This window comes from Crotalus tigris, unplaced genomic scaffold (genome assembly GCF_016545835.1).
Source record: "Crotalus tigris isolate CLP2741 ecotype Arizona unplaced genomic scaffold, ASM1654583v1 scf7180000017847.2079705, whole genome shotgun sequence".
Lineage (NCBI taxonomy): Eukaryota > Metazoa > Chordata > Lepidosauria > Squamata > Viperidae > Crotalus > Crotalus tigris.
Genome location: NW_024096670.1, coordinates 362932 through 479344, shown reverse-complemented (window position 1 = coordinate 479344; position 116413 = coordinate 362932). Strand labels below are relative to the sequence as shown.

Below are 116413 nucleotides of genomic sequence, written 5' to 3'. Positions count from 1 at the left end.
CCAGCAATTGATAGGTATCCTGGCTGTTCCGACATTGTTTATCTCCATTGGCTACTTAAGGACGAACAGACTGTGATTACAGTGAAGGTGGCTAGATTCTGCACAGCAGCACTGGGGATTCGTCGGAAACGTGTGCTTAATCCACCACAGCAATTTTACACAACTAATGTAGCAAATCCTTTTGCGTTATTTTTTTTTTTGTTTTTGCATTTTAGTATTCATTGACTATGGGGCCTCACAGTTTAAGGATTGATATTATATTATAGGGTCCCCCATTGTTCCAGTTCATTTTCCTCCGCAGATTCAGGCTCCCACGGAGGCATGACACTAACTAACTAACTAACTAACTTTCTTGTCCCGTAGGGTGGTAGTAAAGCAGGTTTAGACAACAGCTCTGATTCCCATTGAGTTTGGAACAAGGTTGGTTAATCTTTTCCCTTTATCAATGTTGCTTTTTCCGAGAAGATTAACTAAAAGACAGTAGAGGGCAGCAAAACCATGGAGATTTTCCCCCCTGAAGTATCCTACTTTATATCAATATTTTTTTTTTGCGGGTTAAGAAGTTCAGGCTTGTTTTCAATTTCTTTTCCGAGAGACGCAGTTTTACCACTGGTATAATATATATTTTGGGCTTTGGATTATTTTAATAACATTTTTGTTATTGCTCATATTTTCTGCCGCAATGAAATGGTTTTTTTTGTAAATACTTACTTTCAAACCCCCCCACAGCTTACATATTATAAAAAAGAATTTCAAATATGGTGCTCATAATAGCTGCTGTCTCTAGATGTCATTAGATAATTAAGGGTTTTTCCTTTTGAGATGTGCCAGCTAGCCCTGCATTGACATATTCAAAATTTCATAACACATTTGATATCTTATGCTAACAAGCAAGGCAATTTCTATTTCTATTATTTCTATTATTTCTATTTCTTCTATTGCCGTGGTGGCACAGTGGTTACAATGCACTATTGCAGGCTAATTCTACCCACTGCCAGTAGTTCAATTCTGACCAGCTGAAGGTTGACTCAGCCTTCCATCCTTCTGAGGTTGGTAAAATGAAATCCTCAAATTGTGGGGGGCAATAGGCTGACTTTGCAAACCCCTTAGAGAGGGTTATAAAGCATTGTGAAGCAGTATATAAGTCTAAGTGCTATTGTTATCTATCTATCTATCTATCTATCTATCTATCTATCTATCTATCTATATCTATCCATCCATCTATATCTATCTATCTATCTATCTATCTATCTATCTATCTATCTATCTATCTATCTATCTATCTATCTATCTATCTATCTACCTACCTACCTACCTACCTACCTACCTACCTCAATCCATCCATCCATCCATCCATCCATCTCTATCTATTTATCTATCTATCTATCTATCTATCTATCTATCTATCTATCTATCTATCTATCTCTATCTCATCCATCTATATCTATCTATCTATCTATCTATCTATCTATCTATCTATCTATCTATCTATCTATCTATCTATCTATCTATCTATCATCCATCCATATCTATCTATCTATCTATCTATCTATCTATCTATCTATCTATCTATCTATCTATCTATCTATCTATCTATCAGCTATGGAAGACCAGTGGTTAGAATGCAGTACTACAGGCTAACTCTGCCAACTGTCAGCGGTTTGATCCTGACAAGCTCAAGCTTGATTCACCCTTCCATCCTTCTGAGGTGGGTAAAATGAGGACCCAGATTGTTCTGGGAAATATGTTGACTCTGTAAACCACTTACAGAGGTAAAGCACTGTGAAGCAGTCTATAAGTCTAAATGCTATTGCTATCAGCAACATCCTAAAGGTGTTTTTTGTTCCAAAAAATCAACTGAACTTTCTCTGTTTTTCCTTTTGAAAACATTTCATCCAAGAAGCTTCTCCAGTTCTAACTTCCATTCTAACTAAACTTAGAACTAATGTTAGAACAGGAGAAGCTTCTTGGATGAGAAGTGAAGCATTTTCAAAGGGAAAAAAATCAAGAGGATCCAGTTGCTTTTGGGAAAATAAAAAGCACCTTTGGACAGCCGTGAGCTGGATGATTGAGAATCTCCATAGACGACATCAATATTCTCAATGAACTGCCGCATTAAGGGTTTAATAGATGTATGAGCTGATGAAATATATACAGAAGGTATTTTGCTTAATGAGACAGCAGACAGATTTGGAAGAGATTTTTCACACACAATAAAATACCCTGCCTAGTCTCAGCAATGATTCTTTGTCAATTAGACCAAATTGCAGAGAGAGACTGTTTTTTGCATGATGAACTATGTGTCAGGAGGATAACGAGCAATCAGATTTATTGTACCCTATACTGCTGCCCATCTTGGGCAACTGCGATTATGGGCAGTGTACAGTCAACAAACAAGTCTGGGTTTTATATTAATTTGTGTCAGGTCTTATATTTGGGGAAGCACGGTACTAAATGTGTCCGTCTGGCTGACGATCTTAACTGGGGCTTATTTTGGGGGTACGAGCATCCTTAAAAATCATGCTAGGGTTTATTTTCCAGTTGGGCCTTATTTTCAGGGAAATAGCATACCACAGGCCACTCAACCAAACAGAAGAAATAAATGAACTTTTTGAACCAGTTAACTAAAGTATTTAAGAAGCACATCAAAACAGTAAAGGGGAATTTAAGTACCCCAACATCAACTGGGAGTCAAACTGCACCTATAGTAGTGGAACATCAAATAGATTTATGACAAACCTAGCAGACAAATTTGTCTCCCTAAAGGTAGAGAAAGGAACTAGAGAGGACTTAATTCTCATTAACAGAGATGAAATAATAAGAGGCATTCAAATTATAGGAACCTTTTGAGGATGTGTGTGAGAATGATCATCCAATATTACAATTCAACACTATGCAAAGCACAAGGAATAGGGGAAAAAAAATCAAACTATGGGCTTTAAGAGAACTGATTTCAATAAATCTAGAGCTTGGGAAAGATTCCATGGATGAAAATCCTCAAGGGGAAAATAACCCAAGAAGTTTGGTAAACTTTGAAAAGTGATATTATAAAAGCCCAGTCTAGCACAAGAAGAAAAGAAGAAAAACAAGAGACTTCAAAAGAAACCAGCATGGCTGCACAGAGAACTCTCTGATTAATTGAGATTTATCAGTCTAGGGTCTCCTGCTTGAGCAAGTGGTTGGACTAGAAGACCTCTAAGATTCCTTTCAACTCTGTTATCCTGTTCTGTCTTAACTGCCACGAATGTCTTGGCTAGCGACTCATTTCAATTTCTTTTTGAATAGAATATATTCTCCTTTTAGCATTGCAGTAAATTACCTAACCTTAACAGGTTAGTTTTGCCCTACTGCTTAGAAAGATTAGACCTAATAGGATTTGGGAAGCTCTTTCTCTCTGTTGCAAAAGCAAACCATATTTATTTACTGAGGAAGAAGATGGAACTCACCAGTCACATGTTTCCCCTTATTTTGCTTTTTTACTTCTCTGGGATACATCTAGCAACTTCGGATTGTGTCACCGGCTGCTCCTGTTTCAATGATACGTTTGGAAGGTAAGAATATTTGACAACAGCATAATATTGAATAGCTTCCTATGGGAAAACTCAGCCAAGGCTTATCATGAAATGAATATATTAATAAATATCGAGGCTGATGGCTTATCCAGATTTCAATATAGAAGACAGGAAATTGAATAAACTTGGATCTGATAGATCAGCGTACAGCATTCCTTGGTTTTCAGCGGAAATGTTTGCTTGCCAACAGCTAGATTCAACCCAGATGTAATAATAATAATCAGAGTAGAGCTGGAAGGGACCTTGGAGGTCTTCAAGTCCAGCCCCCTGCTCAAACAGGAGTCCCTATATTATATATGTATATTATTATATGCTTGAACTATATTTATGTAATTTATTCCTGTAATATTGAGATATGGGATATTATACAAATAATGATTTGTGTTTTATAACTTGGAAACGAAGAATAACCATTATCACTGTTAGGGCTCCTGAGTGAGGGAGGGAAGGGGGAAGCCCCTGTGTCGTATGACACAACACAGAGGGAATTAAAAATGAATGCAAGCTACCCACCCCAACCGTGTTCCATTTTCTGATTGAATTTTTAGGAGTTTGTTTTGCGTCTCGACGTTTTTGAGGAAGATCCCAGATGAGATCCCTCAAGATATCAAAAAAATCAGAATCGAAAATTCTCTGCTAACCGAATTGTTTCGTGGCACCTTCGCTAACGTTAGCACCTTGGAATATCTCTGGCTTAATTTTAATAACATCACAGTGATGGATCTAAGAAGTCTTGAGCACCTGAATGAGCTGAAGGAGCTGAGAATTCAAGGGAACCGGTTGCGTTCAGTACCATGGACAGCATTCCGAGAGACACCAGTTCTAGAAATTCTTGATCTTAAGTGCAACGAGATTGATGTCCTACCAGAGCATGCTTTACGCTACCTTTCGAGGCTGACCTACTTAGACTTATCTTGCAATGAGCTTACTGTCATCTCCAAAGAAGTGTTCTATAATTGGCCTGTCTACCAAAAACTCCAGCGGCTGGAGAAGAAAGCACAAACCGTTTCTAGTACCGTCTTGTCTTTGCATGATAACCCGTGGATTTGTGACTGCCGTCTGCGAGGGTTTGTCCAGTTCATCAATTCTATAGGCCCGCCCATGGTTCTCATAAATTCCTATTTAACATGCTCAAGTCCTAAATCTAAAGCAGGCAAATACTTCCATGAAGTGGAGCTGAACAGCTGCAGGAGACCTTCTGTGACATCTTCCAAACCAAACATTACTGTATTTCTTGGAAGAAATTCAACGTTGACTTGTTTGGTAAAAGCTAATCCTTTTCCAAAAATTTGGTGGAACTATCCATTAAAACATTTGCGGGGGTTTAATGGTGAGTGTGATCCCAAGCTAAAACATTTAACGTAAAATATTCTTCTTTTATAACAATGGTAAATATTTGGCAAGTTATTTTTTTTCCTCCCTCTTCTTGGAAGTTCTTCTGATCAGTGATTGGTCTCTATATCGATTACGCTGGTTTGTTTATCTCATTAATGGGAGAAGATCAATTATTCTACTTCATCGGTATACTGAGTTGTCAGTGCTTCAACACAAAGCTTACCGAAGACTCAATCCATTTTCATACAAGTAAAAGTCACCTTAAATCTGCTCTCAGAATTAGGGGAGAGGTATCAGATATTTTTTTATCAGGATCTTTTTGTTTTTATTTGTTTATTATTTATTAAACAAATTTATATAGATGCCCAACTGACATATAGGTGACTGCAAGCAGCTTACAGCATTTAAAAATCCAGCACATAAAAAAAACCATAACCCTACCCCATCCTCCAATGGCAGTAACTATACAATCAACTCAACCATTTGATTAGCTCCATGTTCATTTATGAGGCCCAGCCCTGCTGACTGAATCAGGTTTTAAAGGGTCTTTTGAAAAAGTAGGAATATGAGGATTCATTTGTTCTTTGGGATGAATTATGTTTCATAGAGGAGCCATCCCCAAGAAGGCCCCTTTTCATGGTCCCAGCAGTTGTAGATCCTTAAACACTGGGTCTCATAACATACCCTGCCTTTCCAATTTTTCTTAAACTTTGTTGTTGTTAGTTGCAAAGTCGTGTACGACCCATCACAACCCCATGGACAACGTTCCTCCAGGCCTTCCTGTCCTCTGCCATCTTCTGGAGTCCATTAAAGCTCACGCCTACTGCTTCAGTGACTCCATCCAGCCACCTCATCCTCTGTCGTCCCCTTCTTCTCTTGCCCTCCATCTTTCCCAGCATTAGGCTCTTCTCCGGTGAGTCCTTCCTTCTCATTAGGTGGCCAAAGTACTTGAGTTTCCACTTTAGGATCTGTTTGCCTTTTGATACTGTCCATGGGGTTTTCATGGCAAAGATACTGGAGTGGGTTGCCACTTCCTTCTCCAGTGGATCACATTTTGTCAGAACTCTCTGCTATGACCTGTCCATCTTGGGTGGCCCTGCACGGCATAGTTCATAGCTTCACTGCGTTACACAAGCATCTTCGCCACAACAAGGCAGTAATCCATGAAGGAGTTCTTAAACTGGCACATTGCCTTTTCCTCTTTTTGTGTGATATATTTTATTAATTTTTACAACAACAATCTTTAGTGTTTCGTGAGCAGTGTGTTGTCTGGGTTCGTATATTTAAAAACAATCAATAATAATGAATTTCTAAAATGAATCAATATGTTGGTTAATAATGTATTTCCTTGATCCTCTCTTCTTACAGGAATCTTTTATCTTTTGTCTAGATTTAATCTTTTGTCTAGATTAAACAAATATAATTCTTAATACTTTCCATACATGCCAAGCTGAGTAGAAACATTTTTTAATATTTGTACATATAATAATAACATCAACATATAATATATATATATATTAATCAGCTTCTAATCAGTTTCAATTGTATTTATAAAGGTCATCTTATTAAGTCGTTATATGTCCTGTTTTCAAGATTCTTATTGAAGCTTAATTTCCCCTCAGTATTCAAACCATTATCAGTCATAATTTTCTCAAAATTCATTACCTTAGAATATCCAAACTTTTCATTCAAATACACCGTCTCAATATTTTTACATTTCATATATTATAAAAGTATTATACTACTTATATATCTTATCCCTCTTACTATAGGGCCTCTTTAGGTCCAAGCTTTGTCTGTTCTTTTGACCATATTCAAACAAATATTTAATCATATAGTACACCATCTAATAATCTTACTATAGGGCCTCTTTATTACCAAACTTTATATATATATATATATATATATATATATATATATATATATATATATATATATATATATATATATATATGTATGTCTTTGGTTATTCGGGTTTTCTCCCACGTAAAATTGGAAGTGTCTTGGCGACGTTTCGACGAAGTCTCATTCGTCATCTTCAGGCTGGTGCTTTTGGCTTCGTGCTCCCGAATAACAAAAGAACTACACAAAAATACCTGCGAAAAACCTCAGAGAATATAATATATATATATATATATATATATATATATATATATATATATATATATATGTAGGTCTTTGGTTATTCGGGTTTTCTCCCATGTAAAATTGGAAGTGTTTTGGCGAACAAAGACCCCCACCCAAACAGAACACTCCCCAGCCAATCAGAGCACAGCCAACCCCCCAGCCAATCAGAGCACAGCCAACCCCCCAGCCAATCAGAGCACAGCAAAGCTCCTAACCAATCAGAATACACCCCCATCCAATCAGAACACAGCCAAGCTCTCATCCAATCAGTTCATACCCCCACTGGCAGTTAAAAGGAGGAAACAGCTACAATCACACATTGCTCCTAGAAGCACGAAGCCGAAAACACCAGCCTGAAGATGATGAATGAGACTTTGTTGAAACGTCGCCAAGACACTTCCAATTTTACGTGGGAGAAAACCCGAATAACCAAAGACCTACATACAAACACCCACGAAAACCTCAGAAAACATATATATATATATCAACCGTATTCAAACAAGCGTTTAATCATATAATATTCCATCTGATAAGTTGAATCGCATCTCTTAACTCCAACTCTAATCTTCTTCTTTTATCAGGTTACTTTCTAAATCAGTAAGTTTAGTTTGACAACTTGTATTTTTGTAAATGTTGTTGGGGATAAAAAAGACAAATTAAGAGGACCCCTGATTGGATTGAATTGGATTTTTTCAATGTTGATGAACCATTGATCACTGTGGTAGACAGTCGATATGCAGTATATTATCTGTTTTCTTACTTTATTTTATTTATTTTGAAGTCTGACCTGTACATCAGCCGCCATCCAGTACAGAATACGTATCACAGCAACGAAGCATTCTTAACAGCATTGAGCTGCTGTCACTGAGCAAAGAAAATCATGATTACCTCCAACTGAAATTAATTTGACCTAGCTGAGTAACACTTAAATCCAGTTCTCCTTTCTTCAGCATCCTTCATGAGGACTCGTGTCTTTTCAAAACATATCTGTCCTGTTTAACGTAATCGAAAGCTGAAAGGCAGATACGGATGTATTAGGCAATATTACATTATTCATCTTTACGTATTTGAGGGTCAAATTAGAATCAAGCCACTCGTTCAGATATTGCCTGTTAGTGACTGGGTCAGGGCACCGTGTGAGGAAATTTGAGGGGTTTGTTCCTTGTTTGACCACCACTAGTGTTAAAACCTCATGTCCACCCAACATGGGCATAGTTAATAATAATAATAATAATAATAATAATAATAATAATAATGACTCGATAGGTAGACAAAATACCAAATCCAGTCTGAACATCTGGCTGACTATGCGATGATCCATAATAATAATAATAATAATAATAATAATAATAATAATAATGACTCGATAGGTAGACAAAATGCCAAATCCAGTCTGAACATCTGGTTGACTGTGCGATGATCAATAATAATAATACTAATAATAATATAATGTTGGAAGGGACTTTGGAGGTCATCTAGAACAACCCCCCTGCTCAGGCAGGAAACCCTATATACCATTTCGGACAAATGGCTGTCCAGTCTCTTCTTAAAAACTTCCAGTGTTGGAGCATTCACTGCTTCTGGAGGCAGGTTGTTCCACTGGTTAATTGTTCTCACTCTCAGGAAGTTTCTCCTTAGTTCTAGGTTGCTTCTCTCTTTGATTAGTTTCCATCCGTTGCTTCTTGTCCTGCCTTCAGGCGCTTTGGAGAATAGCTTGACTCCCTCTTCTTTGGGGCAGCCCCTGAGATACTGGAAGACTGCTATCATTTCCCCCTCATCCTTCTCTTCATTAAACTAGACATACCCAATTCCAGCCACCATTCCTTATATGTTTTAGCCTCCAGTCCCCTGATCATCTTTGTTGCTTTTCTCTGTATTCTTTCTAGGGTCTCAACATCTTTTTTACATCGTGGTGACCAAAACTGGATGCAGTATTCCAAGTGTGGCCTTACCAAGGCATTGTAAAGTGGTATTAATACTTTATGTGATCTTGATTGGATATTAACCTTATGATGTTGATTATTAGTTCACAGCACTGTTACAGTAGCCAGGAGACCCCGATGATATTAGAGAGCAGTAGTTTGGCTTGCCAAGCTACCAGCCCTGTTATAGGACATGTCTACATGTCAGGTGAGCCACAGGAGGGTAAGCTGGCTTCAGATCAGACAGAAAGATGAACTGTTCTTCCTGCAGTGTCACCCAAAGCCTTGCAAGCGGGCACTGCAACTAGGAAACCCAAAGATTCTTTTTCGCGAGGCAACTTGACTTTCTTGTTGTTCTTGGAAGTTTCTTGGATGAGATGTGAAATGTCTCCAAAGAAAAACGAGAAAGTCCAGTTACCTCCTGAAACAGCATCTTTGGGACAACCATGACCTGGATGACTGAGGATCTCCATGGACATGCAACCAGGAAAGTTCAGAGTCATCGGCAATCTGCCTGCCTGCACAGAACACCAGCTCGCCTCCCCAACAAAGTGGTACCTATCTACCTACTCTCACAGAACATGCTTTCATGTTCAGCAGCTGAGTTAAGGGACAGGAACTCAACCTGACATGCAGTTGCCTGGACTCAAACTGCTGGAGCTGAGACCATCTCCAGAGTCATTAAGCCACTAAGCCACCATGCCCAGTTACGGGTGTGGATGATTATGATGTAGATACATACATTCACACACCCAACTGTGAACCATCAGTCAATAACCCAAACCATTAACTGTAACCCATTTGGATTTTTTTTAAAAAAATGGGGGACTGCTGAAATAAGCAGATATAATAGATTGGCACACAAACCTCATTGGTGAGCAAGAAGAAAAATTTAGTTGGCAAAAAAAACCCAATAAGGGACATGTTTAATTACTGTACGTAGAAATATCAGCAGCTTTGACATTGAATAGAACTTGTATGGTCAACTAAATTTGGGAACAACCATCTCCTATCAAGGTCTGGTTGTTTTCAAGACTGTTAGCTTAGAAAAGAATCTGTCCATCCAATAAAGCTTGGAAGAGATGGCCTACCTGGGAACCAATTTTTCAAGAGAGTCCTAGCTGTATGGCGTTTGTAGCCAAGTGATGGTTCCCCCTCATAGACATATAGATGATCGTCATGTATTTCTGCAGAGATGTGAAAATCTGATTCTGGAAGAGAGCTTTTGGGGGTGTCTGCTTCTGAACGGTAGCATCGTTTTTTAACATTTATATATACTATTTAGAAACTGCCCATCTCCCTCAGAGTGTAATTCTGTTATAACTGATGTAGCTTTTTCTGTTCTTTTTAATCCTTGTCGACGAAGTACACCAGTCAGATTTGGTTGGAAAAGAGTAGCGTAGAGATGTTAGAACCGAACAAATCAAGAAATCCTCCTTTTTCACAAAAAGATCTCCAGCAAGGCGCACCAATCTCTGAAAAGGCTATGTTTGAGGTTTTTTTTTCTTTCCTTTGTTTATTGTTCATTTATTTATTTATTACATTTGTATGCCAGCCCTCTCTCTATCAAGCAATGTGACTTTCAAAAATGGATTTTTTTTTTTACAATAGTAAAAAACATCTAACATACAGTAGTGCCAAAATTGTGGAAATCTTTTGGGAAAAGTGTATTTTTGAGGTTTGATGTCTAATAACACCACTTTTTTGTTGGAGTAATACCATAAAATTATATATCAATGGAAAGATAATTTAATCAAGAATGTAATGCAACAAAATTTGTTCAATTATCTGTACTGTATTCTATGAAATGTTATAGCCAAATAACCAGAAAAAGGAAGCACAACTTGCTTAGGTTGATATCAGATAGCTTTCTTTCTTCTGATTGTAGCCAATGAGCAGGTTAAAGAGCCAATCAGGTGTCATCTTGTTTTGGCCATGAGCCAATCAGATCACAGTAGGATTCAGTGATTGATGTCATGTATTGGAGCCGAGAGGAGGACATTTGTCAGGGTGTTATGTGATGGCTATCAAGTTGGTTGGGGTTTTTTGTGTTCTTTCATTGAGTGAGCTTGTAAAACATAATAAAATTAAAGTAATGGCGCAAAGAGTTGACTGGTCACCCAAAAGCGATGTAAAATAGTATTATCAAGTGAACGAGGCTACAGTTATAAAGAAATTAGAAGAAAAATGGGTGGAAACTTAACCAAAGGTGACATTTCTACTGTATACTTTTCCCAAAAAGTTTCCACAATTTTGGCCACTACTGTACCTGGAAAATAAACATCTTCATTTAAGACTGATGATGCTACCTAGTTTGGGTAATGAAACATCTGCAAGTAAAGAGCCAAGCTCAGAGAGCACCAAGGACCTCTCAAATACCTCCAAGATGATGCTTTTTCCAAGCCCAAACCATTTTTTTTTTAAAAAACACATTTTTAAATTTTTTTCTATTATTACAAATCATATGTGCTTAGTAAATAATGTGTTTTCTGGGTCCATTTGCCCCGGTCTATTTTGAAGTTGGGTGTCATGCATTCCGTAGGGTTGTTATAGTTGAACGTAAAAATTAAGTTGCTTGTTCCTGTTTTCTTTCTGTCTTTCTTTCTCTAGTTTCTAATACTCCCCTGAGCGAAGAGTCTTTCAAATCAGAACTGGTGATTCCTTCGGCCCATCTTATGGATGAGGGGAATTATACATGTACGGCTGCCAACTTCCTTGGCAATGCCTCAGCTACCACAGTGCTGGATATTTTGGCTCCTGAACTGGCGACGTCCTCTTATTCTTCCTCCATCGTAGATGAGGCGGCCTACATTGATGTGCAGATTGCCAAGCAGACAATCTACGGGGTTACTCTGCAATGGCACACCTTGACTGAAAATCCAAAAGAAACATGGCATACCCTCCATTTTGGCAAATATGAAGATGCTAAGAAAGACACCGTTTATATTGGGCCCGGGATCAACACGTACGCCATTAATGATTTGCTCCCAGCTACCAAGTACGAAGTGTGCGTAAGTCTGAGGAAGCAGGTGCCCCCAAAGAGCCAGTGCATTGTGTTTGTGACAGGAAGTGACGTCAGTGAACTGGAGCAGAGGGAGCAGATGATCCATATCATCGTGGTTATATGTGGCATGGTATTGGCGGTCCCTGCCGGGATGTACCTGTGCACCTCGGAGGCCAGCTGCAACTGCAAAGACAAATGGGCCAGCTGCTGTACCAAGAAATGGGGCACGGACATCCAAAGCGCTCATACGAAAAGCAAATTTGATAGTTTGCCAGGAGGCAGTGAAGAGGGACTGTGCCGCCGAGACTCCAGCGATGACCAGATGGAGAGGAAGGAAAACAAGGAGAAGGAGAAAGCAAAGAAGCAGACAGCTGAGGGTCAGAGCAGTGCTGATCTCTATTAGCTATGTATCCGTCCGTGCCCCCACTAGGAGGAGGAACAGAAGCATTCCATCCAGATGAATCAGTAGATAGATAGTAAGACTGATTGACTGATTGATCAATTTAACTTGTATGCCTCCTCAATCATGAAGCAGCAGGAAAAGGAGATGGAGGAACAGAAGGAGGAGGAGGAGGAGGAGAAGGAGAAGGGAAAAAAGGAGAAGGAGAAAGAGAAGGAGAAGAAAGAGGAGGAGGAGGAGGAGGAGGAGGAGAAGGAGAGGAGGGGGAGACATAACATTCCAGATTTAACAACTGTTTATAAGAAAAACAAAAAGTTTGGATAGTGGAAAGTTCTGCAAAGGTTTGGCCACCCAATTCATAATCATTTTGCTCCATGCATAAGTAAAAAATAAATAATTGGAGGAAACAGATCCTTTGCTTTATGTCTACATTAAGCCATTGTTAGGGGGCATAAATCTTTCTACACAGAAAACCAGCTTTTTGGCCCAACCTAGAAGAAATTTGCAACAGAAGAGTACATCTCTAACCCTTACATCCAAACAGCAAGAGAGCAGATGTCAGAAGCATGTCTAAAAATAGGATGCTTTTTTTTTTTTGAGTTTGAGACTATAGAAGCAATTTCTGTGCAGTCTTCTGGGTCTCTCCCCAAAATATCTTTGTACACAATTCTTTTGTACATTTCTATATATATATATATACCTGATCTCCAGGCAGATTTGCTGCCTCTGTATCAAATGCCATCTTGAATTAAATCTGAAACTTTTCACCCACTTACGTTGAAAAGAACAACACATAGAAATTGTGATGTTAAGTGCAAATGCAATTGAGATATATTTTGGCTAGAAAAGATATTATAAATGGATACTATCGATATTACGTAGAATGCCAGAAAAATGTGATGAAGATGTCTGTATTTAATTGTATATGTATTAACAGTAACAAGAATTGTATTTGCCCAGTGTGGAAAAAATGCATAGCACAGGAAGAAGACAGAATCAAGAAAGCACTGGATGGTGTAGTATTGGACACTAGACTGAGAAAGTTAATATGTACCACTGAATTACTAATAGACCCAGACAACATGTTGCTTATTAAGTACTTACGATTTTAAAATTAGAAAATTAATAAAATATTTACATAAAAAAAGACTTCCATGGTTTCTTCCAACTATGCTCTTCTGTAATGTAAGGCTCCACTTTAACTCAACTATTTCTACCCATGCTTTCCCTACAGAACTGCCCATTTGTAGTTAGAGAAATTTTTGAGCCCTTTCTGTAAAATAATAATAATAATAATAATAATAATAATAATAATAATAATAATGATGAAGATGCACTGAAATTAGTATATCAGGAAGGCTTACTAACTACTGGAGAGACCAAACTGGCCTACAAGAAAGACCAAATGAAGGACAGAATAGAGGCATGGGAAGACAAAGCACTACATGGCCAATACATGAAAAAAATAGCTGGGAAAGCAGATAATAATAAAACCTGGCAATGGCTAAGAGCAGGAAAATTGAAGAAAGAGACCGAGGGACTAATTCTGGCTGCACAAGACCAAGCCTTAAGGACAAATGCATACAAAGTCAAAATTGAGAAGACAGCAACAGACAGTAAGTGCCGCCTATGCAAAGAAGCTGAAGAAACAGTGGACCACTTGGTAAGCTGTTGCAAGAAGATTGCACAGACTGATTACAAGCAGCGGCATGACAAAGTAGCAACAATGGTGCATTGGAAGATCTGCAAAAAATATCATTTGCCTGTAAGCAAAAACTGGTGGGATCATAAAATAGAGAAAGTCATAGAAAATGATAAAATTAAACTGCTCTGGGACTTCAGAATTCAAACAGACAAGCACCTGCAACATAACACCCCAGACTTAACAATTGTCGATAAGAAAGACAAAAAAGTCTGGATAGTGGACGTGGCAGTGCCTGGAGATAGCAGAATAGAAGAGAAAGAACTGGAGAAGATAACAAAATACAAAGACCTACAAATAGAAATAGAAAGACTGTGGCAAAAGCAAGCAAGGGTAGTACCAATAGTCATAGGCTCCTTGGGTGCAATCCCAAAACAACTGGAGCACCACTTGAACACCATTGGCATTGACAAATTCGCTATTAGTCAATTGCAAAAGGCGGCCTTATTAGGAACTGCTTCCATCCTGCGACGATATCTGTAATACCATCAAACATCCACATCTGCCTATCCCAGGTCCTGGGTAAGGACTCGATAGGTAGACAAAATGCCAAATCCAGTCTGAACATCTGGCTGACTGTGCGATGATCCATAATAATAATAATAATAATAATAATAATAATAATAATAATAATAATAATAATAATAAGAAGTTGGAAGGGACCTTGGAGGTCATCTAGTCCAACCCCCTGCTCAGGCAGGAAACCCTATACCATTTCAGACAAATGGCTGTCCACTTTCTTCTTAAAGACTTCCAGCTTTGGAGCATTCACCGCTTCTGGAGGCAGGTTGTTCCCCTGGTTAATTGTTCTCACTGTCAGGAATTTTCTCCTTAGTTCAAGGTTGCTTCTCTCCTTGATGAGTTTCCATCTGTTGCTTCTTGTCCTGCCTTCAGGTGCTTTGGAGAATAGCTTGACTCCCTCTTCTTTGGGGCAGCCCCTGAGATACTGGAACACTGCTATCATGTCCCCCCTCGTCCTTCTCTTCATTAAACTAGACATACCCAGTTCCAGCAACCGCTCCTTATATGTTTTAGCCTCCAGTCCCCTGATCATTTTTGTTGCTTAGTTTAAATTTGTATCTTCCAGGCCCAATTAACGAAATAAATTGAATCACTTCCCCAATTAGGATTTTTATAAAAAAAACTGTTTTTGTGGCTAGGAAGTTAAAAAAAAAAGAAAAGAAAAATGGAACGACTGCTGAAGTTCAGTGGTTTGGGCTATAATCTCCCTTGTGGATACCATTTGCTGATATATAGCCGGAAAGAACAATTTAAAAAATAAAAATAAAAGCAGAGAATTTGGTTTTGAAAACACTTTATATCACTTGCTTGGAGCAACACTATGTATAGAAGCGAGTCTGTACTGAAATGCTTGGAGTACATCAGCCAAAACCGAATTTTCTTTGGCAATAATCTGTAAGTTGCCCAGTGTCACCTTATCAGGGAGATGGGCATATAAATTTAATAAACAATAAATAGCGTTGTTTATGAACACGTGGCTAAGGACTCTGCAGGTCAGAGCCTGTGCTGAAAATTGGCCAATTTGTGGTGGTAGCAAAACTGAGGAGATCTCTGAGAATGTACAGAGTATACTACTTCTACCCATGAATAACAAGTCCCTGTCTTTCTCCTTTCCATGGAGTAAGGGTGGAGAGAGAGAGAAAAAGAGAGGGAGAAAGAGAGAGAGAGAGAGAGAGAAAGAGAGAGAGGGAGAGAGAAAGAGATAGAGGGAGAGAGAGACAGAGAGGGAGAGAAAGAGAGAGAAAGAGAGAGGGAGGGAGAGAGAGAAAGAGAAAGAAAGAAAGAAAGAAAGAGAGAGAAAGAGAAAGAAAGAGAAAGAAAGAAAGCGAGGGGGGAGGGAGAGAGAGAGGGAGAAAGAAAAAGAGAGAGAGAGAGAGAGAGAGAGAGAGAGAGAGAGAGAGAGAGAGAGAGAGAGAGAGAGAGAAAGAGAGAGAGAGAAAGAGTTGAAGTTCGGTCTTAAGACACGAAGCCACATGGGTGACCTTGGGCCAGTCACTTTCTCTCAGCCCTAGGAAGCAGGCAATGGTGAATCACTTCTGAAAAATCTTGTTAAGAAAACTTCAGGGTCTTTTCCAGCAGTCTCTGAGAATTGTGTGAACAGAGCAAATATATGTATGATGTATGTTTGTATATTTCTTGACATGCACCTAATTATGGATAGGGTCAAATCAAGGCCCAGTCTGGTTGGGGCAGGCCAATCTGTCGAGTGGACTCAGGACCCATCAAATTTCAGAAGAAGCCATCTAACACGCAAGGAGTCCGCTGAAGCTTTTACATCTTGTTAAGTTTTGGGGACACGCAGGGAAATTCCTAACATGAAATTGGTTTTTATGCATCTTTCAAACTGATTTTTTTTTTTTTTACATCACTGGAAAACCCTAAACAAGATTGACCAGAATCTGCCCATATTTCTGGGTGCAACAACAACAACAAAAAAACTAAACACCATTATTATTTTTTTTTTTGGCTGAGTAATTTGGATTGAAAAAGGTAACAGAACTGCGTGAGACACCATCACAATCTTAAAGGAGAAACAATGGCAAAGCAAAGAGGAAAAGGCATGGCATGCAATCCAGTCAGATCCAGGTGAAACATTGATAAGAGATCACAAAGGCTTAGAGCTTCCGGGACAATGGGAAAACAGTACAAAATGCAAAATAACAGCTCACACCCTGGTCTTGGAATAACACACAGAGTTGTACGCCCTACGTTGCTTTGCGTTAGATGTGAGGTTGACCGATTGCTGAATTCCTTATCTCAAATCTCTGCTTGAGCTCGGACACCAGAGCTGTGTCCTGTGCGGAGAGAGCTCCTTTTTTCCTGGACTGCTTGTTTACCAACTTAGGGCTGAGAGATCCTGAAACCGTGGACAGTTTCCAGGTGGGCTCCTGGATCTTGAAGACCGGGGCATGTAATGGGATTGGCGCTGATGGCGGTGGAGGTGGCAGAGTCGGCATCTGGGAGCTGTTATTGCTGTTCTCATTTTGCAAGCTGACGGTGTCCTCCTTGATGGTAAATTTCTCTGCCACGTTGCTGCAGGACTTCTTGAAACTCAACCACTCCATCTTGATGGTCCGAGGTTGATAATTCTGCCTTTTTTTGATGATCCGTCGGGCCGGTACGATCTTCGGAGACCTTTTATTCCGCCAGAACGTGACAGTGGAGATCAAAAGGATGATCATCACCATAAACCCGATGATGCCAGCAAGGACTCCTAAGGCTTTCATTGGGTTATCTTTAGTCTGCATCAGAAAGGCACCCATTGGGCCTGTGTGAAGAGTCTGTGAAAGGGCACAAAAGGAACAGGGCAGAGATTACACTTTCATTGGTCCCAAACATGACAACTAGAATGGATCGACACCGTTTTGAGTTTTGGCACTCAGATTTAAAGATCATCGAGCCTGTCAGAAGAATAATTTGAGCTGGAAAAAATAAGAATGAAACCCAGACAGCTGTGAGGAAAGGAGAAATATTTATTCCCCAAAGCAAAGAGTTTGCATTTAGGGCCAGCGGCAAAGAAAATGGGTACACAGACACTGTTTTATAGGGGAACGTGCCCTGAATGTGGAAGTGTGTGTGTGTGTGGGGGGGGGCGTGATTCTAGAGTGACACCTGAGGGGCGGGTAGGTCAGGAAGGTATGTCATCTATGATGTTTATTCTTGTGAAAATGCAGTTCCACTGGGAGACCTAATTTAATGAACTCTATTTGTGTTTACAAGACCTTATATTTTGATATGTGGATTAGTTCTGGGTAACTTATTGGGGGGGGGGGTCTGAGGAAGTTTGAGTAAAATAATTTCCTCCATTTACTTGATTAACTTGGTTTGACTGTCAACTATGTAATGGAGACATTGATTCTCATCCATAGGGGATTCTGTTCATGTTTTAAGGGAAGATGGAAACATATAAAGAGTAAAATGTATTTTGATATAAAACTTCCCACAAGCTTAAAGAAAATCATGGCAGCATTAGGGTGGCAATTACATAATAAAGCAATTCACCCGGGATGCAGATGTAGGACTCTGATCTTTGCTATGCAATGCCGGGAGATTTTGTTAAATGCAAATGGAAATATTCCGGGAAAATTGTTGAAAAGGGTGGCCACATGAGTACCTATAGTACTTTACAAATTAGCCCAAAGAACCTGGAGTTTTGAGAGGCAGGAGAATGCTATTCCACAATAATTGTTCAATATCAGTAGATTATATTTCCTTGGACTCTCTGTGGAATTCCACCACAAACCAGATTCAGACTGAGATAATTTCATGTACATAGAAAGTACTTATCCTCTTTTGATTTCTAAATCACCAGAAAACAAAACTATGGTTTTAGAGCAACATGTCAACGCTGCTAACATCAGATGTTTGTGCATTGACAACAGATGGAGATGTAGCCATTTTCTTCCTTTCGCTTTTAGAGTCAGATGATGCTGGGGAGGGGGGATGTGAACGGGAGTCCAGCTAGACATAACAACACTGAGCCTAGCATGAGAATCAAGGTTGTTGAAATCAGACATGATAAAGAATTGGCGGGCTGGAGAGCTGGAGAGGAAGCCTGCGCTTCAGTTTTTGGCTTCGATTATGTAAGTGCAGCTATTATGCTACTCGAATAAAAGATTCTTTAAGGTAAACAATGCCTCGAAGTTCTTTTGAAGAGTTCCATTTGTCGGAACCATGACACAACAGTGAAGAGGATTTGCTAAGCATATTGCTGAATTTTCCATATCTTTGAGGCTGCCGAATCAATTTTCAGTGGCTGAAATTGAGTGTGTTCTGTTTTTCTAGTAGCCTTTTACAGACAAGGACAAAAAAATAAAACAAATCACCTCAGCACTGAGATAATCCATTTTAGCTGAAGAGACAGTTTTTTTTTTATCTATGACAAATACCCAAGTCAAGTAATGTGCAATGTGGTCTCTTCAAGGTACCGTATTAAAGACAAAGGAATGAACAGTTTGCTTAGCAATTTAACACAGGGAATGTTGTGGTGCTCTCCAAATATTTTCCTGGATTTTACTCATAGGATGAAGCTTGGATATTTTCAGATTTTTCCAGTACATGACAGCAGAGTTCACCATGGTTGAAAAAATGGTAAAAAGGAACTCATACATGAGTTGGTTGTCAAGCATCTGAATTTTGATGACATGACCCTGGGGATGCTACAATGGTCATAAGTGTGAAAAATGGTCATAAATTACTTTTTTCAGTGCCATTGTAGTCCTGGCAAATAGATAGGGAAGAAATGGAGGTAGTGACAGATTTTATCTTCCTGGGCTCCAAGATCACTGCAGATGGGGACTACAGCCAAGAAATTAAAAGATACTTGCTCCTGGGGAGGAAAGCTATGGGAAATCTAGACAGCATACTAAAAAGCAGAGACATCACTCTGCCAACAAAAGTACGTATAGTCAAGGCCATGGTTCCCCAGTTGCAATGTGAAAGTTGGACCATAAGAAAGGCTGAGTGCCAAAGAATGGAGGCCTTTGAACTACGGTGCTGGAGAAGACTCCTGCGAGTCCCCTGGACTGCAAGGCGATCAAACCAGTCAGTCCTAGAGGAGATCAACCTGATTGCTCTTTAGAAGGCCAGATCCTGAAGTTGAAACTCAAGTACTTTGGCCACCTAATGAGAAGGAAGGACTCACTGGAGAAGAGCCTGATGCTGGGAAAGATTGAGGACAAGAGAAGAAGAGGATGACAGAGAATGAGGTGGCTGGATGGAGTCACTGAAGCAGGAGGTGTGAACTTCAATGGACTCCAGAAGATGGTAGAGGACAGGAAGGCCTGGAGGAACGTTGTCCATGGGGTCGCGATGGATCAGACACGACTTCGCAACTAACAACAAGAAGCTTCAAATACTAAGTTGAGTTTTACCTGTAAGATGATTCAGTGCATAAACTCTGGGCATAATGAGGGAGTACATTGACAATGAGATAAAGTCTCATCATTAAAATGAGGATATAAACAAGGGAACAAATAAAGCCTGATCAACAATGGTGGAGAGAAAGATTGAAGGTTCCCAGCCCCAGACAGGCCCCAAATAATGTTTAAGGGCCCCTAGCTTCCTCTCTTTTGATAACAATGCTGCCAAATTCCTCTGGCATAATGAACAAATGTTTATGACATACTTTCCCACCATTGAGACTTCGCCCAACCCATAAAAATATGGAAGCAAAGATTTTGATGTTATCGCAAAAGAGCAGAAAAAGGTAAGGTGACGGATGCATCAGCTCAGTCCATGGATTATAAACAGCTAATGATTAAGGGGAAAGCCTGTTTTATTGCTCATTTGTTAAATCAGATTTGCTATCTTAGAAAACGCTGTCAGCTTCTCGGTTGCTGACGCCACACCAACCTGGTGTCAACCTATACTGTAGGTAATAAATGGAATATATAGTAATAGCCTCTAGCCCATGGAATGGAAGACAGGAGCGTTCTTGTTATAAATACGGACAATTTTATATGTTTTCTGCTAGGAGGAATGAGAAGGCCATTTTGTATAAACCAAGGATCAGATAGACAGGTGATCCCTTCCTATGAAATGTCTTTAAAATGTTCTCCGTCATTTATCTTCATTGCTTTGGATGTTGTGGATGTCAGACTGCAGATCTATGAGAAAGATCTTCTAAGGCACCTTCACATTTGCCCTGTCAACAAATTTTCAAGAAAACTGACAGCTTTTTACCCACCACAGAGAAAGCATGCCCTATTGATTCCATACAGGATGGAAACTTATATATAACTTAAATGCATTTTAATAAAGGCCCGTATATTACTTAGTCCTTTTGGCGTCCATTCAAAATCCTTGACTATGTTGTAATTATCCTATTTTGTCCACATTCATGTGTTGGTTTATAAGATTAATAAGCTGCTTCTTCAATTAAAAAAAACTATTAAAGATGAGAAAAATGTAATACTGAATAAATGGAGAAAAGGGAAACAAAAATTAGTAAAAGAGAACCATCTCTAAAAATCAGTAAACTGAATCAGGGTATAGAAAGAAGTTTGATTCAGATAGAAAGTAAATTCTTAACCAATCTCCAAACCTCACGTTTGGAGTGTGTACTTTTACTCCAGAATTAGTGAGGAAAGAGAAGAGGATGGCTGATCTTCAAAAGAGGGAATTTCTAGTTCTCAGTGACCATCATAGTTTTAGTCTTCAGCCTTCTTTCAAATTGCAATGAAAGTTGTTTTGGTTTCCCCTGCCTTTTTCAATGGGCTGGCTTAAAGGAAATCAGTTTTTAAGTTATTTTGGATTCACAATGTTTTAGGGTTTTAAAGGCCATCATAGAAGTACTAATGAGTAGAATTTTTAATTAGGGGTAAACATTAGGTGTAGGCAGTTTAAATGAGCATAAAGGTCTGTTGCAAGCTTAAGCACTCTATAAAAATCTGACCTACTAACGGTCAAGGGAAATGAGCGGGAATAAAAGGAATTCAAGGTGGGCTGGACTTAGATCTCTTGTGGATGCGAAGGGACTCATGACTGATGATGTGTTTGACCCCCTCCCTCAGGCTCAGCCTGGTCATCTCCTACAGAAAGTTTCCGTTGGATCATACTCCAAGGTGTTATCCAACCACAATTTAATACAGTTAATAGACACTGCAATTCTCTGTTGTTTTTCAGCCATCTGCCCTGTGCACTTTTCTCATCAATTTTTCCTCCTCTTACCTCTTCTCTGATGTCAAGTTTCAGAACAGCTGTGGTGCTAAAAGATGGAGACCCTCGATCCTTCGCTTGGATGATCACTGACCAAATGCAATCTTTGTTCTTAGTGATGTTGTGGATGACATCCATGGATCGGATGTAAGATTTCAGTTTAATTTCTCCAGAGCTTTGATCAATATCAAACACATTGGCTGGATCAGTCTGCATAATGGCATAGTCCACAATGTTATTGGGTTCTTCTGCATCTTCGTCTATTGCCTGTTTTGGGTTTTTTCAGATTGATGAAAAATCATTATTTGATAAATAAAGAAGGCAAGAAAAAATCACTAAATGACTATTTACTGGATCCCCAATATGGGCCCTGGATTACACATCCATTTTCAGATTATACAGTGGAATATAGTATAATACAGATGATAGAATGGAATCAGATTGGTTTCTGGATGTACGCTTAACTATTAGAATTTTGAAATCACATTTTCTTATTAAAACTTGGCTACTGTATTCCTGCCAATTTTTTCTTTGTCGGTTTGCAAAATTGGACAGTGATGACAAGAGTGAAGAATCATAATGTTGAAATGGAACCATTCCCTCATTATAAATTTGAGGAGATGGTGGTGGTGGTGGTGGTGGGGGAGGGAATTGGAAGGAACCCAAAGCTTTCAAAAATAAATATTATTTGATTTATATTTCACGATAAGCCAATCCCACCAAATAAGGCCCACCAGATATATCTCAAAATTCTAAGAGAGAAAGAGAGATATTTCTCAACTATTTCTTTTTTCATTTTTCAGTTGGAGAACTTTCTCAATGCAACTATGTCTTTCACTCCTTTCTAGAAAGGATCTTTTAAAAATCTTTCTGCACTCTTTTCTAGAGAGAGGGTCTTTTATTGTTTTTTTTCCCACCTGCACGATGAGTGTTTTCTGCTTTCATAAGCCTTTCCCATTTATTCACATCTATACAAAAGTACGAAATATCCTTTGAAGTAAGTGACACTTGGTCAGTGCTCTTGCTGACACAACTCACAGAGAAGGGCGACTTTCATTCTCATCCACCTAATTCTGTAGCATAAAAATTAATATTGCCCTTTCGAAATATGATAACATTTAGCTGAGCTGTGGAGTGCTTTGGATTCATTTCCCGAAAAATGCCTTTGAAAGTCACTTCATTTTTTTCCTCAGGATCACAGAGAAACCGTGATCCTGGAAGAAGATGTAGCTGCTTTCAAGAGTTGCAGACAAGTGTTATGTCAACGCTGCTAACATCGGATGTTTTTGCATTGACAACAAAGTGAAATGTAGCCATCTTTTACCTTTTGCTTTTAGAGTTAGATGAGGCTGGGAGGGGGGATGTGAACGAGCGTCCAGCTAGACACAACAGCACTAAACCTAGCATGAGAAACAAGGTTATTATAACCAGAGCTGATAAGAAATTGGCGGCTGGAGAACTGGAGAGGAGACCCATGCTTCAAGCTAATTAGGGAATGTGATTTAAGACTGTTAATTGGAGGAGGGAATTGTGCTTTGATACTATGTGCTCAGGGGAGGAGAATTCAATTTTTGGCTTCAATTATGCAGTGCTGAAGTTATGCTACTCAAAATAAAGATTCTTTAGGTAAACAATGCCTTAAAGTTCTTTTGAAGAGTTTCATCCGTCAGAACCATGACATACTACTTTCATGTTGTCATGTTCTCCTTTCTGGAGATGAATCCAAAACACTACACAGCCCCTATTATTTAGCTTTTAAGCTTATTTTTATCATGAACCATCACATTTCAGAGAGCAACAATAATTTGACCCACCTCAACTTTTACTGGGGATCCAATAATCATGGTTTTTTCCTGAATATTCTCACTGAACTCTGGAGAGTGATCGTTGACATCCAGGACTGTGACGAAGACTTCAGCCAAGCTATGTTTTCCTTCTATATCTTCTGCCTTCACAAAAAAATGGTACTTAGAGTTGATTTCTGCATCTAGATGGCCCATGGTTGAGTGTAGATAATCCCAGTAGATGGATGAATCAGAAAACTGGTAAGGAAATAAATTGGTGAGGATTATGCTGGTGACATATTCAGAAAAAGACGCACCCTATAGCTCAGAATCATTGTTGTCAAAATTATTAGAGATTAGAAATGATCTACTGACTGATTTAGTTACATATCCCTTTAATCATTTTGCAGCACATTCAAAGCAACAGAAAGTTAAAAATTTTACATAATCTCCTATTCTTCAAAGCCTTCAGAATTATTGTAATAAAGTTAGTCTTTCAGATTTGAAACTCATTGAGGTTTTTTAACAATGACATAGGCCATTTTTAAAACGTAAAGACACAAGACAATTAGTAGAATTGCTGAGTTGACTGACTTGGGAAGAAGAATTTCATAACATGGGAGAGTAGGGAAGAACCACAGAGACAAGTTAGTCCATAAACTAATCAGATTTGGTTACTAATTAGATAGTATGATCCTGGATTGAATAACTAGCATCATTCTATTCTATTCTATTCTATTCTATTCTATTCTATTCTATTCTATTCTATTCTATTCTATTCTATTCTATTCTACTCTACTCTACTGTACTCTACTCTATTCTCTATTCTATTCTATTAATTACTGTTCTATTACTATTCAATTCTACTAATTACTATTCTGTTCTGTTCTACTCTACTCTATTAATTTCTATTCTGTTCTATTCTGTTCTGTTCTTCTCTATTAATTTCTATTTTATTCTGTTCTGTTCTACTCTACTCTATATACTCTATTCTATCTACTTATCTATCTTCTATATCTAGGTAACTATATATGTGTCTGTCTGTCTGTCTGTCTGTCTCTATCTATCTATCTATCTATCTATCTATCTATCTATCTATCTATCTATCTATCTATCTATCTATCTATCTACTATCATCTATCTTGATGGGATAGTTGATAGGAAGCAACATTGTCACAGAAACTTCATGTAAAAGTAAATCTTCCCACAATGAACACATCTTGAGTTGAATGTTAAAGAGAATTTTTTTCTTTCAATACTCCAAATGGAGTCCTTCAGAATAGTAGCAAGAAAGACTGAGAATTGCAGTATGCAGCACGCAGTTCATCAGATCTACAGATTACAGTAGGAAAGGGTGAAGACTATTTCTTACTGATTGCTATCCTATAGAATTGAAATGGCAGGTTTTGCATTTAATGTCTTTCAGGCTGTCTCATCCATATCTGCTCCACTCTGGAGACAGTGGTTCAGAAAAAACTATCAGTCCCTCTTCCATTTCAAATAATAGATTTATAATAGACTTTCCTATAGACATTTGATTTGAGCAGAAGAAAGGAACCAAGAAGAACTGTGCTCCTTCCTTGTTCCTTGCCCTAATTAGAATAAGGTTGGAAAGAAACAGGAATGCAAAATTATCCTGCTTGAATAGGATGAGCAATTTTCCTTCCCATTATTACTCCTCACATATGCATTCCTGCGTTTTTCCTCAAAATATTCCATTTATATTAAAATTGGATATATGAGCATAGGCTTGCAATTGGTCACATTGCACACTTACAAATCTGCTCCTGTTCCGTAAATTGAGTATTTTAATTCTCCCCAAAGGCCTGAGTCTGGATCAATTGCCTATGGAAGAAAATAAAATGACTACAATGGGAAATTCACAAGATTCATATTATTATGCAGTTCTGAGAAATTGTTGCATACCTTCGCCGTACAACAAATCATGCTAAAGATTCAACCTCAGTTTACATGTAAGTGTATATAGTAAGTTATTGGAACGGCTTAATTTTCAGGGGAATGAACAATTTTGGGGTAGAAACTTTTCTTTCTGCTACTTCTTCAACCCAAACGGTCACTATAATCTAATCTAAAAGGAGGAGTTTTTATGTATCTGCTTCTTTTTGCAATTTTTGGGAAGATTACCATGCCTTCTACAATACAGGAGGTACTAGATCTGATTAATGTCTATGTCCATTGATTTAGATTTGTCAATAAATGTAACAAAGGAGGATACTTTTGAAGGGAATGAGGCCAAATAGCTACACTATTTGGTTAGAACACAAAATGATAGGCTGGGAAGGGACCTTGGAGGTCTTCTAGTCCAACCCCCTGCTCATGCAGGAAACCCTATATCAATTCAGGCAAATGGCTGTCCAATCTCTAATTTAAAAACCTCCAGAGATGGAGCACCCATGACTTCTATATGTAAGCCATTCTACTGATTAATTGTTCTCACCGCCAGGAGAGTTGGCTCTCTCTTTAATAATCTTCCACACATTATTTCTTGTTTTGCCTTCTTTGTTCTCTGTGATAGCTCCTCAAATATTGGAAGATTGCTATTATGCCATCCCTCGCCCTTCTTTATGTTAGACTAGACATACCTAGTTCCTTCAATTGTTCATTATATGGTTTGGCCTCCAGACCCCTTATCATCTTTATTGGTCTTCTATGCATGCTTTCTAGGATGTAATAATAATAATAATAATAAAGTTGGAAGGGACCTTGGAGGTCTTCTAGTCCAACCCCCTGCTCAGGCAGGAGACCCTATACCATTTCGGACAAATGGCTGTCCAGTCTCTTCTTAAAAACTTCCAGTGTTGGAACATTCACCGCTTCTGGAGGCAAGTTGTTCCACTGATTAATTGTTCTAATTATCAGGAAATTTCTCCTTAGGTCTAGATTGGTTGTCTCCTTGATTAGTTTCCATCCTTTGCTTCTTGTCCTACCTTCAGGCACTTTGGAGAATAGCTTGACTCCCTCTTCTTTGGGGCAGCCCCTGAGAGATTGGAAGGCTGTTATCATCTCCCCTCATCCTTCTCTTCATTAAACTAGACATGCCCAATTCCAGCAACCGTTCTTTATATGTTTTAGCCTCCAGTCCTCCTAATCATCTTTGTTGCTCTTCTTTGCACTCTTTCTAGAGTCTCAACATCTTTTTTACATCACGGTGATCAAAACTGGATGCAGTTTTCCACGTGTGGTCTTACCAAGGCGTTGTAAAGTGGTATTAAGACTTCACATGATCTTAACATCTATTCTGTATCATGTATTAATAGGTTGACTATTAAGAAAGGTGTAAGGCTTTTAAAGAATGAAGTTTACTTACAGTTACAGCAACAACATTAGAGCCCCCGGGGGAATTCTCTGGGATCTTGGCGACATAGTAATCAGATGAAAAATGGGGGACGTTATCATTGGTGTCCAATAGATGAATCACAATATCAGCTGTTGAACTAAACTTCTCAGGTGTGTTCACTTCTACTGCAAGAAGCTAAGGCAGTAAAGAGGGAAGTGAGAATTTGCTATTTTAAATAATATATGAAAGGGTTTCCTTTCTAACAGATTAACATTGGTGTTATCATGCATTATAGGTGGATTTGGATTATTTTCCTCCATAAATTAAAAGACCTGTATAATGTTTTTGACTCATACTGGGATCCCTTTATCTAGTTGTAGAACTTGTGTGCAAAACATATCGTACTGTAGGCCAGATTTATGCAGAAATATTGAAAATATGTCAAAAAATATTTCTTTTAAACACCATCGTGTATATGGTAAAAGAAACTGATAAAGAAATGTTTCTAAGAGTTATTAAAAAAAGAGGCTTGTAAGTGCATGTGTGTAGTAGCATGTAAAGATGCATAAAAAGTCACTAGATGGTTAGCCTACCTCTATAGTAGTGGCCAAAATTGTGGAAACCTTTTGGGAAAAGTGTATTTTTGAGGTTTGATGGCTAAAACACCACTTTTTTTTGGAGTAGTACCATAAAATTATATATCAATGGAAAGATAATTTAATCAAGAATTTAATGCAACAAAGTTTGTTCAATTATCTGTACTGTATTCTATGAAAAGTTATAGCCAAATAACCAGGAAAAGGAAGCACAACTTGCTTAGGTTGATATCGGTAGCTTTCCTTCATCTGATGGTAGCCAATGAGCGTGAGTGTTTAGAGAGCCAGTCGGGTGTCCTCTTGTTTTGGCAATGAGCCAATCAGATCACGTAGGATCCAGTGATTGATGTCATGTCTTGAAGCTGAGAGGAGGACATTTGTCAGTGTGTTATGTGATGGCTATCAAGTTGGTTGGGTTTTTTTGTGTTCTTTCATTGAGTGAGCTTGTAAAACGTAATACGTCATGGTGGAAAGAGTTGACTGGTTGCCGAGAAAACGATGTAAAAGAGTATTATTAAGTGAACAAGGCTACAGTTATAAAGAAATTAAAAGAAAAATTGGTGGAAACTTAACCAAAGGTGGCATTTCTACTGTACACTTTTCTCAAAAGTTTTCCACAATTTTGGCCAATACTGTATTTGGGAAGTTTGCCCTCTCAGCTGACCACAAATAAATTCTTCTTGAAAAATGACTGTGACTCAGAGTTCTTTCCTCAGAGAAATCCAGATTAAAATGTCCTTGCAATAGTTTCTCTCTAAGAATCCAGCCATGAAGTATCTTGATATTCTCTCATGAAAACTACAGGTTAAGGGTATTAGAAATACGAGGTCCCGCCATTTCAAACAGAGCTATCCATAGTTTGTGTATAAAATTTAACATGGGGATCTGGTCAGTGACCATTTCAGCTTCAGAACCTTTCATGTGTTTCATCTTTATTTCTCCTGTTTCTGCAACTTTGTGGAGATTCTCAGTCATCCAGGTCGTAGTTATCCCAAAGATGCTTTTCCATGAGGCAACTGGACTTTCTGATTTTTCTTTGAAGATATCCAAGAAACCTCGGAGTCAGAGCTGAAGAAGCTTCTTGGATGAGGAGCAAAATCTCTTCAGAGAAAAACAAGAAAGTCCAGTTGCCTCGTGAAAAAGCATCTCGGGGTCTCCGAAAGATTTGAAGTTCTGAGCTAAAGGGAGTCTCAAAAATGCTTTCCAAAAAAGCTTTTGGTTTATTTTTACGGAGTGTTATTGTAGATTGTGATGCTAAAGAAATTGACTTGACGTTGAATTTGATAACAGCTGCCAGGTTATTGGTAGGGCAATATTGGAAGAAGGATTGTTTGCCTACTATAGTAGAATGGATGCTTAAAGTGTCAAATTTAGCAGAAATGGCGAAAATTTCTGCTTACTTGAAGGATCACTCACAAGAAAGATACATTTTGGTCTGGAGAAGATGGATAGATTATATTCAGAATAAATATGGGACTAAAAAGTTCCATCTAGTTTATGAGTAAATTTTAGAGTATTATTATTATTAATAGTTTATTATAGTAAAATTTTTATTAGTTTTATTATTATTTTTAGTATTAGTATTGTTTAAAAATTTGGATATTGTATTGTTTAATAATATTGACTTGTTTATATTATTATGTTCATTTTTAATTTGTTTATACCTACGTTAAAGGTGAGTTAAAACACATTAAGGACTTGGTTATTTATATAGTTGGTTAATGTTAGTTAGAGTTTGATTATTATATTTGTAACCCTGTACTTAGCTCTGGGAAGTGGGGGAGGGAGAGGGGGGGTTTAGGGTGGGTGGGTTTTGGGGTGTATACTGTAATTTTTTATAAAACTTTTCAATAAAAAAAAAAGCTTTTGGTTTTTCCTTAAAAATGTTTCACTTCTTATCCAAGGAGCTTCAGAACTGAAGAAGATAGATGAGAAGCGAAACATTTTCAAGGAAAAACTCAAGGAAGTCCGGTTGCCTTTTGGAAAGCAACTTTGAGACAACCATGACCTGGATGATTGGGAATCTCCATGAACCCAGGAGAGCAAAAACAGAGTCCATTCCCTCTTTTTAATTCAACCTTGAATTGAAGAAAGTAAATACCTTGAAGGTTAACTCCTGGAACTTTTCGTAATCAATGGCCACAGAATTTTCCACTATTATTGTGACTTGGGCTTCATTTAGGACTGTTTGGGGGACAACACGGAGAATTCCATCCGGCCCAACAAGGTGGAGGTTAAATTTAGCATTTGCTCCCTGTGAAGAAAAAGTGTGAAAACAAATTAGCTCTGTCTAGGGTGGTGTGAAACAGCTTTGCTCCACTTCTCATCCAATATATGTCCATAAACAAGGTCTTCTCTTTATATTTTATTCCCACGTGCAACAGCCACCTCACCCAAATTTCTTTCCAATCAGGATTCCTGTACGATTCCAGGAAATAATGCAGCTATTTTTAAAGTGATACAGTAGGGTCCTTGCTGTTCTCTGAGCTTGATGATTTTCTTGCAGATGTTTAATTACCCAACTAGGTAGCATCATCAATGCTACAAGGGAATGGAGTTTGCAGAGAGGAGGAGGAGGAGGAGGAGTAGAAGAAGAAGGAGAAGGAGAAGGAGAAGAAGAAGAAGAAGAATAAGAAGGAAAGGAAAGAAAGAAAGAAAGAAAGAAAGAAAGAGAAAGAAGAAAGAAAGAAAGAAAGAAAGAAAGAAAGATAGATAGATAGATAGATAGATAGATAGATAGATAGATAGATAGATAGATAGATAGATAGATAGATAGATACTATGGCATCTTTGGTGCTCTTTGAGCTTGGTGGTTTTCTTGCAGACATTTCGTTACCAAGTTAGATAACATCATCAGTGCTAAAGCGACACAGTCAAATACTAAATAATTTTGCACACTCTGAAGTACCTTTTCCAGACTGAACCCAAAGCACTGCACAACCTTGTTTTTTTTTTATAGGGTGCAGGATGAGAACATCCTCAGCAAAACAACAATAAGCAAATAAGCAAATCAGGCCAAAATGCACCAAGAATAATGATGTTTTGCAGACCTCCGCTTCAAGACGCAGTTCTCTGTTCACTGGGCTGCTTTTTGTCACAGGAGCACCAATTCTTTATTTATTAAATGTATTTATTTATTTATCAAATTTACTGGCCACTGTCTTACCACAGGGTAACTCTGGGCACCTTACAATAACAGCTGTGAGATTCTGTCTCAAAAGTTCTGGTTTTTCATTTCAGGAAGGATACTATGTTTTGTGTCTCATGAGGGTGATTCTAAGTGGCATACAGTAAAATAATGGAGATTATAGATAGCCAGTTGGCATAGTGGTTAAAGTATTCGGCTAGAGATGGCACCTTCCACCAGCAAGATTAGCAAAAATGTTTAAAAATATGTCAGATAGATGTTGGAAATGTAAACACAATATAGGCACGTATTACCATATTTGGTGGACATGTGGGAAGGCAAAGGCCTATTGGAAAAGCATACATATGTGGTTAGAAAAAATATTGGGCGAACAAGTGGATTTTAAACCTGAACTTTTTTTACTAGTCATTATGCCTGAAAAGATTAATGAGCAGAAATTATATTTAATTCTACATATTACTACAGCAGCAAGAATAATTTTTGCACAGTACTGGAAGAATGAAGGATTGCCATCAGAAGAAGAAATAATCACAAAAATATTGGAATGTGCAGAGATGGACAGACTAACTATGAGGCTGAAAGACAAGAAGACACGGACTATTATAAAATTTGGAATTTATTCTATTCTTGGTTAGAGAAAAGAATGAAGGATTAGGAAGTGAACATGTATTAGCTTAGCAAACACCAGACAACTTGTTTGATTGGAAAAATTAACATATGTTGATGGAAAAAAAATTAATAGAAAAGATTGTTGAAAAAAAAATAAAGTATTGGGCTAGAAGCTGTGAGTTCTACTCCTCCTTTAGGTATGGAAGATAGTTGGGGGCCTTAGGGCTTGTCCCCCCTCTCTCTCAGCCCAACCCACCACAGGGTTATTACCAGGAGACATAGGTTGAGTTATTCTGAGTTGTCCAAAATAAAGAGAGAACGTAAGCCTAGTAAATAAATAATGCAGTCATGTTGGCTCAATTTTTAATTAAGATCTCCTTGTCCATAGACTAGATTTTATTTTCAATCGCTGCAAAGAGTACATGTATCTTAAATAAACGTATCTGAAGTTTTCGTCTTGGGTTAGCTCAGGTTGAACCTTTTCTTGGAGGTTTCCATGGCAACCCTTATCACTTTTTCTAGGGGGAGCACTGGGAGGTCTTGAGTAAATTATCATGTAAATGAATCCCATTGCTCTGCTTAAAGAAAACAGTCCTGTATGATTATTTTTCAAAGTCACAATCTGGGATAGCTTACCTGCAGAAGGATTTGGAAAAGAAAATGAAAGAAGGAACGAGCTAGGGCATATATTTCATCAAGCGATGAAGCAAATTAGTGATACTGTCATCAAGAGAGGCCAAATCTCTACCCAAAGAATGGCCACAAGGCTTGCTGGACATTGTCTAGTCCAGTTTCTTTCCAAAACCCAAGCTAGAAACACAGAAATCCATAGAACTCTCAAATTTCGTCCCCAAGACCAAATGTGCATGGCAACATCCTGATGGAATCAATAGAGGGGCAACCTATTCTCCAAAGTGCCTGAAGGCAGGACAAGAAGCAAAGGGTGGAAACTAATCAAGGAGACAACCAATCTAGACCTAACGAGAAATTTCCTAATAATTAGAACAATTAATCAGAGGAATGAGTTGCCTCTAGAAGTTGTGGATGCTCCATCACTGAAGGTTTTTCAGAAGAGATTGGACAACCATTTGTCTGAAATGGTATAGGGTGTCCTGTTTGAGCAGGGGGTTGGACTAGAAGACCTCCAATGGTCCTTTCCATCTCGGTTATTCTGTTACTCCATACGTTAGCCTGTGACATTGCCATGGAAACATGCAAGGGGTGGAACATAATGTGTATTTAGTAACCTGACTCTCATCCCATCAATGGTCATGCTTGGAAAGCAAGCAATGGCCTCAAACAGTGATGTATTTATAGTGATATGTTTTTTTTTTCAAGTTAGATTTTTTTGTCAACATGCTCTACAATGGCCAAAATGTTTTTGATCGTTTCAGATGCTGCATGACTGATCTGTTTGTTTGACTTATGTTCTTGTGCTTTTGGCCCCGGATAGTATCTTAGGACTATATGAACCATAGTATTATGTTCAGCCATTGCATGGTTATGGGATCCTATGCTAAACCAGGTTTTAGCATATGACAAGTTGTGTGAACCCAGTCCTTATATCAAGAGGCGGAAGGTAGAAGTTGGATGCCTACTGACCTGATCTGAATCGCTGACCGTAATTCTGAGGCCTCTCAAGGTTTCCCCTTCCAGTGGGTGCTCATAGATGGTGAGCTCAAATTGGTTCTGTGGTCCACTTTCTCCATAAAAGGTCGGTGGGTGATTGTTAAGGTCTACCACTCTGATGATGACTGTGGTGGACGCGTGAGCAGTCTCGTTGTCTTCTGAACTGATTTCAGAAGCCTACGACAAACAGGAAAGAAAAAGGATAAGGAATCTTGCCAACTCAACTTCCCTTATGGTTTTGTGTTGCCTTGTGGATGCTATTGCTTCTGCCTCACTTCCGTGACTTAGAAAAAGTAGAGCTGTGGTGGCGCAGTGGTTACACTGCAGTACTGCAGGCTAACTCACTGCTTACTAACTCACTGCTCATTCCAGTGAGTTTGATTCTGACCGGCTCAAGGTTGACTCAGCCTTCCATCCTTCCGAGGTGGGTAAAATGAGGACCCCGATTGTTGGGGGCAACATGCCAACTTTGTAAATCGCTTAGATAGGACTGCAAAACACTGTGAAGTGTCATATAAGTCTAGGTGCTGTTGCTATTTTGGCAATTGTGTCATAAAATGTATAAGATTGGATAGTGAGACACGAGGCATTTGAATTTAATAAATAAATAAAGATTGCTTTCTGCTCCTTGCAGACGTCATGAAACCAGATACGTTTGGAAGAGAATATATATATATATATATATATATATATATATATATATATATATATATATATATATATATATATATATATATATATATATATAAATAAAGCTCTAAGGTTCAAACAAGTGATGTGAGGTGAAATCGTTCTTTGCTGAAACCTTTAGCGTAATGAGATCTTTCTTCTGCTTTTGATTAATTATTTCTTTTTTGATACTTATTAAAATTTTAATCCAGAAAGATAACATCTATGGAGTAATAATTAAGATAAGAAAGAGAGGAGGGGAGGAGGGAGGGAGGGAGGGAAGAAAGGAGGAAGGAAGGGATAGAGAAAGGAGGGAGGGAGAAAGGAAGGAAGGAAGCCAAAAATGGAGGGAAAAAAATAGATAAACGACTTCCAGTTTTCTTTTACAACATTGCAAGTAAAAATTTAATTTGTCCTCTTACACTACGGTTAGAAGATAACTTTCATTTTTTTCCCTATCGCAGTGGTGGCGAACCTATGGCACGGGTGCCAGAGGCAGCACTCAGAGCCCTCTCTGTGGGCACGTGTGCCGTCGCCCCAGTCCTAGGCCTTCAGCTGGGTTTTATAAAACCTTTTTGCTTTAGGCTTCCGCCGCCATGTGCAAAAAAAAAAAAAAAAAGGTTCAATCAGTCAATTTCAACTTCTTGCAGAAAAAAAAGATCTTGCAAAGATGGAATTGATTGATTGAAATTTTTAGTCCCAACCAGTCTGCCCTTACCATGGCAGCCATGCCGACCCAATGGGCCACACCCACCTGGCACTCGACGATGCATGTGGGTTTTGGGTTGCAGTTTGGGCACTCGGTCTCTAAAAGGTTCTCCATCACTCCATCCTATCGTCTACTGTTTTTTCTAATAATCAAACCCATCATTATTTTCTGTTTCACACAAAAAGCCTCTTTCATGTTCTTTCCTCTTCTTTTAATTCAGAATCAGTCAGGATGCTTAAGTTGCAAGTGGTTAAACTTGCAAAGTAGGTATCTCATTGGCTCAACTTGTGCTGTGACACACATTCCTTTAGAACTCGGGTCTTGAAGAATAGGGATTTATTTATTTATTTATTTTGCTTGTCCTGGACTGATCTCATCATCTTTAACAGGCTGTGTGATTTTTTTGGGGGGGGAGGGCTTGTGCTGCTTCCCAAAACCTAGCTGTAACACTTTCCTGACCTACTTTAGATGCACATGAAGAAATTTAGCTATTTTATTCCGTAATATCTGAGCTCATGATGAAATAAGATTGGCGTTTTGTTGTATCCATGATCTTTTGGGTAGATGCAACATGGACGAATGTTTTTGATGCTTCAGTTCTCTGGGGGAAAGCGTGTGCTAATCTTTACAGATGTTTTAAATTCTGTGCAATATAAACCCATCACAATCATGGCAAGGCTGGAAGTTTATGGTGAGAAAGTAAGACCAAATACCTGGACTTTCAGTTCGTACACTTCTTTCTTCAGTTGAGCTGGGTTTTTAACAACAGAAATAGCTCCTGTTGTATTATTTATTTCAAATGAGCCTTCACTTCCTGTGGAAAACAGAGATATGCAAGGTTAGCCCTATGGAAATTTTAGTTCTCTAGAAAGAAGAGTCACCCAATCCTGTTGTCATGATGCAACTAGTTAAGCACAGCAGGTAATGATCTTGGATGGGGTCATACCACAGAACAATAACTGGGATTTCCTGTTTGGAGAATTGGAAGGGATCTCAGAAGTTGTCCATGTCAAGGGAGAAGATCGTCTCTCCATTAAATCTGAAAGGGGACCAGAATCCAAGGGGTAATCTGCACTCGGATAAATTCTTCTTGCTTCTGAAGATGGGCATGAAAGCAGTCTTAGATTACCTCTTTACTTTTAAGAACTATTGGTTTGAACTTAAAATAGAGACCACTTGAGCTAGATCTGCTGAAATCAGTAGGATTTAAGGTAGCTATGAATGAACTAGCTTGTGTTCCTTTCAGCCCGTGCTAAACGTAATTGCATCCTCATTCACCTTATTGTGATGGAATGGACATGGCTTCCATTCCTTCTTCTTTCAAACACACACACACACACACACACACACACACACACACACACACACACGTAGGTCTTTGGTTATTCGAGTTTTCTCCCGCGTCAAATTGGAAGTGTCTTGGTGACGTTTCGACGAAGTCCCATTCGTCATCTTCAGGCTGGTGTTTTCGGCTTCATGCTTCTAGGAGCAATGTGTGATTGTAGCATAAAGCAGAAAACACCAGCCTGAAGATGATGAATGGGACTTCGTCAAAACATCGCCAAGACATTTCCAATTTTACGCAGGAGAAAACCCGAATAACCAAAGACATATATATATGTGCCTGTGGATGGCTCTAGTTTGAGCTGATACAAGGCAAAAGATTTCTCTCTCCCATATTTGGGTCAACAGGGTGTAACATACAGCATTCTAGATAACTCCTCCCCTGTTTCTTCCCTCCCTAACACAACTGGCAAAAGTGAGACAGAGCCTGTGGCCTAGAGGTTAATACTGCTGCCTAACATGCAGACAGCCCAGGTTCAAATCTCAGAAGGGTATGTCTGGTTGAAAAGAACTAAAGAGTTCGAAATAGCTATTCCAGTTCTCCCTTAATTCTTTGCTAGCAATCCAAATTTTAGAAATGTATATGATGTCACAGTTGTGACTGCTGCCTGTGGATGGCTCTAGTTTGAGCTGATACAAGGCAAAAGATTTCTCTCTCCCATATTTGGGTCAACAGGGTGTAACATACAGCAATATATATACATATACATATACGTTTTCTGAAGTAGTTCAGGTAGTTCACCAAAGACCTACATATACATATACATATATATATATGTATATATATATCAATGTCTTTCTGGGAAAAGCAGAAGATATGTGTATTTTGAAAATATACATTTTAAATTTCACTAAGCCGAAGGGAAGGGATTTCAGGACCCTGGAGAGCAATAAGCAAAACCGTCTCTAAAAACCTAATTTAGGAAAGATATACTTTTTCTCAAGTGAAATAGAGACTATGAATAACAAACTCTATTCTTTTCTCTCTCGGACAGCTTCAATTGGGGTGGGGGAGATGGATCAGGCCCTATATGAGAGATAGGCAGTGGCTTTTGCTCAGAAGGGAAAAATCAAGGCATTTTCTTATTTCTCCCAGAAAAAGGCCCAAATAACAGAATAAGAGGAAGGGATCTTTGACGCCTTCTAAATCCAACCCATTGCTCAAGGAGGAGACCTTACATCATTTCGGACAAATGGTTTCCAATCTTTTCCTAAAAACCTGCAGTATTGGCGCTCCTTGAGGCACGTTGTTCTACTGATCAATTGTTCTCACTGTTAGGCAATTTCTCTTTAGATCTAGGTTGCTTCTCTCCTTGATTAGTTCCCCTCTGTTGCTTCTTGTCCTGCCCTCCAATGCTTTAGAGTAGTGGTTCTTAACCTAGGCAATATTGCCCCCCCAGGGGGCGATTTCATTTTTCAGGGGGGCGATGGAACGAAAAGGGGGCGATATGGGGGCGATGGAGCGAGAGGTTTTGGGGACACTTTTGAGACTTTTTCATACAGGGAATCGCAGTATATCTGTCGTACAAAAAGATCAGATCGCTCACTATTAGTGGACTGAATTGTGTTTTCAAATGTTCCTCCCGCTAGCTTCAGTACAGAACGCCGTACCTATGTGAATACGCATCGCTTATCTTCATGCGCATTGCGCAGCAGCCTCTACCCTTTTTATATTTCTTTTTGCGTCTTAAATTTCACTTGTAATTCAATCATTAAATGTTACTGTTTTTCTTTTCGGGCATTTCATTTTCTTGCAACTGAATTTTGTTTTCAGTGGTCATTACATTTAAGTGTCTTGGGTAAATAAGATCATAATGAAATACATGTATCAGAAAGTTTGGGAATAAAGTGACGGGTGGCACCAAAATTTTTCACACAGTTGAGATATGGGAAAAAGATTGGAAATAAACCATTTGCATCGATATGTCCTGATGACAATTTGAAAGAAAACAAAACAAGTGTTTGCATAAATTGAAGAATTATTTCCTATGTGGTGATTGAGAGGTTATGTTGGGGGAGGGGGGCGATGACAACTTCCTCATTGGCTCAAGGGGGCGATTCATTCAAAAAGGTTAAGAACCACTGCTTTAGAGAATGGGTTGACCCCCTATTCCTTGTGGCAGCCCCTCAGATATTGGAACACTGCTATCATGTCACTTCTTTTCATTAAACTAGACATAGCTGTTTTTTACCTTCTCATGCAAATTGGTAATAAGGAGGTAATGTAGCATCAACTACAGCAGGGGTGTCACACTTGCATCATCATGGGACGTATCTCAACTTTTTTTCCATTGCCGGAATTGGGGTGGATGCGGTTTTGCCATGACGCATCCAGCCCGTGGGCCGGCAGTTTGACACCTCTGAACTACTGGATAGAAAACATGCCACTGTGTTTGGAGGAGAATTGGGACATGTACTTTTGTGCCTAGCAGAGTCCCAAAAGAATCGGCAGTCTGATGGACAGAGACTGAATTAACTATTTTGGGAAAATAAGAGGTTTACAGGGATGAGACAAAATAAGCTTGACTGATTCACACATAGGAAGAGCTGTGATTTTCCATTCCCCCCTTTAGTTGTGGCTGGGGTTGGGGAGTGGTTGTTATATTGATGATGTTAAGCTCATTTTGATAGGAAACATATTTTTCTGGTGCGTCATGCTTAAAAAGGTGAGAAACTACACTGATGGTTTTCAGGAACGGTGACTCTCAGTGGCAAGCTTTCTGAGAGCTGCACTTTCTTGAAGTGTGAAAATTAGACATACAGTAGTGGCCAAAACTGTGGAAACCGTTTGGGAAAAGTGTTCAGTAGAAATGCCACCTTTGGTTAAGTTTCCACCCATTTTTTTCTCATTTCTTTACAGCTGTAGCCTTGTTCACTTCATAATACTATTTTACATCGCTTTCTGGGTGACCAGTTAACTCTTTGAATCATTACTTTAATTTTATTATGTTTTACAAGCTCACTCAATGAAAGAACACAAAAAAAAAACCAACCAACGATAGCCATCGCATAACACACTGACAAATGTCCTCCTCTCAGCTTCAATACAGGACATCAATAACTGAATCCTACTGTGATCTGATTGGCTCATTGCCAAAACAAGATGACACCCGATTGGCTCTCTAAACACTCACACTCATTGGTTACCATCAGATGAAGGAAAGCTACCTAATATCAACCTAAGCAAGCTGTGCTTCCTTTTTCTGGTTATTTGGCTATAACTTTTCATAGAATACAGTGCAGATAATTGAACAAACTTTGTTGCATTACATTCTTGATTAAATTATCTTTCCACTGATATATAATTTTATGGATTCTACTTCCCCCCAAAAGTGGTGTTATTAGCCATCCAGCCTCAAAAATACACTTTTCCCAAAAGGTTTCCACAATTTTGGCCACTACTGTATTCCTAGCATTGAAGATTGTCCAATTTTGGCCTAAGGAGGAAAAAAAAAATCACAAATGACTTGCTTCTCCTGAACAATAATAACAGAAGCCTAAAATAAATTTGTGTACAAAACTGTCCTGGATCTCTCTTTCTCTAAACCCACCCTAAGGATCCACACCCTCATTTTTTGAATGTCAAAGTATTGGCTATGTAAAGCATAAGCTGGTTAAAAAAGAGAGAACATTTTTAATTAGCAGATGTATAATTATATCTCCCAAGTATGAGAACATCTCTCATAAAGAGACGTGAGAAGATTTAACTTTCACAAGTTTCATTTCTGAGGCACATTTCTGGAAGGGGGAAAACACACACTCTCTCACACTTTTGTGCAACAACTTATCCTCATGATAAGCATGAATGCCTTATAACCCACCTCCCCCCCAAAAAAGAACCCCAGCCAACCTGTGAAGGGATATGAGTCAGAATGTTAAATCTTCTTGACAAACAACAGTTAGTTTTAGGAGCAAGTGAATTTGTATTTCCGGGCTGATGGCTGAGTTTCGGATTCAACAACAAGCCTAAAGCAACACAACACACCAATGCAGGAGATTTGGTGAGTCCTATGAGGTCCAATATTGGGCAAGTGCAAATTGGCCTACATAAACATTTTCAGAATGTTTTACAGCAGTTTCCCTGGGAAATAATTCTGATAGGATTGTCTCTTCCTTCCTCTACTTAGCTTAGTTATGCCTTTCCAGTTTCACCAACCACTTACCATTCACAATGCTGTAATATATGTCATTAGGTTTTCCCCTATCTCCATCAATGGCAACCACAGTTATAACTTCTGATCCCTAGGGAGAAAAGGGAAGAAAAAAACTCTGTATCAAGAGGCCTAGTGAAGTAAAAGGATTGTGAAGTGTTACTCTAAAGAGATGAGATGGGACATCATAGTAGCAGAGAAAACTTGCAATTTTTGGGGAGGAGAATGGAATGGAATGGAATGGCATAGAATAGAATAGAATAGAATAGAATAGAATAGAATAGAATAGAATAGAACAGTACAGAACAGAATAGAGGATTCTCAGTTTGGCATAAGCTGGACTGAAGCTATTCTGGAGCAGATAGACATGTTCTCTACAACACTAGACTAGACTAGACTAGACTAGACCAGACCAGACCACACCAGACCACACCAGACTATACTATAATAGGAAATGGGAATAAAAATGGAATGGAATAGGAGTAGGAATAGGAATAGAGTATAGCATAGCATAGCATAGCATAGCATAGCATAGCATAGCATAGCATAGTAGATAGAGTAGAGTAGAATAGAGTAGAATACGGAATGTGGAATGTGGAATGTGGAATGCGGAATGCAGAATGTAATGAAGTGGGTAATATAATGTAATGTAATGTGATGTGATGTGATGTAATGATAGAATAGAATAGAATTAAAATAAGAATAGAATAGAATATAGAATAGAATTATGGGATAGAATAGAATAGAATTAAAATAAGAATAGAATATAGAACAGAATAATGGGATAGAATAGAATAGAATAGAATAGAATAGAATAGAATAGAATAGAATAGAATAGAAAAAAGGAATAGAATAGAATTAAAATAAGAATAGAACAGAATATAGAATAGAATAGAATAATGAGATAGAATAGAATAGAAAAAAGGAATAGAATAGAATAGAATAGAATAGAATAAATAGAATAGAATAGAATAGAAAAAAGGAATAGAAAGAATAGAATAGAATAAATAGAATAGAATAGAATAGAATAGAAAAAAGGAATAGAATAGAATAGAATAAATAGAATAGAAAAAAGGAATAGAATAGAATAGAATAAATAGAATAGAAAAAAGGAATAGAATAGAATAGAATTAAAATAAGAATAGAATAGAATATAGAATAGAATAGAATAATGGGATAGAATAGAATAGAACAGAACAGAATAGAATAGAATAGAAAAAAGGAATAGAATAGAATAGAATAAATAGAATAGAATAGAATAGAACAGAATAGAATAGAAAAAAGGAATAGAATAGAATAGAATAGAATAGAATAGAATAGAATAGAATAGAATAGAATAGAATAGACACACAAGGAATTTGTCTCTGGTGCACAAGCTCTCAGTGTACATAGAACCAACAAATGATAAGTCATAGATCATAAGATACAAACAACAAGTGATAAATCATACGATACCAGTAGAAGAAGGTAGTGGGAAAGATGAGAAGGTGAGAAAGATGAAAAGATGACAAGGATAATAACAATACAGCCTGCGACATGTTTAAATGCCCTTAGGCATAAGACAGTTCTGTGGGAATTGGGTGTTCAGCAGAGTGATGGCACGGAGGGAAAAGCTACGTTTGTATCTGGTAGTTTGGAATGCAACACCCTACCTATAGTGGCATCCTGAAGGGAAGGAGTTGAAACAGTCTACGTGCAGGATGTGAAGGGTCTGTAGATTTTTTCTCAGCTCTGTTTCTGACTCATGCAGTATACAGGTCCTCAGTGGAAGGCAGGCTGGTTGTGATAGTTTGTTCTGCAGTCCTAACTATCCATTGAAGCCTGTGTCTGTCCTATTTGGTTGCTGTGCCAAACTAGACAGTTATAGAGGTACAAATGACAGGCTCAACAATTCCTCTGTAGAATTGTATCAGCAGATTCTTGGGCGATCTGAGCTTTCTGAGTTGTGTTGTAGTGAAATCCAAAGATCCATGTACTGATCTTTGGGTTTCAAGATAACTATCACTATTTCTATATATTTGTATGCTACTTTTAATGCCGTTGAGATGTTAGCTTTCAATGTTTAGTCCAATATGGGATCATCAGATTCTACATGAGATGGAATCCCAGTTGCCACCTGGAGGTCCAGGATCATGTAGAAGTGTCCATGTGGACATAAAATGTCTCCTTTGTTTTGTCTTGGAGACCTAGCTATGAGATCCTGGAAAACATAAGTTTCCTAAAACACTTAGGCAACTAAATTACTTTTCTATTTATCTAAAGATTTTCCTAGTTGCAATGTATGGCTGCGAAAGTTGGACCATAAGAAAGGCTGAGGGCCAAAGAATGGAGGCCTTTGAACTATGGTGCTGGAGAAGACTCCTGCGAGTCCCCTGGACTGCAAGGTGATCAAACTGGTCAGTCCTAGAGGAGATCAACCCTGACTGCTCTTTAGAAGGCCAGATCCTGAAGTTGAAACTCAAGGACTTTGGCCATCTAATGAGAAGGAAGGACTCACTGGAGAAGAGCCTGATGCTGGGAAAGATGGAGGGCAAGAGAAGAAGGGGATGACAAAGAATGAGGTGGCTGGATGGAGTCACTGAAGCAGGAGGCGTGAGCTTAAATGGACTCCAGAAGATGGTAGAGGACAGGAAGGCCTGGAGGAATGTGGTCCATGGGGTTGTGATGGGTCAGACATGACTTTGCAACTAACAACAACAACATTTATCTAAAAGGAAAATGATGGCTTCTTGTATCTCCTTGCCTGATTATTTTTTTAGATATTGAAACTATCCAATATTTAATTGGAAACTGAAGAAGGTTTAGTCCTTCTGCCTGGGCTGGAGATCAGATTTATCTAAAGGCCACACTGCCGGGTGAACATTGTTCTTCAATAAAGAAGAGGTCAACACTGAAAAGGGTGTGTTGTTTAGGGGGTGTCATTTTCTAAAGAGTCAATCCTTGATTCTCATATATTCAGCCTGCATCTGATTACTTGCTCCTCATTACACACATGATGATGGCTTATCTGTTTCTGAAGAACACGTGGCTGGAGGTATCAGCACCCCAGTATTCACATCTTATCAATAGAGTATAAGAATATTTCCTCCCAGAGGTCATTGACGCTTAATTGCATTGTTTTCTTTGGTGATTTCTATTAAAGTACTTCTTTATTAGGGTTTTTCCAGATCACTGGTTAATAGTTACATTAAGTTAATTATTATCTTTCAACACTTTATGACCACAGATTACAAAGTGGAAGAAAAACACCGCCAGGATTCCCAGAAATCTGCCATCTGATTTTCAAAACTACCGCAATATGCACAGTGTGAAATAGGGTGCCACAAAATTGAAGTGACTGCGATACAAGATAAGAGAAAGTAGGAAGAGGAATCGGCTATAAATAAAAGCTGCATGGCAAACTCACACAACTGACTCTTGGTTTATTTTGAATCCATTTGTAGTCTTGCAAATTAAAATGGGATTAACCAAAATCTCGTACGCGGCGATAAATAGGAGTTGGATCTCTGCTACGACGAAATCCTGGAGTTGGCCTGTGTTATTCGTTCTCTTTCCCAGCTTGGCAGATTGAAGTAGCATGGAAGTAAAAATGAAGTTACATTCTGGCCTCTTGCATCACACCCGTGTATCATGTGTATGAGAACATTGTGAATTCATTGTAGAAAGAGGCAACGTTTTAAATACTATTTTTAATCCTCTCCTTTCTGTTTCCATTGCTTGTTTTTCAAACTTGGCAAGTTTAAGACTTCAACTCCCAGAATTTCCCAGACAGCATTAAAACCTTAGTAAGACCACACTTGGAATACTGCAACCAGTTATAAAAAAAGATGTTGAGACTTTGGTAAGAGGACAGAGCAGAGCAACAAAGAGGATTAGGGGGTCTGGAGGTAAAAACCTAGGAAGAACAGTTGCAAGATTTGGATAGGACTAGTCTAGAGAAAAGAAGGACTAGGAGTGAGAGTGACATGATGGCAGTTTTCCAATATCTCAGGGGCTGCCACAAATAAGAGGGAGTCAAGCTATTCTCCAAAGCCACCTGAAGGCAAGACAAGAAGCAATGGATGGAAACTAATCAATGGGAGAAGCAGTCTAGAAGTAAGGAGAAACTTCCTAACAGTGAGAACAATTAACCAGTGGAATGGCGTGCCTCCAGAAGTTGTGGGTGCTCCATCACTACAGGTTTTTAAGAAGAGATTGGACAGCCATTTGTCCAGAATGGTATAGGGTCTCCTGCTCAAGCAAGGAATATTCTGTTTGTTTCTGTTTCATGCTTGTGACAACCATGGATTATATAATCGCTTCCCAAGTCCCTCTCCAATGGTTCTTTCATATCAAGCTCATTTCTAAATTGCAATACAATGGCTCAATGATTTTTTTCCATCTTCCATTCTACCAGAATCTACCTGTGCTCTTTTGTTGTTTCTTAAGATCTGCTGAAATAGCAGGCTAAAAGGAAATTATGGGAGAAAAAAAGACATCAGCAAGCATTCTGCAAATATAAAGCTCTTTACCTCTCTGCCTTTGTGTTTTGAGTTCCCCTTGCAGAATCCATACTGACAGAAGTGGATATTAGTAGCTCAGGGTTGAACCATAGGGTCCTTGGTGTTCTCTGAGCTTGGCTGTTTTCTTGCAGATGTTTCATTACCCAGCTAGGTAACATTATCAGTACTAGTAAGGAGTGGGGTTTACTCTCTGTTTGTGTAAAAGTGGCTTGATGGGAGTAGTCTTGCCAGTTCCTTGATTAGGCTGTTGTTTACCGTTAGTTTGTTTGTCTCAGTTGATCAGTCTTTGTTTCCTCTACCCCACTCCCCTCTAGCATTGATGTTGTTACCTAGTTTGGTAATGAAATGTCTGTGAGGAAAAAACAACAACCTCAGAGAGCACCGAGGACCCACAGAATCCATACCGTTTGAATAGGGTAAAGAGGATCCCTGTGATACTCACCACCAGTGTGTCCTCATACACGTATCCATAGTAGGGCGTGCCCACAAAATTTGGTGGCGTGTCTTGAACATCTTCAACATTGATTGTGATGGTAGTTGTGGCGGAAAACACCTTGTGATCCCCACGGAGCTTTCCACCACCATCCTGGGAAGCAAAAAGAAGGCCAAGATTGTTATAATCCACTGGATCAATCCAGAAATTGAATTGAGCAAGAACAGACCATGGTGAGGACTCCAGTAAGGGCTGCTGTTGTTTTTAAGCTGTCCTTCCAGGAGAATTTTAGCTGATTGCCAAAATGTTGGCAGCCTGGGCCTTCTCTTTCATGGGTTAAAAGGGTTAACAATGAATTTTAATGATTTCCCAGAGAAAGTAAGCTTATCTTTATTTTATGGGCAACTTGTAGGAACTAGATTCTTCAAAGGAGGGAAAAAAATATATTGTTCCATCCTTTCAAAATGGAAACTCTTTTTTGTCTCTGCTATTTAATGCTACTCAATTCAATGTTTTAACTTCAGGAGCTTTAATATTATTTAATATTTCTAGAATATAGTTGAGAGAAGAAAAAGCTTGATCCCCATGGCTGTCTTAGATAACCTTAGTGTTTGAATTCAGCCATTATATCTCTTTTTTTGTTACTCGTTGATGCTAACCAACAGCAGACCCTTATGAGATTTCAAAATAACAGTAACAGTAACAATAACAACAACAACAACAATAATGGCAATGGCAAGCAAGGGTAGTATCAATAGTAATAGGTGCCTTGGGTGCAATCCCAAAACAACTGGAGCACCACTTGGACACCATCGGCATTGACAAATTCGCTATTAGTCAATTGCAAAAGGCAGCCTTACTAGGAACTGCTTTCATCCTGTGACGAGATCTGTAATACCATCAAACACCCACATCTGCCTATCCCAGGTCCTTGGTAAGGACTCGATAGGTAGACAAAAGTGCCAAATCCAGTCTGAACACCTGGCTGACTGTGTGATGATCAATAATAATAATAATAATAATAATAATAATAATATGCTGGCTGACATTTAAAATAACCTCTTTGCTTCCATTTGCATTCACATGGGCACCCACAAGAGAGTCAGATGGGCAAATGATGAAATGAAAGGCACAACCTTATTACTGCCCTTTAATAATAGTAATGAATTGTGATGTCATAACATTAACATAACAGGTGGAGCTTGACAACTCAACTCTTTTTTCCTCATTCTGATACACTTATCCTGTCTTTCAGCTGACTGCCAGACTTCAGGGGAAAAAAAACCCTTTTAAAAACATAAATTAGGAAACGTGGGGAGAATTATAGCACTGCAAGGTTTAATTGATCACCTAGCAACATGCTCAAAAGATTGACCTTGCGTGTCTTTAAGATCAGGCCTGGTAGCATTGCTTCTGGCTGAACAAAATCTCTTTCAGAATCCTTGGTGAAAGTATTATAAAGCAAGGCTTAGGAGTAATTGCAAGTCTAGAATCACTTTTAGATTGCTAAGAGAATTGAGGCCTGCTTGAAGCTCAGGCAAGGATCGTAATTTGGTCTATGGACCAAGAAAAGATTTCTAGATCCCAGGAATCATCACAACTGAACAAGAAAGGAATCTGAAATGAAATTTAGACAAACGAACAGTAGAATATGGTGAAAATTCCTCTCCTAGCAGTGTAGATATTAGTAGTGGCTACTATCTTGGTCTCATTGGGCACAAAAATGTCCTAGTTGTTTCTCAGCCTTTGAAATCTCTTGAGACATGGTCAAGAGCTTAGTTACCCCATGCCATACAGTAGTGGCCAAAATTGTGGAAACCTTTTGGGAAAAGTGTACAGTAGAAGTGCCACCTTTGGTTAAGTTTCCACCAATTTTTCTTCCAATTTCTTTACAACTGTAGCCTTGTTCACTTAATAATACTATTTTACATCGCTTTCTGGGCAACCAGTCAACTCTTTGCACCATGACTTTAATTTTATTATGTTTTACAAGCTCGCTAAATGAAAGAACACAAAAAAACCCAACCAATTTGATAGCGATCACATCACACACTGACAAGTGTCCTCCCCTCAGCTTCAATACATGACATCAATAACTGAATCCTCCTGTGATCTGATTGGCTCATGACCAAAGCAAGATGACACCCGATTGGCTCTCTAAACACTCACCCTCATTGGCTACCATCAGATGAAGGAAAGCTACCTGAGATCAACCTAAGCACGTTGTGCTTCCTTTTTCTGGTTATTTGGCTATAACTTTTCATAGAATACAGTACAGATAATTGAACAAACTACGTTGCATTACATTCTTGATTAAATTATCTTTCCATTGGTATATAATATTATGGTACTGCCCCCCCCCAAAAAAAGTGGTGTTAATAGCCATCAAAACTCAAAAATAGACTTTTCCTAAAAGATTTCCACAATTCTGGCCACCACTGTAATATGGAATGAGAAAATATGTTATCAGTTGGGTCCTGCTTTGCAACAGAAATCTCCTGCATACATTCAACATCTAAAAGTAAAGGTTTCTCTATCCAGTTGATGGCCAACTCTAAGGTTCGCTTCCGTTTCTTGGCGAAGGGAGTCAGCATTGTCCAAAGATACTTCTTTGGTCATGTGACCAGCATGGCTCTACGCCAAAGGTGCAGAAAATGCTATTAACTTCCCATTGAAGTTGTACCTATTTATCTGCTCGCATGTACTTCCTGAGAATGCTCAGGAAGATAAATCTATCTCAGCATCTACTTCTGTCCTACTATCACAGCACCATTGAAAGTATCCTGACATACGGCATTCTTGCATGATATGGGAGCAGCTCTGTAGTGGACAAAAAAGCTCTACAGAGAATTATTAAAACTGCCTAGTATATTATCGGACTCCAGCTACCAGCCCTGGACAACATCTTCGAATCTCACTGTTTGAGGAAGTTGCATAACATTCTCAGAGACTCTTCCCATCCTGCTTACAATCTCTTTGGATTGTTGCCTTCTGGCAGAAGATATAGAACATTTAAAACTCGGACTACACGTTTTCTGAATAGTTTTTAACCCAGAGCTATAATTGCACTTAATAATGAATAAAGGGCCACCATCAGTGAACTGTTGGACAGCATTACTTGGTCTGTTAGGTGGATGTTTGGGTAGTTTTAGGGGTGGGGAATTGGGGTGGGTGGGAGTGTGTTTGGGGATTATGTGTGTGGGACCTGGTTTTTGGGTGTCACATAAATTTCGTTGTATGTGTATACTGTGTATACACATACAATGACAATAACGTTTATTATTATTATTATTATTATTATTATTATTATTATTATTATTATAATGCTTTCAAACTGCTAGGTGAACAGGAGATGGGGCAAGGCATGGGAGCTCACTCCATCATGTGGTGCTCGGGTCTGGAACCCAGGCTGTTAACATTCCAGCTGACAAGCTCAGCGTCTTTAACCGCTGAGCCATGGTGCCCCCCTTTAACATCTAAAGATTGGAAAAAAAAACCTTACTGAAGCAGACATAAATAACATATATTGGGCAGTCTCTTTCTTTCCAAAATGAAAGAACGAAGGGGCTCAGTTGAACGTTCCTCAGATAAATTGATCTAGTAATCGGCCTGTTTTTTTTTTCATGCCCAACTGCCATTCTTATAGCCCAAATCATAAAATGAAAACATCATCAGAGCAACGGGCATGTACAGCCACTCTTAAAATAATATAAAACCCATGAAGGATCAATAGGTTATGCTCATACTAACAGCACCAACCATCTCTTTTCCTTTTCTTGGTCTCAAATGCTCCTTGGGAAAAATCAGAACTTTAGTAGCTTCCTAAATATCAGCAGCGACCATGCTGGCTTCCAGCTGTAAGACAGGAATTCTTGCAGAAGATGTTGGCCACTGATTCCCTTCCCACAAAACTGAAAATGACCATCTATGTTGCCATCAGAAACATACAGGTTTAAGGCACCTTTTCTCAAGCTAGTGTCCTTTGACTGACATATCTAGATCTGACAGTTTCACAGAAGGTCAGGGATGAACAAGATCAGGTATCTCCAGTTTATCATTAGAACTTGTCGCGTTTTCCATCCTCTCCACATCTGGCTTACCATTATGCATTTACCCCTGTGAGGAATATATTTTACCTTAGCCACTGCAGTCACAAAAAACGTTCTTGATTTTTCATAGTCGAGGTTCATCCCTGTTTTGATGCGAAGGACACCGCTATGACGATCTATGGTAAACTTATTGGTATGGATATTCTGGAAGGAAGGAAGGAAGGAAGGAAGGAAGGAAGGAAGGGAGGGAGGGAGGGAGGGAGGAAGGGAGAAAAGAAAGAAGGAAATAGGATGGAAGAAAGAAGAAAGAAAGAAAGAAAGAAAGAAAGAGAGGGAGGGAGGAAAAGAAAGAAAGAGGATGAAAGGAAAGAAAGAAAAAAGAAAGAAAGGAAGGAAGGAAGAAAGTAAGAGATGGAGGGAGGAAAAGAAAGAAAGAAAAAGAAAGAAAGAGGATGGAAGGAAAGAAAGAAAGAGAAAGAGAAAGAAAGAGAGGGAGCGAGGGAGCGAGGGAGGGAAAGAAAGAAAGAGAAAGAAAGAGAGGGAGGGAGGAAGGAAGATAAAGAAAAAAGAAAGAAAAAGGAAAGGAAAGAAAGAAAGAAAGAAAAAAGAAAGAAAGAAAGAAAGAAAGAGGAAGGAAGGAAGGAAGGAAAGAAAGAAAGAGAAAGAAAGAGAGGGAGGGAGGGAGAGAGGGAGGAAAAGAAAGAAAAAGAAAGAAAGAGGAAGAAAGGAAAGAAAGAAAAAAGAAAGAAAGGGAGGGAGGGAATGAGAAAAGAAAGAAAGAAAGAAAAAGAGGAAAGAAGGAAAGAAAAAGAAAAAAGAGGGAGGGAGGGAGGAAGGGGAAGGAAGGAAGGAAGGAAGGAAGGAAGGAAGGAAGGAAGGAAGGAAGGAAGGAAGAACTGAGTGATTTATATGAGTGGAAATCGCAAATGCCTTGCAATTACCTTTCTTTTCAAAAACCTAAAGCCAGGAACCTAGATTTGCAGTGATCCATTAGCGTCCACAAATTGGGAAAAAGGTCACCTCTAGCCTCCATAAATCCACAATATTTTCCTGTGTTTTCAAACACACTGCTCTTAAGTCAGAATCAGAGGAGCTCAGCTCCTGAACAGAAACGTCAACGTTAGGCGCTGAATCCCTATTCTCCATCTCTCTGTCATGGCGCCTTCCTCTCTAGAATAGCATCTCTATGGTTTTCACCTTGATGACGTTCTAATCATCTTTCAAAACCTGGCTATTCTCCCAGGTCCTGCAGTAGAGCATCACGGGCGGGCCCAGTCTTTTGTTTCTTCCAGAGTCACACCGTCTGTTTCTTTTTATCTCTTTGTTCTTTACTTATTAAAACATGCAAGCCATCCAGAATGGTTGGCCACTTTCTAAGTTTAATAATTAAGTTTAAGAAGAATTAAGTTTGGAATAGCCGAAAGATTCCACAATCTGAATGCAGCTTTACCTGCAGAAAGTAATTAATGCTGCCTCCTGAACCGGTGTCTCTGTCCACTGCTTCAATTTGGAAGATGCTGCTCCCTACGGGGGTGTTCTGAAAAAAATCCAGAAAAGAGCTGAATTAGGCTTGAAAGCAAGAACGACAACCGCAAGAGATGGAATGGAAGAAAAGAGTAATCCACTAGGACTAGAACGATAGTCTCCTGGTTTCTAGATCAACGTCTTACCACTATAACAAACTGGCTATTATATTAGTTTAGTAGCTATGTCCCTCACGAAGCATCGTCATTCCAGCTAAACAAGAATCTAAACAAATTCCACCAACCTCTTGAACTTGAATGATGTAAGGCGTGTTGATAAATTCTGGTTTCTCGTCATTTGCATCTGTTATAACGATCCTGACCTTCTCTGCCACCTAAAGTTGAACATGTGAACCTTCCGTTATATATTCAAGATGGACAGTGTTTAATATTCATATGTTATGTATATGTAGGGGTGTAGGTCTATACCAGGGATAGGCAACCTTGGCTCTGTTATGACCCGTGGACTTCAACTCCCAGAATTCCTGAGCCAGCATGGCTCAGCTTGGAAACCTCTCCCTTTCCCCTCAGCATGGCTGGCTCAGGAATTCTGGGAGTTGAAGTCCACGAGTCATAAAAGAGCCAAGGTTGCCTATCCCTATACTAGACTGTTGACAAAGCCATCAGAACAGAGATCACACACAATACTAAGCTACAAACCACAAGTGGAAAATGGTAATGGCTAACTTCACACTTTGTAATGAAGCCAAAGTTAAACCAACCATATGATTACTTGATACCTGGCGTGATATTTATTTCAACAAGAATGTAAGGACACAGCCCAGTTAGAACTGGGTTTTCATGTCAAGTCAGACAGTAGATCAATAAGGAATCAGGAAGACTTCAGGTTCCCCATCCATGGTCCACACACTCCATATATGTATACATGGAAAAAAAATTTAGATTCTTAATAATTTTAAAGACCAAATAAACGAGTGATTGAATTAAAGAGACTGAGATAGGATGGACACAGTGGACAGGGAAGAACATTGGACCGAACTATTTCACCCAAAGAGATAAGTATCAACCAATTCAAAGAATTTTGGAGCATGTAGTGATATTGCCTGGACAATGTTATTCTGCAGTGATCTTCTTTGATTCCTTGAGCTCAACAGCTCTTTGTTACAAAGACCTCCTAATGTGAATTTTGGGAGTCAGAAGTTGGATTGAATTAACAGCTATGGAATCAGCTTAACAGATTTATCCTGGCAGCGATCCAGAGAACAACACAATGATTCATTGTCAGCCAAATTTGAAAATAGATATGGGGTGATTCAATTTGCAGTTTCAGAATCGCAACCTAAGTAATGATGTGTGACCCAGATAATACAAGGCTAGGCAAAGGAAAGGCTGGGACCGGATCCAGAACTTAGTCATCTTAGAACAGGGCTTAAGGTCAATCAATCAGAATAGAGATAGAAGGAGATCTTCTAGTCCAACTCCCTGCTCAAGCAACAAACCCTATACCATTCTGAACAAATGGATGTCCAGTCTCTTCTCAAAAACCTCGAGTGATGAAGCACCCACAACTTCTGAAGGCAAGCTGTTCCACTGGTTAATTGTTCTCACTGTCAGGAAGTTTCTCCTTAATTCTAAGTTGTTTCTTGATTAGTTTCCATCCTTTGCTTCTTGTCTTGCCTTCTGGTGCTTTGGAGAATAATTTGACCCCTTCTTCTTTGTGGCAGCCCCTCAAATACTGGAATACTGCTATCATGTAGTCCTTCTTTTCTTTAGACTTGCCATACCCAACTCCTGCAGCCGTTCTTCATATGTTTTAGTCTCCAGGCCTTTAATCCTCTTAGTTGCTGAGTTGCTGAGGTGTGAAGCACACTTTCCTCTGTATGAAATGAAACATCTGTAGTTATTGAAAGCACATTTTCTATTGATATACTCACTGTACTTAAGCCATCGGAAATATTCACGACTGCTTCAATCTCGTCTTGTGTCTAAGGAAGAAAAGGAGGCATTTTAGAAATGGTTTACAACGTATGAACAGCTCATTTCTCTTTACTTTGGGTTTAACGAAAATTGAGCAATGCAACCCCACAACATCAATGCTATAGTGCAAATTCACAACATAGTGTCTGAGTGTCTCCCCAGAACCAGGTCCTGTAAGTTGAATGGGGCTTACTTCTAGTGCAGGGGTAGGCAACCTGGGCTCTTTTATGACTCATGGATTCAACTCCCAGAATTCCTGAGCCAGCACAGGGGAACTATGGCCCTTTTATGACTTGCGGACTTCAACTCCCAGAATTCCTGAGCCCGCATGGCTCAGCTTGGAACCTCTCCCTTTCCCCATGGCTGGCTCAGGAATTCTGGGAGTTGAAGTCCACCTGTCATAAAAAAGCCAAATAATCCAAATTACTCTTCAAAAGGAGGCAGCCATGAAAAAATAACACAAACATTTGTCATAACTAGATTCTGTTTATGCTGGGTGTATTATTCATAGATTCAACTGTTGGTAGCAATTGAAGTTAGAATGCCCAGGGCTCTATAACAGATAAGGGAACTCTGAATATTTATTTTAACAATAAACCTACATTTGGGCTATGCCACTTGAGACTACAGATGGACTGAGCATTCCTGTCAGCAGACAAGAATAACAAATATGAATGTAACAAGGAGAAGAATTGTAGACTAGATCTCTGGGGAACTTTTCCCAAATGATAGGAAGTACCTAATCATCTGATTTTCTCAGCTCCATCCTTTTTTGAATTTTAAATAACCTAATTCACACCAAGATCACCACCACCACCACAGCCCAGGGGAAAGTAAGATTTTTCAGAAAGATCCTTCTGCACTTTACCTCTCGATCAAGCTCCGCAATCAGGGTAACATTTCCGTAATTTTCATCCACGGCAAAGTATTTCTTTGAACCTGCTTCGAAGGTCAGCCCATAGGTTACCGGATCTCCTTCTGGATCTGTTCCATTTAGTGTATAAACATGTGTACCTACAACAGCGAGAGGTTTTGTGGGTTTTTTTTTTTTGTAGAGCTTCTCAAATCTTTTTGCTCAGAGTTGACATTGTTATTTTATTGTTAAGACAGTTGTTATGGAAATTATAAGAATAAATAATTTGTAATGCCCATCATTCTGGAAAGTCAAGTTCTAATGTTCTCCATCTATTTTGGATTACTTCTATAGCATTTAATTGACCAGGTATTGTTTCTGGGCCATCAAGTCTGATTTGACTCTTGGCCACTCTCTGAAAATGTCTCTCCAGTTTTCTTGCCAAAGCAGTTGCCTTGGCAGTTTTAGGAGGGGTTGTCCATTTCCTCCTTCTAGGGCTGAGAGGGTGTGACTGCTCCAACGTCACCCAGCTGTCTCTCTGTCTAGGATGGGACTAGAACTCATGGCCTCTCAGATCCTAGCCTGATGCCTTAATCACTACACCATACTGCTTTCACTGGTCCCACCAGCCAACTGAACTTGACTGATCTCAACAAAAGCTAAGCAGGGTCAGGGCTGGTTAGTATTTGGATGGAACTAAAGGTGGTATACACGGAACTCATTCCACATAGTTTTACTTTCAACTATAATTATCTGAGATAAGTTGGACTGAGTGAGCTTCCATATCTCAAGAGTAGATTTCAACTTGGATTTCCGTGATGTCAGTCCATATCTTGATCACTACACCACACTGATTCTCTTGTTCTTGTCTTCTAATGGCTCAGTTTAGAATTGTCCATTATTATTATTATTATTATTATTATTATTTTAAAAAATACCCTGAGTAAAAATAAAGCTGGATCAGGACATTCAAAATGAGAGGAACCGGATGAGATGTCTTCGTAAGAAATTATCTCCCAGATAATTGAGGCCAGTTGAAATGGTTCATCAATCTTTTGATGAACTTCTTACGGTCAGCTGAAGCTCTGGAGAACATTTGTATCCAAAGACACTCCTGTCCAAATTAGCCAAGCCTAATTTCTTTCCAGTCAACAAAGGAACGTTTCAGAACCTCATTTTGATGGGGTAGAAAAATGCTGTAGGAGATAAATCAAGGTATGTACCAAAAATTGTAGATCAAGCATGGTGAGATGTGTTTTAGACTCACTCTCAGTTTGAATCTCATGGAGATTAATTGAGCTGTTCAATCATGTAGAGATGGAGGAAAAAAATATAGTGTGAAATGCAAGTCTTATCTCCAAGACAAATTATGGACAAGGGTCTATATACAATCATAATTCTAATGTGATGATCCTAATCCTAAACAACACTGATAATATTACCTAGTTGGGTAATGAAACAACCAAGATTAGAGAACACCAAGGAGCCCTCATTTCAACCCTGAGCTTCAAATATTATCTTTTATTGATACCTTATCCTAACCTTCAGCATGTTTCCTGACCCCCAAGCAAGAAATAACATTATGGGGTGAAATGCAACTAAGGGAAGCCTCTCGTAACCATGGATTGTCCGACGATCTTAATATCAAATCAGTGTTAGAAGTATGACTTACAGAAATAAGATATTTTAAAGAATTGACTTTATCCATTTATTGGGAAATTCAAGGACACTTCAGTACTTACAGCTGACCAGACCACAAAAATGTCCTCCCAACACATTTTTTCCCCTGCTACATCTTCATGAAGTTGTTTTCAAGTTGTCCCTAGTTAAAGAATCAGGCAGGGTTAAGTCATCCAGAGCTGGACTGGTGTTAAATTGTTTTTCCTTCCTTTATTTTGGCACCATCCAAGAGTGCATGAATCATTGGGAGACGTTTATATTCCCCAAAACAGACAGAGGTGATAAAAAAAACCAAACAGAACTGGAACTGGCAACAGGGACAACACATTTTGTCCTCATAGGAAGTTTTTGAAAACTTGTGGGTGGCTAGAGAGATCTTTAACAGTGCAATAGTGAAAGACAGAGGCATCGAATCCAAATCACATAAAGTATTAGTACTGCTTTATAAAACCTTAGCAAGGCCACACCTGGAATACTGCATCTAGTTTGGTCACCACATTACAAAAAAGTTGCTGAGACTTTGGAAAAAGTGCAAAGAACAGCAACTAAGATGATTAAAGGTCTGGAAACTAAAACATATGAAGAACAGTTTCAGGAATTGGGTATGGCCTATCTGTGTAGAGAAAAGAAGGACTGGGGGTGACATGATAGCAGTCTTCCTGTATTTGAGAGGCTGCCACTAAGAAGAGGGAATCAACTTATTTTCCAAAGCATCAGAAGGCAAGACAATGGATGGAAACTAATCAAGGAGAGAAGCAACCTGGAATTAAGAATAAACTTCCTAACAGTGAGAAAAATCAACCAGTGGAACAGCTTGCCTCCAGAAGTTGTGGGTGCTCCATCACTGGAGGTTTTTAAGAAGAGACTGGACAGCCATTTGTCTGAAATGGTATAGGGTCTCCTGCTTGAGAAGGAGGTTGAACTAGAACTGTATTCTAGAAAGGGTACAGAGAAGAGCAACAAAGATGATCGGGACTGGAGGCTAAAGCATATAAGGAACAGTTGCTGGAATTGGGTATGTCTAGTTTAATGAAGAGAAGGACGAGAGGGGACATGATAGCAGTGTTCCAATATCTCAGGGGCTGCCACAAAGAAGAGGGAGTCAAGCTCTTCTCCAAAGTGCCTGAAGGCAGGACAAGAAGCAATGGATGGAAACTAACCAAGGAGAGAAGCAACCTAGAACTAAGGAGAAACTTCCTGATAGTTAGAACAATTAACCAGTGGAACAACCTGCCTCCAAAAGCAGTGAATGCTCCAACACTTGAAGTTTTTAAGACGAGACTGGACAGCCATTTGTCTGAAATGATGTAAGGTGTAAGGTGCCTGAGCAGGGATTGGACTCAATGACCTCCAAGGTCCCTTCCAACTTTATTATTATTATTGTTATTATTATTATTATTGTTGTTGTTGTTGTTGTTATTTCCAAGATCTCTTCCAGCTCTATTCTGATTGATTGATTGATTGATTGATTGACTGACCCTAAAACTCGCAGGGAAGTGGAAATGTTTTACCTTCATTGCATTGAAGTGGTTTGCTTAGCAATACGATAAAAATACTGGAGAATATGAAAAGTTAATCTGCATGACCTCATTAAAAAAAGGAAGAAATTGTTCTTCAGTTACAGACCAATGGAATCCACTAGTTTTTCCAGCCTCTTTTATTTATTTATTTATTTATTTTGCTGAGGTGACCTCCTGTAGATTATTTGATGCTAGGCTGGTTGCATGCAATCAAAATGTTAATAAAAACTGGAGAGGTCGATTTCTATTTCTATCCTAGCTCAGACGGTGTCTAGCTGATAATTTTTACACCCTCTCAGCGCCAACTCTCCATATCATTAACACTCTGAGAACATTCTCCAGCATAGAATTAACACCAATTAAAAATCTATCCTTGGCAGCTCTCGCTGAAAAGAAGAGAAAATTAAAATGAAGGCTTATCTTTTATCTTATCTCCAAGCAAGACTCTTGGAGAAAAACATTCACGAGTCTCCACCGATGGAGCAGAGAACCTCTCTCCCTTGTCCATCAGTGAAGATTTAATGGTGTTGAAACTTAACCGTGGTTAAATTCACCCTGGAACTGCTAAAAGGACAGTGTGGTAAACAGGAGATAGATGGTGTCATATCCCTTCCGCTCTGTTGAGAGAGGGCTGTTAAATCTTAATGTAGATGGCCTCTTTGATCCCTCTTCCAAACCAGCGGTCCCCAGAAGGTGGGCACATTCTATGTTCTGAAACCAGATGCTAGGAATTGGTAGCAGAGATTGATAGTACCTGATGGTTAGGCATGTCAATCCCAGATGAAGGTAAGGCTAGCACAGGGGTAGGCAACCTTGGCTCTGTTATGACCCATGGACTTCAACTCCCAGAATTCCTGGGCCAGCATGGCACAGCTTGGAAACCTCTCCCTTTCTCCTCAGCATGGCTGGCTCAGGAATTCTGGGAGTTGAAGTCCACAAGTCATAAAAGAGCCAAGGTTGCCTACCCCTGGGCTAGCAAAAGCAATGGAACCCATTTGGTGTCAGGGCAGAAGCCAGAAGAGTATGAATTGTAGTCCTACCTTAGGCACAAACCCAGCTGGCTGTCTTTGGGCCAATCATTCTCTCTAAGCCTCAAGAAGAAGGGAAGAACAATCCACTTCCAAAAAGGTTCCTACATTGTGTTCAGGAAAGCCAAATATCCATGTAGGCTCCCAGATTTGAGCTTGACTGGAAGACTTACTACTGCAAGAAAATGCTTTGCTCTTTGTTCCAGAGTCAACTGTATGACTATGGCAGAAATTACTGTATTCTCTGTGAATTTACACTTGTATGAAATTAGATTTCAGTAAAGCAATTTGGATCCTGGACTGAAGAAACTTGTTGGATGAGAAATGAAACATTTTCAAATAAAGGAAGGAAGGAAGGAAGGAAGGAAGTCCAGTTGCCTTTTGGAAAAGCATCTTTGGGACAGCCATGACCTGGATGACTGAAAATCTCCATAGACATTTGGATCCTGAAAATATTTGATTTATTTTGTCAACATGAAGAGGTACATCCAGTCCAACTTGACAAAGCCAGGTGGATAATAATAACAACAACAACAATAATAATAATAATAATAATAATAATAATAATAATAATAATAATAATAATATCTACCAAGGCAAATAGGTGGGTGTGGAATGCTACAAGTACATCAGATGGTTGAAGAAGAAAAAATGGCTTTGGAAGACTGGCTGTACAAGACCAAGCCTTAAGGACAAATGCATATAAAGTCAAAATTGAGAAGACAGCAACAGACAGTAAGTGCCGCCTATGCAAAGAAGCTGAAGAAACAGTGGACCACTTAGTAAGCTGTTGCAAGAAGATTGCACAGACTGACTACAAGCAGCGGCATGACAAAGTAGCAACAATGATGCATTGGAAGATCTGCAAAAAATATCATTTGCCTGTAAGCAAAAACTGGTGGGATCATAAAATAGAGAAAGTCATAGAAAATGATAAAATTAAACTGCTCTGGGACTTCAGAATTCAAACAGACAAGCACCTGCAACATAACACCCCAGACTTAACAATTGTCGATAAGAAAGACAAAAAAGTCTGGATAGTGGACGTGGCAGTGCCTGGAGACAGCAGAATAGAAGAGAAAGAGCTAGAGAAGATAACAAAATACAAAGACCTACAAATAGAAATAGAAAGACTGTGACAAAAGCAAGCAAGGGTAGTACCAATAGTCATAGGTGCCTTGGGTGCATCCCAAAACAACTGGAGCACCACTTGATCATCATTGGCATTGACAAATTTGCCATTGGTCAATTGCAAAAGGCGGCCTTACTAGGAACTGCTTCCATCCTGTGACGATATCTGTAATACCATCAAACATCCACATCTGCCTATCCCAGGTCCTGGGTAAGGACTCGATAGGCAGACAAAATGCCAAATCCAGTCTGAACATCTGGCTGACTGTGCGATGATCCATAAAAAATAATAATAAAGTTGGAAGGGAACTTGGAGGTCATCAAGTCCAACCCCCTGCTCACGCAGGAAACCCTCTACCATTTCAGACAAATGGCTGTCCAGTCTCTTCTTAAAAACTTCCAGTGTTGGAACATTCACCACTTCTGGAGGCAGGTTGTTCCACTGGTTAATTGTTTTCACTGTCACAAAGTTTCTCCTTAGTTCTAGGTTGCTTCTCTCCTTGATTAGTTTCCATCCATTGCTTCTTGTCCTGCCTTCAGGCACCTTGGACAATAGCTTGACTCCCTCTTCTTTGTGGCAGCCCCTGAGATATTGGAATACTGCTATCATGTCCCCCCCTCATCCTTCTCTTCATTAAACTAGACATACCCAATTCCAGCAGCCGTTCCTTATATGCTTTAGCCTCCAGTCCCCTAATATCCTCAAATACTTATGGACCAGTGTTGGGAGACATCAGGATTGTAAACAGACTTCACTGAAGGCATCCATGTGGACGTCCTTCATGCTAAAGGATTCCAGGCTGAGACATCTCCAGGCTGGAAAATCTTTACAGTCTCTCAGCCTGGAAGCACTTTTGCTAACACTGTAGGAAAATGATCTTTCCCACTTTTTTTCCCTGCAGCATTCCCTTAAAAGGTCCTTTATTCCTTTCCCACACTTGACCTCCTGATAATTGATGGTTACTGAGAGAGAGAGAGAGAGAGAGAGAGAGAGAGAGAGAGAGAAAATGTCCTCCATCCGTGTCCTCTAAAATGGGGACAGTGGAGAAGAGTTAGAAGAACTCAGAGGCATGGAAAAAGCTTTTCCATAAAGATGGCCAGCCTCAACTGGGAGAACTGTCCAGAAGATGATTCTCTATACTTTATGCTTCAGTCTCCAAACCTGGAAGATACCTTGTGGATGAGAAGAAAAATGGTTGTTTTGGATTACATTTGGGAAAAAAAAACGCTTTGCTTAAAGCTTTATCTAAATGAAGCACTGCCGAAACTTCACAGAGCCCTAATATTTAGCAAAAACCCTTAAATTTTCCACTCATATTGATCCAGAAGAAATAAAGACTGGGTTCATGTATGAGGTTCAAATGATTAGTCTGGTTGGGTTTTAGCACCATATCTGAAGCCAGCCATTCCGATAGGAAAACTGAAAAGAGTTCTAGAATAATTTATTCCAATCAGGATGGGTTGTTCCGCAAAACAGCGTGCAAATACCAGCAACAACTTTATCCAGAAATCGCAAACGTACGCATGACTGCATGGAAAGATAATGTAAATTGGTAGTAGAGTACAAAATGGATAGAGACAAAATTTGATAGGCTGCCTAAGTTGACCACTATCAAAGGATGTTCAATACAAAAGGCAAGATAATCAATAACTCTATGATTCTTTTCTAGACTGGCACAGAATTTGCTGGGAAATAGTTACAAATACTGGAAGCTGTTAGCAACTCAGTGTGGGGTAGATGTTAAAGTATTGGAGCAGGAGCAGGAAGTTGTGTCTTCAGTCCACCCTGGAAACTTCTAGGTGAATTTGGGGCAGTCTTTTAAGTCCAATAAAACTCAGAAGTGTTTAAGGAGTATTTAAAGGAATATTTTGTTTTAAATATGTATAAGGGAATTTCAATGGCATAAGTAACGCTTATATGTGTGTTGATTGTGATGACAAAGAAAGATGGATAAACTTTATATAATACAAGTATGGTATTAGAAAATATTGTTTAGCTTTCTGAATAATTTATACTTAAATTTATACTTAAAGTTTATAATATTTTAATGGCGGACTAGATTCCAATTAATTTACTTTATATGAAATATGATATTTTGTAATGTTATTAAGTTAGGGAGATGATTGGTTTATTAATTGTGAAAGAAACAGAAGTTGTGAATTATAGATAAAATAAAATAATGGTAAATTGGTAGGATTGTAATGACAAAGAAATTATTTTAATGTTAAATTTAATTATAGTGGTATGGTTGTTAATAGGATAGTATTGGAAGAAGGTTTTTTTTTCTTTTCTTTCTTCTTTTTCTCTTTCTGTTTTTCATACATAATGGAGTTAAAGTACTTAATAATTCGTTTATTGAATGTAATTATATTTGTTTGAGGTTTATTTGAGTTTAAAAGCTTTTCCTTTTAAGTTCTAGTTAACCCTGTATTCAGCTCTGGGAAGAAGGAGGGAGGGTTTTGGGGAGGGTTGGGAGGGATTGGGGAAGGGGTTTTTTATTGTAAAATTGTAAAAATTTATAATAATAATAATAAAAAAACTCAGAAGTGTTGTTGTGCAGATAAAATGAAGGGAAACCTTCACATGAAGGATAGTCAGGATGAATCAATACAATTGGATCAAATACCCAGAGGATCCCAACTTGGAAAGAATGCCATTACAGTCCCAACAAAAACGGTGCAGAAACAAAACCTCAACACTTCTGTCTTTAAACACACAACAAATACACAAAATCGCCACACTGACCCACAGCTGTATCTTCTAAGAGGCTGAAGAGGGCCATATTCCCATTATTGCTGCTGGCTCCATTGTCAAAGAAATAGGGTGCATAATTTGCCTGAGCTGTAAGTTAAGAGAAAACAGAATTCAAGGGAGAAACATTCATTATATGGAAAGTTGGTGAAGGGACTTCTTTTTTTTCTGTGCACAAAGCCCAATTCAACCCCTCAGATATGCTGGTGTAATTCACCCCTTCGTATTTGAGAAAGCTCTGAACATCTCAAAAACCACTTGCATTATTACGCCGTTAACACTACAAATTGCTATGCATCTGGCAATGTTTTAAATTCAAAGAGAGGTTAGGCACAAGGGAAGGAAATAACGCAGACCCGCGTAGTCTATGCCCCCAAAATGTTTGCTAATCAAACTTCATCAAATCCCCCTGAACTGCACAAGGGAACCATATTCCATTCAGCAACTTTAACCTCCAAGCAATTTCCTAAGGGATTTAAACCATGATGCTTGAATTTTTAAAGGGGTGCTTTTACCCCAAATCTTGAAGAAAATAATTACTTACTTGCTGCAAGAGAAGAGCGGAACCCAAAGGGGAGAGAGAGAGAGAGAGAGAGAGAGAGAGAGAGAGAAGAGGAAAAGCCCATTAAAATATCATTCAATCCTTAATTTATTTATTTATTTTTAATTAAAACAACAACAACAACAACAAAACAAACCCAGCCTATTTCAGGTTGCAAATATATCAGCAGCCAAAAGGAAGGAAAGGAAGCAGCAAGTCACCTTGCTATTTATGCTATTTATGCCGTTCCTCAGTTTTTAAAATTGCAATTAGCCAGAAGACACCCGAAGCTTAAATCCTGATTCCAAAGTTGCGTAGTTTTGAGAGGTTTGGCGCTACTTACCCAGGCAAACGTGCACCAGATTGAGAAATAATGAGGTTGGCAAGTGTCTTTCTTGCTTCATCCCCCCCAAAAGAGGATCTGTTTCTTCTTAATTTTGGAGAGGGGGTTTTTTTTAGGAGAAATACCCCTCCAGATCCTGCACGAAACCTCCTTCAGGAATGGGGGGATGAGGAATCTGGCAGAGAGGCAGGAATAGTTGCTAAGATGTTAAGCGGATGACCAGATTTAATTTCGGAGGCATTGGAAGGCGTTCCTGCCTTCCTCTTAATTAGTCCAATTAACTCTGCCAGCAGTGGGAGACTTACTTGCAAGCACTCAGCTTGCAAGTAAGTACCTTGGTACCTTGGAGAGGGTCTGCTGTGTTTTTTTTTTTTTTTTTTTGCACCGTGCATGCATTTGTCCAAAGAAACACCTCCAGATCCAAAAGGCAAGTTGGTTTAGCCTTAACTTATCTTTTTTTTCCTGGGTTTTTTTTTTTTTTCATTTTTCTCATTCCCAATGCCACCCACGCCCCTTCTAAATAAATAAATAAAATATTAACAACTCCCAGGGTGTTCTGCATTTTTTTTCCCTCTAAGACCTAAGACCTAAGGAGTCTCAGGACCCAAATGAATTTTTCGTCTTTGATATTCTTGAATTATCAGCTGCACAAAAATGCTTCGTTTTTCAGGGATCAGGAAATTCACACACTGAACATGGAATAAAGGCAGCCGACCCAGAATTGATCAAAAGGCTTTATTTTTAGACTTATTTTCTTAAAAAAAGGAGGTGTTTTTTTAAAACTTTAATCCGCCGTTGAAAAGACAAAGCATTCTATAATTAGTGCAGAGAGCTGTAAGAACATATCACAAATCAAAATCTTCAAGGATGATTTAAGCAAGATTTTTATTCCTAATTCCATTGTTGGCTTTCTATCTCTTTAAAGAAGAAATGGGTATTTTGGAATCAGTCACGACTGAGATAAACCCCATTTGTTTTTTAAAAAAATGGGGAATTCATCAAATCATGAGGTCAACTTATTCTGGAATTTATACTTTGGAGAGAAAACATCTTCACGAATGGCTAAATAGACCTTATTTTTTCCTATTTCATCACAAAAATCTTACTGAGTCAGGGGAATCACAGGTAAACAGAGCAGTTTTTTTAAAATTTTGAAAATATAAACAACAAAATAGTAATCTAAAAATGCATTTAATGGAAATGATCAGAAAGATTCTTACATAAATCTACTTTTTTTAAAATCAAAGACTTTCTGGAATGTGCTTTGCCGCAAGATAAGTATTTTTTTAGCGGATGGGAGTCAAACATGATACAATGGCAATCTCAGCACCAGCTCTCGTTAGCAATCATATTAGTAGAATAATTCTAATGGTCTGTGGTCCTATCACCAAAAAGTGTGATTTGTATCAAGAAAACATTATGCTATCACAAAGAACAAGTCCATCAACTCCAGTCACTTCAGGAGAAATGTTTTGAGCCATACATCTCTCTAAATTCTACAGTTCAGTAACAAATAAGGAGAAAAAGTAATATTTCAGGGAAAGTGAGATAGAAAAATGCATATTTGAGGAGAAAACCTGCTCAGAATGTACCCTTTAGGAGAAATTGAATACGAAAATAAATCTGAATGTATATATTACTTTTTACAAAAAAAAATCATAATAATCAGACTGATACAGAAATGAGTTAGAAAGGACATCAGTTCTGGGTCTTAGAAGTCTACACCTCTTAAAGGTGACAAGATTCAGAAATATTGATCTGGAGCAGGGGTGGGCAACCTTGGCTCTTTTATGACGCGTGGACTTCAACTCCCAGAATTCCTGAGCCAGCATGAGGGAACTATGGCCGTCTCATGACTCGTGGACTTCAACTCCCAGAATTCCTGAGCCAGCATAGCTCAGCTTGGAAACCTCTCCCTTTCCCCTCAGCATGGCTGGCTTAGGAATTCTGGGAGTTGAAGTCCACGAGTCCTAAAAGAGCCAAGGTTGCCTACCCCTGATCTAGAGGCAAGCTATGAACAAGAAGAGAACACAATTATGGAAAAGATGGGTCTAAAATCACGATATAAAATGAGAAATTTGGAGGAGATGTTGTCCCTTTCTCCATTGCTCAACTTCCGTTTCCTTACACACTTAACGATAATATTGTCAGGTGCGAAAGATCAGTGTTCCTTTTTTTAAATAAAAAAATTAAATACCTCTTCTGGCACGGAGTGGATAAGAACCTTGCATGACTCCTGCTAATCCTCTCAGACGTCCAGAGCCATCTGTCCATCTCGGCAGAGTGTAAATAGAGAAATTAGGTCATTCTGTGCCAATAGGAACCAGTGAGTGGCAAGAGGCAGACATCTTGACTTTTGGCTTTGCGAGAGATTGATGGAGAATCGGGTAGGGCTGGGATGGGCCCAGGGCAGGGGAAAGGAGAGGTTGTTAAAAAGCTTTGGCAGTTGAATTTCATAGCTGAAACAGATGCTGAGATATTAAGCCCCTCAAGCTGGTTCTTCAGGTTGACTTGGATGTCCACATTTAGCCTATTCTTGGTAGAACGTTCACTCTGATTACATTGACTCAGAGATGCAAATTGGATTAGACCTTAACAGAATAACAAAGTTGGAAGGGATCTTGGAGGCCTTCAAGCCCAACCCTCTACCATTTCAGACAGATGGTTGCCCAATCTCGTCTTAAAAACCTCCAGTGTTGGAGCACCCACAACCTCTAAAGGCAAGCCGTTATGTTGATTAATTGTTCTCACTGTCAAGAACTTTCTCTTTAGTTCTAGGTTGCTTCTCTGATTAGTTTCCATCCGTTGCTTCTTTGTCCTGCCTTCAGGTGCTTTGGTGAACAGGTTGACCCCCTTTGCTTTGTGGCAGCCCCTCAAATATTGGAACACTGCTGTCCTGTCACCCCAGTCCTTCTTTTCATTAAACTAGACCAGGGGTAGGCCACCTTGGCTCTTTTATGACTCATGGACTTCAACTCCCAGAATTCCTGAGCCAGCCATGCTGAGGGGAAAGGGAGAGGTTTCCAAGCTGAGCCATGCTGGCTCAGGAATTCTGGGAGTTGAAGTCCACGAGTCATAAAAGAGCCAAGGTGGCCTACCCCTGAACTAGACATGTCCAATTCCAAAGTCCCTCCCTTCTCTCTCCTCCTTCCATCAGAAATCAGGTCAGAAAACAAGAGAGGACTTAAACACAATTAAAACCAAAAGCTTGCAGTGAGAAAGACTAATAGAGAAGGTTGACTCTTTTCTTCCAGTTATGTACTTGTGACCACACTGAGGAATTCTGGAAGAAAGAAAACTCCACTCAAAAAGGATGCAACTACCTGAAGAATGAAGAGCTATTGCTTTTAACACTTGTCAAAACTCAAGAGTTCACCCTTTTTTAAAAAAGTAATGCTATTGAAAATTTCTTGGGATGACCTACAAAAAGAGAGAAGATGAGAGAGCATGATGTAATACAGCACAATGCTGAGAAGCTTAAATCTCTGTTGGAGTATTGCTTAGTGTCAAATATAGTTGATTACTCAAGAAAACTCTTGTGCAACAGTTATGTCCCTTTTTTCAGTATATGAAAAGAGGATTACCTAGCTGGTAATACTTCTCTATGTTTCAGTTGGAAATATTATAGTATATACATATATAAAAATATATAGAATATAATCTATCTATCTATCTATCTATCTATCTATCTATCTATCTATCTATCTATCATCTGCCCGTCTCTCTCTCTCTCTTTCTCATCTCTCTAATCTATGTATCTATCATATCTATCTATCTATCTATCTATCTATCTATCTATCTATCTATCTATCTATCTATCTATCTATCTATTCTACCTACCTATTGTCTGTCTGTCTGTCTCTCTCTCTCTCTCTGTCACTCTCTCTCTCTATCGTCTGTCCGTCTCTCTCTCTCTTTCTCATCTCTCTAATCTATGTCTATCTATCTATCTATCTATCTATCTATCTATCTATCTATCTATCTATCTATCTCTATCTATTCTACCTACCTATTGTCTGTCTGTTTCTCTCTCTAATCTATCTATCTATCTATCTATCTATCTATCTATCTATCTATCTATCTATCTATCTATCTATCTATCTCTATCTATTCTACCTACCTATTGTCTGTCTGTTTCTCTCTCTAATCTATCTATCTATCTATCTATCTATCTATCTATCTATCTATCTATCTATCTATCTATCTATCTATCTATCTAATCTACCTACCTATTGTCTGTCCGTCTCTCTCTCATCTCTCTAATCTATCTCTCTATCTCTCTCTCTCTCTCTCTCTCTCTCTATCTAATCTACCTACCTATTATCTGTCCATCTCTCTCTATGTATCTATCATCTCTATCTATCTATCATATCTGTCTGTCTGTCTATCTATCTATCTATCTATCTATCTATCTATCTATCTATCTATCTATCTATCTTCAATTACCGTCCAATTGCATTCATGTCCATTATGATGAAGTGTTTTGAGTGATAAAGGAGTATATTGTTTCATGTTTTCCTCCTACGTTTGACTCATTACAGTTTGCTTATTGGAAGAACCGCTCTACAGATGACGCACTTTCTTGTGTGCTTCTTTTTAGTTTGGCGCACCTGGAGAAGAAGAATACTCACGTGGGAATGCCGTTTGTTGGTTTTAATTCAGCGTTCCACACAATCATTCCTCAGCATTTGGTGAACAAACTGGGCCTGTTAGGTTTTAATACTTCCTTACGTTACTGGATAGGCCCTAGTTCGTGTGAGTTGGAGGAAAAGTCTCCAATTCCATTATATTTTTAGCATGTTCCCCACAGGGCTGTGTTTTGAGTCTGTTATTATTCACCCTGATGACGCGTGACTGCTGTGCTAAGTCTGCTATGAATCATATTGTGAAGTATACAGATGATCTGGCGATGGTGGGTCTTATTTGAGATAACAAGATTCTTATAAGGAGAATGTGAAGGCTTCGGTGGACTGGTGCAATAAAAATAACCTGGTTTTGAATGTTAATAAAACAAAGGAGACCATTGTTGATTTTAGAAAGTCTATCTAAACTGACACCCTTCAGAAGTACTGAACTTTTGATAGAACCCCAAAATCATGACAGGCCAGAATAATGACAGTAACAACAGGCTAGTTTAGAGCGGATACTGTGTATTTGTCTAAGCCTTCCCTTCACACTTGAGGCAGTGGTCCAGGAACAAACACATGTTTGCTTGTTTTATGAGGTTTACAGAAACATTTCTTGTGTTGTCCAACAATCCCTGTAAGACAAAATGGGGAAAAAAAGAGAGAATAAACATAGTTGAAATAATGTGATATACACCAATCTCTACCCATTGATAGCTTTCGAGAATCATATTAAAAAAAAAAAAAAAGCAGCCTAGCACAGTCAATCTGTAAGGCAGGTTAGACTGACAGGGATGTTTCCACCCAGGATTAACTGAGGAGATTCACAAATGACAGAGAACGTCAACCTAGGATGCCTCAAGCACTAGTGGAGCATTCTATGCATTTGGCTACATTGGTAGAGAATAACAGACTAAAACTGTTGAGTCCTCGAGTCAATGGCGAAAGAAGAGCACACATTCTGATGGGTATAACAGCTTTTATTCTCTTCAGCTCTCTCCAACACAACTCAGAGGCTCGCAGGCCTCTCTTCCTCTAAATAGAATCCCCGGGCAAAAAGGTAACAAAGAATGGTGCGCTTTCGTGCCTTGCGCATGCGTGCAGGCTGGCGCCACTCAGTCTGGTCCCGGGCAGCTTGCAACAGCCCGGGACCATTGCAATGTCCCGAGCCTGCTTTTGCAGGTTCAGGACACAACAAAAACCTCCAGACAATCTCAACCTGGGCAAAGCTAGACTAAACTGTAGAGCTATCAAACGAGAAATCAAGATGGAGATTATGACCGTTTTTAAGCTAGTAAGACCGTCAGAGGAAAATTATTTGCAGATACCCTCAGTTCAATTTGGGCTTCTACCAGCTGACCTCTAATATAACATAGACAAAAGCATTGCCAAATAACACTCATCTGTAGAATAGGCTGTGGTTTCAAATAGCAGCACATCTCCTTTGTAAGAGATGGAGTGGCAAAACACGGGGCGGAGTTAAAAGAGGGAGCAGCCTAGAATCTCTACATAGACACATAGCCAGACTAAATGCAACCCCGCCCCTGCCAAATGCCTATTAACCCATATCTAACTCCAAGCAGGTGTTACCCACTAGATGAGAAGATTCCTGTCCATAGGGCTGTCAGCAATAAATTGGACCTTCATTGTGGACCATGACACCTTTCTGCTACTCATTAAACGAGACCCTCTTTTTCCAGAGCTTGACATCAAGCAGAATAAATATCCAGCCCTTTTGAGAAGAGACTGGACAGCCACTTGTCTGAAATGGTCTAGGGCAAGGATAGGGAACCATGGCTCTTTTATGACTCATGGACTTCAACTCCCAGAATTCCTGAGCCAGCCATGCTGAGGGGAAAGGGAGAGGTTTCCAAGCTGAGCCATGGCTGGCTCAGGGATTCTGGGAGTTGAAGTCCACCAGTCATAAAGCGGCCTAGGCCTAGGCCAGGGGTAGGCAAACTTGGCTCTTTAATGACTGGTGGACTTCAACTCCCAGAATTCCTGAGCCAGTCACGCTGAGGGGACAGGAAGAGGTTTCCAAGCTGAGCCATGCTGGCTCAGGAATTCTGGGAGGTGAAGTCCACAAGTCATAAAAGAGCCAAGGTTACCTATCTCTGGCCTAGGCCGCTTTATGACTCGTGGACTTCAACTCCCAGAATTCCTGAGCCAGCCATGCTGAGGGGAAAGGGAGAGGTTTCCAAGCTGAGCCATGGCTGGCTCAGGAATTCTGGGAGTTGAAGTCCACAAGTCATAAACGAGCCAAGGTTGCCTACCCCCAGTATAGGGGTTCCTGCCTGAGCAGGGGGGTTATTCCAAAACGGAATAACAGACTTGGGAGGGACCTTGAAGGTCTTCTAAAGATCCCTCCCAAGTCTGTTATTCCATTTTGGGAAATCAAGTCATTAAAAGCATTGCGTCCCTTCCTTAAAGCGGTTGTACCTTTTCCCAAACTTGCTGGGAAGCTTGAAAAAAAAAAGAGGGGCTGTTTTAATACTTGGGAGAGACAGAGAGAGGTGCTGGGTTAGCAAAGGAGCTATGTCAAAAATTTCTCAAAGCATGCAAAGGAGATGTCTGCATTTATGCTGATAAAAAAAAAATGACAGGAAACATACCTCCGTCCATCACAGGTAGGTGTTTCTTCATTTTGCACAAGCATCTTCTTCTCATTCGTGACCCTAAGGAATAATAATAATAAAAAAAATAAAAAAACCCAATAAAGAAGGAACAGGAGCAGGAGGAGGAGGAGGAGGAGAAGGAGGAGGAAAAGATGCACACCATTTACCAGTCGTCTCGCTTAGAAACTGAAGTCCCAGTCCCAGTTGTGATTATAAATCTAGGACTGCCTGCATAAGTGTTTTCCCTTGCTTGCTACTGCAAGCCACAATTAAAACACAGATCTTTGACATACATTGATGCCCACTGTCCTTGCTTTGAAAATGTTACTTATTTTTAATCATTTCTTCAGTATCGTGCTCCAAGGATTTTCTAACACCTCAGCGCTGTGACAAAATACATCTATGTCAATTCAAAGTGCAACAGAAAACATTTAACAGCCCCAACAGCACTGTCAATTGCAAACAGAAATTAATCTCTAGTTGTGTACAACTAGAGATTCAATTGCGTGCAGCCGAAATCCAGATTTTTGAAATCTTTTTTTTTTTTTCCTAACGATAGCGAACCATTTTTTTTTCAAACCTGGAGTACATCCATCGTGATGTGAAGTTAGGAAGTTCCCATTCGGAGGTAGTGTCCCGTGATTGCTAAAAGTATGCTAAATGAATCCAATTCATTTCTCAATTCAGCTTGCCGGTTCTTTGGAAAATTAAATGTTTTATGAATTAAACGCCCTGGACCCGAACGCTTACCTGCCCCATCAGCTGGGAAAGTCCCAAAGCAAAGAATCAAGATAAACAGCAAGGCAAAAACATTCCAGATCCTCATGATCTCAGCTAATGTAGCAACTTCTGCCCCTTAGAATAAATCTGAGGAGTTTAACACTAGGCTTTGTTTATGTACAGGGCATATAAAACCTCGCGTAATTGCGATGGGTGGAAAGAATCTGGGTTTTTATATTGGTGTGTAGAATGGGAAGAGGGCCGACCCACCCTTTGCATAATTCAGAGCTGGAGATTTGCCAAAAATGTCAATGCAAAGGGAACTTTGGAGTCGAGAGCTACTGTTTGATCATGTTGGACTCTGTTTCAATGACTCACAAAATTATAAAATTTATGACTGGGAAGATAACCTATGGCCCTCTATTGTAAACCCTTCCTGCGAAAAAGCCAACACAATCCTGGGCTGTACTAATAGAGGGATAGAATCAAGAACACGTGATGTATCAGTACCGCTTTGCAAAGCCTTAGTATGGCCACATTTGGAATACTTTAATTCAGCGGTTCTCAACCTGTGGGTCGCGACCCCATTTGGGGTTGAACGACCATTTCACGGGGGTCGCCAAAGAACGTGATGCGCCTTTTTTTTCCTCAGCCGGCGCAGGGGGTGGTGCCGCGCATGCGCGCTGCGCAGGGGGTGGTGCAGGGGGTGGCGTCACGCATGCGTGCTGCGCAGGGGGCGGTGCATGGGGGCGGCACCGTGCATGCGCCATGCAGGGGGTGGCACCGTGCATGCGTGCCGTGCAGGGGCCGCCGCCGCGCATGTGCACCGCGCAGGGGGCGACCCCGTGCATGTGTGCCGCGCAGGGGGCACCGGCGCACATGCATGCCACACAGGGGGCACCGCCGCGCAGGTGCGCCGCCTCATGACCGGGGTTGCCGGTATAAAAAGACCACTGCTTTAACTGCATCCAGTTTTGGTTACTACAATGTAGAAAAGTTGTGGAGACTCTGGAAAGAGTGTGGAAAAGAGCAACAAAAACGATTAGGGGGCTGGAGGCTAAAACACGCGAAGAACGGTTGCAGGAATTGGGTGTGTCTATTGTAATGAAAAGGACTAGGGTGATAACAATAGTTTTCCAATATCTAAGGGGTTGCCACAAAGAAGAGGGGGTGAACTTATTTTCCAAAGACCAGAAAGCAAGACAAGAAACAATGGATGGAAACTAATCAAGAGAAGAACCAACCTATTGTAGAACGAAGGAGAAATTTCCTAACAGTGAGGACAATAAACCAGTGGAACAGCTTGCCTCCAGACGTTGTGGGTGCTCCATCACTGGAGGTTTTTAAGAAAAGACTGGACAGTCTCTTGTCTGGATGGTATACTATAGGGTCTTCTGCTTGAGTAGGGAGTTGGACTAGAAGACCTCTAAGGTCCCTTCCAAATTCTGTTACTCTGATTAAACACAATGCTCAGTCCTTTGATTCAAGATTTATTTCATGGCAGGATTTTAGTGTCTGAAATGGTATATAGGCTCCCCTGCTCAAGCCGGGGGGGGGGGAGAAGGGGTCAGACTAGATGACTTTGACAAACCTTGACTGTGCCAAGATTTGGGTTTTTTTCTTTCACCATCTAAAGACTGCACTGCTGTTTCTGCATACCTTCCTGAGATCACCACTGATCGTGAAACGGTCCACTCCTCTCAAATAGATTATCCTCTCTGTCCCTTTGACTTGAATCATGCCCCATTGAGAAAACGGGAAATAATCCATCAATATCTTCGCTGGACCTGCGATGTTACGTTACGGTGGCTAATCTCTTGGTGTTTCCCAAACGGAGTAATGATAAGAGATTGCCCCTCTTTGAGGAAGTAAAATCTGTTTGCATTTTTTTCGCTTGACGGATGGATAGCTATACTGCTTGCGTGTCCATGTCTAACACCAAGAGGTTCTGAAGTCCATAAATCTGCTCCCACAGGTGAGTTGTTATTGACTGGATCAAGACATTAATTCTATGTGATAAGATCCGTACATAGCAGTGGAATATGTTTATGTCCTGTTCAGAAGGCAAACCTTTATAATTTTTTGGGAGGCAAAAAAAAAAAAAAAAAAAAGGTGGAAATGTAAAGGTATGCAGCAAGACCAAGTATCAAAGTTCAAGTCTCAGACACAAAAACGGTCTTTGATACACCTAGGTTGGGCAGGTGTGACAAGGCCACCCTTTTATTTATTCAAAGATTAGACCCCGGTGGAATGCAACCTGTTCTTCAGGATTTCGTGATTAGGGTGTCTACAATTCCCAAGAAGGTGGGTGATCCACTTCCTTATTGTCCATGGAACTCTGTGAGGTGTCAAGGTCTACTTGCTTTCTGAAGCAAGTTGGCCAGTCTACAAATGGGTGGGGCCAAAAGGTTTGATCCCACCCCAGGAGCAAGACATGGAATGGTGGTGAGTCATATGGGGCCAAAGGTGGTCCTTTCCCATCAAGACACAAAACCCCGGCCTTGCTATGGAAACCAGTTTGGCATAAAAGGAAAGCTAGAATAAGATTTAAGAACATGACTTATGGTTTTATGTAATGGGTTTAAAAGGCTTATTAGATATGGACTGATTTATGGCTTAAGTTAGTTAAATAAGAGGTTAGATTGACTAAAAATTAACTAAAGGTTTGAACTTAATAAGAAGTTGTTTTGTTTATGTATTAATGTGTTTTGGATATAGTAACTATGGGAGGATGTTAAAGAAATTTGATACAGATATTGAGGGATTGATTGTTAGATTATAAAGAATAATAGAAATAGAAAGGTATTTTTTCTCTTTTCTTTTTTTGTTTTGTTGTTTTTTCTTCTTTGTCTTTTTTCCTTTCTCGATTTGAACTAATATTTTCTTTTCTTATTAGAACTGATAGTCATTTTGTAATGGAAGAGGAATAGGAAAAAAGAAATGATATTAATACATGTTTATTGAATATGTTAAGGGAAAAGGCTATGGGGAGACTCCCAAAGTGTTAACTAGGTATTTAGATTAGAAATATGGAATATAGCAAGTGAAATAGTCAAACTTAACACAGGATCTGGATTTGTGGATTTATTTAGATGAAAGATTATTGAGGATTGTTGATTGATTTAATTGTATTGAAATATATCAATTTGAATATAATATGTCATTAGAGGGAAAAGAGAGGTTTTTAATGACTTAATCTGAACTTTATGAGTATGACTTTGTTTTGTGGACAATTGATTGCCCTGCCACGTTGTTTCTTAAGCACTTGTTTGTAAAATGGAAAAACCATTAAAATGTTTTTTCAAAAAAAGACACAAAACCCCAATTTTATAACAACTACAGGTAGCCTGTTTGTTCAGTGACCGTTTGAAGCTACAATGGCATTGAAAAAAGTGACCGATGACTGTTTTTCACACTTACTGTCAGAATGTCTTCATTTCATATTTTTGGGGTTTTGCCATTCCGATGGGAGGGGGAATTTTCCCCCCGTTGGGAGGGGGGGGGCTCACGGATGTATTTCCTTTACTTTGTTCTCTCCATCTTCGATGTATCTCTGTTGAGTGTGAAAAGGGGGATGAATGTACCAGGGGCCATATGCCTTATCTCCACTTATCTCCACTCTGTTGTAAAGATGTTGTAAAGATGCGATGTGTGGGAACCATCCCTCATCGCTCCAGTTCCCATAACAACGTCTCACCTGTGGATTGGCGAAAAACGAACTGGACAGCTGGGCACTGGGCAGGGTCTTATGAAGGGGAGTTTTTAATGTAACGTTTTGCGCGGGAATTCTTTAGATCTTGCCTTGCCTTTCTGCTTTCACTACCTCTCAATAAAAGTTCCTGTTGGAACAATGCCGGTTTCAAGCGTTGTGTTTTCTTGGGAGTGCTAGCTGAAGCAGGACCTTACACTTACGACTGTTGCACCACCCCTGTGGTCACATCATCAAAATTCAAATGTGGTCACAAGTTGCAATTGCATACTGCAATTTCTTCCACTATTTAGGCTCTTTCTGCAAGACTATTTAGTTACAGAATCGATACTGTGCTGAATCCACATGTTAGATTGATATGGCTGTATTCGTATTCCTGAACTATAGGTTTAGCTTTCTCAACTGTATTTTTTTTTTTTTACCAAGGCAGCAAAACAATATCCATTTTGGGGTGTATCAGAAGTGCTGATACAGACAATTCTGTTTCCACAATAGATGGAAGGCCCATTGCTAATTCCATTTATATATTGCTCCTTTTGTAAGCCAGCTTGAGTCCTTCTGCATACAACACAGTGGAAATTTTATCCAAGACATAGTGAAGCTATTGCACTAAGGTCTGGTTATACCTAGATCTCACTATGGTCTATGTAGTAGGATTACATCTATAACTTAATTACAGTATCAATAGAGCAATATTTCCTAATCTGGTACATACTAAGGTGCCCATGTCGTTGGACAATTTGGGAAGTTGTGTGGCTTTCCCAGTGGATCGCAAAGAAGCTGTGCTCTAGTGTGTCAAAGACAATAAGACTCATGAAATGTTGTGCAAGGATTTCATTTATTAAGACCTGATAACATAGATTGACACTATACATTGCAGAATTGCTGTATCTGTGAACGAAATGAGAGCGTTACAGAAGCTGGGATCTTCACATCATTTTGAATGCATTTTCTCTCTTATAGGTTTATGTACAACTGTTTTTCCCCAGCCGATAATTCTGGAATTGCATGTAGAGTCCCGCTTAATATTCTTTTAGAAATCCCTCTCCAATGATCAAAAGGAAGGGCCAGTTGGACGCTAGTATTTGGTAGAGCAGTGTTTCTCAACCCTGGCAACTTTACGATATGTGGACTTCAACTCCCAGAATTCTCCAGCTAGCAACGCTAGCTGGAGAATTCTGGGAGTTGAAGTCCACACATCATAAAGTTGCCAAGGTTGAGAAACGCTGTGGTAGAGGATTTTGAGAAAAAAACATGGCTGAAGATGAGGGCCCCTCCTGACTTCGGGGCAGAACACAGCCCCACAAAGAATTCTTTGCTACTCTCCACTGTTCCTCTCTACATCAAATTTCCACCAGGAGGTCTGTCCAAAATAAGCCAATTTCAGGTAGCAAATATGCTTGGATAGCTTCCTGATTTTCCACTGAAATGATTTTATAGTTTCTGAATCCGTAGCTGAATTCAATTCTTGCTAAAGAGCATACATGGTCTTCTAGGCCTACGACGCCAGACCAGAGTGGGCAGACCTTTTGAAAGGAGAAGAGAACTTAGCAATTGCTATAAATGTAGATTTATTGATATGAACTTCTTTTCCGTTTCAAAAACCTCTCCAATCCAAGTAAAGTGATTTGAGTGGTGCGTGCAAACTGGTTTCCACTGGCTGCTTTACAAATTACAACTGGAAACCAAGACCTAAGTCATGCTGACCGAGAAGAAGTTCAAGACTGAGTACTTAGAATATCAAACGTCTATATGAAAGCTGCTTGGACGCAACAAACATTTTATTCTAGTTTGCACTAAGAAGAGAAACTGACTGGTGACCTGTCAGTGAAGCTGCATCTACTTCTTCCTGCCACCACCGCCAGCAAGCATAGTAGCCACTCTGATGAAGATGTTGAGGGTGTCCATGTAAATGCCCATACACCTGGAAAAGAGGATACAAGATTCCTTGGAGAGGTAGTTCAGCCATAAAACATGTATTTGACTGTTATGTAGAAGAATGTCATACTGTTGAACTGTTCTGTGTTCTTTCAACTAAAGCTGTTCTTTTGCAAATAAAGTCACCTACTCCTCAATAAAGTCACTCCAATTACTCCTCAATAAAGTCAACTACTCCTCAATATTATTTTTACTAGCCGATGTGCCCTTACGTTTTCTTCCAGCTCTGAAAAATCTACTGGAAAATTACTGATCTATACCAGTGTAGATTGCTGGTTGTGGAATTCTGGGAGCAGAAGTCCACACATCTTAAGTTTTTTAAAGTTGAAAAATACTAATTTATACATTTTTAAAAAACTTGTAAACTACTCAGACATTACTGAGATGGGCAGTGTATTAATAGCTAAATAGCTAAGACAGATAAAATACAAATGACACAGACTATGGTTTCAGTATTAATATAATAAACCACTGTTTCTCAACTTGCAGACTTCCTCCCAGAATTCCCAAAGCTGGCATGAACACATCTTCAAATTGCCAAGGTTGAGAAACACTGCAGAAAAGCTCTCATTTAACAGTCCATACCGAGCTTTGGATTTAAAGACAGAATCTGCTGGGTTTGAACTGAATTTCAATTTTAAGCAGTAACAGGCTGACTTTTGAACAATCGTTAATATGCAATTACCAATAAATTAATAAACAATAATTAAGGCATTAATAATAATCATTAATAGGATGGCAAGAGGCTCACCTCGAGCTATGACAAAGAAGCTTGTCAAAACTTGGAAAAAAACATCTATCTCCTGTGTAGAAATGCTACGATACGGAAAAAAACCTGTGACACCCCATCTGTACAGACAATGGCAGATTTACATTTGAAATGGGATGTCCTGTCACACTGAAAACAGGTCAGAGTAACATGGTTTGTGCAATCCTCCTTAAAGAGTATCCACTATTTTTTTCACAGGCCTTATTAATCAGGGTGAAATACAAAGGTATTTCAGTCAACCACCAGAAGGCGAGACAAGAAATAGTGGATGGAAACGAAACGAGGAGCAACCTGGAACTAACGGGAAATTTCCTGACAGTGAGAACAATTAATCAGTGGAAGGACTTGCCTCCAGAAGCTGTCAGTACTCCATGACTAGAGATTTTCAAGAAGAGACTGGACAGCCATTTGTCTGAAATGGTATGTCTTCTACTTGAGCAGACGGTTGGACTAGAACAGTGGTTCTTAACCTAGGCAATATTGCCCCCCCAGGGGGCGATTTCATTTTTCAGGGGGGCAATGGAACGAAAAGGGGGCGATATGGAGCGAGAAGTTTTGGGGACACTTTTGAGACTTTTTCGTACAGTGAATCACTGTATATCTGTCATACGAAAAACATCAGATCACTCGCTATTAGTGGATTGAATTATGTTTTCAAATGTTCCTCCAGCTAGCTTCAGTACAGAACGCCTTACATATGTGAAGACGCATCGCTTATTTTCATGCGCGTTGCGCAGCAGCCTCTACCCATACAGTGGCACACCATTGGCCAGAATATGGGCGATATGGGGAAAAGACTGGAAATAAACTATTTGCATCGATATGTCCTGATGACAATTTTAAAGAAAACAAAAAAAGTGTTTGTATAAATTGAAGAATTATTTCCTATGTTGTGATTGAGAGGTGATGTTGGGGGAGGGGGGGGCGATGACAACTTCCTCATTGGCTCAAGGGGGCGATTCGTTCAAAAAGGTTAAGAACCACTGGACTAAATGACCTCCAGAGCCCCCTTCCAACTCTTTGTTATTCTGTATACCTGATCATATGCCCACAAAAGACATTTCAAACTTCCCGTTTTCAATGGCAAATCCAAGACAGGGGTTGGCAAGGTTTTTGGGTGGCCCAAGGGCTGTGTTTTTAATGAGAATTATTATTATTTTCAACAAGATGGCATGCAACTCGCCAGCCAGGGATCTCTCCCCGGGGTCTGTGTTACACCCATCGGAGGCTCGGCTAGCGTTACCTCCAGCGAGAAGCGACACTTACGCGTTGATGGGATCGTATTTCCGCATGCCGACCACCAGGTACGGCTGACTCTCTGCACGTTTGATAACTTGCTGGGTGTCGTGAAGCAGGAACAGACTAAAAAGGACCAACCCCCCGTAAATTGCGATGGAATACATGCCGGCGCCCAAGATGGAAGTCGGAGGCAGGAACATCGATCCTGGAAGACACGTCCAAGGGGGGGAAAAAATTAAGTTTTGCCGTCCACCCACCACAAAATGACAGGAATTATCCCACGCAAGTTTGTCCGGAAGTCCACGGGTCATAAAAGAGCCACGGTGGCCTACCCCTGCATCAAGCAAAGCTAATTCGGAACTTTTGGCCGTCTTTTAGGAGAGCCGGTCAACTTACCCACAGAAGAAACGAGCACAAGTCCCAAGCCCACGCCGAGGGGGGCTCCCATGTTCAGAAACTTCTCATTTGGGGCGCACATGGCGACGGCGGACAGCCCCCCCACGATCCCTGCTGTGTACCAAGCAGCTCGGATGAGGAGGGGGCCGCCCAGGAGAGTCAGAGGGGCCACCACTGCACCCATGACACCTAGGCAGAGAAAGAGAGGCTGGTGTAAATTGGGAAGAAAGAAAGAAAGAAAGAAAGAAAGAAAGAAAGAAAGAAAGAAAGAAAGAGAAAAACTGTAGCAGCTTTGTTGATCCCCTCACTTATTATTTATCGTGCTTTTTTTTAAAGGACTAAACTAAACGGGCCCTGCATCCTGACCCTGAATGTCACAGAGGTCCGGCAATTTTCACATCTTTTGGGGAAAAAAAAATAAATACCGTATATGCCGGCGTATAAGATGACCCCCGTCTTTGTCACCGAGCCGCATTCCTAGAATGTCGTCTTATACGCCGGAAACTACCAGTATTTCCGGCGTATAAGACGACCCCCGTCTTTGGCGCCGATTTTAGCGCTTGTGGAAGTCGCCTTACACGCCGGCATATACGGTATAAGGAAAGAATACAATAAACAGAATATCTCACGTGGCACTGGGAATGGGTGTGATTGTAGGATTAAACACAACATTGGGAGAGTCTCCAAAACCAGCACCTTTAATTTAATTTTCATTAAAATCTCCCTTTTTTCATTTTTTCTTCCCCATATGCCACGTGGCAGAGCGTGTAGAAATACTTCAAATGCGAGGCGCTAAAATTGTACAGCCCAGCTACCAATTATACAGGCAAGCAGTTATTCTCAAAGCGAGCTTCAGGTGATGGGTATACATCCCCTTGAACAGGATGGGATACCGCTGCTCCAGGCTGTGCCCATTTCTTGGCTTCCCAGCCTGCTAACTCAACAAGCTGGGCTTGAGCTGAAGAAGGATCTCAGAAAAAAAAAGTAAATAAATGTAAAAAGCAAAATACAGGACAGCGTTTGGTGGGGATTTTTCCAATATGCCAACGGGTTTTAAAACAAATTCCAGAAACACCAATACCTGCGTGCAGCATCCATGCCACGTGTTTGGGGATTGGGCTCTGTTCGTAATCTATGGATCGAACCAACATGCCGGCTCCGATCATCACCGCAAAGGTGGCGCCAATTGCCTGCAAACAAAACATGGCTATTCATTTATTTCATTTGGATAAAGTGCTTTGCAAGCCACACTTGCCTTAATACTGCGCTGCTGGGGTGTTCCCCTAGATTAATATGACCTCGGTGATCCCAATTAATTTCCCATCTGTTCTGGCAAGACAAGAAGCAATGGATGAAAACCGATCGAGGAGAGAAGCAACCTAGAACTAAGGAGAAACTTCCTGACAGTGAGAACAATTAAACGGTGGAATGGGCTGGCCTCCAGAAGCAGTAAATGCTCCAACACTGGAAGTTTTTAAGAAGAGACTGGACAGCCACTTGTCTGAAATGGTATAGGGTTTCCTGTCTGAGCAGGGGGTTGGACTAGATGACCTCCAAGGTCCCTTCCAACTCTGACATGCCGTTATTCTGGTCTAGTGTCTATAGCCCAATATGTCTCCAAGACATACAGAAAATTTGAGGCAGAGATCTAAAATTACACATATTTAACGCAGACTCATCATATTAACTTTTGTCAGAAAATGGGAAGAAGACTGGCTATTCCTGAATTTTTGAGTTTAGAGCATCTATTCCTTCCAGGGATATAAACCCTCTTCTGAAACTAAACGTTTTGGAAAATGTTACCTAGTTTGAGTAAAGGACAGAGTCCCAGAGCTGGCTGTTCTCTTTATTGCAGAAAAACATGTGTACATATTAAACAAACTACGATAGTTAAAAATAACTACCGTGCCCTCTTGTGGACATAGCTGGATCATCAAATAGGGCGCAAGAGCATTAAAAAAAAAAAAAAAAAAAAAAGGTCTGGCATTTCTGATCCATCCCCCAAAATATCATCCTTGCTGGAGGTATCCCTAAACAAGTGATTCAACTATAGCAAAGCTATACAGTTTTAATATTCTAATTATTTTTCTATTTTTTATCACCTATAGCTGCACAGAGTCACCTTGCAGGCGAGGTGGGCTGCATACAAAATTAAGAAATAGTGATAGGGAAAAAATTAGTTTTAATGAACGATCTATTATTCAGGATACCTGAAATCCCAACTATATGTCTATTGAAATGTAACTGGAATATGACAGTTGTAATGAGTAAAGCTTAACACAGGATATAGATTATCATAATTGCAAGGTGATTTGAGGATTGTTGTTTGATTGAACTTTTATCTAAAATTGTATTAATTTTACTAAGTGATATTATTCCTTATAGAGAGGAAATTGTTTATAATTAATTTGAGCTATAGGTATATGATTTTGTTTTTGAATGATTTGACACTCTGACCACCATGTGGTGTCCTAAGCTAAGCTAAAAAAAAAAAAAAAAAAAAAAACAATGGAAAAAATAAAAAAAACTTTTATATAAAAAAAATTAAAAAATAGGAAAAAATAAAATAAGTAAACGAGTGGTTCTAATCAGCTTTGGGGAAAAAAAAAAGAACAGTGTTTTGAATTTCTGATAACAATATTTTACATACAGATAGAAATTCATGCAGATTGCCTCCTTGGAGGATTTTGGCTTGCAAACGTGCTAACCCTCATCAGAATCACAAAAGCAAAACAGGAACTGCATAGAGCAGTGGTTCTCAACCTGTGGGTCGGGACCCCATTTGGGGTCGAACGACCATTTCACGGGGGTCGCCAAACAACGCAGTCCGCCATTTTTTCCCCCTTTTCCTTAGCTGTGCTACTCCCTTTTATTCTATTGGCTTTTGAAAGCTAATAGAATAGACTCTCTTGAATAGAGTCTAATTCTATTGGCTTTCAAAAGCCAATAGGAATTGTCCAGGCTGTCTCTGCCCTGCTGAGCCCACCAAAAGTCCCATTCTGCAAACGGTGTTGCACCAGTTGAGTAGTCCTCGACTTACGACCGGTTGAGTAGTCCTTGACTTACGACTGGTTGGGGGGTCGCGGTTTTAAAAAGGTTGAGAACCACTGGCATAGAGAATTTAGACCGGTGTTCCTCAACTCCCAGAATTCCCCAGCCAGCCCAAGGAATTCTGGGAGTTGAAGTCCACAGATCTTCCAAATTGCCAAGGTTGAGAAATGCTGACTGTGAATGATTTCCTAGCTTATCTTGTATACCACTGTGTTATGCTGGAGGTAAGCCCTTTAATATTGCTTGGCCCGTAAGTATTAAGTTAATATTTAATGATAATATTGCTCTAGTTGATTCTCTGGAAATGGCCAGCGAACGGAGAGGCAATTAACTATAAAGTTTCAAAGGGGGCTTTTCACCCTAGCCAATTAACCTACAGCAATATCTAAAGATATACCATTAGCCCTTTGGGGGGGGGGGAAAGGTTGAGCTTAGGAAGGACAAATGTTTCCCAATGTTTGAAACTTGAATCGAAAGCCTTTGAACCGAAACAGGTGGATTTTGGGAAGCCCTCCGCAAAGGGGTTGGGCGCCATCAAAGCTGACACCAGCCACGACATAGAACAGTGGTGGCGAACCTATGGCACGGGTGCCAGAGGCGGCACTCAGAGCCCTCTCTGTGGGCACGCGCGCCGTCGCTCCAGTCCTAGGCCTTCAGCTGGGTTTTATAAAACCTTTTCGCTTTAGGCCTCCGCCGCCGTGTGCAAAAAAAAAAAGGTTCAATCAGTCAATTTCAACTTCTCGCGGGGAAAAAAAAAAGACTCTTTCCAGAGTCTTAACATTTTTTTGTTATATTGTGGTGACCAGAACTGGATGCTGTATTCCAAGTGTGGTCTTACTAAGGCCTTGTAAAGTGGTACAGATTCTAACTCTCTGTTAATGCAGTCTAGGACTGTGTTGGCTGTTTTGGCTGCCGCCGCACACTATTGGCTCGTGTTTAAGTGACTGTTTATTATCGTATTTCCCCATATGTAGCCCTAATGCATCTTTTGGAGCAAACGTTAAAATAAGACCCGATCTTATTTGGGGGGAAACCCAAGGCCTATACCTATATAGTTGTTTCCCCCCCCCCCCAGCACAGGATCAGTTGGGGCCAGGGTGTGATGACCCAGGGCCCCGAACGGAGGCAAAGCACTTAGCTGGTCAGAATAATTGTCTTTGTAAGCACTGCCAACGTTCACCCAACAGCCCCCACATATGCTGGCACAAGCTCAATAAAACAGTCAACGGAGTTAAACAGTTCTTTAAAGTAAAACAGATAACAAACAAAGTATGATTTTTTCAACGCCCAGCTTGCCTGTAACCTACAAACTGCAAAACTGAGGACAGCAAGGAGAACTCAGCAGGAAACAAACTTGATCCACAATACAAAGAGTCCAGGTACAAGAGCTCACATCACAAGAGTTCACGTTTGTTCCCGGCAAACGCCCCACCCCACAGCATCTCCTTAAATACCTACTCCCCAGGTGTGCCTTGTGGAGTGGGGCGGGACGCTCTCCTCCCGAGCAAGTGAGCCTGCCTCTGTTGTTCCCTCCTCCTCTCTGCTCTCCTTGCTCTGGGATCTGGTGGGGAGGGGCTTTGCTCCTCGCCCGAGCTCTGCCTTCCCTGTTCCAAAGTTGAAGGGCCCTGGCCTGCTTCAGCCTGTTCCCTCCCCAGTCCTCTGAATCCACAGACCCCCCCCTCCTGGGCCTACACAGGGAACTCCATGTCTTCCTCGGAGACAGGCTCGGACGAGGCATGACACAGGGAGAGAAGGTCTTACCAGCCAGGAGCCCTTCATCATCAGCCCCATCATGGCAGGGGATCTGCTGACGGCCACTGCAGACAAGGCGGTCAAGCCCACGCTCCCGGCGAAGTACGTGTAAGTGGAACGAATCCTGTCCTTGACGTACTGGGGCCAAATCCTGGAAAAGCACAGAAAACACATGGGAATAAGCATTCTTTGACACAAACAGGGCAAGAATCATTCTACGTCCTTTTCTCAGATTGCATGTTGGTCTTATTATACAGGGCGTCCTCAACTTACGAGCACAGCTGAGCCCAAAGTTTCTGTTGCTAAACGAGAGATTTGTTAAGTCAATTTTGCTCCATTGGACGACCTTTCTCGCCGCATTTGTTAACAACACGGTTGTTGAATCTGGCCTCCCTCTCGACGCTTCTCGGCAAAAGGCCGTGAAAGGCGATCACGTGACCCCCGGGACACGACGACCGCCAATAAATATGAACCACTGGCCAAGCGTCCAAGTTTCGACCACGTGACTGCATCATCATTTACAGCAGTGTTTCTCAACCTTGACAATTTTAAGGCATGTGGACTTCAACTCCCAGAATTCTGTGGAACACTGATTGACAGGATGATGTCACAAAAGTCAAGGGAAGTCCATTTGGAGTAAGAATATAGTCACTAAGTACCTTCCATTCATATGTCTAGGGAGATTCTCAATCATCCAGATCATGGCTGTCCCAAAGCTGCTTTTCAAAAGCTTCAGCTGGACTTTCCTGTTTTTTCTTCCCCTCCCTGGAATGCGTGTCGCTTCTCCTCCACGAAGCTTCTTCCAATTCCTTCAGAAACTTCTTGGATGAGAAGTGAAATCTCTTCCACGAAGAAAGTCCAGTTGCGTTTTGAAAAGCAGCCTTTGGGACTTTCATTCATTTATCTGCTAAATTGAAACAAAAAAAGGGAGCTTCAAACAAGCCAACGTGCTAAACTCTTTATCAAGATTTATTTCTTTAAAAGGCTTATTAGCTATGGACTGATTTATGGCTTAAGACATAAATAAGAGGTTCGATTGAATGAAAATTAATCAAAGGTTTGAATTTAATAACAAGATGTTTGTCTATGTATTAATGTGTTTTGGACATAGTAATTTTGGGAGGAAGTTAAAGGAATTTGATAACAGATATTGAGGGATTGATTGATAGATTATAAAGTATAATAGAAAGGTATTTTTCTTTCTTTTCTTTTCTTTTGTCTTTGTTTTTTTCTTTTCTTTTTTGAACTAATTTTTTATTAGAAATGATAGCCATTTTGTAATGGAAGAAGAATAAGAAAAAAGAAGAAATGATACTAATTAATGTTTATTGAATATGTTAAGGAAAAAGGTAATGGAGAGACACCCGAAGTGTTAATTGTGCATTTAGATTAGAAATATGGAATATAGCAACTGAAATAGCAAAGCTCAACACGGGATTTGGATTTATGGATCTATTTAGATGAAAGGTTATTGAGGATTATTATGATTGACTTAGTTGTATTGAAATATATTAACTTGAATATAATATGTTACTAGAGAGAAAAGAGAGGGAGTTTTTAATGATTTAATCTGAATTTTATGAGTATGACTTTGTTCGTGGACAATTGATTCTTAAGCACTGGTTTGTAAAATGAAAAAAAAAATAAAACTTGTTTTAAAAAAAAGATTTATTTCTCCCCCCCCCCCAAAAAAAGCTTTTCCACTTAGCAAACTCAGTTCTTGGCATGATGATTAAATCAATACACAGCTTTGTGAGATGTTTCCTCACCCCACCTCAAAGTAATTTAAGCGAATCTTTAAAAATATATTATTGCTAGGTTCCGAATCGTAAATCACCTTCCACTACATTTCTCCAGCGTGTGCTTAGAGCTATCCATACATTGATTTTTACTGTAATTACTTTAATTGCGAGATGAATTTGCCATGTTTTTTCCCTTGTGGACTTCTGGCCAGGATATAGCTAATAGGTCACTTAAACAGATCCATATCTCCTGAGGTTCTGGAAGGCCAACTGCGCTGAGAGACGCTCCATCAATGGTTCCTATTAGAAATAAACTGCTTACACGGCTTTTTCCAGCGCGCCGATTTCATTGGACATCCCCAGCCCATAATAACAGAGGGCTCCAAGTCCGACAGCAGCACCCCCAGCCACGATCCACCGTCCTGTCTGGTGAACTGAGAAAGAGCAAACAGCAATGAACTTGAAATAAGTTTCTTTCCTTAAAAAAAGGATCGCACCACCAACACAATTCCCTAACGGTTTCTGCTCAGGGCCCACTTTACAGGTAGCCCTTGACTTATTTAAAAGAAGGACTAAGGGGGACACGATAGCGGTATTCCATTATTTGAGGGGCTGCCACAAAAAAGACCTTTGCTTAGTTCAGCTCTGACTTCTGCCCAAGGCTAGTGTTTAATCTGCCATCAGATTGCATGCTTTGTTTGCACAGTGTGAGTTTTTTTAATCAGAACGTAGATCAACTAGAGCAGTGTTTCTCAACCTTGACCATTTTAAGGCATGTGGACTTCAACTCCCAGAATTCCACAGCCAGCATTGCTGGCTGTGGAATTCTGGGAGCTGAAGTCCACATGCCTTAAAATGGTCAAGGCTGAGAAACACTGGAGTGAAAAAACACAGAACCCTACTTATGACTTATGCCTATCCAGATTCTGGCAAAGAGTTAATATCCTCACAGATACGTATGGACACCTACTTTTAAAGGCTGTTTCCATCGATGGTTCAAAAGCTGCTCCTTTCATTTCTTCACCGACTTTTCTTTGGCGTATTCCCGTCCGAACCCTGGAGGCATATCCCTATGATTAAAAAAACAAAACAAAACAAAAAACCAGGGAAGGTGAATTCTAGAGATCTGAAGGAAGCATAGATGATTGCTGCACCTCCCAGCCTCTAGAACAGGGATAGGCAACCTCGGCTCTTTTATGGCTCGTGGACTTCAGCTCCCAGAATTCCCGAGTCAGTTGAAGTCCATGAGCCAAAAAAGAGCCGAGGTTGCCTACCCCTGCTCTAGAAGGAACACTGATCAGGTTGAGGATCCTTTTAGAGCAGCGGTTCTCAACCTGTGGGTAGCCATTTGGGGTCGAACGACCATTTCACGGGGGTCGCCAAACAACGCAGTCCACCATTTTTTCCCCCCTTTTCCTTAGCTGTGCTACTCCCTTTTATTCCATTGGCTTTTGAAAGCCAACAGAATAGACTCTCTTGAATAGAGTCTAATTCTATTGGCTTTCAAAAGCCAATAGGAATTGTCCAGGCTCTCTCTGCCCTGCTGAGCCCGCCAAAAGTCCCATTCTGCAAACGGTGCTGCACCAGTTGAGTAGTCCTCGACTTACAACTGGTTGGGGGTCGCGGCATTAAAAAGGCTGAGAACCACTGTTTTAGAGGAAGATATTCTGACAGGCATGCGTGAGAAATCTCATTTGGGGGCACGCGCAAACACAAAAGGACAGATTCTGGAGGAATAAATACTACACGTGGAAACCAGCCGAGAGACTTTGTGACTTGGCTGATCAGGGAAGTTAAATCTCGTGCCGTTTCCAGCCCCTGCAAACGCATACAATTTATTTATTTATGAGACTTAAATACCGCTTTTAAGTGCAAGCACTCTCTAAGCGGTGTACACCAGTCAGCAATGTATATATATATATATATATTTACATTGCCCCCAACAATCTGGGTCCTCATTTTACCTACCCCGGAAGGATGGAAGGCTGAGTCAACCTTGAGCCGGTGAGATTTGAACCGCTGACCTGCTGAACGCAGTCAGCGAAAGTGGCCTGCAGTACTGCACTCTTAACTGCTGCGCCACCTCGGCTCAATCCCTTTTGAGGAACTGACAAAGGTAAGTGCGAAGTTTCTAACGCGGCTGCGTAGGGCCACATTATCCAGACAATTGGGGCAACCAGAGTCCCATTCCTTTCGTCACAACCAGAAAGATAAGAGGTCTGCAGGGTCAGTCCTGTGCACACCTCTTTTCCCCCCCCCCTTTCCCTTTGGTTTTTAGCTTCCAGCGTAGGGTTTCTGGTGATCTCTCTTCCAGATTTTCTCCCGGGCCGAGCCTGCTTAGCTGTTTCAAGCTCAGCCCAGTTCCACAAGGTGCTGGCACCAAGGACCCGTGCGTGAAAGCAAAGGAAATAATAAAAGGAGGGCGAGATTCCTGAGAGACTTACCTGGTAAGGCTGCGTGAGCCACTGCTTGGTCTTGAGGGAGGAATTTCTCACGGCGGGGGAGACCTGAGCAACGGCAGAGCGCAGACTGTGGCCAGAGAGAGCCCGAAGGCACACCATCCTTGCTACCAGCATGGCTGCGGGAACCAAGTCGACGACAAAAGCTGCCTGCAACAACGGGAAAGAAGGCGATTACCACCCAGTGCCTTTGCCTGATCCAGAAAAGCAGGAGAAAACTGAGCAAAGCAAAACGGCATGAAAACACAATTTCGACTGCAAGGAATCAGAGGTCTGCAATAAGAGAGGACGATGATGATGTAAAAGAGGGGTGGTCCAACCCTGGCACTTCAATGCCTGTGGACTTCAACTCCCAGAGGATGGCTTGTGGTCTTAATGTGCCCAAAATTGGCCATCCTTGTTTTAAACATGGCTGGAGAATTCTGGGAGTTGCAAGTCCACAGTTCTAGAAGTCCACAAGTCTTAAATGTGTCCAAAGTTGGCCATCCTTCTTTTACGTGGCTGGAGAATTCTGGGAGTTGCAAGTCCACAGTTCTAGAAGTCCACAAGCCAGTGGCCAAGGTTGGACACCACCGATATAAAAGAACCAGGACTATACTGGAAAACTCTGGGGTACTTGATATCTGAAGACATAAATTTCCCCTGTAATATTGTTTTGCAGCTTCCTGTCGGACGACTCATCTCCCATCCAATTATAAATTAGATCCAATCCTAATTAGCTTTTCAAGACTGCCTACAGACGCATAAAAGATGCCATCAAACTGGTTCTTAGAATATGAGACATATAATTGGGTACTGTTATATAAGTGGCTTAGGATTCCCTCATTGAGAAGTAATAACCGGTCCCTGATAAGAGTTTTAAATAAAATTCAGCTGGTAGGAGATTAGCAGAACATGCATTTCACATTAAAATGAGAAAGTCAACAACTGTTTATAGCTGCCCCGGTGCCTGCAACAGTTGTTAGAATTACAACTTTTTAACAGAAAGATGAATGCCTCTTACAGATAAGGCCGTAGTAACTGAGATAAAAGGAACACTTCTGCCAGAGAGAGATAATAATTCCTGAACAAGTGCCAGTTGAATATGCCATTTGGACAAGATTTAACATAGCACTGTTTTTATTCAATAATAATTTGGTTTTAAATCTAGTACACTGGCTGGTGGGCAAACTCAGAACGCTATTCTCTTTTCAAGCTTTCGTTTTATGTAACTTACATCTGAGCAGGCATGTATGAGGCTACGTTGTTAATGCATTTTTTTTTAAAAAAACACCGAGATGCCCGAGAGCTAGATCATTGAAGCCTTTTTGTTGACTTCTGATTCTTCTGGAGTTTTTAAAGCAAAAAGCCGCAGCTGCCAGCAGAGGAAGGCAAGAGACTTAAAATATTTCACAGCATGGTCTAGTTATGTAGTGCCAGTCCTTAACAGCAAAGCAGTAAGTGCCAAGTCAAAGCTGGATGATGTCACAAAGAGTAATGCCATGTGTCTTTAACCTTAAAATGACAATTATTGCAACAGACAAGGCAACTCAGAATGAAGGTCAAAGCATTGCGGTTCTGATGGTTAACAGTTTTTAAATAGAATCATCCATTTTTTTTTATAAATAACAAATTGCTGTATTGCTGCCTGGTTATTTATTTATTTAGCATATCTAAAGTCATGAAATCACTGATGTTTTAACCATTCAGTCGCGTCCAACTCTTGGGGGCTTTATAGGTAAGTGATCTCCAGCACAGCGTCTTTCAATTGTTGGATGTTCATCTTTGTATCAGATTTGATGTTATCAAGCCAGCATATTCTTTGCTTGCTCCTTCTTATTCCATTAACCATTCCTAGCATCATTGCTTTCTCCAATGAATTTGCATGCGCAACGTGGCCAAAGGAAATCAGACATAGTCTTATGATTTTAGCTTCTAGTGATGTGTCTGGTTTTATGTGATTTAACACCTCTCTGTTAGTTTCTGAGGCTGTCCACGATATACGCCATAATTTATGGCGGCACCACAGTTCAAAGGCATCAATTCTTCTACAATCAGCCATTCTTAATGTCCAACTCTCATATCCATACATCATTATGGGGAAGACTATTGCTCTAGCAAGCCTGCTTTTTATATTTATCCAATAGCTCCAAACACAAATATAAGTTTAAATAAAGCATCCAGTACAACAGACAAGACAAAACATTAAAGTAGAGAAAAACCATAATAAAATCACCACAATATGGGTAAATGTTGATCGTTCCCTGATTATATTACTGTGGAGAAATAGTATTTCCATAATGAAATAGGGTTTAAATAATTAAACGGTCCCTAATTCAGGAAAAAATTCTGCTTTTACAACATTCTGACAGTATTGCACACACGACAGTCCTTGTGTCAGTATTGGTTGTATACAGTCTCACATTCATTTATGCTGTTTTATGAGCTGCAAGAGCCCAAAGCTGCTTTAAGATGGGAGGCTATTTCAAAGCAAACAACTGAGTTTAATTGTACAGGAAATGATTTTTTTAAAAAAAGTCTTGGTTAGAATATAAAGTGTCTCCCCCCACAAATCAAGCTTGATTCTTAATTTCGGGAAGTCTTCTGGCACCTTTTCCCCCCCTACACCCAGAAGATCTTTTGGTGGTCTCCCATCCATACAATTAACCAGATCTGAGCCTTTTGCAATTAGAGCCAAGGTCAGCTATGTGCTGAAGAGGGGTGTATGTGTGTGTGGAAAGGCCCTAAACTGCAGGGATGGCTTTGGGAAACCACCCCAAATTGGCGAAATAGCCTGGCGCAGACTCTCAGAGGTCATCTATCCCAACCACGGTGCCCCATCCTGTTCTTTTTTCAGAGCCGTGGAGGGCATACGGTGGTTGGTGCCCCCAGGGCTGCTCAGCGGTGAGGGGTTTTTTTTGTGGGGGGGGTGCCCTCCTGCCTTAGTTTCCCTATTGAGGGAAGTTAGCCCAGAGAAAGAAATATTAAAAAGGGCAGAAAAATATATTTTTCCTCAAAAGGACTTTTTAAAACCAAACCTGGCCCCAAATCTATCTCTCTGCCCCAAGCAAGACTTTAGCCCTATACAAATGCAGATGTAAAACCATCAGAAAGTTGAAGCCAGAGCAATCAAGAAGACAAAAGAGAAGATCTGCATACCCCACCCAAACTCTAGGAGTCAGCCCCATCACCTGGGAAGCAGGATATGATAATAGAATTAAACCACAGATATCAAGGCCTAGACAAACACTCAGAAACAGCCTCAAGGTTCATGCCACAGGAACAGGAAACTATTCCAAACAAAATGCTAGGGGGGGGGGTATAAAACCTACTGCCCATGTGCTCAATCTCTCTGCCCTCTTCTCTCCTCTGTACTTTCCTGAAGACCATCTTTCTGCAATAAACTGTAACCTTCTTCCCAAAGCAGTCACCATGTTTGTTTATTTATTCCCGGCTTGGATGAACCAGGATGAAGACTTTACTTCTAACACTATGTTGAGCCTTAAGCCCTCCCCCCTCCCTTGATAGGGGTTGTGGATATGCTGGTTGCTGCCCCCCAAACTTTGGGGAAGGGGGACTCCTGCCTCAGTTTCCCCATCTTAAGCCCGGGCACTTAATGGGGTTGTGGGTTGGGGATATGCTGGTTGCTGCCCCCCAAACTTCGGGGAAGGGGGACTCCTGCCTCAGTTTCCCCATCTTAAGCCCGGGCACTTAATGGAGTTGTGGGTTGGGGATATGCTGGTTGCTGCCCCCCAAACTTGGGGGAGGGGGGGACTCCTGCCTCAGTTTCCCCATCTTTTTTTTTAATTGAAAATTTTTAGTTTTACAATAAAATAATCCCCCTCTCCCCCCCTCCCACCCATCATCCTCCCCCCTTCTTCCCAGAGCTGAATACAGAGTTAATAAAAACTAAAAAAAAAAAACCTTACAACTTAAATAAACATCAAACAATTATAAATACATTCAAAAAAAAACAACAACAAAATTTTAAATACTTTAAACTCCAATATATAAAAACAAAACAAAACAATAGTTCGATCGTTACCTTAAACATAAAGTATTCAAAAGCGAGATAATACTTTTTAATCTCATATCTGCATTGTATAAAATTCACCCATCTTTTCCACACCCCAAAAATATTTCTCTTGCGATTGATCTTTCAAATAAGACGAAATTTTTTGCCATTTCAGATAAATAAAATCAGTTTCCCCATCTTAGGCCCAGGCAATGGGGTTGTGGGTTGGGGATATGCTGGCTGCTTCTCCCCCAAACTTGGGGGAGGGGGATTCCTACCTAAGTTTCCCCATCTTAAGCCCAGGCACTTAATGGGGTTATGGGTTGGGGATACACTGATTGCTGCCCCCCCAAACTTGGGGGAGGGGGGACTCCTGCCTCAGTTTCCCCATCTTAAGCCCAGGCACTTAATGGGGTTGTGGGTTGGGGATATGTTAGTTGCTGCCCCCCCAAACTTGGGGGAGGGGAGACTCCTGCCTCAGTTTCCCCATCTTAGCCCAGGCACTTAATGGGGTTGTGGGTTGGGGATATGCTGGTTGCTGCCCCCCCAAACTTGGGGGCAGGGGGGACTCCTGCCTCAGTTTCCCCATCTTAAGCCCAGGCACTTAATGGGGTTGTGGGTTGGGGATACGCTGATTGCTGCCCTCCCAAACTTGGGAGAGGGGGGACTCCTGCCTCAGTTTCCCCATCTTAAGCCCAGGCACTTAATGGGGTTGTGGATTGGGGATATACTAGTTGCTGCGCCCCCAAACTTGGGGGAGGGGGGACTCCTGCCTCAGTTTCCCCATCTTAAGCCCAGGCACTTAATGGGGTTGTGGGTTGGGGATACGCTGGTTGCTGCCCCCCCAAACTTGGGGGGAGGGGGGACTCCTGCCTCAGTTTCCCCATCTTAAGCCCAGGCACCTGCTGCCCCCAAACTTGGGGGAGGGGGGACTCCTGCCTCAGTTTCCCCATCTTAAGCCCAGGCACTTAATGGGGTTGTGGGTTGGGGATACGCTGGTTGCTGCCCCCCCAAACTTGGGGGGAGGGGGGACTCCTGCCTCAGTTTCCCCATCTTAAGCCCAGGCAAGCCCTGGACAAGCCCAGGCAAGCCCACACCCTCCCACCCACGACACTAAGCAACCCTGAGGCAGGAGCCACCATATTCCCAACCCACAACCCCATTAAGTGCCTGGGCTTAAGATGGGGAAACTGAGGCAGGAGTTTCCCCCCCCCTTCCCAAAGTTTTTTTGGGGGGGGCAGCAACCGCCATATCTCCACCCCACAACCCTTACTGAGGGAGGGAGGAGGGCTTAAGGCTTAACATAGGGAAACTGAGGCAGGAGGGCACCCCCCCCTCCCCCCAAACCCGCCACCACCACTGAGCAGCCCTGGGGGCAGCAACCACCATATCTCGACCACCCCCCCACCCCTATTAATGGCTCCTTATCGCTGGCTTTCCAGCAATGTGGGGCTTCCCACCCACAACAACCCTGCCAGGTAGGCCAGTCTGAGAAACAAGGCTTCTGGGTGGGTGAAGGAAGGCTTTCCTCCACCACCACCACCCCGCTGTGCCCTCCTCCAGCATGGAAGCCCTTGGGGTCTTTGGGGAATTTAGACCCCCCCCCATTGGGACCCCCCCCTTCCACAACAGCCCTGCGAGGTAGGTCCGCCGCTCTTCCCCATCGGCCGGCGGGGGCGAAGAGGGGACGCAGCGCCCTGGGAGGCCCCCCTACGCCTTCCCAAGGCCGGAGAAGCGGCGGCCTCGCCGCGTCCGACTCACCTCACGCCTCTCGTCCTTCTCCCGATGGCGCCGCGGCCCTCCCGGAAGTGGCGCCTGGGCCAGGGGAGGGCAGCCCGCCCTTCCCGCGCTGCCATTGGCTCTTCCGGCTCACGTGGTCTGCCCTGGCGAGGGAGTCAGCGACGCGTCTGCGGCCATCTTGAGCGAAGGCGAAAGGACGCTCCTTCCGAGGGCGCTCGCCAAATGGCCGTCGCCGGGCGGAAGTTTTGGGGAGACTTCCGCTCGTTGGGAAGGGAAGGCGAGAGGGGGTCGGCCATGTTGGAAGCGGGCAGCCGAAGAGCCGTCGGCCATGTTGGCCCCGGGCATCGCCGCAGTCTAGTAGGATTGCTTCTGGGGCTCGGGCGCGGTGGCAACTTCCCCTGCTGGAGAGGAGCGCCTCTGATGGGCTGCGAACGAGAGAGGACGAAAAAGGAGCGTTAATTAAAGCAATTAATTAAATGCATTTCATTAATTAATGCCTGGATTGAATTAGGCTGGCCAGACGCGGAGCTGCAAACCTGGTTTCGGCCACTAGATGGCAGGCAAGCGCCAGGCAGCGTGGCCAGAAGCCCAGAATATACAGCCCAAAAATCTGCAGAGAAATTGTGATGCAAAGATATTCTGCGGCTGTGTGATTAGTTAACGGTGGTTATTAGGAAATCGCAAACAAGGCTAGCCGAGTGTACAAATCCAGGTTGTCATGTTTGGTGTTGACCTTGCACGTATCTGGCTCAAAACTTAACACGGTAGGTATTGTTTCTGGATATATATATTTATTGGTCAAATTTATACCGCTCACAAAGCTACATCTCTGCAAGCCACAAAGCAAGTGACTCTGGGCGGCATACAACAAAACTGATGAATACCTTAGTTAATAACTAAAATGAATATTATTAAAATGATGTATGCCAGAAGGAGTCCTATTCTTATTGCTGAATGCAATGAAATTTCATTTTAATGCATACCGATTGGTGTACATTCAAAGTGACAATAAACTTATTATTCTATTCTATTCTATTCTATTCTATTCTATTCTATTCTATTCTATTCTATTCTATTCCATTCCATTCCATTCCATTCCATTCCATTCCATTCTATACTCTGCATTCTACTCTATTCTACCCTACTCTCTCTGCATTCTATTCTATTCTATTCTATTCTATTCTATTCTATTCTATTCTATTCTATTCTATTCTATTCTATTCTATTCTATTCTATTCCTATTTCTATTCCATTCCATTCCATTCCATATTCTATTCCACTCCACTCCACTCTATTCCATTCCATTCCATTCCATTCCATTCCATTCCATTCCATTCCATATTTTATTCCACTCCACTCCACTCCATTCCATTCCATTCCATTCCATTCCATTCCATTCTATTCTATTCTATCTTAGACGAAGGAAGCCATTAGTATATTTTTCGATGTATAAGAAGTCCTTGACTTACAACCATTCATTTAGTGACCATTCAAAGTTACAATAACACTGACACAAGTGACCTATGACCTTACGAACCGAGCAGTAATTCCCATGGTCATGTGGTCAAAATTCAGAGGCTTGTCAACTGATTCATATTTATGATGGTCATACGGTCATGTGATCCCCTTTTGCAACCTTCTTGACAAGCAAAGTCCGTGGGGAAGCCAGTTTCACTTAACAACCGGGCTAGCAACTTAACAACTGCAGTGATTGATTTAACAAGAAAGGTCGTAAAATGGGGCAAAGAAAGAAAGGTCGTAAAATGGGGCAAAACTCACTTAAACATCACACTTAGAAAGATCAATTTAGGGCTCAGTTGTAGGCTGTGAGTCCAGGGCTATCCACATTTAGACTAGATCATAAAAATACAAAATACTGGGGTGCGCTGTCCGTTTGAAATAACAGTTCTACCTTGTAAACGCCTTCCGGATTCTTTTACAGACTCGGAAGCGAAGCTTTTGCTCTGCAGTCGAGTCCAAAAATGTGCTGAAGACACGATATGTAACAGAAAGCCGCCTCGTATCCAACAACTTCAAAACCTTCAGTGGCTCTTGGCCAACATTTATGCACAAATAGACGCCTCTGTTCTCCTTCTTGCGAAGATGCTATGCGAGAACCAGATACCATCAATTCCCCCTTGCGAGACATAACTTTAAAGAGCCCGCGAGGAGCAGAGCTCTGCATAAGGGCCAATACACTTGAGGATTTATCTCTGGGAAGCTGGTTCTGGCTGAGTTCGAATTGCTGTGCATTGTGTTCCTCCCATCTGTTTCCAGCCTTATGTGCTTATCAGTTGATAGTTTCTTATCATTCAAGAATTTCATGAATGCAGTAAAAAAATACCCTTAGCTGTTCCACCCTCAACTGAAATTGTTGGAATATTCATGAGCAGGAAGAGTGATGTGGTAACTCAGTCAGCCAATATGAAGAAAGTGCTACTGAGTCTGTGCAAAAAGGGTATCGAGTTAGAAGCTGGGGTCTGTCTCTGTATCTCTGTGTAAGAAGTCTTCATTGAGCTATGTTGCTGTAAAAAAAGAATGTATGGTATTGTAAATATTTTGATATAAATATAAAGAAGTTATTTTGAATTGGCTAAATGCAGTCAACTGTGAGAGCTTCTGATTTATTTTTCACCAACAGATAAATTAAAATTCTTTAACAGAAATCTTTCCCCCCCAAAAAAGTGGTTGCAACTTTACCCATTTACCCAAATCACTACGCAGGCTTGTTTCTCTGCTGTTCAATCAGTATGGGAACTCCTTGACTTACGACCAAAATTGAGCTCAACATTTCTGGTTGCTAAGTGAGACATTCGTTAAGTGAGTTTTGCCCCACTTTACCAACTAATAATAATAATAATAATAATAATAATAATAATAATAAAGCTGGATGGGACCTTGGAGGTCATCTAGTCCAAGCCCCTGCTCAGGCAGGAAACCCTATACCGGCTGTCCGGTCTCTTCTTAAAAACTTCCAGTGTTGGAGCATTCACCACTTCTGGAGGCAGGTTGTTCCACTGGTTCATTGTTCTAACTATCAGAAAGTTTCTCCTTAGTTCTAGGTTGCTTCTCTCCTTAATTAGTTTTCATCTGTTGCTTCTTGTCCTACCTTCAGGTGCTTTGGAGAAGAGCTTGACTCCCTCTTCTTTGGGGCAACCTCTGAGATACTGGAAGACTGCCATCATGTCCCCCCTTGTCCTTCTCTTCATTGGACTAGACATACCCAATTCCAGCAACCGTTCCTTATATGTTTCAGCCTCCAGTCCCCTGATCATCTTTATTGCTCTTCTCTGTACTCTTTCTAGAGTCTCAACATCTTTTTTACATCGTAGTGACCAAAACTGGATAGACATGTTGTAAGGTGGGTTGCCAAGGCTTTTTGTGATATATCACCCACTCCTTTCTTGTGCATTTCAAAGAAATACTGGCTGAGAAAGACAGGGCGTAAAGATATATAAAAAATACATGAATGCAAGCTGAAGATTCTAATAAAGTCAGCTTCAGAGCCTCACTACCTGTTCTTGCTTTTGAATTCTTTGGGCTACAGGCATAATAATGCCTTGAGGCTATTTGATGGATTCACCAACAAATAGTTTTCACATTCCACTTCAGTACCTCTTAATGGCTCTCCCATCACCAGAAAAAGTCCAAATGTTGGTCTAGAATGAAATGAAATGGCATACATTTCTTAAGACGAACGGTCAAGATGAAGGTTTATAGGAGATGGCTGTTAGTTTTCTGCAACTCCTTCGAAGTAAATTCTCCAACAGATAGTTTATTTTCCCTCCAAGGTGTTTCTAAACCAAGCCATGAAAATCTTCAAATGTGGCTGTGACTGGCAGTCCCGTCCCATAATTGCATTAAAAAATGGGGGGACTGTGAACTTTGAAACTAAGGCTCTTAACACAGGAGCTGGCAGATTCCCTCTGCAGCAAGACACCGTTTCATTAATGTCTCCTGTGGCTGTTTACATCAGCAGGATAGAAATTCAGCTTTCCACTGCCGCACTGCCTACTTGGAGCAGGCTGGATTGCTGACGGTGTTCAAATGAAATCTGAAGCACAGTCAGAAGAGAAAAAAGAGAGGGGAAGGTGACACCAAATGGGGATGTTTGGTGGCTTTGCAAGCTCTTTTAACTTCTTTCTACAGCATATCGCACAAGGCCTGGCTGTTTATCTCTTCTATATTATCGACTCTGTTGAATAAATAGTTGGTTCCTATTTTAGGCTGGACTCTAAATCACACAGAGTGGGGTGGTTGAAGAAACAACAAGGATATCTTTTGCCACTGCAAGTTTTTGTCAGTGGTAAACAAGAGTGTGCTGCTAAAAGTTCCAGGCCCTTCTTGGTTGGTTATTTCTCTTCTGCTCGTGACAGGTGAATGCTGAAATCTAGAGCAAATCTGCCTTGGTTTACGTAGGATGGTCTGCCCGTTGAGAAAGACAAAATGGCTATTATTTACAACTGTTCCTGAGGACTGTCAAACGTACAAAACTACTTTGGGTCACAGCCATCTTTCTGCATTTTTTGGTTGCCACAACTTTGGGGGGAGGGAAAATGCATTCTTCTGTTCCAGACAAAACAATAACTTTCTTCTGGGAACCAAGGTCAAATTGCTCAAGTGTTTGGTGGGCTAGGAGGTCTGTTATTTGCATTCCCGCCTCTTCCTCTGACCCAGGCAGTTATCCGTAAGATACTGCAGGAATGAGCAGAGGTGATACTGGTTGCTCCACACTGGCCAGACGGCCGTGGTTTGCCGAACCCGTGGGTCTTTCGATCTCTCCTCCATGGAGGATACCCCCAGGTCGACTCTCCCTCAGCCAGGGGATTCTACAACACCCAGAGCCCCAGTGGCTTCAGTTGACCACCTGGCATTTGAACGGCGGCTTCTGACGCAAGTGTCCTACTCGTCAGACATCACTACTGTGATTCAGGCTTAAAGAAGGCTCTCATCTAACAGGATTTATGATTCCACATGGGAAAATTTCTGTACCCGGTGTAGGGAGCAAGCAAGATCCCAAAGGGAGGCTGGTATAGGAGACTTTTTCGTGCAATAAATGTAAAAGCTTTTAGTGCCTCTTTATAGTTTGTTTTTTTTCAGCGAGGATTGTAGGCTAATTTCAAAGGCTGCCATTTTTTTTACCAAAAAGAGGTATTTACATTCTCAAAAAGCACTGTTTACATCCTATTCAAGGAGCTGAGTAGTCTATACAGATTTTGAATTATCTGTTGGAAGGGCTCAAGAAGGACTTGATGCCCAATACAATCTGCAGACAAGTGGTTGCTCTGTCCACGGTGCTTACATATGGCAATTCTGAGCCCTTGGCTCAGCTTCCCATGGTGCTCTCCTTTGTCAAGAGAGTGACCAACACTAGACCACCCGTGGTTCACAGATATCCCTTTTGGGATCTATTCAGGGTCCCTTTTGGGATCTATTCAGCCAAAGGTGTTAATTGGAGAATGTGATTTATTACATATTTAAGGGGTGGGGAGTTTAACTTTTACTTTGTAACTTTCTTCATCCTTGGCTATTCTATCAAGCTTGACTCCCCAAATACCCTTAAAGTCCCACTTTAGTGTATATACTTTTCTTTTCTTTTCTTTTTTTGCATTTAGGCTCGCAGTTAAAGTCCCACTTTAGTGTATATACTTTTCTTTTCTTTTCTTTTTTTGCATTTAGGCTCGCAGTTCCCAAGGGACACCAGCCGGGAGAAAAAAGTCATTCAGCCCAACATTACAAGAAATACAGATATTTAGTGACTTCCCATTATGGTATCAACCCTTCTGTCATTCCTTTCATTCTATAGGCCCGTCTGTCATTAGAAACCGTGCAGGAGAGGGGAAAAAAATGGTGTTGATTGGGGGGGGGGAAAAGAAGAATAAAACCTTCTTCAAATTATTCCTCTCTGAATAGGAATAAATACAGCCAGAAGTTTCAGAAAGATGTGAAAAAGAGGAAATAGGAAGAACTGTCCAATAAAAGTGAGCGAAGATCCCAAGGGGAGGCTGGTATAGGAGACTTTCTCGTGCAATAAATGTAAAAGCTTTTAGTGCCTCTTTATAGTTTGTTTTTTTTCAGCGAGGATTGTAGGCTAATTTCAAAGGCTGCCATTTTTACCAAAAAGAGGTATTTACATTCTCAAAAAGCACTGTTTACATTCTATTCAAGGAGCCGAGTAGTCTATACAGATTAGATTTTTGACAGCTTTTTCCATGCTGTCTAACAGCTTCCGCACCACAAAGGGAAAAGGACAGATTTAGCTTGCATTCGTTTGGTCCTTCCTTCGAAACCAGATCGCAAAAGAAAACATGTTCCAGACACAATTGTCCTGCTGGAAGACATTGGGAACGTGAAGATCCCCCAGAGCAAGGGACTTTGTGAATAGAGACAGACTTGGGTCATTGTAAACTGTGGTGGTAGTAGTCCTTCTCTTCCTCCTTCTTCAGATGATCATGTAACTTCCTTCAAAATGGGGTCAGCTGAAGAGGGGAGAACTTCTGCTTTTTATAGAGACTCTGGACTTTTGCTGTAAAGTTCTAGCCTGCTTTGAACAAAGAATCCTGAACTTGAAAAAGCCACTGAGATCTCCAATTGGTCCAGGGATCCAGAATGAAAGCATTCCAGCAAATTGTCCAACGTCTGTATAGACGCAAGCAGTGAAGGGAAGGCCACCACCTGTAGGAGATGACCAGGCTGAGCCCGAGGGAGGGGTCAAATGCATCATCAATCTTGAGTCCCTTCGTGCCCACTAGAGATCTAAGTCCAACTTGAATTCCATGGACACTTATTTAATGCCAATTTGCTTTGACCGTTAGTAGATCAGATTCTTGTAGAGAGCATTCTTCTTCTTCTTCTTCTTCTTCTTGTGCCATATCCGTTATCGGACATTGGCGATCATGTTGGCGATCCTGTTTTTATCAGCAGCTACACAAAAAAGTGTTGCTGAGTTTTGTCCAAACCATAAACCTATATATTCATTTGAATTGCCTAGATTCCTGATTTCCTGCACTTGATACCACCCGTGTAACTAGTTTTTCATTAGGATGTTCTCCAAGCCAAGGAACAATTTTGTGGTAGGTATCTAATCATTATCTAGAAGTCACAGAGCATCCATAAACACTTCTAAAAGGAGACAGTTGCGCGTGTAACATGGATTGGACCAGGCAAGGCGGTTGAACTTGTCACAGAAAGAAAGGGGTGAAGCAAAGTTGCTTTCAGTTTTTGAAAGAGGCAAAAGAGTGATCTGGATTTAAACAAAGGACTCAACCACCTTGCCCGGTCCAGTCCATGTTATACACGCAACTGACTCTCTTTAAAAGTGTTTATGGATGCTCTGCAACTTCTAGAGCAAGATTGCTAAGAGATGGTGAATAATTATAATTTGTTTGGGCTAATTGATCGCTAATAAAATAAAAAAAAATGTGCTGAGTGCAGCTCGCTTGCTAAAGAGCATTTAATGACTTAACAGCAGTTGTGGGTAGCATCCATTTTCAGCAGAAGAAGATGGATGATGTTTCCTTTCGATCTTTCCTACTGTGGAAAAGATACGGATTCTGATGGGAATCGTAAAGAGCAGGAAAAATCACATTGCGTATACAGATCATCAAATGACTCCCTGCTCTGTTATGAGATATATAACACAGTACTGTTTGTTGTACTATAAAAAAGGAAAGATAAAATTAAAAAAAAAAGAAGTCTCAGGAGATATGGGAAAAAAATAAGTTTATTCAGAAAGAGGATTAACTGGGGTGATTTAGAGGAATGAACAAGGGACATTGACAGAGAAAATTACAGAATGAAATTTGCAACTTAAGGAAGTCGTTGCAGTAGAACAATCCATGTTGTCTCTCTTGAGAATGACAAATGGAAAGGCGAGCCTAGGGTGAAAAGATGTTCACAGCTATTCATTATGTCAGCAACCACAATCCTAGGAAGCAAACAATTGGCCTAAAGCCGTACGTTGCAGAGGACGTGCAGTCTTTTGCAGATTGGGTAAAGTTTGAAAGAGTGAGAAAATCATTTCTCATTATAAATGCTGGCCATTAGAGATACTTTAATAAGCAATTGGTTGCTTTGCTATATAAACATATTTGAAGGCTTCAAGCGATTTGTTAGTTTGTTTGGGCTTTGGGGAAAAAAAAGTATTTTAAGGAAATACATGGTAACTCTGCATCAAAAAAAGGAAATGAGAGAACATTAATGAAGTCTCTTTTACAGAAGAAGACGTTTTGAGATATTGCAAGGTAGATTTCATCAGGACATTATATAAGTACAGAGAAGAGCAATAAAGATGATTAGGGGACTGGAGGCTAAAACATATAAGGAACGGTTGCTGGAATTGGGTATGTCTAGTTTAACGAAGAGAAGGACGAGGGGGGACATGATAGCAGTCTTCCAATATCTCAGGGGCTGCCCCAAAGTAGAGGGAGTCAAGCTATTCTCCAAAGCACCTGAAAGCAGGACAAGAAGCAATGGATGGAAACTAATCAAGGAGAGAAGCAGCCTAGAACTAAGGAGAAACTTCCTGACAATTACAACAATTAACCAGTGGAACAACCAGCCTCCAGAAGTTGTGACTGCTCCAACACTGGAATTTTTTAAGAAGAGATTGGATAGCCATTTGTCTGAAATGGTACTGAAATGTAGCTGCTTGGGAATTAGGGATGTGGGGGGGTGTATCGTCTTCGGAGATGGAACAGACGTTCTCCCAGCTGATTCAAGCCTGCTTCCAAGGTCACAGTGCCCTGAAGATGAACTATTATCTGTCCTGTGCATCAGTGTTCTCAAAACAACCTTGTAGCACTGTATTGGCTGCTGTCGGTGTGTGTATGTGTGTGTTGAGTTGCAAAGTGGGAAGAATAGCTTGTGACTTTGGCAGGAATGTTAGATTCCGCTTGCCTATACTATGGAGTAGAGAGTTGGTCTCTGACAGAAGGCCACCTGAAGAGACTAGAAGCATTTGAAATGTGGATTTACAGATGGCTGTTACGTATAAGCTGGGCTGACAAGATCGAAAAAGAGGAAGTGATAAGCCACCTGGGAAAACCAAGGGAAATCATCAAAACAATTAAAAAACGAAAATTAGAATATTTCGGTCGTGTGATGCGACACCCAGAAAAATACGGCATACTCCATTGAATCCTCTAGGGAAAGATGGAAGGCAAACGAGGTCCAGGAAGAAGAAGAACATCGTGGCTTCAAAATCTAAGGGATTGGTTTGGACAAAACTCAGCAGCACTTTTTCATGTGGCTGCTGATAAAAACAGGATCGCCAACAGGATCACCAACGTCCGATAACAGATATGGCACAACAACAACAAGAAGAATCCACTATCTCTCAGTAAAAGTTCTTTGGATTAACCTCATGGTGTCAAGAGAGATACAGCTGGGACAGCTTACAGGGGATACATGTAAGGACACACAAACACACCCTTAGAGTTTTCTCCTTTGTTTAAACAATTGGCCTAGCAAGAAAGAGAGGAACTTTGGATTGGTTAATAGAAAATAGTCAACCTCATAACGTATTATTTTTATGCCAAAATATTCTGCTGGAAAAATACCATATATTCCGGTGTATAAGACGACTTTTGAGAGCGTCGAAACAGCCTCGGAACTCGGGGGTCGTCTTATATGCCGAGTCGTCTTATACGCCAGAAATAAGGTAGTTTCTGGCATATAAGACGACTTTTTAGGCATGCGACTCGGCGTCGATCGTCTTATATGTTGGAAATAACGTAGTTTCCAGCGTATAAGACAACTTTCTAGGCATGCGACTCGGCATCGATGGTCTTGCGACTCAGCATCAATCATCTTGTGACCCGGCGTAGAACTAGGGGGTTGTCTTGTACTCCGGGTCGCCCTATATGCTGGAATATACGGTAGTAGGAAAAAAATGCAGGCGCTATAACAAAATTCAGCCATGATGTGGTCTAGGCTGAGAAGCAATTACTGATTTTTTTTAATGCTTTTCTGGTGGAAATCTAAGTTGCCCAAAAACCCTGGAATGGGTTTTCAATTTTTAAACTTGCATGAACTTTCTTGTAAACAAAGAGCTGGAAGGTTATGGATCGAAGAGAAAAATCTATTCAAGGAGAGACAACTGTGAAGATAAAGCTGCTAAGGTGATGGACTGTTTGTGGCAGGTTATTTTTTTAAACTAATGAGGTGCAGCGGGTTCGGAATTTATTTGTAAAAAAAGCCCACAGTGGATATTTTTTTTTCCTGAACTCTTCCTGCCTTGAAATTCTCTTTGCTGTTTCCCCTGCTCACTTTGGTGCAAATTTTACAATGATTCCATAAAAATCTATCCCAGCTTATGTTAACAAGATCAGCTCTAGAGAGAAGAGAGGGGCAGACAGGAGAAAGGAAAAGAAAAAAACAAATGTACAGATACAGATTAGACAAAAACTGGCTCAATAGCAGTAATTGTGAGAGGGATCGTGGAATCCTAATGGACAGTCACTTAAATATGAGTCAGCAGTGTGCCGCAATAGCAAATAAAAAAAAAAAAAAGCCAACACAGTGCTGGGCTGCATGAACAGATGGATAGAATCAAGATAACGTGAAGTATTGGTACCACTTTACAATGCCTTGATAAGACCACACTTGGAATAGTGCATCCAGTTTTGGTCACCACAATATAAAAAAGATGCTGAGACTCTGGAGAGAGTGCAGAGAAGAGCAACAAAGATGATTAGTGGGTTGGAAGCTAAAATATGTGAAGAACAGTTGCAGGAATTGGTTATGTCTACTCTAGTGAAAAGAAGAACCAGGGGTGACATGATAGCAGTATTCCAATAACTGAGGGGCTGTCCCAAACAAGGGGGGGATCAATCTATTTTCCAAAGCATCAGAAAGCAAGACAAGAAACAATGGATGGAAACTCATCAAGGAGAGAAGCAACCTAGAACTAAGGAGAAACTTCCTAGCAGTGAGAACAATTAATCAGTGGAATGGCTTGCCTTCAGAAGCTGTGGGTGCTTAATCACTGAAGACTGGAAAAGAGACTGGACAACCACTTGCCTGAAATGGTGTAGGGCAGGGGTAGGCAACCTTGGCTCTTTTATGACTCGTGGACTTCAACTCCCAGAATTCCTGAACCAGCCACACTGAGGGGAAAGGGAGAGGTTTCCAGGCTAAGCCATGCTGGCTCAGGAATTCTGGGAGTTGAAGTCCACGAGTCATAAAAGAGCCAAAGTTGCCTACCCCTGGTTGTAGGGTGTCTGAGCAGGGGGTTGCCCTAGAAGACCTCCATGGTTCCTTCCAATTCTGTTATTCTGTTCTGTTAAGGAGACATCTCTTTCTCCTTTCATATCTGAATTCTAAAATCCAAGCAATGCACAGGAAGCATAAAGGGACAATTATGCCCCATTAAACAAATGCAATGGGAGCTTCAATTATCCAAACGACATCTTGATGGCTTGTTAAACAAACACACGATCATGCTTCTGTTCATGAACTGCTAACAGCTTCCAGTTTAACGTACCCATTTTCAGTGAGACGTCCTGTTCACGATTATTCCTCCACCAGTGTCACATAGATGAATGGCCGCAGCCATGTTTTAATATTTGAGAACAGAATAATTTAGGAATTGATGTGAAATATCAAACCCAGGCTTTGCTAATCCAACATTCTGGTTGTGTCATTGATGCCTTCAGCAGGGCTCTGTTCTTTTGCTTCTATGGGGACTTACTGATGAGTTAGACTGAGGTGGTCCAAGTACTGTGGTACCTCAGTATTCATCATTAATTGGTTCTGGAAGATGCAATGAGTAGAAATTTTTTTTCCTTAGTGAGCCACAAGGCAGCTGATACTGACAAGTTCTAACGTGCATTGAGTACCAAACAAACATTGAGTATCAGGACAAAATTTTCGTGTCCAAATGTGTTCAACACCAAATTCGATCAGTTGCAAAGCAGTTGAAGACCAGGTACCACTGCATCTTCAGCTACCTGGATGATTTCCAAAAGCTAAACAGGATCAGATCTCAAATGTGAATCCACCAGAAATCACAGAATCCACCAGAAATCCACAGAGAAATCACAGTCTAGATTGGTAAATAAATAAAAAAAAAATCAGGAAAAAGGAGCACCAAGTTCTAGGTTGTATATTGGTGGTAAAAAAAAAAAATCCATGAATATCCCCAGCCAGTCATTTGTCCTGAGTTCAGCTCAAAAAGTTAAGTTAAACCAAAGGAGACCTTCCACTCTATTCCTGAAAGAAAAGAAAAAAGAACAAACAAACAAGTTGTATCTCTCTCACTTTCCACAGCTGAATTATCTTGGGACAAATTGTGTTTTTTTATGCTCTCTGCCCATACTTAGAAGAAATCTGGTTGGAAAATCTCATTTAACCCACAGAAACATCATTTGCTAAATGATGCCTGCGTTCTCTCTAAAGGGACTTTTTTCATTACTGCTTGGGAGACTTTGAGCTGTTTTATGGGAAAGAGGGTTCTCTTTGGAAAAGGCTCCTGTTTTTTCGGAAATTCAGGTGGCTGCTTGGAACCATTGACCAACTCCCCTCCAGACGTGCCTGGAACTGGTTTATCCTCCTCCGAGCTGACCTCTGGAGAGGCATCTGGGGAAGCGTCTGGGATAGTCATCACACTGTTGGAAGTTACAGATTATTTTAAACAGAAAATATAGTAAAGAAATATGGTACTTAATTTTACATATAATAACGGCGGCAAGAATAGCATATGCACAGTGCTGGAAAAATAAGAAAATACCATCAGAGGAAGAAGTGATAAGAAATCCTGGACTGTGCTGAGATGGGCAAATTAACAAAAGAGATAAAAGAAAAGGAAGACACGGAGTACTATATAACATGGAACAAGCGGTACGATTGGTTGGAGACTAGAAATAATAGAGGAGAATAAATATGGAAAGGTCAAAAGTGAAAATATGTGTATAATAATGTATAATAATAATAATATGAATTATTCTTAGTAAGAAGTAGAACATGAAGGAAGAAAAATGTAAATAAGAAATAACGGGGCAATAAGGACAAATATTCTAAAGAAGAATAAGGGGGGAAATGTAAATAATAGATTACCGTTACATAATTGCTGTAAAAAAAAAAGGGAGAGGAGTATATATTGTGTGTGTATGTGTGTTATGTTTTGCTTTTTTTTTTGTTGGTTAAAAAAAAAAGGAAGTTACAGATCAAGCCAAAGACAGTGGGAATATGGAAGCTGATACAGAAAGACATAAGAGTACTAGGTATGTACAAATGAATAACCTCTGGCATTTTAGACTAGCCAAACCCAAGTCCTGCAGCCATTCTTTGTATTTTTAGTCTCCAGGCCTTTGATCATCTTAGTTGCTCTTCTCTGCATTTTTTCCAAAGTCTCAGTTACAGTACATGCATATGACCAGAAAGTCCATGGAAAATAAGATTGATGTAAAGGAGATGTTGAGAAGGAATCCAGATTACTGTAACCTATAACAAAGCACTACTTCTGAATGAGCTTTGAAGGGTCCACAGCCTGTGTCCAACCCGCTTAGATTGTTATAAGTGCTTCAAACATTGTAAGTAATATTTTTGAAGAATGGACTCATTAAACGTCCTTCATATACCCTGGAAAACAAAAGGGCATATTGTTTAACTTCACTAATTAGTAAACGTTAGCTCCTGTATCTCTCAGTGGGGACACATTTTAATAAGGGGTGGCAAATTTAATTGGTATGTGAACCTATCTTCTGGAATTATTTTGGTTGTGTATCAGGGACGAAAAAAGCATTATTGACTTCATTACCTAAAACGCTCTTCCATTTTTAATGAGCTTGCTCTACGAGGGGCTAATTGTCTTGTGAAAGATCTGATTGCCCTTGGAAAAAGAAACATTTCTCTACCTGCAACTGGAACACAGCTGTCCAGGAAGTTGCCTTTTGATAGTGGCCATCTTAAATTCTCACCTTCTCCCACTATATGATTTCTCTAGGGCTGTCAGCCATCCCAACTTGATCAGAATCAAGATCACGTGAAGTATTAATACCACTTTGCAACGCCTTGGTAAGGGCACACTTGGAATACTGCATCCAGTTTTGGTCACCACGATGTAAAAAACATGTTGAGACTCTAGAAAAAGTGCAGAGAAGAGCAACAAAGATGATCTGGGGACTGGAGAGAAGAGCAACAAAGATGATCTGGGGACTGGAGGCTAAAACATATAAGGAAAGGTTGATGGAATTGGGTATGTCTAGTTCAGTGTTTCTCAACCTTGACAATTTTAAGGCATGAGGACTTCAACTAGCAGAATTCCACAGCCAGCGTTGCTGGCTGTGGAATTCTGGGAATTGAAGTCCACATGCCTTAAAATTGTCAAGGTTGAGAAACACTGGTCTAGTTTAATGAAGAGAAAGACGAGGGGGAACATGATAGCAGTGTTCCAATATCTCAGGGGCTGCCCCAAAGAAGAGGCAGTCACGCTATTCTCCAAAGCACCTGAAGGCAGGACAAGAAGCAACGGATGGAAACTAATCAAGGAGAGAAGCAACCTAGAACTAAGGAGAAACTTCCTGACAGTTGAGAACAATTAACCAGTGGAACCACCTGCCTCCAGAAGCGGTGAATGCTCCAACACTGGAAGTTTTTAAGAACAGACTGGTCAGCCATTTGTCTGAAATGGTATAGGGTTTCCTGCCTGAGCAGGGGGTTGGACTAAATGACCTCCAAGTTCCTTTCCAACTTTATTATTATTATTATTTAGAAAAAAAGTCTCTTGATTCCATCATTAGGGAAAGGACACTTTAGTAAAGCCAAGCGGTTACAGCGTAGCAAAGCAGAATCTGATTTTTCACACCCAAAGAATCCAGTTACCTCTTCCCTTCTCCCTACCTTTCCTTCTGGATACCTCCCCTTGTCCAAAGGTGCTTTTACAGGAGCCAACTGGAGTTTCTTGTTTTTCTTTGAAGACGTTTCACTTATTGTTGTTGCTGTTGTTAATTGCGAAGTCATTTCTGACCCATCGCGACCCCATGGACAACATTCCTCCAGGTCTTCCTGTCCTCTACCATCTTCTGGAGTCCATTTAAGTTCACACCTACTGCTTCAGTGACTCCATCCAGCCATCTCATTCTCTGTCGTCCCCTTCTTCTATTGCCCTCCATCTTTCCCAGCATTGGGCTCTTCTCCAGTGAGTCCTTCCTTCTCATTAGGTGGCCAAAGTATTTGAGTTTCAACTTCAGGATCTGGCCTTCTAAAGAGCAGTCTGGGTTGATCTCTTCTAGGACTGACCGGTTTGACCACCTTGCAGTCCAGGGGACTCGCAGGAGTCTTCTCCAGCACCAGTTTCACTTATACTTTGATTTATATTCCTTGCAGACAGGTGTTCATTTGCGTTCTCTTAGAGGGAGGGAGGAATACAAATCCTTCCCTTCCCCACCCTCCAGTCAGAGCTGAAGAAGCTTCTTGGATGAGAAGCGAAACGTCTTCAAAGAAAAACAAGGAAGTCCAGTGGCCTTGTGAAAAAAGCACCTTTGGGACAACCATGATCTCGAGGACTGAGAATCTCAATAGACACTCTCCTTGTCCCATTACATTCAAACAATCTGTTTTGGTAACTTGGCAGGCTGGAGGGTGTTGTATTCCATGGTGTGACCTTGGACCAGCCATCGGCTCTCACGGGACGGCATGATGAGTAGTTTCGATTCCCTATATCTCTATGTCCCTTATCTCTCCGTGGCTACCTCCCCCCTATTACATAGGGCAGACTGGCATCTGGCGAAGCATGGTTGGTGCAGCAGGTGACAATCCTGACAGGGGCATTCTGGGAAGTTTAAGTGACAATCCAATAGGGATGCAAACTGCTCTTCTCTGCCCTGGATCAGGCTGCCAAGAGAAGCCTAACAGGGACCATTTTGCTGAGACTGCCTTTAGATTCGGACCCAGTTCTATCTTGAAATCTGTCAGGATACTCTAGGTCAGGGATGGGGAACGATGGCTCTTTTATGACTCGTGGACTTCAACTCCCAGAATTCACACAATTGGTTTTGACATTTTCTGATAAAGTTTTAGATATTCTGACTCCCCCCCCCATGTCTCTTAAAATGTTATGGGCTATTGCTTATTTTAATACTCCCCAATTGCTGACGCTTCCTGTAACAACTTTTTAAAACATTTTCTTAATCCAGCATCACTCTTGGGTATTACTGGATTCTGGTTCCTTCTGCTAGCATTTGTCACTGTATTTGCATCAATGTCACAAGGTATATCTTGGTTTGCACCTCTTTCAGATATATGCCATACATTTTTGGGCATGCAAGGGGACATCCATGAAAGATCTTAGACTCATGGGTTTAGGGTTATGACATTGTTATACTCATGTGCTGAGACTTAACAGAATGACAGAGTTGGAAGGCCACCTTGGCTCTTTTATGACTTGTAGACTTCAACTCCCAGAATTCCTGAGTCAGCATGGCTCAGCTTGGAAACCTCTCCCTTTCCCCTCAGCATGGCTGGCTCAGGAATTCTGGGAGTTGAAGTCCACGAGTTACAAAAGAGCCAAGGTTGCCTACCCCTGCCCAAATGCCTGAATTTTGATCACGTGACTGTGAGGAAAAAATATTTAAATATTTAAACCAGGGGTCTTCAAATTTGGCCCTTTGATGACTCGTGGACTTCAACTCCCAGAATTCCCGAGCCAGCATGGCTCAGCTTGGAAACCTCTCCCTTTCCCCTCAGTGTGGCTGGCTCAGGAATTCTGGGAGTTGAAGTCCATGAGTCATAAAAGGGCCATTGTTCCCTACCCCTGCTCTAGGTCATAAATAATCACAACAGAGCTGAGATTTAAGAGATGGAAACTGTGGTGGGGCAGGTTTAATTACACAGCCCTGTATTTACGTGCTCCTCTATTTGTTCTTGATATTTAAAGAGCCTCGTTAGCAAGGCAACTGGCCAGAATATGACTGCAATAAATAAAATCAAACAAACAGATGTCTGCAACATTTCTCTCTCTCTCTCTCTCTCTCTCTCTCTCTCTCTCTCTCCCCCTCCCTCCCTCCCTCCCTCCCTCCCTCCCTCCCTCTCTCTCTCTCTCTCTCTCTCTCTCTCTCTGCTTGGCTTGCATATCTCATGAGCAGCAGAGGCATGACTGGTACGGGCTGCAGCCCACAGGTTGGGGACCCCTGCTCTAACCATTGAACCGCAGCACCATTTACAAGTAAAAAAAAATCAGATACTGGACCAGTATATGCCCTCAGCTTAAACCAGTCACAATGTGATCTACAGTTTGATATGCAGCCCCATAGTCACACTGGGGGGAGGATGCTATGCCCCACTTGTTCAGAGAGTCCCAGCAGACGCCACGTGAGGTACGAATGCTATTCAGGATGTTCATTGCTGACATAGTCGTTCAGAGCCTGCCAGCTTTTTTTGTGGGGTGATTTGTCTGTCTTCCTATGTCTGGGAATTTCTCTACATTGATTATTTGTACCAGCCTTCCCTGGAGGATTTACAGTACTGTAAGTAAAAAAAATATAAAAAATAAAATTGTGGTCAAGGCTGCCTACCAAATAAGTACGTAAATATGTGAGTCAGTAAATCAAGTACATGGATAAGCTGAAGACAGTTGCAATACTGACACCCTTTCAAAAGAGGGGAGGGAAGATGGAAGGGAAGATGGAACAGAAGGGAAGGGAAGATGGAAGAGAAGAGAAGTTGGAAGATGGAATGGAAGGGAAGATGGAAGGGAAAGGAAGGGAGGGGAGGGGAAGATGGAAAAGAAGGGAAGGGAAGATGGAAGAGAAGGGAAGGGAAAATGGAAAGGAAGGAAAGATGGAAGAGAAGAGGAGGGAAGACGGAAGGGAAGGGAAGGGAAGATGGAAGAGAAAGGAAGGAAATGGAAGAGAAGTGAAGAGAAGGGAAGATGGAAGAAAGGAAGGGAAGATGGAAGGGGAAGATGGAAAAGAAGGGAAGGGAACATGGAAGTGAAGAGAAGGGAACATGGAAGGGAAGGGAAGATGGAATGGAAGAGAAGGGAACATGGAAAGGAAGGAAAGATGGAAGAGAAGGGAAGATGGAAGGGAGGGGAAGATGGAAGAGAAAGGAAGGAAACATGGAAGAGAAGTGAAGAAAAGGGAAGGGAAGATGGAAGAAAGGAAGGGAAGATGGAAGGGGAAGATGGAAAAGAAGGGAAGGGAAGATGGAAGAGAAGTGAAGGGAAGATGGAAGGGAAGGGAACATGAAAGGGAAGGAAAGGGAAGGGAAGGGGAGATGAAATGGAAGAGAAGGGAACATGGAAGGGAAGGAAACATGGAAAGGAAGGGAAGATGGAAGAGAAGATAACATGAAAGGGAAGAAAAGGGAATATGGAAGAGAAGTGACGAGAAGGGAAGGAAAGATGAAAGAAAGGAAGGGAAGATGGAAGGAAAACATGGAAGAGAAGGGAAGGGAACATGGAAGGGAAGGGAAGGGAAAGGAAGGGGAGATGGAATGGAAGAGAAGGGAACACGGAAGGAAATATGGAAAGGAAGGGAAGATGGAATGGAAGAGAAGGCAAGATGGAATGGAAGAGAAGGCAAGGGAAATGAAGATGGAAGGGAAGGAAAAAGGGAAGGGAAGAGGGAAGGGAAGGGAGAGGAAGGGAACACGGAAGGGAAACAATTGGTGGCCTCCAATTAATATCCTAGAGCTCAGAATTAATATGTCACACACACCTTGGAAGCATCCATGGAAGAGATTATGACCTTACTACTGGTAGCACATAAATCTAGAAAAGTCTAAAAAAAATAAACCCAACAGATATTATCCAGTCATGATGGTAGTAAGGAAATTTTACATAAGTAAGCTTTATGTTCTGTTATAAGGCAATTGACCATATATGTCGCCTTTTGACATTTTGGTTTGTATTGTACACTTTGTTCTTTGCGATTGAATTGCATTAAATTCTGGTCACAATGCACGATGTGAGCAGGTGCAATACCGTGCACCCTGAAACACATTTTGGAAAAACCCAATTTCACGTGCTGTGCAGCTCTAATATAACACAGGTATAACACAAGATTCCCCCCGGTTTTAGAAATATTGCAGCTTGTACTGAGAAACTAATGGAACAAATGTCCAAGAATTAAATAGAAATGGCTTTGATGTGTCCCCATCAATAAAAAAACAAGAGAACTTTCTCAGCCTGAACTTGTTCAGAATTAATTAACATGTCCCAAAGGTGCTTTGTGAAAAGGCAAGTGGGCTTCCATTGTTTTTCTTGAAGCCTTCATTTCTCACCCAAGAAGCTTCTTCAGCGAAGGAGCTTTTTGGATAAGAAATGAAATGTCTTCAAGAAAAACAAAGGTTGGGACAACTATTACCTGCATGACGGAGAATCTCCATAGATGTTTAGTCAGCCATATTAATTCCTTTTCTTCTGGGGTTCAGACCTAAGACAGTTTGTTTAGCTAAAGTACTTGTGGTGAAGCACTATTCTGGAGGCACAGATAAACCCCCAAATGGCCTCAACAATTCTCAGGGAGAGTGCTAATGACCAGATGACTTCAAGTCATCCTTCCATCCATTCAGAGCTGAAGAAGCTTCTTAGATGAGAAGTGAAACGTCTTCAAGGAAAAATAAAGAAAGCCCATTTGCCTGTTGAAAAAGCATCTTTGGGACAGCCATGATCTGGATGACTGAGAATCTCCATAGACATTTAACTAATGTTAAATGTTACAATCTTTTTTTTTTTTTTTTGTAAAAAAATTTTTATTTTCAATTTTACATTACATTCATAAAAATTAACTTCAGATAAAGAGTAAAATAAATTTATACACACAACTTTCGGTATTGCTCACCCGTTTCCCCCCAAACCACATCCACCCTCTAACCTCTTCTCTCACTTCCCTCTTTCCCTCTTCTTCCTCACTCTCCCCCTCTCCTCCTTCTCCTCCACCTTCCTACTTACTTTTCCCCTTCCTCCTGTCTTCTCACTCCGGATGCGGTCCAGGGGAAATGCCCGAGCAATTCCTCTCTCCAAATTAAAACATCAATATTATATACAATAAAACTATTTCTACTTATCTGACCTATTTAACCTCCAGAGCCAAGTACAGGGTTATACAAACATATTAAACATAATCTATTTAAGTTTACTAATTATACAATAACCAAAATCATACTAACCCTTAACTCTCTTCAAACTTTAACATCATAATTTTATAAACAACTCCATTACTCATAAAATAAATGAAACTTTGTAGTTCCATATTTCTTCTGAACATATTCTATCCATCTTCTCCATACAATAACATATCTCTCTTGTGAATGGTCCTTTAAATAAGCAGAAATTTTAGCCATTTCTGATAAATTAGAAACCTTAAATACCCATTCTTCTAAAGAAGGCAGAGAATTTTTCTTCCAATATTGACCCACCAATAATCTTGCTGCTGTTATTAAATTCAACATTAAAATAGTTTCTTTAGCATCGAAATCCACAAAAATACCCAAAGAAATGTTACAATCTTTTGGAGTGCGCTTTCTTGCATGTGGTGCACATTCCGCCCCCCCCCTTTTTCTTTTACTTTTAGCCATGCTTTTTTTTTCAAAGTAACTGACCCCAGACCCAGGTCTGGATGAAATGCCTACAAGCATCGCATGCTTGGAGGCTTTTATGAGTGAAGTAATATAGGTGAGGTGTGGAGTTGGCAATAACGTTTGCGGCATGGAACATGAGAAAGCAATTATGCAGGGAGATGACTGAATGTATTCACCTGCAATCCATCATCCTGTCTCCAAGTGCTTTACATGCCAAAAGATCACCTGCTTTCATCTCTGCGGTTCCTCCCTCGTCAACTCCAAGTAATCTGTCACACCGTCTACAGAAAGACTCTGGATGACAGCATTGAGTTCTCTATTAAAGTCCTTACTTTGCTTTTACACGAGATCAGGGTTGTTTTGCTATGAATGGGGGTGGGGGGAGGAGATTCCATAGAACACACACTTTGCTGGAGGCTAAAACATACAAAGAATGGTTACAGGAAGTCGATATGTCTAGTCTAGTGAAAAGAAGGATTAGGAGGTGACATGATAGCACAATCCCAATATTTAAGGCGTTCCTACAAAGATGAGGGTGGGGGTCATATTATTTTCCAAAGCACCAAAGACAAAACAAGAAACAACGGATGGAAACTAACCAAGGAGAGAAGCAACCTAGAATTAAGGAGAAATTTCCTAACTGTGAGAGCAATCAACCAGTGGAATGGCTTGCCTTTAGACGTTGTGGGTGCTCCATCACTGGAGGCTCTCAAAAAGAGACTGGACAACCATTTGTCTGAAGTGGCATAGGGTTTCCTGCTTGAGAAGGGGGCTGGAGTAGAAGACCTCTAATGTCCCTTCCAACTCTATTACTCTATGCTCTATGTCACTAGATAGAATCAAGATCACGGGAAGTATTAATACCACTTTACAATGCCTTGGTAAGGCCACACTTGGAATATAGCATCCAGTTTTGGTCAACACCATGTAAAAAAGATGTTGAGACTCTAGAAAGAGTACAGAGAAGAGCAACAAAGATGATCAGGGGACTGGAGGCTAAAACATATAAGGAACAGTTGCTGGAATTGGGCATGTCTAGTTTAATGAAGAGAAGGACGAGGGGGGACATGATAGCAGTGTTCCAATATCTCAGGGGCTGCCCCAAAGAAGAGGGAGTCAAGCTATTCTCCAAAGCACCAGAAGGCAGGACAAGAAGCAATGGATGGAAACTAACCAAATAGAGAAGCAACCTGGAACTAAGGAGAAACTTCTTGACAGTGAGAACAATTAATCAGTGGAACAATCTGCCTCCAGAAGCGGTGAATGTTCCAACACTGGAAGTTTTTAAGAAGAGACTGGACAGCCATTTGTCTGAAATGGTATAGGGTTTCCTGCCTGAGCAGGGGGTTGGACTAGATGACTTCCAAGGTCCCTTCCAACTTTATTATTATGGATCATCGCACAGTCAGCCAGATGTTCAGACTGGATTTGGCATTTTGTCTACCTATCGAGTCCTTACCCAGAACCTGGGATAGGCAGATGTGGATGTTTGATGGTATTACAGATATTGTCGCAGGATGGAAGCAGTTCCTAGTAAGGCCGCCTTTTGCAATTGACTAATGGCAAATTTGTCAATGCCAATGGTGTTCAAGTGGTGCTCCAGTTGTTTTGGGATTGCAACCAAGGCGCCTATGACTATTGGTACTACCCTTGCTTGCTTTTGCCACAGTCTTTCTATTTCTATTTGTAGGTCTTTGTATTTTGTTATCTTCTCCAGTTCTTTCTCGTCTATTCTGCTGTCTATTACTATTATTATTATTATTATTATTATTATTATTATTATTACTACTACTACTACTACTACTACTACTACTACTACTACTACTATGCACCACAGTTTTTTAAAAATGAAATTTAGCATGCTCAGGTGTCTTCTTTCTCCTTCTCTTCCTCCAGAGCCAAAGAGTTGCTGGCATCTAGGCCTTTTTTAAAATCCCAGAGATGTTGATCTGATGCCATCGTGAAGATTTTTCTGATTTCTGGATTGGCTCGGTCGGTGTGAGGAAAGCACAGCGAGGTGGATAGTAGATTCTTCAATTTCCTATTTAGTCGATAATATCTATTGATTTTATTTTTATTTTTTAAGCAGGTTCAGCTGCTAATTTTGCCATGGTTAATGCTGGTAATTGAACATGAATTACCCTAAAATATTCAGTACGGTCAAATCAATGCCAATAAAGGACAACATTTGTAGCTCGGGTTGAAATGAAGGCTCCCTGGTGTTCTCTGAGCTTGGTTATTTTCTTGCAGACGTTTCATGACCCAACCAGGTAACATTATCAGCGCTAAATATATAGCATGGATGACGTTGCCTAGTTTGAGTAATGAAACGTCTGCAAGAAAACAATGAAGCTCAGGATAAATAAATATATATACAAATTATTTTCAGTTCTCAAATGCATCAAGTATTTTGCCCTGGTCTTGTGGATTGGCTTCTGCAGCAAATGTCAAGGCCTATCTATGCAATCAAACAACTTCTTTTTTTTTTTTTAAAAAAAGTTAGTTGATAATTACCTGATTTTTTCCTAACGAAATAGACTTTGGTGTGGAGCGTGGTTATTGCTGATCTGCCCGGGCTGCTTGGATTTTGATCTTTGGTTTGACCTGATTCAATCTGAAAAATCAAAGACAATTCGATTTTCCACAGCAATTTGGCAAAATAAAGTTAGAAAGACTTAGCCCCTCTCCCTAAGACCCTAGAGCAGTGGTTCTCAACCTGTGGGTCGGGACCCCATTTGGGGTCGAACAACCATTTCACGGGGGTTGCCAAACAAGGCTGTCCGCCATTTTTTCTCCCTTTTCTTTGGCCACGCCCCTGGCACCCGGTGATGTATAAGTGGTTGGGGGTCACCACAACATGGGGAACTGTATTATGGGGTCGCGGCATTAGAAAGATTGAGAACCACTGCCCTAGAGATAGGCTCCAAAGGGAGGCCAGTTATGTGTCATGGTTCCGAAAGAAGAAGCAATTCAAAGAACTTTGAGGCATTGTTTACCTTAAAGAATCTTTTATTGCAACATAGCTTTGGCACGTATATAGAGAAGCCAAAATCTGAATTCTCCTCCCCCAAACACACAGTATCTAAGCCTAACACACTTCTTCATTTAACAGTCATAAATCACATTCTCCAATTAGTTTGAAGTGTGAACTTTCTCTCCCGTTATCTCC

General features: G+C 40.6%; 3 protein-coding genes and 1 long non-coding RNA gene across 5 annotated transcripts; 1 reads left to right on the top strand and 3 right to left on the bottom strand.

Moving 5' to 3' along the window:
• The first annotated feature begins 3405 nt into the window (after window positions 1–3405).
• On the top strand, window positions 3406–13694 carry LRIT2 (leucine rich repeat, Ig-like and transmembrane domains 2). The gene is made up of 3 exons (XM_039343351.1): window positions 3406–3551; window positions 4121–4902; window positions 11567–13694. Exons 1-3 carry the CDS (start codon window positions 3436–3438, stop codon window positions 12361–12363), a joined length of 1695 nt encoding a protein of 564 aa, XP_039199285.1. The 5' UTR covers window positions 3406–3435; the 3' UTR covers window positions 12364–13694.
• A 2284-nt stretch (window positions 13695–15978) lies between these two features.
• On the bottom strand, window positions 15979–62330 carry CDHR1 (cadherin related family member 1). Its single transcript, XM_039343350.1, is given in 19 exon segments — window positions 15979–17364; window positions 21755–22009; window positions 23557–23735; window positions 23738–23784; window positions 25304–25371; window positions 26855–27019; window positions 29522–29674; window positions 32780–32983; window positions 34898–34998; window positions 39692–39770; window positions 44624–44767; window positions 48751–48867; window positions 50114–50200; window positions 50432–50521; window positions 52082–52132; window positions 52993–53138; window positions 61083–61178; window positions 61633–61635; window positions 61973–62330. Coding segments are annotated over 19 exon segments (2607 nt in total). The 5' UTR covers window positions 62034–62330; the 3' UTR covers window positions 15979–16803.
• A 4772-nt stretch (window positions 62331–67102) lies between these two features.
• Window positions 67103–70339, bottom strand: LOC120307974. Its single transcript, XR_005556713.1, has 3 exons — window positions 69963–70339; window positions 69210–69272; window positions 67103–67232 (listed from the first exon to the last, which is right to left on the bottom strand). It is a non-coding gene; the product is annotated as an uncharacterized LOC120307974 (long non-coding RNA).
• A 4121-nt stretch (window positions 70340–74460) lies between these two features.
• On the bottom strand, window positions 74461–92882 carry GHITM (growth hormone inducible transmembrane protein). Of its 2 annotated transcripts, none has more exons than XM_039343348.1 (9): window positions 92743–92882; window positions 86973–87137; window positions 85499–85598; window positions 84851–84962; window positions 82796–82937; window positions 79065–79173; window positions 77984–78172; window positions 77615–77792; window positions 74461–75565 (listed from the first exon to the last, which is right to left on the bottom strand). In XM_039343348.1, the coding sequence occupies exons 2-9, from the start codon at window positions 87102–87104 to the stop codon at window positions 75481–75483; spliced, it is 1047 nt and encodes a 348-aa protein (XP_039199282.1). In that variant the 5' UTR covers window positions 87105–87137; window positions 92743–92882; the 3' UTR covers window positions 74461–75480. The 2 variants fall into 2 exon arrangements, with proteins under 2 accessions (XP_039199282.1, XP_039199283.1); XM_039343349.1 differs by lacking the exon at window positions 92743–92882 and adding an exon at window positions 88204–88226.
• Between the last annotated feature and the right edge of the window lie 23531 nt (window positions 92883–116413).

What these genes read in the sequence shown, in the direction of transcription:
- GHITM (XM_039343348.1), bottom strand. Translation starts at nt 87,104, where the DNA reads ATGCTGGTAGCAAGGATGGTGTGCCTTCGGGCTCTCTCTGGCCACAGT. An exon ending in GATGGAAACAGCCTTTAAAA is followed by an intron (nt 84,963 to 85,498) that starts GTAGGTGTCCAT and finishes GCTCTTTCTCAG; the next exon opens with TTCACCAGACAGGACGGTGG. An exon ending in TGTGCTCGTTTCTTCTGTGG is followed by an intron (nt 77,793 to 77,983) that starts GTAAGTTGACCG and finishes CGTGTCTTCCAG; the next exon opens with GATCGATGTTCCTGCCTCCG.
- LRIT2 (XM_039343351.1), top strand. Translation starts at nt 3,436, where the DNA reads ATGGAACTCACCAGTCACATGTTTCCCCTTATTTTGCTTTTTTACTTC. An exon ending in TTCAATGATACGTTTGGAAG is followed by an intron (nt 3,552 to 4,120) that starts GTAAGAATATTT and finishes TTGAATTTTTAG; the next exon opens with GAGTTTGTTTTGCGTCTCGA. An exon ending in ACATTTGCGGGGGTTTAATG is followed by an intron (nt 4,903 to 11,566) that starts GTGAGTGTGATC and finishes TTCTTTCTCTAG; the next exon opens with TTTCTAATACTCCCCTGAGC.